Source organism: Plectropomus leopardus, chromosome 16 (assembly GCF_026936395.1).
Source record: "Plectropomus leopardus strain MGB_pleo_1.0 chromosome 16, ASM2693639v1, whole genome shotgun sequence".
Lineage (NCBI taxonomy): Eukaryota > Metazoa > Chordata > Actinopteri > Perciformes > Serranidae > Plectropomus > Plectropomus leopardus.
The window spans coordinates 6,998,339-7,119,205 of NC_142191.1; the positions used below are offsets into that span (position 1 = coordinate 6,998,339).

At 38.1% G+C, this 120,867-nt stretch overlaps 3 protein-coding genes and 1 long non-coding RNA gene across 6 annotated transcripts; 2 read left to right on the plus strand and 2 right to left on the minus strand.

Annotated features, from left to right (window-relative positions):
- The first annotated feature begins 13,020 nt into the window (after nucleotides 1-13,020).
- LOC148186808 (uncharacterized) lies at nucleotides 13,021-98,480 on the plus strand. 2 transcript variants are annotated; one of them, XR_015779152.1, is made up of 7 exons: nucleotides 13,021-13,136; nucleotides 13,332-13,422; nucleotides 21,353-21,485; nucleotides 30,151-30,239; nucleotides 33,561-33,748; nucleotides 71,420-71,479; nucleotides 95,906-98,480. It is a non-coding gene; the product is annotated as an uncharacterized LOC148186808 (long non-coding RNA). The 2 variants fall into 2 exon arrangements; XR_015779151.1 differs by lacking the exon at nucleotides 95,906-98,480 and adding an exon at nucleotides 85,934-89,236.
- Nucleotides 23,007-24,347, minus strand: LOC121955459 (thyroxine 5-deiodinase-like). Its single transcript, XM_042503425.2, has one exon. The coding sequence runs from the start codon at nucleotides 24,226-24,228 to the stop codon at nucleotides 23,422-23,424; it is 807 nt and encodes a 268-aa protein (XP_042359359.1). The 5' UTR covers nucleotides 24,229-24,347; the 3' UTR covers nucleotides 23,007-23,421.
- A 658-nt stretch (nucleotides 98,481-99,138) lies between the features above and the next one.
- Nucleotides 99,139-107,335, minus strand: LOC121955836 (solute carrier family 25 member 47-A). The gene is made up of 6 exons (XM_042503925.2): nucleotides 107,194-107,335; nucleotides 106,659-106,702; nucleotides 106,486-106,557; nucleotides 103,129-103,308; nucleotides 102,646-102,910; nucleotides 99,139-101,376 (listed from the first exon to the last, which is right to left on the minus strand). The coding sequence occupies exons 1-6, from the start codon at nucleotides 107,228-107,230 to the stop codon at nucleotides 101,063-101,065; spliced, it is 912 nt and encodes a 303-aa protein (XP_042359859.1). The 5' UTR covers nucleotides 107,231-107,335; the 3' UTR covers nucleotides 99,139-101,062.
- A 1,635-nt stretch (nucleotides 107,336-108,970) lies between these two features.
- LOC121955480 (mitochondrial basic amino acids transporter) lies at nucleotides 108,971-119,436 on the plus strand. Of its 2 annotated transcripts, XM_042503458.2 has the most exons (5): nucleotides 108,971-109,383; nucleotides 112,309-112,561; nucleotides 112,658-112,701; nucleotides 113,779-113,862; nucleotides 115,604-119,436. In XM_042503458.2, the coding sequence occupies exons 2-5, from the start codon at nucleotides 112,558-112,560 to the stop codon at nucleotides 116,372-116,374; spliced, it is 903 nt and encodes a 300-aa protein (XP_042359392.1). In that variant the 5' UTR covers nucleotides 108,971-109,383; nucleotides 112,309-112,557; the 3' UTR covers nucleotides 116,375-119,436. The 2 variants fall into 2 exon arrangements, with proteins under 2 accessions (XP_042359392.1, XP_042359391.1); XM_042503457.2 differs by lacking the exon at nucleotides 112,309-112,561.
- Nucleotides 119,437-120,867: the final 1,431 nt, after the last annotated feature.

The window sequence follows — 120,867 nt, forward strand, 5'->3', positions numbered from 1 at the left end:
CACCCCAAAATTGTACATTTTCTGCCTGCATTTGTATAACCAACGCACCTTTTTGTGAACAGTTTGATGTGAACTATTTTCTGTCTACCAAAGTACACCCTCTGGATTATGTCAACTGACTGTGCCATGATTTCTGGAAAGAGATATTGTTTTTAGTCCTTCATTTATTTAATTTAATTTAATTTTTTTTAATTTTATTTAATTTAATTTAATTTAATTTAATTTAATTTAATTTAATTTAATTTAATTTAATTTAATTTTTATTTTATTTTATTTTATTTTATTTTATTTTATTTTATTTTATTTTATTTTATTTTATTTTATTCATTCTACATTATTTTCTTACACACCAAACATTTGTTCTTCTCTAACAATCAGCGTCACCACAGCTTCAGTCTCTCGTCACTGTAAAATATATTAACTTGTTTTATGGGAAAAAAAAAACTGCAGCTGTGGTTGCCAGAATAATTCTGTAACTCACCAGTCATATTATGTGTTAAAACCTCAAATTAAGTTAATAATTGAAAATCTACACATTAGAAAAACATGATTATTTTCTGGTTTTGGCAGGTAAAATAACTTTTTTTTGTAAATGTCCTAATATTTATGCCAAAAACATTTTTTAATTATTTTTTTTCAGTGAACGCCAATAAGACAGTTAAAGTTTAAGTAACACAAGAATATAATAGTCAGATGTTTGTAAAAATCAGTTTATAGGTTACATATGTATCTGTAAAACATAACATAACATGAATTTGTCCAAAAAGCCCTCTGAAAAAAAACTACAGTAATTTTGTAGAGTCTACAAAGAAATATCATTATTTCAACATATTCTTACTTTGAAATTAACAGTGTTGTTTGGTTAAGTGCTTTACAAAATATTACCATCAATTGAACACTTTTTCTTTTATTTTTTCTATGAACAGCTTTATGAAGTCATGATTTTACAGCACTTACAGACATTTTTAACATCACACCTACAGGCAGCTTTCCATAGGTGCTCCCCCTTCACCTTTGCCACGTATGATACAGCCCGGCACGCTTACATGTTCACAGGCAACAGGTGAGCACTGTTAAGGGGTCGTCAACACTAACGGGACACGCCTGGACCTGATCAGGTACCACTCTGTGTTTTCACACACAAAGTTGTGCCTCTATACCTGTGAGGATGTTGCACTGACTTACACTGATGCTTTATTTGTTAGTCAGCAGAAGGAGGCAATTCATCCACCAAAACAAGTCAGTCAATATGTATTTTTTCTCACATCTCTCCCAAATACTACATATATCCAGGCTGCTCTCATGCACTGTTCATATGTGTACTTCATGTGACCAGTGCACTGACAGGTGTAAAGAATGAAGTATCTAGTACGAAACGGGGGGTGGTGGATCAGTCAAACAAGCAGTACAGTTGTCATAAATGTTGAAATAAGTTATAAGTTAATAAGTACATTTACTCAAGTACTATACTTGGGTATGAATTTGAGGTACTTGTACTTGACTATTTTATTTACTTGCCAATTTATATTTTCACTCCACTCCATTTCATTTATTCTATTTTTTGTAACTTTGATTTTTTGGGGACTTTTTAATTTATTTTTTTTTTATTTTGAGTTTTGTGGTTTTCTTTATATTGATTTTGAGTTTTGGGGTGTGTTTTATTTATTTTTTTTTTATCATTTTGAGATTTAGAATGTTTGACCTATTTTATTTTAACATAAATTTGGTGCTTTTTTGGTATGTTTTTAAAAAATATTTATTTAGAATAATTTGGGGTTTTTCGGTGGTTTCCTTTTTATTTTGATGATGATTTGTCTGCTTTGGGTACTTTTACTTTTCATACTTTACGTACATTTTACTAATTATACTTATATTTACTGAAGTACCATATTCAAAGCAGGATTTTTACTTGTAATAGAGTTTTCACAGGGTGATATTAGTACTTTTACTCAAGTAAAGGGTCTGAATAATTCTACTTCTGTCCATGGTCATGACTATTTAGTGTTTCTTTTATGGGTATGTGCTGTTTGTTTAATTTTATGTCTAATTCGTGTATGAGCTTCTTAAGTTGAGCTGTTTGAGAACACAATTAATTTCAGCGTAAACTTACAAAGTTGTATCGTATCGTATCGTATCGTATCGTATCGTATCGTATCGTATCGTATCGTATCGTATCGTATCGTATCGTATCGTATCGTATCGTATCGTATCGTATCGTATCGTATCGTATCACATGTTAACCTTGACCATAACTTCAGCCAACCCAACCCAAACAAAGTCTTAATGTAATAATGTCATAAACAGTTAACCTGGACCAGATTTCTGTTCCCAGACGGGAGTTGAGTCTCCACATGTGATGATTTGAACTGATTTCATCCACATTGTGATGAATACAAAAGAGCAATGGGCAGATTTCCATATGCTGCTCGGGGTATTAACTTGCAAGGGTGGGTGGTATTCCCACTCCTGTGCAGATCCACACGTCAGAGGTGCAGAGACATGCGTCATGCAGGGGCCGAACTGTAGCGCACAGCGCTGAGGCTCTGAAACGAGGGAGGGTGGGAGCGGAGAGAGAGTGAGGTTGGAGGGGTGGCGCTGTATGTCGAGCTGCACTTTGATCTGAGCATCTTATGGTATTCATCTGATATAATGAATACTTCACAGTGTGCGTTTGGCTCAGTGTTTCAGACAGACAGATCAGAAGACCAAACTCTGACGGATTCACTTTGCAAAGATTTTCTGCCTTTATCCAAATCGTCTCCGTCAGAACGCTGAATGAGCCTTAACTGTCTGTAATTTGACCGAAGCTTTGTTATGGAGAGCAGCACCCGGTGACATCTGCAACGGCCAGATCTCTCAGATAAATTGATCTCATAGCAACCATGTCGCCATGGCAACCGGGATACAGATGCCATGCTGAGGTGATATGCAGAGCGACTGGCTGCCAGACTAACACTTTTTCCAAAAACTGAATGATTCATCTAGTTTCCATCCCTAAATTATTGTCTGCATCATTGGCCTCCTACCATTTCCTGCCTATTCTTCTCAGGCTAATTACTTTGACCGTTTCTCCAAGGCAGCCTCCTCTCACTATGATTAATGCTCCTCTGCAGTATGGATCAGTGATGTCTGAAAAAATAGTTTCTATCTACTTTATTCTTGTTTTCCAAAAAAAAAGTTATTTATTCCTCATAGAAATTGATAAAGATAGGAAAGAATAGTTTCAGCTCCGTGGATGTGCACTCAGATATGCATTTTTGCTTAGGTACTAAAAATATGCATGTGTAGCTTGGTACCTAGTGCGTCATGTTTTGATGTGTAAGTCTATTGATAAAGCAGCGGTATTTGACAAGAGTATTTTTTAAAGTACCCACTCAAATCCGAACTAAGGGAGCAGGATATAAAACATTTTTTAAAGCACTCATTTGCTGATTCATAATGCAAGTTAGACATTATTGCCAAAATACATGGGGCACAGTGCGATATGCTACAGAGGCAGGACAGAGTGGGTTTTTATAACCTGCTACAGAGACTCCATCTCTGCAGTGTGCGTTTGCGTCAGCTTCACTGTGTGGTTCTTGAGTTTTGCTAAGTAATAATACAGTTGGTATACTGGGGGCCTTTAGGCCAAATTAACTGGTAATTGTTTTTCTCATTGAAACCAGCTTTTAACATTTGCAGAAGAGTTTTGTGGAAATTTGTTTAAATTTTGCACTAAATTTGGATGGGAACTTGACTACTGTCTGGGAACCATGTAAACCCTTTATTTAAACGACAGTAGCTCTCTTTGTCTATGTCAGAGTGCAGACGCCTCAAATTAAGCTTAATTTAGGAAGGGATCGTTTTACAGCCACTATGCAGAGACAGAGTGATAACAGCATTGAAGGATTCTCTAAATTGTACATATGTGAGTACTGTTATGCTTGAGTGCTGGCAATAGCTTCAGCCAGAGGGATAATGTTTTCGGATTGTTTATCTGTTCGTCCTGTTCTTGTGAACACAGTATCTTAAGAACGTGAAGTGCTTAGATTTTGGTGGTCAAAGGTCAAGGTCACCGCGACCTCATCTATCTCATTCTTGTGAACAGAATATCTCAAGAACACTGTGATGGAATTTCTTCAAATTTGACACATACATCCCCTTGAGTCAAGGATAAATGAATTAGAATTGATGGTCAAAGGTCAAGGTCACTGTGACATCATGTCCATCTCATTTTTTGAATACAATATCTGAGGAGGTCTTGAGGGGATTTCCTCAAATTTGCCATAAACATCAACATGGACAAAAGCATTAACTGATTTGATTTAGGTGGTCAAAGGTCAAAGTCATGTTGACCTCACCTGTCTCATTCTTGTGAATACGATATCTCAAGAACACTTTGAGGGAATTTTTTCAAATTTGACTCAAACGTCCACTAAGTCTTAACATTAAACTGATAAGAATTTGGTTGTCAAAGGTCAAGGTTGCTGTGCCCTTGGATCCATCTCATTTCTTGAATGCAGTATCTGAGGAGGTCTTGAGGCTCCACAAATTCGACACAAACGTCAACTTGGACTAAAGCATTAACTGATAAGAGTTTGGTGGTCAAAGGTCAAGGTCACTGTGATCTTACGTCTACCTTATTCTCGTGAATGTAATATCTTGACGAAGTCCTTGAGGGGGTTTCCACAACTTGAGATCCCCTCAAGACGTCCTTAAAATTTGGTGGCTTAAGGTTAAGGTCACGGTGACCTTAAGAATTCATCTGCTAAAATGAAAACTTTAAGACTTTTGAAGAACTGTATAAACTGAAGACTGGCCATAAAACTTCCATACATTAGTTTAAACTTATATGAACTTACATCTGAGGTCAGCTCCTCACTGCGTCTGTGATTGTTTCATATAGTTGTTGTTTATGTTTCGTTCGTAGAAGCCGGGTGTTATTGTCTAGTGCTTTTAATATTAGTATATGTTGTTTTCACAGGTTATATTGTCTGTGCATTTCTGTGCACTATATGAGATTTCACCCTCAGGAACTAATATTTCTGCTCCACCAGACTCAGACCTCTATTAAAAAAGCAGTCCTACTCCGTGCAGGTGTCATCATCCTTCACCTGTATGACATTTATTATACTTTTAAAACAAGGAGAACCTGTCCCAGATAAACAGCCAAACTCAGTCTTGCACCAAATAAAAAGCTCCTTGTGATAAAACTGTAAAGTTACTCTGAGGGTCACTGAGGTCATCTAAAATTGTAAAGTGTGTTACAGAACGCCTCTGCACACGGATACACTGTCCCATAGTAACAAACCTCGTTTTCTGCATCATATGACTTCAAGGGCTTGCAGCTAAATGGAAAGTCATGGGATTGGCTAGATGATGATGATGATGATGATGATGATATTTCAACAAGGCATTTTATGTCCTTTCAAGCTGTACCTTGTTTTAAACAGCATAATAACGATTTTATTTTACAAACCGCACACTGCAGCAGAGTTTGGGAGTATTTCTGACACGAGCAGAGTCTGCCCTTTCTGGCTGTGATTCAGAACAGGACAGAGACACTGTTTTTGTCACTGTAAAATTGACCTCTTGTGCTTTCCTAGTAATCCAAAAAGTATGGGGTGGAGTCATGGGTGGAACAACAAAGACAAAATAGATCCAGACATGAAATATGTGCATACTTAGTCTGCAACACTAAAAATAAACACCGATCAGCCTCCACCCAAACTGTTACAGCTATTTAAAAAAAAGCTGATTATGAAAAAAGTTTAAAAACGATAACCTTTTTCCTGTCAGTGGTTATTTAAAGCTGCATTAATAGATTTAGGCCAAAACCCAGGACTGAAAAAAAAAACGTAGAGTTGCCAGGAACTGCAGTTTTTCGAACGAGGCTGGCTCCGAGAATAAGTCATTCTGCATAAACGCCTATGTTAACATGCCCGACTTTACAACAGAAATAAACATGTTTACAGCCTGGTATTGATATTTATCAGTAAGGTGAACATGTTAGCAACTGGGAGCCTACTGTAAAACTTTAAATATAAGCTGATACTCCAAATTAAACGCCAAGTCTCTTTTAGTAGTCAGGTGTGGCGACACATTTTGACAAATAAAGGCCTGTCTCAGTTAGAGGCCCGGCCCAGTTTCCATGCATCTCATTTTAATATCAATTCTTTTGATGTATAAAACTGGGTTGTTGGCTACCAGCCGGAGTTTAGTTAGCTGCTTATTGCACATACAAATACGTATATATACTGTATTTTTAAACCTTTGTCAATATGGACATACTACTCACAATGTTAGCTCGGTAAGATTCTTATTTTACTGACACCATGAGCACCAAAGAAGACAGTAATACTGGTATAGTAGTATTTGTTTGTTTTCCAATTTTTTTTTCTTTTGGCAAATTTTCTGGTAATTTTCATGTACTTGGGTCGTTTCTTATTTGTTGCTCATTACCTTCTTCACGTTTCTTTGAAAAATAATAAATAAATAAAGCCAGTTTAGCCAGGTTTCAAATGGTTGGATAAAGAATTTGTGTTTCCCATCTTTGCTGAGCAACAGATTTGTGTTAAAGGAAAAAAAGCAGGTCTCATATAGATGCTTATCCCAAATATAGGCCTGTATAGGCCAATGCATTTAAGCAAAATTATATCGCGGGCTATTAATTGAAGTTTTACGGTATTTACACATTCATACATGAGACGCAACATTTATATAGAATAAATAATAATGATAATACATTTCATTTATAGAGTGCTTTTCACAATACTCAAAGACACTTTATTATTATTATTATTATTATTATTATTATTATTATTATTTATATAGAAGAAGCTAATTTTTTAGGCTATTGCTGGTTGGACAGGTGGCGCACAATAGGCTTTAGCCTCTGTCTCTTTTTGCTGTTACTGGAAACAACAGTGATCAAAGCAGTTAGATAGAAACCAAAACCCCAGAAATTTAGAGGCTGAAAAACCAAAACAATTAGCTGAAAGATGCTAAAATTCTTTGTAGAGCTGAGGGGAACTGTGGTGGATTTTAATTTTTCTTGGATTTATCGTAATAAGTCACCACTTTCTCATTACACACAGTCATTTGGTTGATTGTTCATGTAAATTTTTAATAAGAGCTGCTTAGAATAGACATAAAGTCTACTTAGAAAATATAAATACAACCAGTGTGGGGTCACAGTATATAATGGGATCAAGATTAACAGCTATGTGGCTGGAACATCTCTTCTGTTTCTTTGTATTTTTCAACAGTTAATGACTTTATTTAACCGGGAAACGCCTCACTGAGATTATAAAATGTTTGTGTGTTTTCCAGGACAGCAGAGAAACTGTTTGGCCTAAATCAAATTACATTTTTTATAATATAATAAATGGCTCAACAACAAAAAGGGTGTTCTTGCTTCTTCTGGCTGGCGCCTGTACGTCTGAGAGATAAAGTTGCAGAAATGGCTAAATTTACCAAAAATGTTCCCATCATTTTTACAGATGTACGTGTGAATAACAAGTGATGCTATCCATGCTGTAAGTGCATTTTTGCATACTGCAATTTTTTACTTGATTCAATGAGAAAAAATCTGTTGTCTTTATCTTTCATTTCATTGCAAGAAACTGAGACTTTGCACTGAGTTGAACCCTTTGAAACCTGGAGCGACATCATTTTTCTCGTTCTGCTTTCAGATGCCTTTCAAAGGTATAAAAACCTTTGAATCCTGAGTATACTGCTTTGATTTATTTCAAAAACATGACAAAAGGCAACCAGCAACTAGAAATGCCCGGCAAATTGCAAGAAATTAATAGATTTAGAAAATTATTTTTTAAAAGGAAAAATGTCAACGGAAAATCTGTATTCCTTATGATCACAGTCACATATTTAAAATTATTAGATCTTTAAGTGCTTTTTCCAGGTCATTTCTATGTTTTGTTTTATTTAAAACTTTATTATTTGTTTTTTTGTGATTTTACTTATTTCTTGATAATTTTATTTCAATTTATTCTTTTGGTGCTCATTGCCTTTTTCCATATTTTTTTAAAGAAATTAGGCCACTTTGCTTAGGGTTTAAAGGGTTAAAAACTGGTAGCTACTTGAGCGAGTGTCATGTAAGTGCCACCTTTAGACCTTTAAGCTGCCTCCAATACAATGATTTTGTTTTGTAACTACAGAAAAGGTATGTGTCCTACGGGAAAGCATGTGTGTATATATATATATTTAAAATTCAAAAGCTTTTCATTTTAAAACACAATTCAAATTTCTATATCTCGAGAAAAAGCACTTAAACTAGTTAAGTCTGTGAATGCAACACTTGGAAATAAGATTCCTCACAGAGAAGCGTGTTGTCTGATGTAAACAGAGGCATTATCTGATAAAATGCTAAACTAAGAGTACTGCCTCTAGCATGTCATCAGTTTTTGAACCTTTAAGCTCTATTCACACGGGACTAGTATTACTACAGGACCTCGTGTAATTTAGAAATTAAACCCCCCGCGTCTGTCTGTCATGCAGCGCATTCACACACAGGATAAGCAAAGTTTGTACTCAAATTTAGTGACATTATTCCGCAGATATGACGCCAAAAGCTTTGCCCAACAGAGAACCAAGGGCAGCTTATAACGCTGCTTGAGCCGCCTTGAGCACGCATTTGGTGACCTCAGATGACCCTTTTTCTTGGTTTAACACATTGACACTGGCCATGTGTGATGATTAGAAATTAATCTCAAGCCAATCAAAAATGTGGAGTATGTTGTGTCTGCTTATGTAGTCTTGCAGAACCGAATTTGCACCTAAAATGTTGCCATAATGTTCACTTGTAATTGCCAAAGCTTTGATGAATCTCAAATGGAGGACAGGTAGAAAAAAGGCACCGAGAGAACAAAAAACTTTGCAGAAAAAACAAAAGAAATATACGACCCCAAATCACACACTCCTTTTCCACTAAATAAGCTCTGGTTGTTGAAATGGATCTGTTTAGGATTTTTGAAACCTCCCCAGTCCACATTTTAGCCCATTTTTTTTCAGCTTCGGTTATAGCTTGATTAGGCCATTTATTTGTAATGCTGTCCTCGTCCCAGTGTACAAGCGCTGCAGGAGATTTGTTTTATTTATGGAAGTATGTCCGACTCGGTAGGTGGTGATATGCCCCCTTTCAGCTCGTTGCGTCTTCTAGTTGTCCAACGTCACACAACAAACAAGTCAGCAAGCGGCAAACGGGCTGCATGTCAAATGTCACACTAGGGAAGTATGTCATATGACTTGAGTCATGTGACGTTACATTACGTTAGTATCAATTGTACTTTTTTGAAGTCAAGCCATGATTTTTTTTCTCTAAACCTAACCACGTGCTTTTGTTTCCCAACCTTAACGTAGAAAACCTAAAAAAGGTGGTAGGTTTATTTTGAAAAATATACTTTTAACAGGCAGAAACAGATTGACAGGCTTCATCAGACCATGTTGTAACACTGACTGAGAACAGACAGTATTATCACGTGTATTTGGTGAAATATTGTAGGTAATTTGTAGTGGAATTTTACTCGACAAATTGCAGACATGGCAGATTTACATAGGATTAAGGTCGACCTTTGCAATTATTACAAAGTACTCGAGGTCCCCAGGTAATACCCGTCCCGTGCGAATCGGGCTTTAGTCTAATGGTGCCTTATGCAAGCCACATTACGTGTCCCAAATCTATTACATGAAACTGGAGGGATTTTTCATTAGAAGCCTGACCCTAATCTTATGCAGACTCCAGACACACGATAGTTGCTTTTGAATCAAGTAATAAATTAATTCTGGACTCCAGAACAAGAGCCCTCCCTCTGCAGCCTTGTGCAGCGTCACAAGTTTCTAGGCCTTCACATGACAGAAAAAACGTGAGCTGAGCCAAAAAGAGTCTGGACTCAGAGGTCAGCGCCGGCCACAGGCCTACAGAGGACTCTTTGAGAGTGATTCTCATTCCTGTGGCATCGTGGTGCGTTTTAGAAAAGACCCCTGAGGCTGAGAGGAAATCTCTTTAACAAGTCATCAAAACTACAGAGAGAATCGTCGGCTCCGACCTCGCCGTCCATCAACGCGCTCTGCACACAACAGGAGGTGGTCCTGATGCATCCACGGCGAGCTCGCTCTCCGTTCAGGTGGAAGAACTCAACCAGAGAGCATCACCACTCACAAGGCACGCCTCCTCACTATAGACACTGAAATGGAAACTTTAGTATTTTTCAACCTATTTTCACATGTTTTATGTGTCTAAGTGACTAATGGGAACAACAATTTTTGAAACGGGTCCAGTACTGAGTGAAATTGCTGCAGACAGCAGCTGTGAAACAGGCTGCAATGTGCCCTCCAATACCCCGACTACCACACGTATATTCTGCCAGAAAAAAGATTTAGTATGTTCCAATACATAGTATGTCAGATGCAGTATGCCAAAAATACCAGAATATTTTACTACATCCAGTCAGATTTTGCAATATGCAAGTCAGCATGCTTTTCTGGCTTTTCTGACCAGCAATCCTCTGTCACATCGACTGAGCCGCAAACAGATGACAGATGATTGACAGATGATTTTTTTAATGTTGTTTTTATGAGAATATTTACAAAAAAAGGACAGAAACTTTACTTCAAGCCTGTTTTGATGATAATAAATCACAACAAAATCAAGTGTTTAAAGGTAATAAATAAAAGTGAAAGCCAAAAGACAAGTTAGCAGGTAACAAAGCATGAGCACACAATGATAGGGAAATTTTAAAAAAGCAAATTAGTAAAATAAACAAATAGAAGAAGAATAAAAAGAAAAGGAAATAAAAAGAGAAGGCGAGAAAACGTCATGTTTCAAGCCCATTCCCATTAGATTCCTAATCAAGACAGCTGTCTCTGTTATGTAAAGGACATTTTAAATCAAAATCGAATTACTTATTACTTTAATCAATTAGGCCCAAATATAGATAGAATAACTTTGTTAAAGAAAATAATTTTAAAAAAGTGAAAAAAAATCTAATTTACATGTGACTTATTATTCTGTTAACAAAGAAAGACATGAACATTTCTAAATTAAAATTATCGAGCGCCTTCCCCCAGGCATTAATTGCTGGTGCCAAACAAAAGTGTATACATTACACTTACGTGTTAATATTCACATTATGCACAGGTTTCTCACATAAAGTCTTGTTTTTGGGGTTTTATAAATCCAATCCATCTTGACCATATATTGATGAATTTATCTTGCTGTAATCTAAGATCTAAGGGGAATATGTCAATTTCTCCAATATATACATTTGATGAACTTTGTCTATCCAAGCCTTAATCGAGGACGCCTCGGGCTTCAGCCACTTACGAGTTATAGTGATTGACAGCTGACTGACAGCTGATTGAACCGACAGAAGCTGCAGTGACGGATAACAGTGCATTAAAGTGACTGATGACGAGATGAATAGTAAATATTTGTTTTATATTTTAACAAAGTAAACAAAATAATCAGAGATTACCAGCAAAGAAAAATATCAGCAAAACAGTGACACAGAGATGCTTATCTAGGCTAATTTAAGTAATTTAAAATGTATGAATCCACAATGTATGCAGTTATAAGTTAAGAGTTAAACTCCTTTGCCAAGAAACAACATTAGAGTTCTTCAGTTTGAACTCCTCCAATGGTGTTTTCTTTCATCTCCATGGTAACAGATATATGTGCAAGAGAGTCAAAGTTCAGAGCGCAGTGTTATGAAAAAGAAGTATGTCCCAATTGTGTGCATACTGCATGCAACAGCAGATAATAAGGGCAGTCGTAGTACCTAAAAGTAAAAAGAATCAGTATGCAATTCAGAACACATCACAACGTGTATGCACCGTCCATTTGCATCCACTAAAGTGGTTGTTTTTGCTACTGAAAGGATCATTTATTATTCTAAGTATCTGATAACATTATGGAAAGGATCCCCATAGGAACAGACCATTTCTTAAACAGCAGGGTCCTTTTTGTTTAACCAGAAACAGCTCAGATATGACTTTCACCAAACCCACCAGACTCCATTTAAATAAACATTTTGTCATATTAAAATACTAAATAAAATAAAAAATAATAATAAAAAATACTTAATTGGCTTAGTTAGATGTAAATATATGCAGGATCAATACAAGCTTAAATGACTTTATTTAAATAGAGTCTGGTGGGTTTGGTGATAGCGATTTTGGGGTTGTTAAGCAGATTAAATAAAAGGATCTTACTCTTTATCCCTTTGAGACCTGAGCAAATTGGCTAGATTTCTTTCAAAAACATGGGAGGAACGCAATGAGCAACCTAACAAGAAATGAACCAAATATATATATATATATATATATATATATATATATATATATATATATATATAAATATACATAAGAAGTTGGTAAAAAGTTACAAAAACAAAAAAATAAATCAATAAAATAAAATAAAAACAAGGAAAGTGACAAAAATGTTAGAAATTGAAAAAGAAAAAAGTAACATTATTCTAAATATAAAATTATGGTAATTATAAATACACTTTTCTGTGTGCATCTTCTTTTTATGTTCTTTAATTGCTTTTTTCTTTTTACAAAATAGAGATACGCACAAGAGTTTGAATGCACCTGTACTGTCCTGCACCTGTGCAAATGGAATAAATAAATCCAAGTATTTCTGTTTCAAAATGTGATTTTCTTGAAATAATTTGGGTCAGATTGAGAGCATTTCACCTGTTTACATCAGGAGTCTGGGTGGCTCATCAGCGGCACCTGGGAAGTGGGAAGGACCAAAGGCGCAAAATGCTCAGGGGCGCTGTATGGGGGAGATAAGGACGATTCTAAAAAATATAGGAAAAACAAAAATTGTTTTGGTCACTGGAAAATTAACAATATATTTCATTTGGATTGCGCTAACTAATATTCATAGTTTGTCTTTCCTTTCCTTTTTTAGCGTCCAGTGAGCCTCCGTGTTGTCTCTCACCCCTCCTGCATTTTCACGAAATGGTTCAGTCCTGTCCCCAAGCTTGGCGCGTGTGATAGTTGCTAACAGAGTCAGGAGTGATGGTGGACCTGAATCCACAAAATACAAGTCTGGGTACCAAAAAACAAAGAAAAACTGGAGAGAGAGAAAAGAAAAGGGCGGCAGTATGTCACCCAATTCTCCACAAAGAAAGGTGGGTCGCTGTGAGCGGCGGAAATCAACCTGTTTAGTGAAATAAACTATGTTTGCTCCACTAACGTTAGCTAGTATCTTGACAGAAAATCTGTTTACATTTTGCTCCTCTTTTAACCGTCATTTAATCGATATAGCCAAACGTATTGCAGGTTATTCACAGTAAATTAGTCGTCCTTGTCTCTGCTTGTGACAGGTGAAAATACAGATGCAGCTTCGTCCTCAGCGGCCCTGACTCCCCAAACTCCTGCTAATGAAGGAGCCCAAACTCCCAACTGAAGAAGGAGGTGAGCCGCACTTTGTCAGATGGCAGCTGATAGTAACTGAAATTTCGGTTTTGATGGTTTTTTTTTTGAGTGGTGAAAGAAGTACTCATATTTTTTACTTGAGTTAAAGAAATACCACAGTCTGAAAAAACTCCATTACAAAAATAAAGTCCTGGATGGAGTGAAAGATGTTGTTAACGTCGCCCTGTGATGGGATTTTTCTGTTGGATTTTGGATCATTGCAGAAAAAAACTTTGTGGTAAACAATATTTATGATGCGTACACATTTTGTTCAGCAAGATGATCTTCAATAATAAAGGATTTTAAGGATCTCTGAGGCCAAAATGAAGTGAAAAGCTATTGCTTAGATAAAATGAACTACACTGCGGTTGTGTCACCACTGCTACAAGGCTGTAATGCTGCGTTTGGCGTGTCTCGATGTGATGACATTACCGCCTTTTTTTAAATGTAAAAGTCTCTTAAGCTTGTGTAAACCACATACCTTATTTCAGGCTTCTACCCAAAAACCCATTTTAAAAAAACCAAGACGAGGGAACTGAAGGTACTAAAATGCAAACTTATTTCAGGGTTTTTGGCCTCATTACTGGGGTTATCAGTTCAAAATATTTCTTAAGTAAAAGTCCAGGGGTGTGCATTTACAGTACCAAAAGTGAAAAGTACTCATTACGAAGAAGGGCTCCTTTCAGAGTATCACAACCATACAAAATTATATTTATGATAATAACATGAGCTTCTTGATTCTGTTTGTGTGTTAATGTTTTAATTTGTCAATGTTTGTCATGTTATACTGGGCAGATTAGTAGTATAATACTGTATCACATCAAACATATATATGTGTGTGTGTTTATTTATTTAAAAATCACGAGTAAGTGTCCAATATACAATGTGATATCTTTTTATCGGGCCCCTTAAAGGGCTGCTCTCCCAAGATGAGCTCACTTTTTCTGATCAGCCTCTTCAGCGTCTCATGATTTTCTGTGCTTTTGTAGTTTAATTCAGGTTTATACCTTTTGCAACACACACATGATTTACACCACATGCTCCTTCCATCTCTCTGCTCCCAATCTTGTTTTCCTATCAATTAAATAATTCGATTTGGGCTTATTAAACTTTTGCATGTTCAGGTTACCTTTTGCTACAAACCTCAGCCCAGTTTGTAACAAAGTGCTGTTTTTCTAACTCTTGTGCATCAGTCTAAAGTTATTATACAAATTTTTGCAACAAGCCACAAAAACAACCCTTGAAACAATCAATTTTGCCACAAATATCTTTTTAATGTTTTTGTCTGCAGAGAAAAAATAGTAATGAGATCTAAATCTGAGATAAAGTGAGCTATCATGCGTGGATGTGGGGTCCTGAGGGGGCGGCAGGACCCCCTACTGCCAGATTTAATAACACAAGCAGTTTATAATAAATATATTTTAACATTTTTCTCTTCTGTATTTTACGACAAAGTGCAGAAACAGATAATGTAGTTAACTAATCTCATTCTCGTGTCATTTTATTATGTTCTGCATTATTCTGCAGGGTGCGTGTGTGTGGCAGAGTGCTTTTATGGGGTCAAAGCACGGTTAAGAAAGATTAGCCCTGGTTCATTTTTTATTTATCATTTGTGCAACCGCTCGCTGGATTTTGTGCTTTGGGAGGTAGCCTGAGAAGTGTGCGTGGTAGCTGACACATGTAACTTCGTGCAGAGCACTTCGACCCTCATTAGAGAATTAGCCAAGGGCAGACGCCTAAATAAGACATCTTTTGGAAATGTGTGTCACAGGATGTGTGCGTCGTGTGCTCACAGATGGCTTGCGAGGCACTTTCAAGGATATCTCGTGCCTATGGCCGTCTTTTAGAGATGCTGCTCAAACTTGAGTAGGTCCCAGATGTTCATAGTTTGGCACGGGCAAAAACAGCAGGGGTCTTTGAAGCAAGCACGTTTCTGAGACAGGAACTAAACCTGGAAAGTTTTGGACAGTCCAAAAAATAGGAGAATTTATGTCAAAACTTTATCCACCGACAAGTGGAAAACATGATTCAGCTGTTTGTGTCTACTTGTGTCAGCCACGTTTTCACTAAGATCTTTCTCAGGGCTTTGATGGCTAAAAACTTGAAGGAGAAGTTGGGATATTTTTTCAACACTCGAACTGCTTTTAGGGTAGAGTTTGCCTAAAAGATGGTTCTATTTTAATCACTGCCATCATGCAAAAATTGCTTATTGTGACTTTTTTTACAATTTGTATTGAGAGATTTAATGTATCTTCAAACAATGGTTCCTACAATATCCCACAAATTAGTATCTCTTAAATAGGGTTTCGCCCTTGACGTAAAGTTAAATAATTTAACGTAAAGTTACTGAGGTTAGGTTTAAGAAAGAAATCTTGGTGAAAATGAACCGTAAAATGACTCGAAGTTCTCACAGATGCAGATATCCGTCTCTTGGGGGAAAGTCCTTTGTTTCGTGACCCATCCACCACCCCAACCTGCCTCCTTACAGACCGCTCGGGAACGCGTCCTTGTTTGCTCCCGTCAGCACATTGGTCATGTAATCACAGCCTCAAAATATTGGGTTATGCACGAATTACTGGCTCATCATTACATGGGATAAGTACAAATTTTGGTGCATTACTTCATCGGAAACTGTACGAGCACAGCATGAGAACAGCCTGAGTGGTTTGGTGTATTCTGACTGTATTCTCATTGCACAGCAATATTTAATTTTTTTGAGTGATACTCAATATATAGCCTATGGACCAAATTCGGCCCCATAAGGTGCCAGGACCCCCCTTTTGAAAACACGGGAAAAAAAGACAATGAGCAACTTGCCAAGAACTGTTCCACAAAATGAATATTTGGACAATGATTATTTTAAGGGGGTAGGAGAAAAATGTCTCAAAAGCTATATTTATAATTATTATTAATATATATTTAGCATTATATACAGAATTATTATTATTTATAAGCACTTTTGACTCAGGTGATTTCCCAATGTTCTTTTGTTTTACTGTTTTTTAAATTTTGTTTTACTTTTTAAAAAAATTTTCAAGTAATTTTTTCTTACTTATTACTTTTTTTTTTCTTTTTTTTTTTTTTTTTACAAAATTTTTATTTTTTTTTTTTTTTATTTTGGGTCATTCTTCATTGCCTTTTACCTATTAAGTCATGAAACTAATTTGTACAGGTCTCAAAAGGTTAAACGGCTCGTTCTAAGGTAACTAACATGCAACAAATTTTTATTTTTTCCATTCTGCAAATATTTCCCCCTAAATCCTACACACAGGTCCTTTAATATATTACATAGCGAAATTCTGATTTTTTTTTATTCTTATGATTTTTGTGAAGAAGTATGGCAGATTATGGTTGTATTCTGCTTGCACTGCATTATTATTTAGTTTTCCTGTCTTTGCGGTTGCTCTACCTGACACAGGGAAACTCTGACTGCTTTCTGAATGTGTAAGTCACACTTTTTTTCGTGCTTGCCGTTAACAGTGTTTTTGCTTTGCTCGTTACTTTGGGTGCTACTTAGTCATGTTTGTTAAAAGGGCCCCCTGTTGACATAAAGGAAGAACATCAAAAGTAGCTGTTACATGATGCAAGTATCCTAAAAACAAGAGGTTTAAAAGCGGCATAGACGTTATTTAACGAGTAGGCCGCCGTGTCAGCACCAAGAACTCCACAATCAGCTTCCAGTATCTCTGCTGTCAGGACAGATGTTTTCTGCAGACAATCAGAGATCCGTCCTGCTTGACAGTGATAGCCTTCTTTCTTCCTCCTGACATTTTGTGTTATCAGCCAGTCTCAGGTCACCACTGTAATTTTAAGAAAGCTCTTTGGGCAGACATCACTGATTGACTGACCCTCTTATCACTGTGTCTGAAGGGCTGTAATTGATTTGAACAGGGAGGTTTAAACAAGGATGGACATTTTTCTTCTCTCACAGCATAGAAACAGTGACGGACTTTTCATGAAGGAGTGGAGGGGGCATGTCAGTTCTCCCGCTCTCATTTCACCCCGTGCAGCACGCTACATGAATGCATAAGGACACGCACAGCCATACAGCACATGCATGTAGTGATATAATGAGGCTCAACTGAGGCATGAAGAGAGCTGAATACATTAAAACATCACAGTAGGGACGTGGGCTTCGTGCAGAGATGCTGCAAGGTGCTTGAAGTTGGGGTTTTTGAAACTCTGGCAACTTGCTTAACGGCATCAAGAACACTCTTAATTGCGTGCACAGAGGAGCGAGACTTACACAGTCAGAAAGCTGTGAAACTTCTCCCAGTGCCAGGTAAAGCTACTGCGAACAAACATCAAACCAGGTTGTAATAATGCAGTGCAATGAGACTATAGTCATAATCTGTCAAACCTCGAAGCAGAACTTGTAAAAATCACAACTTGGGTGTGATATATTAAATTGCAATTGTCACATAGTATTTTTAACCTTTGAAACTGGAGCTAATTGGCTTGATTTCTTTCACACACATTTGAAAAAAATGATCAACAAAAGAAGAAATGACCCCAAAAGTAGCATGAAATAGTAAAACATACAAGAAAATAACCTGAAAAAAATCCTATTGAAGAAAAAAACAAAAACAAAAAAACTAGAATTAACACCATACGGCCACCACGGCACCAGTCCACTTGCACTTACAGTTTACATCCACGTCTGTTAAAACATGAATGATTCACACACATCTTCCCCCTGGCAGCACAGATCTATACAACCAACACAGTTTCAAGGTCAACACCCAAAATTAGTGTCACCAATTCAGTATCTGACCAAATGTCTCCCCCTCTGTTCCTGACTTATGACGTTGAGTTACGGCCAGAAAGTTAGATATTGCATTTATGACAATGAGACAGATGTAAGGTCACAGTGACCTTGACCTTTGACCACCAAAAATGAATTGGTTGGTCCTTGAGTTCACTTGAATATTTGTGCCAAATTTAAAGAAATTGCCTCAAGTGTTCTTGAGTTATTGCGTTCATAGGAACCTTGACCTTTGATCTATGACCACCAATATTTAGTCAGCTCATCCTTGAGTCCAAGTGGATTTTGTGCTAAATTTGAAGAAATTCCCTCAAGGTGTTTTTGAGATACCACATTCATGACGAACATACAGAACAATGTATGTATGCATATCCTGAAAACATAACGCCTCTGGCCTCAGATATCACCAGTGTGGAGGCATAAAAAAAGAAGTTAAAAGAAAAAACAACAAAGAACCAACTGACAAAGTTACATTAAAAAAAAAAAAAAAAAAAAAATATATATATATATATATATATATATATATATATATATATATATATATATATATATATATATATAAAATAAAAGGATTTTAAAGAAATGACTGGAATTATAAGAATTTTGCAACAAAATATTAAAACTAATGATTATTATAGTTTTTCCCTAGCTTTTTCTTTTTTCCCTAAATTTTTTTCCCTAGCTTTTTAAAAAGAATTGCAAAATCTATTAATTTCTTGCAATTTGTGAAACATTTCTTACAGTGTTGCTCATTGCCGTTTTCTCTATGTTTTTGAAAGAAATTGCACCAATTTGCTCAGGGTTCAGAGGTTTGAATACTTGTGAAAGGCATGTGAAGGCAATAGAAGTGACGCCAATCCAGGTTTCTAAGGGTTCAAATCTATTTTTTAAGAGGATGATTCTCTAAAAGTAGATTCCTGCTCAGGAGTGGTGCTGATAAACTCCCTCATGAGTGTCACAGAGCAGGTAGACACAAACACAGCTGACTCAGCTTTTCCACTTCACTGAAGAGCCCCCTTGTTTGTGGATGCAGGTTTGACACAAGTTCTCCAATTTCATGGACTGGAACTTTTCAGGTTCAGAGAGGTCACGCGGCATCCTCAGACCGACATTTAACGACGCTCTTCCAATGTTGCTCGCAAGCTGAACGGAGGTCAGGTCGGCGTCAGTTAGAGCGACCTCACTAGATTAAGCGCCTCATGAAATTCTCGCCTCCACAGTGACTCACCTTTTTCTGCTACAGTGTCTCTGGTGCTGTGGTGTTGCGAAAACAAGATTGTGCCCTGATTGTTCTGCTTTTGTTGGGCAACTCTTTTGAAGCTGTACATTTGTGGGTGTTGCCCAAATTGCTTTCTGTTCAATGCATCTTGCTGTCTTAGTGCATGTATGCATTCTTCTAGTGCCGTAATATATCGGAGCGCACCTGCAGCGGTTGCATGCTCAATCCGAATGCTTCTGTTCCCACAAGTGCCTCTGTCATCAGTGAGTCTATAATAGTTACAATCAGATCAGTGGGGACTAGTGACTCAAAAAAAATGGGGAGGACAGGAAGAAAACCAACCCACAACACTAATATTTTACACTAATAGGCTATTAATCTCGGTTTTCCTCCTTCCGCAGGTTCTTGATGGGAGTGAATCTCTCGTGTGCCTAATTTGTCTCTTGCACATACAGCTGTACATTGGGCTGCTACTGTAGACCGTATAAATAATGGACAAATCTACCTTGATATCATCCACTGGTTTATGGATTCCCAATCTGAAGCCTCAAGTCTGGATTGAGAACGCAGTGACACTATTGGCAAACAACCTGTCACTCAAAGCCCTTAAATACGCATAACTTTAAGCCTTAACAAAATGCAAGCGGGTGAGTTATGTAAAAATTCACCCCCTGCAGAGTTGTCATGAATTTTAAAATTAGATATAGAGAACACCAGAAATGAGTCCTAAAACCTGGAAATGAATTAGCACTTTAGCACCTCCGGTTCCCTCATCTCAAAGTCAAAGAGTCTTTTGAATGGGTTATTGGTTAGAAGCCTGAAATAAGGTCTGTGGTTAACATGAGCTGAAGAGACTTTCACTTGTTTTTTCTATGGCATAAAATAAGTCAGTAAATACCCCCGCTTTTATGCTTTCATGTGTTTAAAAAATACAGTTGCTAACAAGTGGCTAAATGAGACTACAGTAACTACTAATAGACTACTAATTTTCTCCCTTGGCTCCGGCTCTCCCTTCATGTAAACCGACCAGCTGAAATAATATTTGAATAGACTTTGGATCCAATATGTTTGAAAAATGGCAGGCCAAAACACCAAAAAAAAAAAAGGTATAATGGTTCCTTGAAAAGTTATGGAAAAGTTTTGAAATGTTGTCCATGATAATATGTGGGAAACCATGCATATTCAACACATTCTCATCCCAACTTTTCAGATATTGCTGCTTGGTCAGTGCCGCTCGTGTGTTCATATTAAGCGCCAGCTATCATTTGGCGGTTTTTGTTGACATTCTGATACTGCATGTCCATTTACGCCTGTTAAATGCATTGTGACTTTCAAAATACACGCCAGTTTTCACAGGAAATGTACAGTTTCTGTTTGTTAGATGCATACAGTCTTTTTCAAATTATGTCAGTTTAACACCTTGTATTTACGTTTATTTCCATGTGCAAATCAAGCATGTGGTGAGGTTTAGAACAAACATGATGGTTTTGCTCAACATTTAAACACCAGCCTCCCGGGTGAAAGTCCAGGGTTTGTTGGACCCATCCACCTCCCATAGTGACTTTTCAGCTCCTTATATTATGTCGTTAGGATTATAGGGTTATGTCAGAGGCTTTCAAGCTGAATGGCGTATCATACTGCCATGACAGATTCCAGATGGCCAAGTTACAACCTGATGCCGCCCACTAGCATATTATACAGCTGCAGCTGGTGCTGTTGACTGACTGGCAGCGTATCATACTGCCACGACCTGTGCCGTCCTGCCGCATTATAAACGGATGTGCTCCACCGGAGTATTACACCACCGTGAATGGTGACTTTTGGCACTAGTGTCTGACGCTGAAATTAATGACCAAGCGTCAGTATTTGATGACTTTGGAGTCAGAATAGGCTTGCTTATTTGCCACAGTATTTTTTAAAAAGATTTTCTTCTGTTTATTTGACAGGCCGAAAATTAGCATGAAAGAGGAAGAGAAAAAGGGATGACATGCAGAAGAGGTTGCTGCAAGTTGGAGTCGAACCTGCAGCTGCTGCAACAGGAACATGGCGTTTTTGTACATGGGGCACCCGCTCTTCTAGGTGAGCCACTGTATATTTACCACATTTATGCTCGGCAAACATGTCATCCAATACACTAAAACTATTTAACTTGTTATAAACTGCTTGTGTTAAAAACACGTGTAAGTGTGGGGGCTGCCGTCCTCTCAGTACCCCCACTTCCCGCTCCCATGGCACAGCAGTCACGTTGCTCTCTAATCCTAATTACATGTGGCAGAGTGTGAACTCATGCTTGTGTGTATGTGTGTGTGCACATACATGTAAAGGACTCCAGAAAAAATGAGAGAGGAAAAGATGCATGGATTATAGATGCTGCATCACACAAACTAACCAGCTCGACTCACTTTGTTTTGATCCTCGTATAGAAAGTGTCACGGCTCTGTAGTGTTAACATAAAAGAAACATTTGATCAAATAGGATTTTTTTTTCAAAGACGCATGTTTGATCTGCTTTCCGTCAGTGTGATTTCCTCCGGACATGATCCAGTTTTTTTTTAATTCATTTATGAGAACATACAGCTTTTGACTCTTTTGAATCCCCTTATGAGTCAGTTCAGGAATGACTCAATTCTTTAAATTATTTGCAAAAAAATAACAATATTTAAGTACAATTCAGAGAAAAATGAATCTTAAAATCTTGGAACACTTTCAGTTATTTCACTGTGAAATCCATTTTCTGACCATGCTTTCCACTCGCTCTATCATCACTCATGATTCATGATCATTTAACCCTATTACACAACATGAAACAGCCCTCTTCTTTTGAGCACTATAAATACAACGGATTTGGATTTGGTTTCCTATTTTTCCCCACACATGAAAGGGTTTCTTTCCCCTACGGCCTCCTTTTTATTTTGCATGTTTTATGGCTGAAAGTGGGTTAATGAATCAGTCACGAGGATACAGTATTCACACTCTACTGTAGATTACTACTGTATGCAAATGAGGGATCGCATTGACCTGAATAGGCAGAGAAGGCAAGAAAAATTCACCATAACAAAAAAGATAATCAATTGCATGAAGATGCATTGAGTGTTGCAACAGATCCTGGAAAGGTGCACAAATGGGAGCACGTGTGACATCATCAGATGTTGAGCAAAAGACATAAAACTAACAGTGAAAAAATCCAAATAAATAAATAAAAAAATATATATATATGTGTGTGCGTGTGTGTATGTATATATAAATCAAAACGTTTTAAAAAATAAATAAAAACAAATAAATATACAAATAAACTGACAGTGACACATGTTTTGTAAATGAGTTTCTTGAGTATTAAATAAAATAAAAAATACCGGCAGTAAAATATGTTTTCTAATTGAGTGCCTTGTGTATCAAATTTCTTAAAAAATGACAGTAAAACATATTTTTCTCAATTAAGAGTGCCTTGTGTATTAATTAAAAAAATAACAAAAAATAAATAAATTAAAACGAAAGTGACACGTTTTGTAATTTAGTTTACTGTGTATTAAATTAAACCCTAATACCATAACCAAAAGCAGGAACTTAAAGATGTTTTGCTCCACAAGTCGACAGCAAATCATCCACGTGTGATCCGACTTTTATTAAAAACATTTGTTCAGTTACATTGTTTCAACATTACATCAGTTGGGCAATCCATCATTGAGGAAGGCATCCTGCTAACATGGAGCCCGCTCCCGGTGTCAGGAACATCAGTGCCGGTTTTCTGGCTTCGCCTTTTAAAAACCGAACTTCACAGAGACACCGGAGCGAGACGAAAGAAAGAGACAATCGCTATGAGCAATCAATTAAGTTCAAGAACAAGCACAATATAACAGCCTATATGCTTCAACATGACTTTAGGCTATTTGTCAAAGAGTCCTGAATATCTGCACGCGAGGAAAAAACAACATAATGTGTCGTGTGTGAATAGCAGCATCTGAATATTTTGCACTGTGAGTTGGACACTTGAAGCAGAAATGGGCATCTTTTAATAACTACACATGGAGCACCGCTGTTTGGGAATTCATCAGATCGTTCCTGTATTGCTCCAGCCAGTTTCTGAGCTCTGAAATCCGGTATCCTTCTGGACCTCTGCCCCCCTGGTACACCACTCTCTCATCCATCACGATGTAAAGTCTCTCAAAGTAGGCTCCGTACGCGGCGTTGGACGAGTTGTCCATATTATCCACCACCACGTTGCTGCCGGGCACCTCGGCGAGCATCAGCTGAGCGGCTCTGAGTCTGTCCTCCAAGCAGCGGTGCTTGGGGATCTGATACGGCGCGTCCGAGCTCACCCAGCCGTCCGAAGGATGCGCCTCCTCGATATATACAACTAAAAAGTCCGCAATGTCTGCGTACTGACTCACGACGCGCTGAAACGCCGTCAGGCGCGTCATGAATGGCGGTCAGGAGCAGCTGCCAAAGTTAAGGATGAGCGGTCTCTTCCCTTTCATGCAGTCCAGGATCCGGACCTGCCGCCGCTCCTGCACCAGCATCACCTCGGTGTTTGGAGCCGCGCGTCCGAGGTGAGCCGATTTGAGAAAGTCCAGTTTCTGGCCGTACCACACGGCCCTGAGGGACTCCAAGGTGAACATCTTATTAGAGTCAGAGACGCACACCGGCGGGTCGTCCGGCCCGTCCTGGCTCTCCCCCATTTTCAACAATACTTTTTTCCGAATACACAAGAAATCCAGGAGCCACAGCATGACGGCGGCCAGCAGGAAGCGGGGCAGCAGCATCAGGCACAGGGCTGAATGCTTCAGCGCCCTCGCCATTTGGACACCGCCGGAGTCGTGCATCATCTCTTCCCCCTGCCGATAGGATGCGACTGGGCCGGCGAGAGAGACAACAAGTATTTAGTCACCTTTACCCATTGGAGAAAACTATCTGACGCACGCAGGCACTCTTTTTATATGTACAGCAGCATTTGAATAAATGGGGGGGCAAAAAAGAAAAAAACACGCCTCCGGTACCCGCACCGCCTACTCACATGGTGGGGATTACCTCCCGAGGGAGAGAGAGAGAGAGAGGAGAGAGAGGTGCTCAGCCTGAGACACCGTGTCCCCAGTCCACATGTGAGGCATAAAACGACAGTGGATGTTTTTTTTCCCCCCAATAACACTGTGAGACTCTTGGATTAGTTTTAATTGGCTGTGGCTGAACGCACGGGTGGTTTCTGAAAGTCGTGCAAAAGAAAAACATTTGACTTCATTCAGCCGGTGGACTCAGATCTGGCTGTAATGAGTGCAGGAGCCTCTGCTGCCACTAGTCGGCGATGGATTCATACAGAGTGTGAAGGCTGGATGACTCATTCACTGATCTGCTGGGCCCCTGAACACCTCGGGAGGAGGAAGAGGAGGAGGAGGAGGAGGAGGAGGCAGAATAAACCTGCCACCACCAGTTCCAAAACTGAAAGATATCCAATACATTAAAGTTTACTTATTGATCATTTTTATGCAGCTATGAACCACTTTTTGTCTTTTTTTAATCACCAATTAAGCACCCCTTTGACAAAATCTATACACAAATGAGCTTTATACCTCCATAAATGTAACATTTATAGCACAAATAATGTTATTTCATTATATTTTATTGAGCAAATGTCCAATCTAAGAGACACTAATTAAGGCCAAGTTCATTTGAAGGGGAGTTTTAATTGCTGTTTCAGAGCTAAAACTGATTAAAGAACCTGACGTCTGTGGCTAAATTCAAGACAATTGTAATCTCTGTGGTGGATGAGTCATCCATACTTGCCTCATTTTGTCCTTTTTTGGAGTAGTCTCATTATCAGTTTTTAAATAATGTTTTTATCTAATGCTGATCTGCTGTTTTATGTTGCCAGTTTTGCCCAAAAGACTCTTCCCTAAACGACAAAAAAGAGGTTTTCAGTGGGACATATCTGGTAAATTAAAGGTTAAATTCAAGCAAACCGTGATTCGGACGTCATTCACGTCACCTCACTGGCCCATCCTATCAAAATCCAATTCTGTTCATTTTCCTCGGGTTGCCTGGCAACCACCGGAGACTCAAGGAATTTAGTCCTGCACATCACCCTCCTGAAAATGTCTGTTTTTTTACACTTTGGTTTTCTGAATGAATCAAACGAATAAGGCGCAGTGTGTTAATATGTGAGTTTTAGATGTGCTGTTAGGCAGGTTTTGTGATGTTTGGACAGCTTGTTTCCAGTCTATATGATAAGCTAAGCTAATTGGCTGCTGACTATAGTTTAACATTGACATTACAGGCATGAGAGTGTCAATCTTAGGACGTGCCAAAGTTGAGACGTTGTGTAAAACACAAGTAAAAACAGAATGCAATGATTTGCTAATTTTTTTGGACCCATATTCAGTTGAATACAACACAAAGGCACGATATTTGATGTCCAAACCGATAAGCTTTATTGTTGTTTTTTGTAAATATACACTCATTGTGAATTTGATGCCTGGGCAAAAAGACTGCAAAAGTTATGGGATGCTTATAAAACACCTGTTTGAAACATTACACAGATGAACAGGCTAATTTGTAACAGAATAAAGTATCCTTTGGGTTTTGGGTTTGAAAGATGCATCCTCAGAGGGTTCAGTCGTTTACAAGGAAGACGCGAGGTTCATTATCTTGTGAAAAACTGGAGGCAAACAGTCCAACAGCTCAATAACAACCTCTCTTATTGCACAGTTGCAAATAATTTAGGATTTCAGTCTATAATTCATAATATCATCAGAAAATCTGGAAAAATCTCTGCACGTAAGGTGCAAAGATGAAAACCCAACATAGAATACCTGTGACCTTTGAACCCTCAGGCTGAGAAAAGCGTTTTGATTTCTTTCAAAAATGTCAGGGGAAGGCAACAAGCAGCTTCACGAGACATGGACCAAAAATTAACAATAAATTAGTTACCAGAAATTCCCTGAAAATAAGCCCCCCAAAAAATTTGAAATAAAAAAAAAACCAAGAAAATGACTTTGAAAAAGTGCTGAAATATATAGATTTTTATTTATTTCATATATTTAATGTATTTTTTTCCTATAACTTGATTTTGAATAAAAAGTTATTCTAATTATAAATATAATTTTCTGGACATTTTGTACTGTTTTTGGATTATTTACTAATAATCCTCTTCTCTTTTTAAAAAACTTTTAGGTACAATATTGTGCAATTTGTGGGACATTTCTTACCAAATTGGTAATTTCCTTTTCCCCCCATGTTTTCAAAAGAAATCAAACCAAGTTGCCCAGTTTTCAGTGGGCCAAATAGCTTGTGAAAGGTGTGTGAACGCAGCTGATGCTGGTTTCAGAGGGTTTAAAACCAACATGACTGTGTCATGGATTTTTCCACATGGGCTTTGGAACATTTTGGAAAACCATTGTCAGTAAACACAGTTCGTCTCTGCATCTACAAATGCAAGTTAAGACTCTACCATGCGAAGTAAAAGCCATAAATTAACGTCATCCAGAAACACTACCGACACAAAATGCTGTGGTCCGACGAGTCCACATTTCAAAGTGCTTTCGGAAATCATGGACATCTTGTCCTCCGAGCTAAAGAGGAAAAGGAGCATCAAAAGCCAGCAAGCCACATATTATACCATTTTTAATTGTTTGTTATTTATTATTGTTTTTTGTTAGCTGTTTATCTGTGTTGATTTCTCATTAGATCTTGTTATTGTTAGAAAAAAAATATGGTAAATATAAAAGACAATAACAAGAAAAATATTGCAATACGGTAGAGAGCTGTTTTGTTTCTCTCTTTCTTATTATTATATTTCTTTAATCTTCTTTAATCTTTATTTTTGTCTTCTTTTGTTTCCTTCTTTCCCCCTTCTTCTACATTTTGTTTGAGTAATTAATACACTTATTTGATGAAGTTAACCTGTAATCCTATGGGCGGGTGGGCAGGGTGGTAGGGGAGGAAATGTTTGGGGATGAATGATTGAAAAGAAGACAAACATACATGTTTTATACCTTTTTCATGTGGCAAAAACTCTGAAAATCAATAATACAAATTTACAAAAAAATAATAAAATATTAGGAAAAAATAAACAGAGAAATTTTGTCCATGTAAATGTGTGACAACTCTGGAAATTAGATTTATTTAACATAAATCAACATTAACAGTCGACAGTTGAGAATAATCAATAGAGCTTCCGATTTATTTTAACTACAGTCTCTTTTTCTGTAGTTTCGGCCCTCATTTCCAGTGGTTATATCACTGAACTAAAAGTGAGATCTGGGAACATTGTGACATTATCGAAGCAAAGTCAGACAGGGCGGGAAAACATGAAACGATCAGACCGGTCGTAAATTGGCCAACAGTTTAGTCATGCTTTTACCACTTCATTTCAAGGTGAAACTGAAAGTGAGAGCACCCTGAATGTCCATTTGAACCCCATGAAACTGTATTCATGGAAGAACTACAGCAAATAACCAAACTCAGATTTGAACTAGGCAGTTGATGTGTAAACTTTGGTAATCTTTGTTTTCACCTTAAAATAAATTTGTCTTACCCTGGAGGTTTGTTTAAATCCTGTCTGATTAGGAAACTCGCCCAGTTTGACTTCTTTTTAGTTTTGTGATCTCTTGGTGAGTCAATGTAACAGAAACGAGAGCAAAAGTCAAGAAAATAAGACAGATCAGCTGAAATCACACATGTAATTGTCAGAGATCTACACCTGCAGTGAGAGTGCAGACGTTGAGTTCGACACCTGGGCACCTGGGACTGTTTAGCAGCTGCGGCTCTGGAGGCCTCTGATCAGGATAACTGGATAACAGCAGACAACCTGGTGAGAAGTGGCCTTTACAGACCAGATGTGCTACAGCTACACGTCTCAGCCTCTTTCACACAAACATCTGCAAGTGTGAAGTTGGTTTGTTTTGTAAACAAAGTAGTAGAAAGCCATGCCAGGCGCCATCCACCTCGAAAAAGCTGTTAACTGGCCACATTTACTCAAAGACAGACGTGGTGTCAGAAAGCTACATGTGTTTCACACTGTTTTCCCCACCCAGCGAGTTGGACTCAGCAAACATTGTGTAACCTACTTTTTATTTATATCTTAGTTATGTAACGTCTTGGCATGTGAAAACAGTCTGTCTTTTTCAAACTATCACTATATGATCATCTTTTTGACAATGTATAAGACATAAAGGAATAAGTAATATTTAAAAGAGCAGTGTGTAAGATTTAGGGGGATAAGTGGTGTGTTGCAGTCAGGATTTCAACCAGCCGAAACTTCTCCAGGTTAGAATTCCTCTGTTGTTCATTGTTCAGGAGGTTTCTACCAGGAGCCGAATTTAACACAGAGTACTCTTCCTTTTCAAAACAAACAGACCAGGTAACTGAAACCGGTTAAATAACTAAATAAAACAGTTTCATGTTACAAATCAGTGTTTCTCCAGTGTGGTTTGGCATGTCAGTGTTTGCTCACCTTTTTTCTCTGATGACTTAATATCCAAACGTTTAGGAAGTTTTTACCGCAAGCCGAATGATCCGCAGAGGTCCCCTCATCCCCAAAACAAACAGACCAGGTGATTAAAACCGGTTAAAACACTAAATAAAGCAGTTTCATGTTACAAATCAGTGTTTCTCCAATGCTGTTTGGCAAGTCAGTTACGGGCTGCTAGCACTTGCTCGTGTGTGCTCATTTTGTTTCTCCGATAATCCAGATGTTTAGGAGTTTTTTGGGTTTTTTTTTTTTTTACCACAAGTTGAATCATCCACAGATGTATCTTCATCTCCAAAACAAATGCAACAGGGCTTAAACCAGTAAAAACAGTGTCTGTGTTTCTTCAATGTCACAGAGGGGCTGCTAACTATAGTAGCTTACATAAAAATGTGAATGACCCTGTCTAGAACCAGTTTCTGGTTTGTCAGTTCTGGGCTACTGTAGAAACATGGTGGTGTAACCATGAGCTTATAAGACAACTTGGCCCCTGAGCACAGATATGCAAAAGGCCCCTCCACCTCTCCTACAAAGGAGCAAGACAAACAGACTCTGTGGTGGTTTTGTGTCTCTTTGTTTTCACTAAGCATCTTGATGCAGTGTGTCTCTACATGGTAATTTCTGGGGGTTTTTGGACATTTTTTGTCTCCTTGAGATTTTTTTTTGTAGTAGTTTGTGTATTGGTGTAGTATTTGTTGTCTCCTTAGGGTCCTTTTGTGTTATTTTTGGTAGTTCTGTGTCTGAGTAGTCAGTCTTAGTCCCTTGTGGTTATTTAATGTCTCTTTGTAGTCTTTTTGTGTCTCCTTGTGTTTGATTTGAGTCTCCTTGTGTTGATTGTATGTTTCTTTGTAGTCATTTTGTGTCTTCTTGTGTTTGTTACATGTCTCCTTGTGGTTGATTTATGTCTCTTTGTGGTTGATTTGCTCATTTTCATAGTTATTTGATGTCACTTCACTTTGCAGATCCTTTGCATCTCTTTATGGTCTTTTTGTGTCTCCTTGTGGTTGATTTGAGTCTCCTTGTGTTTATTGTATGTTTCTTTGTGGTTGATTTGTGTCTCCTTTTGAATGTTTTATGTTTCTTTGCAGTTGTTTTGCATTTCCTTGTGGTTTTTGTGTGTCTCTTTGTAGTCCTTTTTGTGTCTTTGTAGTTGTTTTGCTCTTTTTCCTAGTTATTTTATATCTCCTTAAAGTTCCTTTGCATCTCTTTGTGGTCTTTTTGTGTCTCTTTGTGGTCATTTTGAGACTCTTCCTGATCAATACATGCTAATTTGAGTGATATTTTGCAGGTGAAGGTCAGGAGGGAGGAATAATCCATCCATGGGTGCAACATGGTGATCTCCATAAACCAGGACCTGCTCCCCATGTATATGTTCAGGTGATTATACTATAAAGAAAACATACCTATATTCCAAAATTCTTCACAAATTACAGCTTATTTTTTGTCAAAAGAATGTGACTACCGGCCCAGTGGATTTACCTCCAAACATAAAAACGAGGAATGTAATAATGGACATAACATAAATATTCTTCCTTCTGTCATGAATCAGTGACAGCCAAATTAGTTTCATGTTGTCACGTGCCTGAGCTTGCAAAAGGAAAATGTTTTCTTGCAGACCTGACATGCATTTCAAATCGTGCAATTAAAAAAAGGCCGACTGTATTTGGTCGTGATGAAAGATCTGAAAAAAAATGAACTAACAGAACATTTGCCAATGAAGTGGATGTGACTCAGATGCTGATGTGCGAACGGACCGCCCTCTGGCACCGAAGCTCCAGCGAAGTGATGACACAGTTTTGTCTCTATTATTCCTGCTCTAACATGCAAAGTCTATTCATTTCATCTCTGTCTTAACATGACAACATGACGCACTGCGTGTGTGTTTACAGAAGCTTTGCATATGACAGCAGTAAGAAAGCAGCTTGATCAACTACTTGTTGAAGAATAGATGTGATCATCTGTCAGTCTTGTGTTGGGCTGTTGCCACTGAATAGACTAAAGGACACAATGTAAGAGCATGTTTTCTGAGATGATGTAAAGCGTTCGTGTGGAGTTGCAAAATATTGAAAGAGAAAATCATCCTTCAGATTACTTAGAACAGTTTCTTATTTGATGTGATGTCAAACTACTGATGTCTTGAATTCAACTAAAACACAAGAAACTTGTGCTCCAGAAAAGGATAAGCACTCAATGGGGATCCACTGATCAGCAATTATGACTTAAATATGAAAGCCAGAGAGCAGTAATAGAAACGAAAACAAAAAAAGGAAAGAGGAAGCAGAGCCAGGGTGGCAGGTCTAAACAGACTAAAAACCACCCCCGCGGGATCGGGCCGAAAGCTCTGCCACCTCGCCCTCCTCCCCGTCACACGGACGGGGATTTCAACTGAGCACAAGAAACTTGTGCTCCAGGAATATACACAATAAAGAAACAATCAGCTATTATGGCTTAAATAATAAAGGTCAGAGAGTAATGAAGACTAAGACATCTTCGGGGTCATCAGCTGGGAACCTCCTCCAGGAGGCTGAAGGTCATTGAAATGCAAAATAAGGCGTTTCCCAGAAAAGTAAGAAACACTGTGGAGCACAAAGAGCGTTTGATGTTTGCCTGTAATAGAGAAACCATCCAGACACTTAGCACTCTATAATCAGGAGTTCCTGTGAATTTGGTTTTCTCTAAACCGCTCTGCTAAACTGCAGTTGTGATCTGGATTAGACCACTGGTGTCGTTCAGTTGTTTACACCCGGGCTAAAGGAAGAAAAGAGCATGTGCGCTGGCTTGCGGACAACTCCTGGCTGCTGTTGGATACTCGAGCTGAATCTGATTTTCTCAGAATAATTAAGACCTCTCAGATCAGCCTCGTGTGACCCAACGCTGCGATAGGTCACCAGAAATACAAAGTCTCCTAAGCTCATTAACTCTAGCAGAAATTGTCAACATACACACACTAGAAGACGTGGGTTCCTCGAATCACAGGCCTCATCCTCACTTACCCACACTTACACTTGCACCTGCAAAGACCTTGTAAGCACATGATTACAAACGCTACAGTTTAAATAGGACACTGACTTACCTTCACCTACACTTCCTAGATAAAGCTGGCAACCTAAGGTGTATCACCTTCACACCAGACAGCTTTACCTCTCAGCCCTTATCTCAGTCACTTTAAACAGCTTATCACAAATGAGTTTTGCCAGAGTCTTAAAACTTTTAACCTCCAAATTAGAATCATGATATTTAAAGGCCCTGACATATCGGCCAAGCGCATTGATCAGCTTAAGCTAATCAATGCCGGAAAAGACAGGGAGTCTCGATATACAGGTGCTGACATTTAACCCACACGGACTCTCTCTCTTCTTCATTTTTTGATAATTTTGGGTGTGTTCATGCATATGGTATACATTTTGGCAAGACTGTGTATTTTTGTTTAATCTTGGAATTTCTACCTCAGCTCCTACAATAAGTCTAAAATACACTGTATAAACAAAACTGTTAGATTCAGACTGTTCAGTGCAAAAAATGCACCACTGAAACCCATTCAAACACCGCTTTTTCTTTTTTTTTTAACATCTGAAAACGTAGTGGCATTATGACAAAAACATGGCATTGAAAGGGTTAAAATTCTTAAAATTAATCAATATTTGATATTCATGGTTAGGGCGAATGTTGATTAAAAAAATAAACTCAATAAACCAAGAAAGTCATATCAATGTATAATATTTCTAATAATAATAATATAATAATAATAATAATAATAATAATAAAGCTTTATTTTTGAAAAACACGTTTTGTGCGCATGATAATTAGAGTACTCTGAAAAAGTTTTTTCTCCTTGATACCGATTCTGACATCTGAACTTCATCTGACTTCATCAGACGATATCAAGTAACCATCCAATACCAAGGCATTAAAAAACAGCTGTAAACTACTAACCCTGTATCACTGTGAAATGATTGCTACCAGTGTTGTATCGCTCAGGTTAAACGTTTGTAAAGCATGAACAAATACATACAGAGAATGAAAAATATACGTTTATAGTGGGACTTTATAGTGTAAAATTTTGCTGACGTTGCAAATGGCTGACGCAACACTATTTACAGGAAACCAGTTCTTCTCCGGCGCTCTAAAACAGTAGTTGCCAGTGGCTGCACAGTGCAGCTCTTTGTGTTAGGCTACTGTTTTAGAGCAGCCAAGAAGAAATGATTTCTGGGAAAACTGCCAAATTGTGCGTGTTTGAAACTATTTTAAACTTTGTTAATAAATGAAGTGCTTTCTGATAAGTGCAAAGACCACATAATTGCCTAATACCTAATACAGCATTGTATAATACAGTATTGGAGGCATTTTTGATACTGGTACTGGCACTGGGACAACTCTAACAACAATAATAATATTATTTTGTAAGTAATTCAGCACCTATTCAATATTTTTTGTTCTAAATCTTCCTCCCCCAATGCTATCTGGTTTTCTTTTACCATCCATTATGTCTAAATACCCCTTTTGTACATTTTCTCCTCCCCTTAATTTTCTTTTGGGTATAGTTCATTTGCCAAAAAAAGAGACAAAAAGCACAAAGTTATAGATAAATTTGACCAATGGAATTTCCGTTATTTCATTATTATTTTCTATAGATATCGCATTGATATGGTTAATTTGAAATCTTTTTGCCATGATAAAATCTAATTTTGTTCCTGCCAGTCCACAGATATTTTCACAACAACATGCCAACGTGGAATAAAGCCACTGAAGACCAACAAGTGCTGCCTGAGAAATCACACACACTCACACATCCATGGAGTTTGTTGCAAGAGCAGCTGGGAATCGAACCACCACTCCAGTTAGTGATCGCCCTGCTCTACCTCCTGAACCACAGCCGCAACGTGAAGGTAGGCAACAGAACTTTGTTTTGTGTGTGTTTCATAACAACTGTGTACTGAAGTTGTGGCTCTTCTCGATTCCCTTTTTAATGTCGAATACCACTCGCTGGTATGGAAAGTTATTTTTTACTCATGCAGATACAGAACATATGTGCTAGTTAGCTGTTGGTTGTAATCTTTGTGTAGAGTTCAAGAGCAAATTTTGGCCCAATATGAGTTGACGCAGCAGTTGGCCTTCGTCGCCACTAGTTCTTTGATGTCGATTTGGTCAGTGCAGGTGCGTCCATATGGCGAACTAGGCAGTTGCCTATGGTGGCACTTGGGCAAAGTGCGGCGAAATGTGTGCCAACTATTCATGAGTAAAATCATACAGTAACCAACTAACTCTGTATTGAGCGAAGGTGCCTCCTTGACATTTATGTCTAAAAACACGCGCTCCCCCAGCATTTGTGGATAAGAAAACTGCAAGCGTTTGATATCTTTACTCACAAATATGCCATTTCTGCCGCCAACCAGCTGGCAGACTGGCAAAAACAGGTACTTTGCAATACATCAAGGCTCCAGGACATCAGATCCAATCAATTATCATGCAACATGTAACATATCTGACCTAATGTTAGACATGTTTTGGATATTTTATAAACATATTTTAAACAATTCTTAAAATAATGTGTATATTCAAAACTTTTTTTTCAAAATGTTTTGTGAAATCCAAAACATATCCAGGACTTGAAAACAGTTTTTGTTATTTTAGAACTTTTCCAGTAATTTCACGACAGTGGGAAGAAAGCAAGAATGTAACATTTTGCTTCTGTTTTTAGAAGTGAGAGAAAGTAAACTCTTGCAAGAGAGGGTGTTAAAGACTGGAAAAATATGTCAAGCATCCTTAGCACCCATAAAAAATCAGCTGAGCATATAAAGGTTTCATGAATGGAAAGAGTTGGACATGCGTTTGGCCTCATAAATGGCTGTGTACACCTCTCAAAGGTAAGCTTTATTTGCTTTTTAGTCGTTAAGTTGCAGTTGCAGTCACATAGTTGCAGTTGGTGTGATTTCTTTCAAAAACATGAGAAAAAGGCAACAAGCAACTTGGGAAGAAATGCTTTGCAAACTGCAAGTAATTAGTAGATATAGAAAAATATTCCTAAAACGCTGTTGTGTCTAGGGAAAAAAAAATGTAGTGAAGGACTATATTTATTATTGCCAATATTACATTATAAGAAATATGTTACAGAATTATTATAATTTGAGCACTTTTTCCAGATCATTTCCTTGTTGGTTTGCTTTTGCTTGATGTTTTTTTTTGTCAGGTAAATTTCTCACTTTGACAAATTCTTTGCTAAAACATAAATTAAGTGCTTAAAATCATAACACTATAATTTGTGCAGTCAAGCAAGATACAGCATTTTAAAAGAACTGCAGCAGTCTGAAGTTTAAAAAGAAATATTTTAGAAATTCAGAGCTCCACTGCAAAAACTGCAAATCTACCCACTTATACTATGTTTAGATGTAAAATTGAGTTGGTCTTCTTTTTAGTATTAATAGCTTATCTAATGCTTTCTAACTAAGGTTAGGTAGACATAATTAAAGTAAATATCCTTTGCCCTGTCTTGATAAGCAACTTTGTCTTTATTTGAGTTATTTTCGAACTGAATACAAGGGCCATGTCAGTAAAACATTAGCTGAAGGCTAGAGAGAACAGATGTGTTTTTAACTCTCTTTTAAAAATATTTAGTGAGCTGGCTTCTCTGACATTTATTGGTGAAGTTTTCCATAGCTCCGGGGCTTAATTGACAAAGGCCACATCCCTGGTTGTCTTTTGGCTGTTGCCGACAACCTCTAATAAATAGAACAAATAAACTACAGGAGATGAAAACAAAGATAACAATGTATTACTTTTTGTCGCTTTTGTCTGGATTTTTCTGTAAACTGTTGCCACATTTCCTCAGAGACAAAAAACAAAGTATCAAAAGTCTGTTTTGCTTAAAAAAATCCCATAAAAACCCTTTTCATTGCAGAAATACCTTTTTCTTTTTAAACCTTCCTAGTCTGCCACCACAATCCCACAGCTACTGCTACTTTTCACATTCTCAACCGCCAGCTTGACAAGTATGGCTTAATGAAACACTGGCGGCCTGAGCCTTGATTCAGTTTTTTTTTTTTTTTCCGAAACAAACTGCTGGAACCTTACTTTCATTAGACACAGCCTGGATCTTGGCATGGGAGCGTGGGTCATACAAGGACATCCCAGAATAGGAAAAACAGCCCGGACAGAGCCTGCAGCAAAGCACTAAGAGTGGCAAGGATCCAGCAAAACCGCTATTAGTACACTGGGGAGTCATTGAACACACGCGTCACAGGTACACACACATTATTGCAACACTAGTTTTACTTCTGTCAGGTGATTTTAAACATGTGCCATATATGTCACCTGTCAGAGTAGTCCAAGGTTAGATAAGGTTGCAATAAAAAGCACTTTTGACTATTCATGGTCAAAATACAGCCCTGTCGTTCGTCAAGCATTTGAGTAGGTTTGTAGTTACTAAGCAACCGTCATGTAGTCCCTCTCAGGCTAATCCGTCTAGGCCGCCGTGGCTGCATGGAGCCTTCGATGCACACTGATACATCACCTTGGATCACCAGCGTCCTTTGTCCACAAGAGCAGCGCTGATACACAAAACTGCACGACTTTTAGAGAGGGTGGCTTTTTTTCACTTTATAGCATCACACAGCCTGGTCATTTAGCCCTGAAAAATAACTAATCTGTTGTACTGATAAAGAGTCAGTGCGGGGAGGATAGGTGCGTTTTACTCACTGGCCTCTCGCTGAGGTTTATCAGTCAGCTCACAAATGAGCCGCGCGCTGCCTCTTTTGACTCTGTGGCCAGGAGCACCACCAAAACTAAGTAGATAAAGCTGGGACAAAGTGCGTCAGCTGAGGTCTGGTGTGACACTGCTGTGAAAGTAGACTTTTCTCAAAGCACACTTTTATCCAGAAGAGATTTCCAGTAATGTGATTTTAATTTGGACAGGAATTTCACTCATGTTTAGTTCATTTCCGACCCTGTTCCAGGAGACATTCTTCAGCGTGTTTTCAGAAATTGGTTGTCATTAGGGCATGATAACAGAGGCTCTCCTGGGACTGGCCTTCCTGGAAATGATTGTTTATTTGACCCACTTTGGAAAATAAAAACTATAAACGAGAAAAGATTCCAAAGTGAATTCGTGTTGCTCCTTTCATGTAAGGCAATCAACAGGCGTCAAAAAAAGCACCAACGTGTCATTAAAGGTCATAATTTTGAAGATGATATGATGATATGGGCCACTGAAGACTCACTCAACATAAAATACTTAAAAACAGCGCTGCTTAAACTCTCAGCATTCTGGGTTTAAAGTGATTTTGGACATTTACATTTATCTACTCTGTGCATTTTTTTTCTCTCCATGTTACACCAGGTGGGTTTCCCTTAACCCTCAGATTGCGTGAAATTGAAATTGTGAATATAAAACATGTCTAATGGAAAGACGTCAATTGATAAAAAATCACAAAAAAGTTTTTACGCTCGCATTAGGTGGTATTTCAGGTGATTCGAAAAAGCCATAAATTTCCAAAACGGCGATGGAAACACTTTGTCTTTCACTGAAATAGGTCATATGATAGTATGGCTGTGCGCTTGTTATTAGAAGCTGGCTTCCTCGGACATGATGCAGCAGCGCTACAAGAGTTGTTATTGCATTGTGTAACTCTTAGTAGAGCGGATTATCTGGAAGTTTTGTTTCCACAGATCCTCCGTGAAATCGTGATCTATCACCTCCCAGAAATCCCTCATACGTGGCCAGTCCCACGTGTGAGGGGCTCTCTTTTTGGTTATTGCTTGCATAACACGCCTGTGTCGTCTTTGATTGGAAATAGTGAGTGCGGTGACTGAAACATCACTCAGCGTAAACACAGAAGAGCCCGACCGATACGGGATTTTTGAGACCGATACAGAATTTGCTAACGGCTTGTTGTCGTGGATCAGGCTATTTCCGGGACTAAGAACGATCATTCAAAAACTAAAATCAGTGACACTTGAAATGTTTAAATTTGCTGCGATGAAACATCTCCGGTCTCTCTTTCTTCATCTGTTGTTGAATGGACTGTAGTGTATGAGCGAGCTTTACCCAGCATGCAGTTCAACAGTTAATAGGGAACTCTTCTTTATTTTTTTTAACACATAGTCAAAACAAATGCAAATATATTCACGGGACAAATTCGAAAATATGTATTCTCTGTAAAGTTTCCCTTCTGTGGGCTTTGCCTGTATGTTGAGCTGATTTATAGGCCCGTCTTGATTACTTCCACTGCTCCTGAGAATACACCGGGAACTGTCGTAAGAACATAATAACTCATATATGAAGTTTCAACACATCCACATATTTTGGGGATTTGCCAGCTTTAGGAGGCTCACTTACAGACACAGGATATTTATAACAGGGAACTATATTTCTCCGCAGTCTGTGAAATGAATTTTCACCCTTCAGCCTTATGCAGTTGCTGAATTTATGTGAGCATAAACCTCCGCCAAGGTTACACATTCTTCTAAACTTATGAGAAAAGAAAATTATGTGAAAAACATGTTTAATCAGTCCCCCCAGTTTTAGCCACTGCCCCTCAAAACATCCATGTCGCCTTGCTTACGTGTGTCCAGGTCATTGAGTATCAGTTTAACAACAGTCCTGCTATCTGTCAGACTTTAACGTGTAATGGACCGTGTAAAAACTCTAACGTGTCAATTAACACCAAGCAACATACGGTGAAAAGTGCTCCCACAAACATTTGCACTTTAAAAGCCGATATAAATTTCTCTAAGGAGTGGAGCTGAGCGGTGTTTTGCATAATTTAAAGACCACTTTCCTGTTCTCTCATGAGCTGTTTTCACCTCACACGACCTGAAGACCAGTTTACGCAGCCAAGGGGTCACAAACTCACTCGCAGTTTTGAGCCCGAGCTGCCAAACAGTCTCGAGCATGAAGATTTTTAGTTTCTGTTTAGTTTTTTGTGCTTCCACGTTCCCATTAATAAAAGCAATTTTGAGTTTAATAGTTAGCCTATCATCCCTTTTTAGGCACGGCTGTCCAAAACTGTTGGATATTAACAGTAAAACAAAAGGAGAATAGATTTTTCCATTGGATGTTTTTGTCTTGTGTTAGTATTTTTAATTCAGATATATAACATATTTAAGAAAACACAAGACACTTAGTTCTCACTCTTGCATAAATATAAAGTTTTTTGTTAAAAGCATAAAGCTTTTGATTGTGCCTTCATCAGAAATTTAAAACGGATCTATTTTCGCAGCTGCTTTTTGATAATAGCTTTTTAAACACAAACTGCATTTCTTTTGAATATTTATTTGAACTTTATGCTCAAACCTTCATTTCACAGAACTGCTCAGAAAATACAAAACAGGCTGTAAGCTGACTATGGAGGTGTATGACGTGTCTGGAAAGATTATTGGAAATGCTGTAAGACGGAGTCATGGTTTACTGTAAGCACATGAGACACTCTGGCTCTAAGTGTGCGACAGAGACGAAGGGTCCTACTCTGTGAGTCACTGGTATCACTGCTGCTGCAGTCGCTGACTCACCAAAACCTTTTATGCTTTCGCGCTGCTGGTAGCCTAGCCGGGGGAATTCTGTTTTCGGGTCCTTCGTTCGTTTCGTACGTCTGTTCGTCCGTCCCTCCGATCATTCTTTGGTACGCGTTATCTCAAGAGAGCCTGGAGATTATTTATTCACATTCAGCACAAACATCCACTTGGACTCAAGAAGTGATTAGATTTTGGCGGTCATAGGTCAAAGGTCAAGTGACTTTGACCTTGCATCCGCCTCACACGTAATCTCACGAGCACCTCGAGGGAATTTCTTTGAATTTTAATTCATGGATGAACTAATTCGATTTTGGTGGTCAAAGGTCAAAGTCACAGTGACCATGTATTCGTCTCATCCCTGTGAAAGTAATATCTCACCCAGGGGACTGCTGTTTGTTTCCTGTCTGAAATTAAAAATCAACATTGACTTATTTTAACTTTACTTACTTAAATACTTTACGTACCGCCATCTAATATTTGTGCAAGTGTGCGACTGTGTGTGAAACTGTGAGCGCCTGTGCTGTGTTCTGACGTCATGTGGTTTCCACAGTCATGTGGGACCAGGTAAATCTGGGCCGTTTGGGCACAAATATAATACTAAAGTACTGAAAAAAACATGTGTTGGTAGTGATAATGATAATAATAAATAAAATAATAATAATAATGATAAGTTTATTTATATAGCACCTTTTAAAACAGAATTTAGTGCCAAAAAAAGGAAAGCAGAAATGGGATACACGGACAGCGATGCAACAACAGAAAGCCTGTTAAACACAAGTAAAACAAAACGAGGGTAGAGTTGGAATAAAATTAAAACCAGAGGACAAATAATGCAAGATGCAAATAAATAAATTAAAATAAAAAGAGATGAGGGAAATCAGGTCGGCCGAGTCAGTGATCTCTTAAAACATGCTTTTATCGGAGAGGCTTTCCTAATTTTACTTGAGTTTTAAGTTCCTTTGACCTGTTCTTTATTTCCTTGTTTTTTATCCATTGTGTTTTTATCTGTTTTCTTTTAAAAACCTGTTGTTTTTATGGCGTGTCTATTTATTTTGCTGCTCTGTAAAGCAACTCTGTTTTGACAAGCACTCTATACATAAAGATTATTATTATTTGCAGCCACTCTCATTTTTTATTAGCAATATTATTTTTAAAGCAAACAATATCAAATGAATAGCCTTTAAGTGCAGCTGTATCTGCCCATTTTTAATTCCTACATTCATATCAGGCCTTCTCACCTTGGGTTTATGCTCCACTAACCGCTATATATTATCTGCTCGAAGACAACAGCGAGGCCGGCGGCGACGAAGTGGAAAAAGCAGAGGCACATGGAAATACTATGATAGCATACTGTACATTCAAGAGCCAACAAGAGCCATCAGTTAAACATGTCACATACAATATGTGCAGTAAAATGCAAGGTGACATACTATTGAGGCGGTTCTAAAAATAAAATAGTGTGTGCAGTATAATAATAATAATAATAACGATATCAACAAGAATAATAGTTGAAAAAAACCCATAAAGGATAGATTAAAAAAAAAATACTATATATCATTAAAGCATTGAAATGCCTGGTGCTATGGGCTTTATAATTTTTCTAGTATGTAAAACTGAGTAAGTGTCAAAAATGCTAATATTTTATTGCTGTAGTTGTTCCATTTTGTTGATACCGTATAATGGATAAAATACGGTTACAATAATAGAGACAGAGACGGCCCCTCTGCTTCTGCTCCTTGTTTTTTAACTCCAGAGCTGCAGACTTGATTGAGTGCAGTCGGTGTCACAGGACACACCTGGGCCTAATGTGTCCCTTGCACATATAAGACGACGGATCAGCAGTCAGTTTGTGCTGACAGACCTCCTCATCATGCTTTTTTTGTGTTTTTCCTACTGGGAATTAGACCAACGCCTGGGACACACTGCCTGCATGAGCAGCGCGAATATCGCGAAACTTGTTGTGTTTTTCCACCACCCGTGTTCACAGATCAGAGCAGCCACGCTGTCTGTGTGAGCAGCGCTGTCCAGCTGCAGAATATCTAGAGAAAAGGAGGCTTGACGATTTTTTTTAGCATGTTGCACGCAGTTTTCAGGAAAAATACAGTGAAAATGATCTTCTGATAATTATGACTCTATACCACCTTGTTCTACAGTTTCAACGTCTTAATCTGTCACAGACATAAGCATATACAAATATATCTTATTTACTCAACCTTTTTTGCTTCCGTTTCAAAATAAAAGACCGCTGACAATGTTTCTGTCAACAGTCAGTTGTTGATACAAGTCATTTTACTGGGAAATATTTGCAAGATGGTGTTGTTGTTGATGTGGTAGCTTTCACAGCTTCATAAATGAGGGGAAAAGTGTTTTTAATTTTGAAAATACAGTATTTGAAACAGTAAGCAGCTCGGCGAGGTTGCGGTCTTCTGTTGGTTCATTTCATCCATATTTGTGCATGTTAACTAAGAGCTCAGGGAATGAATGAATCAAAAGTGGGGCTTTTGTCCTAGGAATTTTATTTTTTTGGGTGGGGAAATATTGTCTTAAAATATGATGAAAGACATTCGCAATGTCATCTGAAAACCTCGATAGAAGCTTTGAATGTAAAGAAAAAAAGACATTTGGTAAAGCCCTAATTTTTTTTCTGTTCATACCACCACTTAAAATGTCTGGACTGATGTTTTGTTTAATGCAAAGTTATGACTGATTGAATAATTTGTTATAGTTTGACCTTTCTGTTTCATTCAAGCCTTTGTCCCTTTGTTGTACTCATGGTCTGTTCTGCAAGAAATTGTTTTCTATTCTTGAGAACACTTCCTGGGGTTTCTTTTCTTTTTGAAGTTGGAATTGATTTCCGCAGTGCAAAAAAATATATACATTACGTCTCTTCAAACAGCTTTGCTTTATTTATTCAGCGATTGCTCAACTGTGCTTCGAGGAACATACTGTACCTGCACTGGCACAAAGAGAGAGAGACAGGGAGTTGGTTTAGGAGCTTAATTACGTAAAACATTGTCATTGGCTCTTTGTGATTTCAGTTCTTTTCATCAGAAATTCTTTGGCATGTGTTTTGTATGATCTGCCTGTGTTTCTGACCCTTGTGGGGCATACCTGACAGGCTGCTGCGCCTTCAGATGTTCAGGAGGCTTTATGAAATGAGAGGAGGAGGAGTGAATGCTAAACAGCCTCAGTTGCAACACCGAGCCAGAGGGTGTTTATACTGCTGTTACTATGGAGATATGCCTCTCCACTCTGTTATGTAATAAAGTTTTAAAATTCATTTTTATGAGGATGAAAGAAACAGTGAGCCTCAACCCCTCAGAGATCTGGGAGATTCAGAGGGGGTGTTAACAAAAGTGTTCTTGTAGTCGTCGAGGTTGTTTATGATCGAAACAACCTTGAGGATTTTTAATTGCTTTCGAGTTTATTATCAGAATATATTCGCTTATTGATCTAATTTCATTCACCGGAATGTATGAATTATTATTTTAACAGCTCGTTGATGTTTGAATGATTCATTGCAGCCAAGTTTAATATCCTAAGGGCCTGAAAACTTACCATAGTGCTTATTTAGTTCTTGCTAATTGTTATCTATATTTATACATTAATTATTAGCTGTTAGCTCTGTGTGTTGCTGCTGTTATGTAGATGCCAAAGTCTAGCTTAGGTTTGCTCTTTCAACTTGGTCTTACTCCTAACTCGCTCGGTCAGTGGCATGTTGATGTCAGTCAAGCAGCAGCAGAGGCAGTATTAGACATGCCGGGCAGCGGCACTTGTTGACTAGTTTCCTCCTAGCCTTCACCTGCAAAGAGCTGCTCAAATGAACTTGTCTCGACCAGGAAGAAACTCAAAAAGAGCACAAAAAGACACTAAATGACCTCAAAGACACAAAAAGACTATGAAAAGACACAAAATAATTATAAACATAAACAAAACGACTACAAAAAGACACAAAATAACAGAGAATTGCGACAAAGACATGAAATGACTAACATGCCCAAAAGTAAAGAGTGAGGAAGTCTGGGTAACGGGGTGGGCAGGAGGGAGGTGGATGGATAAAACAAACCAAACCGACTCATCACAGACTTTCACACGGACGCCTGCTGTTTATATCCATGTTCAGCAGTGATTATGGCACATTTGGTGCCTTAGGTGATAAGAATTTGTGCTTATTTCCTTTCAGTACCAGTAACATGCTGTACATGTGTTATAATAAATAAATCAGTTATCTGAAAATATTCAATAAATATCTAAATAAAAATGGCCTAAAAAAATTCCAAATTAGCTTGATCAGAAGAATAAATAATATGTGATAATAAAAAAAGTAATGTTAACTTTATTTATAGAGCACTTTTCATACAAGGAATTCAGCTCAAAGTGCTTCAAAATAAAAAATGCAACAAAATAAAGACAAATAACCCCAAAAAAGTCAAAGTGAAAAGTACAGAGACCAGTAAGAACAGTGAAAATATGAGAAATGATAGAAAATGATATTTACAAGAATTTCACTGATTAAAAGCCAGACTAAATAAATAGGTTTTTTAGCTGTAGTTTAGAAATGTTCACAAAGACCGCTTCTCTTATAGCTTTTTGAAGATTATTCCATAATTTTGGAGCTTAGTTGACAAAAGCTGACCTGCCTTTTTTCTTGTGCGTGTAGCTGTGGTATTTAAAAACCCAGCAGCAGAAGATCTAAGAGCTCTTGAAGGATTAAAAATAAAAGATGACAATAAAAAGTACAAATTCACTTCCTAGCTCAACTGGAAATGCACTGATTTTGGGCCGATACTGACTCTAAATGTTTGAAATAACAATTAAGCCGATAGCAGACACTGATGTTTTTATATTGGTTTTTTTTTGTTATTTATTCTTCGATTGTGCCACGGAAACAAATCTACACTACAAAAAAAAAAAAAAAAAAAAAACTGAACTGGTTTAAAGTCATTAAGCCCTTCATTACACTACCGCTGAATGAGAGCAAATTTAATGACACACTTTAAAATAACCGTCTTTTACATGAAAAACGTCTTTAGAAAAGAGCAAAAAAAGTTTTTTCTACAAATAATATATCAGATCCTTCTGTAATATTTGATATTGCTGTGTAAACATCAACAGATTTCTTTCTGTTTTTTGCTAGTTGGAAAATACTCCCAAATGTGTGTCTGAAGTATCAAGTACTCACCACTCCTGCAGCAAAATCCTCCACTGTTGATCTCTGTGATCAGTATTGTTCAAACAATGAAAGTCCCTCCACAACATGGTCAAATAGACCGCAGTGCAACTGCATCCTTGTAGATTTGAATCTCCAGGAATAAACGCCAGAAGCAGCATATTTGTTGTTTGTCTTTTGTTTTGGTGTTTGGAATTTAGTGAAGGGATCAACAGGAAAGAAAGGATTATGTAGGAGTGGTTTGAGAAGGTTTCAATGGACAGTGTGACTCTAGAGCCCACAGAGCGAGCTACACACCATCTCTGAAGCCTGCAGGGGCGACTGATATCTTTAAAGATTCCTTTAAAAGCAAGAGGCGAGGGGAAGCAAGAGCGAGGGAGGGTGACATGAGACAAATGCCCCTAGCAATCTTCTTACCGGGGCTGTGGCGTTATGTGGTGTGCGTCTTAGACCACCGAGCTACTGTAACTCCCGAACATCTGCCCGCCCTCTGCAGATTTCATCACCATGATGTCATCTCTCTTTGCCTTTTGTGAGATCTTTTGTTCAACAACAGAGCAGCCTGAATCTCACTATTGTATTACATTAAATTACAGTGACAAGAGATTTAACTTAGTGTACAAAACATTTAGAGGACAAAAACTCCTTTAAGGCAATCCTTTGCTATAGATACTGTCGGTATTCATGGGAACGCCCTCGAAAGTTCACATCCTCTGACGCCGAGGGGGACAAATTGAGAATTCGCTGAAAAGCTGCAGTGTGACTTTCTGCATGTTAGATTATTTCCCATGTCTGTGTGTCTAAGTGACTAGTGGGAACAACATGTTTAAAATTGGTTTTGTTGTTAAAGTTGTTTTTGTTTTTAAAATTGTTCCAATATTGAGGGAGAGCTGTGGCCAGGCTGCGATGTAACTACTTGGGGCATGTTTGCATCATCATCTTATGTTCTCTTAAAGTGCTTGTTTTTGCCACTGACAGGCTCAGATAAGTGTCCAACATTACCAAGAGGATCCTAACAGATATAGACCTTTTTGTGAAAAAGTAAGATCAGAAATAGCCCCAAAATCGCTGTAGTCAAAATTAAAACTTGATTTGAATAAACAGGTTTTTTTTTCATCTTACAACACACTTAATTTAAGTCACAAACTCACAAAAACTGCCTTGGTTCATATTGCCATTGTTTTAATAATCACCCAGTTAGATGTAAAAATACAGTGGTTCCATATTGGCTTGGGGGCTGTTTACAGGGCAACGGTTCTTGCATGAAAGTTAAACTTTTGTTGCAGTTTGGCTTTTCATTCACACAACAACGGCGTTACGAGGGCCTGAAAATGCAAACTTTTGAAACCAGGCTCCAGAGTGTAATTTTTTGAGAATCCCACCCCTTCTGTCAACGTGTAAACTGGAAATGTGCAGATCCGGTGAGAACGATGACGTCACGGCTGCACTTTGCACATGCAAGTTATGTTTCAGACAAATAGCCATGCGCGAGTAGGAGGACAACAATAACGACAACGATTACTGAGCTATGATGTTCTGCTGCTGCGTTTGTTTATCTCACCGTTCTGTAGAAGAACACCTTTATGCGCAGCCGCGTTGTGTTCTCTTGTTATATCTCCAGCTACTGGCCTGGCATGCATGTTGCAGCGTTTTTGGCTGTTTTTGCAGATCCATATACACAAGGATTGTTTTCACGATATTATCATATGAATGCAGATTTTTTAAAAAAACACAAAAGAAAGTGGCCTAAAATTACTTATTATTTAAATGGAGTCTGGTGTTTCAGGTTAAGCAAAAAGGATCTTATTTTTTATCCAAATGGTGTTAGATTGTTTAGCAGCTGGTAAAAAAGTTGTGAGCCTCCAAACACCTGTAGTTCCTGAGGTTTCAGATCCATGTGCACGTTACAGCAGCTCGTCACAAACAGTGGCGTTGAGTCACATTATTACTAATTTTTCGAAATGTGCATAGTCACCAAAACATCATGCTAGGGTAGGCCACTGATATTATAGTAAGTTTAATTGATCATATCTGTAGTAAATGTAATAGTATCTCCTATAGAGATGGGTATCACCTGATATTTAAGTCACGATACAATGTTAATGCAATTTTAAATGTTTTACAATTTGCTGAGTGTTGCAATAACATACAACAACACCACTGTGATAAAGTTTTACATCTGTTCATCTTACTTCAGTCATTTTTATTGCAGCAATATGTAATTAATGGACTGGAAAGCAATCGATTTTATTATTCAAGTAGGCCACAAAGAGTTTAAATTGCATCTGTAATAAAAATAATTTACATAATAAAAAATCAATACTGTGCGCCCGTGTATCAATAATAAATATTGTGATACCATATTGTATTGATTTTTTCCCCCATCTCCAGTCTGCTTTGTGTAAGAACTGTGCAGGTCTAGACGCTGACTGTTATCTAAAATATCTGTTTAAAAAAAAAAAAAACCAACCCAGTAATATGCTCGACGTGTTCTTGTATATGGTTGGAGGTTCTTTTAAATCAGTATTTCTTGTATTTTCAACATGTTTTCAAATGAGCTTAACTGATGCAGCCTCACTGCTGCAGTCTCGGCTCTAAATTTCTGTGTTGAACAGACTGTCATGTATTTTCATACTTCGTATCGTACACATCTCAAAGAGCCGCAGCCGAGGGGAAGGCGTCATTTCACGCAGAGCAGCTGCTCCTCAAGGGAAAGGGTTAAAGACGGATTTCTCATTGGTGTTCTCGGGAATAAATGATTGATTCATGTTCTTTTTCAGTGAAATGAAATGAGGACAAGAGAAAAAAAAATCCTATCCCAGTTTCTTATCCTCCATCTTTGTTTCCTTTGCACCTTCACTCTGGGTTTAAGTCTGTCTGTCAGTGTGAATGTGTTAAACAGAGGTGGAGCTACCGGGAGACAGCTTTTTTATCTAACAGCAGGCTCTCGCTCTCATACTCCGGAGAAAGCAGCGGGAGGAAAGAGTCATGGAAGTAGAGATTGCGCAGGAGGAGTGAGGGTCACACGAGGCCAGGGTGTCTCCAAGGAACAGCGGCAGGGTACAAGGCACAATGCGGGTGTGTGGACGGACGGGATCTGCGACTAACTGACAGGAATGTGGGTGGAATGAGGTTAAAGGGGGGAGCAGGCGAGACATCGTGAGTCACAGAGTAGGTTGTAGCCTTCGATGAGGCAGCGAGAGTTGTAACTTACAACCTCAGGTCTTATCGGAGGTAAAGTTCCAGCCGTGGTGCCAGCTGCTGTGACGTATCTCTGACGCCTCAAAAATGTGTTGAGGAGCATGGGAGAGTGCACACAAATATACACACAGTAGTGGACAAAGTATTCAAATCCTTTACTGACATAAAAGTACCAATACAACCCTGTAAAAATAGTCTGTTGTAAGTAAAAGTCCTGTATTGAAAATGTTATGGATTTTAATACAGAAAATATAATCAACAAAAAAACAAACAGAGCACCTCAAAACCTAAAGATAATTAAAAAAACAAAATAAACAAAATTAACAAAAAAAGACAAAAAACCCAACAAAAATAAAAAAAAATAAAAAATAGAAATAAAACACCCCCCAAAACTCAAAATTGTTACAAAAAATAGAGAAATGCCCAACAAAAATTAATTGTTTTTACCCCAAAAACCCGTCAAGATTATTTAAAAAAAATAAAACAAATATTAAATTATAAATAATAGGGAAAATGTTTTTTATGGAATAATTTTAATTTGTAAAGTAACTGAAGCACTCAGATAAATGTAGTGAAGTAAAGTATAAAGTGGCATGAATAGAAAAAACTCAATTTAAAAAAACTCAAATACCTCAATTTTCAGCTCAAGTTCAGTACTTAAGTAAATGTACTGAGTTACACATACACAATATGCAGTGCAGCATGTTGTAGAATGCTTGATGAGTTGTGGTTATTTATGAGCATTGATAAAACTAGACCCACAGGACACTTGTCAGATTAATCTGTTTGGCTTATTGCATGGCATTACATAACGCTGTTACAGTAGCTTAGAGCAATGAGAGAAGATGAATGGAGATCGCATTAAATGAACGCTACAAGGAAGATGAAAGAGAAACACACTGATAAATCCAGAGAGATTAGTGTAGAATCGGGGTTGTAGGAAAACAGACTCTAGCACCAAGCATCCTTCTGAGGAAGCCCGTATCCATATAGAGGGTTTGTTTATTGAATAATAGGAGCAAACAGGTTTGTTTACTGCATAATTGGAGCAAAGGGCGTTTCTGTTCTTTTTTATGACATTGGAAGTACATATTGTTTACATGCTCCAGTGAGCTATAAAATCTGTCTGATAGCCTACAGAAAGTGGGTCAAGAACAACTTTATAGTCTATTTTTCTAGGTTGGTGTGTGTCTGTATATTTAGACTTTGTGCAGATCTGTGAATGCATCACAGGCAGAACTTATTTTTCCTCAATTTGAGGATTTCGAGTTGCGAGGCGTAATTGATCTGCTGATCCATTCAGAGCTGATTAGATCGATGGATGAGAGTTGGAAATGCTGCAAAAGGAAATTTAAAGTTTCACTTTTACTGCGCCTGATGTTCTACTTCTCCATCTGTGCCCAGAGTACACTCTCCGAGAGTGTGGTGTGAAAAAATAACTGAACTGTATGTATATTCCAACAGCACTCCTACTGAACAGTCCAGCTCCAAAAATTAAAAAAAATCTATTTGTTCGACAAATGTTTTAATTGTGGCAGTCAGTCACAATTATATGAATAAATGTGTTTTCGGGTCATTAATTAACCTAGAACTTTTTCATCTTTACATTATCATGTTTACAGTGTTGGCACATGTGAGCCATGTGTTTCACCTGAGCACTAACCTGTCCCCTCCTGTGTGAACAGTCACACTGTTGAACTGTTAATATGTAACCCAGAAAAGACAAGTGGACCATCTATACAAGAAAACAAACAATATGGGCTAGCTTAGAATAATATCTCTATTGGTTTAATTGCTAGATACAAGTGTGTATTTAAATACAAACTGTACAATCTGAAACTAGGCCAATATAAATAGAAATTGGAAGTGGGGTTAACAATGCATTATGTTCCAAGTAGTTCAGTAAACACAGTAGGGTGCTGTGCAAGATCCTCCCGCTGAATTCTGATTGTTAGAAATTCGTCCTTGAATAGCTAATTAAATTAAATCCACCATCAAGTTTAATGTAAAACAGTGAGTATAATCCTGATCAAAGCAGCAGGAATAGACCATCCTGCCTGCTCCTGCCAGGATTAGCAGTTGGCCACCTTAAATAAAAACACAGATCAAAAGGTCCTGCATCTTTCTCTGAACGAAGAGGCTATTTCTCTGACTAGTTATGAAAGGGGACCGACCTACTGACATCAGGAGACCTACATACATATTTAAAGGCACCAAGTTGGGGATATTTTGGGAGCACATGTGTCGCTTGTCCTCACTGGTCATCATTGTAATGGAAAGAATCTCAGAGTGGCCTTGAGGAGGAGAGATAGTCTCTTCTCAGAAAAACATGGCTACATACTGTATGTATCTTTCCCTGCCCTGTTGTGTAAGATCTTTCCCCAGTTACATATTCCATATATAGTCTGCCAGAGCTGAAGATGACTGAAAAATGTAGGTGGCCTCTTTAATCTTCAGGCTATCTTGAGACTGAGAATCCAGTGTGATTGTTAGGCAGCGTTTGACAATCAAAGAGCAAGGTGCTCTGGATTTAACAGACAACTGTTTTCTCCTGGATTGGATAGATTTCTCTCTAAAGTGAGCATGCTGACATTGTCTCAATGACATTTGAGAACCACATTAATTAAGTTTAGTTTATTTAAAAAGGGACAGTGCAAATTAATTAATATACAAGGTATAAAAATGCCAGAATTAGCCAGGGGGCTATTTTTCTTCATAACAAACAACAAAGCAAAGGACAGAGAAAAAGGGCATACTGTTTAAAAGACTTCTTTGAACACAGCAGCAAGAGAGAGAAAAACAGAACAAAATAAAATAAAACAAAAAAAATCATTCAGACAAAAACAAAAACAAGACATGCAATTTCAAGACTGGAAAAAAATATACAAATTTTAAAAGCGCTATAAATGACAGTGACACATGACATTGCAAAGCAAGCAGGATACATAAATACCAGCTTAAAAATATTTTAGTGCTGACAAGTGTAAGTAAAAGAGTCCTAAAACCTGGAAATCAGTTAGCATTTCAGCACCTCTGGTTCCTTCGTCTCGAATTGATGTTTTTTTTAATGGGTTTTTGGTCAGAAGCCTTAGATAAGGTCTGTGGTTAACACGAGCTTAAAGTGATAGTTTGTGATTTTTGAAGTTGGGCTGTATGAGATACTTACAGTCAGTGTATCAGATACGGTTTGAGCATGGGAAGTCTTACGGTGCGCACCCACCAAACGCGATTAAAAATGATCGCGCCTCAAGATTACATACAAAGTCAATGCAAAGACGCGATTTGACGCCTCATTTTGCCGGGCGACGCGATGGACACGATTGCGCGGCGCGTTGGACGCGAAATTCGCGTCCCGTTGGACACGTTGGACGCGAAATTCGCGTCGCGTCCAACGCCTCGCGTCCAACGCCTCGCGTCCAACGCTCGAGTTGAAATAATTGAACTTTTGCGGCGTCGTCGCGTGAAGACGCGCCGCGACAGCCTATCAGCGTTGAGATCGTCATCGACGTGCTGACGTATGGACGTCCTGGCGTTCCCTCGCAAAATCTAATCAAACCGCCAGAAACAATGGAGGAGCAGCTTATCGTCGCCATCACCGCTCACCCAGAGCTGTACGACAGTTCCTGTCCCTTGTTGTAGGAGACGGTGGAACTCGCCGAGCTCACGCCGCCTCCGTAGGGTAGCATGCACCCAGAACCGACGTCGGCGCCTAGCCCGCAGACGACGCTGGGAACTTCTCCAGAGCAGGTGCGGTGCAGCGATCGTCAACGAGAGAATGAAATGGCGGAAGAAATGTTGTTGTTTGGGCTGGCTCAACGCGCGGCGCGATTTCATCGCGCGTCGAGTCCCATTTTGGGGTTTTTGTACGAGCGTCAAAACTGGAGCGTCCGGCGCGACGCGATTTCATTTGAGGCGCGATGAAATAATTTTTATCGCGTTTGGTGGGTACGCACGGTTAAGTTATGGCCAAAAACATGTTTTATGAGGTCAATGTGACCTTGACCTTTGCCCTTTCGACCACCAGATTCTAACCAGTTAATTCTGGAGTCCAAGTGGACATTTGTGGCAAATTTAAAGGAATTCTCTCAAATTATTCTTGAGAAATTGTATTTAGAAGAATGAGACAAATTCAAGGTCACAGTGACCTTGACCTTTAAACACCGAATTCTGATCAGCTCAGCCTTGAGTCCAGGTGAATGTTTTTTTTGTCAAGTTTGAATAAATTCCTTTAAGGTGTTCTTGAGATATCGCTTTCACAAGAATGAGAGGAATGCAAGGTAAGCCTGACTTTGACCTTTGACCACCGAAATCTAATCAGTTTATCCTTGAGTCCAAGTGGATATTTTAACTACATTTGAAGTAATTCCCTCAAGGCGTTCTTGAGATATCATGTTCATGAGAACGGGACGGACTGTTGAATAGATGAAAAACATGAAAACACAAAGCCTCTGGCCTTGGTTCTTCCCAGCTCGGAGGCATAAAATCCATTAAAAATTATAGGCAGAGCCCAGAGTCCACACAGATAAAAACACTGCCACGTACTTCTAGTGGGTCATAAGTGATGACTGAGAAAAATTACTTTTACTTAGGAAAAACTACATTGTATACCTTTGATGCGAGCGGCAACAGGACCAGTGTAGAGAAAACGGTGGTGAATGAGGTTGCTGAAAGCCGTACCTGAGCGAAGGTACAGAAATGTTAGCAGAAAATGACTTGATTACTTGAGTTATAGTCTTTAAATATCTGATATTTAGTGTATTTCAGTATCAAAAGTAATTTTCTGATATTAAATGTACTTAAGTAGAAAGTTTAATGTGCAAGTAAATGCTGGTAGTGGTCAGAATTATGAAGTGTAAACCTTCATAACACACACCAACTTAAAAATGGAGCGCATATTGCACTTGGAAAAAAACAAAAAGCCTTTTTTTTTTTACTTCCTCCCTTCCTTCCCTATTTTGTAGTAACTAAATTGCTCAGGGGAAATGTATCAGAGTAATGTAACAAAAGATAACACGCGGTCACACAGCCCCGTGAAAAGCACAGCAGAACACTTCAACATTTTAATGTGTGATGACACTGTTGTCACTCATTCAAATTCATCCACACATTTATATGCACATCAGACAGATTGAAGTAAACACATTTAAAAAAACAGATGGATTGATGTCAGAGGATGAGGCAACAGGCGGTTCATCTGAGGTGAATCTTTTTTATCAGGGGCTTGATAAAAGCAGTATGCCCCACAGTGCCCTGGATTTCCCTCTTGACTTGCTGCCAACCTGTCAGACATGTGAGTGTGTCATGACACGCTCCATGACCTGGACTGTAACTATACGTACGTGTGTGTGACTGTGTGTGCTTTCTCTAACACAAACAGCTGTTGCATGTGTTTTGATTCATCCCCCGTACGTGAGCGTCCGTGCGATTTCCTGATTTGCCTGATTATTTCACTTTCGGTGAGCGTGTGCGTGTCTGTGCATGTTTGTGCCTTTGCTGTGTTTGCCCATTCAGGACTCGCTCTATCAACAACTTCAACGAGTACATTCTGTGTTTGTTGATGTGTCTTATGTAACCTTTATCAACCAGTAATTCAAAGTCGTCTGAAGTGGCTCCGTTCACTATCTGCATAATGTGTCGGCCGAGCCAGCGGTGCTATCACGTAACTCAGTGTCCCAAAGGTTGACTGGAACTGCTGTGAAACTTCTGTCAAGTTTCCCAGACAACATCTGAGTCAGGAGTGCAACATTTCGAGGAAACAGAAACAATCGGAGGCATCTGATGTAAAATGTTGTCAGAATGAAACTTGTTGCAAAATATCAGGGCTTTGAATATTTCTTTTTTTTTATGGCTTCTAGATGCCTTTGACTGTTTGGAAGTTGTTGTTTTTTTAACCCTTTGAAACTTGAGCAAATTGGCTTAATTTCTCTCAAAAACAGCAAAGAGCGAAGAGCAACAAAAGAAGATATTACCCAGAAATTATTAAGAAATTAGCAAAAAGAGTAAGAAAATAGCTGTTATTAGTGCAATAATATATATATAATATAATGATCAAAACAAAAAACAAGGAAATGACCTGGAAAAAGTGATTGAAATGTATAATAATTCTGTAACAATTTAAACTAATGATTAGTTTATTATTATTATTATTATTATTATTATTATTATTATTATTATTATTATATTAATTATAAATATAGTTTTTCCATACAAATTTCTGTTTTTACTGACTTCGCTGGATTTCTCAGAGGCATTGAGTCACCAATTTTAGTTGTGTTTGTGAACACCGATCCTGTGTTTTTTTACCGACCGTTCGTGGCATTTCAGCTACCGATCCCATGTGTTTTTACGGTCTCTAAGTGGCATTTCCTGTGGCTTTTGAGCCACTGATTGATCCTGGGTGTTTTTATCGACCTTTCGCAGCATTTCTCAGCCATGTGTTTTTACTGACCCTTTGTGGGGTTTTAGCCACCATCCCATTTCCAAGCAGTTTTTAAGCCACCAAACCCATTTGTTTTTTGCTGACCTGTTTCTGCTTTTCCAGCAACTTTCTTACCACCAAACAAAACATGATATTTCTAAACCATAAGCAAGTGGTTTTTCTGCATGAACTAAACCACCCATCCTCCACAACAACACAAAAAGTTACTATGCAGACAGTCTTTTCTGGTAATTTGGTTCTCTAATTGCAGTGTGCATTTTCCCAAGAACGGGACTTAAGAGCATTGAACGTTTGTTTTTGGGACATAAGGCTATTAGAGATATGGGTTTTCAGTACAATGTGACAGTTTTGGATTCATTTTTGACTCTAATTTAACCAAGTTAGTCAAAATGTTGGTGATTAGATAGGTGTTAAATTTGAGTATATATTTTTTTGCTTTGCATCTGTTTGCAATAGAGGAACTCTCTTCATTTGGATTATATCCAGAATGCAAAGCTGTTAAGACACATTTGGGTGCAACACTTATGCACTTCTGTTTTTAGGACTGTTCAGCTTTATTTTTGCAGATTAAAGCATTCCACAATAGCATAACAGCAGTGGTTACCAACCTTTTTCCTCAGCTTTTTCTATCATATAGTAAACTGACGACCCCAAGTGACATTTTTAATGGATTTCTTACGTTATATTTAACAATAACAGTACAGAACAGCTGATCAACTGTTTATTAAACTGAAACAGTGAAAACAACAACTGCAGAAAGTTTGTGATTTAGATGATTTTTAATTATTTCCTGTGAGGATTGCATCAGATGGTTTCTTGTTTTTTTTTTAGGAACTTTTTATATGATTCTCTGTCTGTATTTTATGTTTTTCTATTTTAACAAACATACGTACGTATTTTTTGACGAATGCAGCGTTTTCTTCTCCTGGACGCTTAGCGATATATCTGTTAGCTAAGGTTATATCTTCCATAATTATTCCCACTTTAAAAATAATAATTTCATTTAGTTTCCTGCAAAGATATGAATGAAATGCTGAGATAAAGGCCTATTGTATTTTACTTTTTTTTTTTTAAGTTTTCTTACATCCAGTGTGGGAACCAGTGGCTTGCAGGGCTCTTTCAGAGGCTGTAAAATTGCAAATGGCGCAAAAAAAACATAAAATACACACAAAAAAAATATAAACCTGTTCTTTGCTACTAATTCTGATGCCTCTTTCTACTGTATTTTGCAAATAAGCAGCAAGTTGCTTAGCTGTATCAGAGAGAAAGGCTCAGACAGACAACATTTATTATTTGCATATAGAACAGGCAAATGTTTCCTGAAATGGTGTGTCACCTGTCCCAGGCGATTCCTTTACATTTCATCCTATATATGTCATTCAGCAGTATAGTATTTCACAACATGAACAAAAGAGGGAGTGGCAGCCACATATAGATTTCCATCACATAAAATAATAATGGTTAATTAAAATAAATAAAAAGGTTTTCTTTTTTGCATGGTAGGCTGTACTGTCTTGCCTATTAATGTTTTCTCTGTTGAGAGGAAGTTTATATTCATAATTGTATTTCACCACATGGACAAAGGAAGGAGTGGCAGCCACATACAGGTACAGATTTCCATTAAATAGAAGAAAGTAATAACGGTTAATAATAATTAAAAAGAATATTTTTTACATGATGGGCTGTTCCGTCTACCTTATTAATTTGTTCTCTGTTGTTTTCGGTATTCACAGCCTGGGCCTATCTTAATGTTACCTCCCTTAACCGCTCCTGTCAGCTTTTAACAGGCATGCCACGTAGTAATGTACCTTATCAGCATGCAGCACGCATAGCACACAGCCTCAACATGCAGAGCAGGCAAAACACATATCAAGATTGTGATTGGGTCAGGATCATAAAGGAAGGAAAAAATGGTTCAAGGGTGCACTTAGTCAGAGGTTGGGATGAAAGAAAAGGGTGTAACATGTTCTTTTAAGGACAAGTTGAATGCGATAGTAATAATAATTGACAGATGCCCTTATCTGTTGAGTTTTCCACATGTTCTTGTGCAAGCCCCCGTTTATGTACGTAAACAAACATATATATCTGCTGTAAAGTCTGCCACGTGAGCATACGTGTTTGCAGGGATATTTTATGAGGGTCACATGTTACTTTAAGGAATAGGTGATCCGTGTGAACTTAACATGTCACTTATTTGACTCCTTGGGTCAAGACACAGGTCAAGATTTTCTCCCATCTCTTTTCAAAGACTCGTGAAAATATTTATTTGCTACCTTGCAGAGTGTTGTGCCTCTTTTATGCTCAACGTTAAATAAGCAGACGGAGCCTTTTGTCTGTACTCTGCGTTCGTATTTGTGCAAGTTTTCTGAAAGCTTATGGATACGGACAAAATGGAGCAGTATCAATGGATATCGTGGGGGGCATTTATAGCAAGTAGATTATGACCGTTGGACCTGAAGAAGCCTTTTTTCTTTCTTTTTTTTTTTAATTTACAAATTCGTAAGTGGCTGCTGCAGAGGCAAGTGAATGCAAACTTTTAGATCCAGTGCAATGAATGGCTAAATTTCACTTTAACTGTGCCTGGTGTTCTGCTGCTCCATCTGTACCCAGAGTATGTTCTGCTGCTCCATCTGGACCCAGAGTATGTTCTGCTGCTCTGTCTGTGCCCAGAGTACGCTCTGCACTCCAACAGCGTGGAGCAAAATGCATAACTGAACAATATTCCAGTCGCGCTTCTGATGAATGCTCCAGCTCCAAAAACAGACAATCATTTTGTGGTGGCAGATGTATTAAATGTGGCGGGGCCGCCAAAAACACATGAATGGAGGATCTAAACTCAGAAAATACAGGCTGTAAACTTATTTTTTTGCTGTAAGAAGTGGTTTAATGTGCATTAGTTTAACTACATACTTTACAAACTAAACCATTTTAATTTGGTAACTCTGTTCAATCTGTTGTCCGCAGAACCTGGTTGCTATGAATGGAAACCATATTGAAAAGAATTTCAAGTCTATGTATGTAATGGCCTCGCAGACCACAGGCCTCTGGTGCCATCTATTGATTGTATCCATTTTTTTGTTCGTACATATCATGTGTCTTTGTTTAATATACTGGAGTCAGCAGACTTGTTTAACATGTTATATGTGTGTGAGTAGTCTGTACAAACACTGAAGTGTTTACATGACTGTGGTTTTATGAGGAGGTTAGTGGGTGTCATGTATCAGTTAGGTGCTGGCAGATGGATTTTGTCCCTTTTGTCAGAGAGGGTAGCTGTTTCCCCTTGTTTCCAGTCTTTATGCTAAGCTAACTAGCTCCACCTTCATACTGGACAAACTGATATTTGAAGCAGTATCAATACTCTGCTTTATATCTTTGCACCAAAAGCAAATATATTTCTCTAAAATGCTGAACTTCAGTCATGACTGCTGCCTTGTCTCAATACTCATTTGGTCTTGGTTAGCCCTGCAAGATGTAAATCAACATAAAACATGTTCTGCAGGGAAACAAAACCTTTGGCAGACACCTCCATGTCTGTTTGCTCAACCTACAGAGTGTCAAGAGATGATTGAAATGTGTGTTGTACTTGGGCATGTCTCGCTGACTCACTCTATATGCAAATACTATATTCAAAGTGTCTACGTATGTCCCAAGGGTCATATGTTCCTCAGCTCAGTATCCTTTTAATAGGGTTTATGTTCTCAATGTTTTTCTCAAGGTCAAATGTTAAATGTGTGTTTCCACGGGCCAGTATGTTGAAATCACCCACCTGAAGCTTATAGCCTACTGCCGTTATAGTCCTTGACATCTATACGCTCAAATTAATGGGCACAATAGTTTTCTTGACTTTAGACATTGGTATCTCCACAGTGGCTGGACAAAGTTTTACCATTCAAACTGCATTTGAAACGTTTTATATCCCTTTGTTCATTTGCAAAGCTCTGACAATTTTAGTCAAGAACCCTGGAAACACAGGGACGACCCGCTTTGGATGCACAAAGTATCCTGAGAGAACCGCTCGTATGATATCCTACAAATAATCACCCGCATGATTGATGAAACGTACTTAGTGTGAAGTTAGGTTTACATGGTTCTGAAAACTTGTCTCCTGGAGAAAACCCCTGTGTTTTCACCTGCAGAGCTCTTACAAATATAGTTTATATTAAGATACCTAGGGCCTTTGGAACATAGGGATTATCTCCCCATTGATGGTATCCTCACGCAATGGTTTCTATATCCTACATACATAACAATTCATACATATACATATATACATATACTGTATCCTCCATATTTGCACCTCATGAATGATGTAACGCACCAAAAGTAAAGTTACATACTTATCATAAATGTTACTTTGATTGGTAGGGGTGGGCCATAACACAAAGTTAAGTTTGATCCAATATCAAGTCATCGATGTTGATATCGATATAACGATATATATAATAAAACGTATTGATATATCAATATCAATACTGATATGTTTTATTTTTAAAAGTGGTTTATGTACATTCATGTAGGGGAGAGCAGTGTGTCATGCAGGGTTCCCAGGGTCATGGAAAACCTGGAAAAATCATGAAATTTCACGCAATCACATTTTCCAGCCCTGTGAGTCATGGAATTAGGAACAGGTGAGAATTTTGAAAAAGTTGAAAATTGTTGGTTGTACTAAAATTCTCACACTAATCTTTGGATAACCTTCCACCTTATGTAACATAAAAGCAAATTTATCTTCTGTAGATGTCGACCTGAGATTGCTCTAATATGTTTCGATGTGTGACATTTCGGTTGCCAGCATGAACGTTTCCCCGTTTCTTGCCACGTTCCACCTCTCCCTGGATGTATGCCTGCAAGCTGAAAATATGTTTGAATAAAGTATAAGTCTGATATGTTTGAAAAATGTCGGATAAGTAGGGCAAAAAAAGAATGTTGTCATGGGTCTTTGAAAAGTCATGGAAAAGTTTTGAAATTTTGTCCATGAAAATGTGAGGTGAACAATCAGTTTGATAAAATTACAGCTAATGATGACCAAGTACAGTTTGAAAATGAAAAATGAATCATTGCTTGAGATCTGATTGGACTTAACAGTTAATTTTACTACAGTATACCTCGATATTCTTTGCCTGGGCCTCTGAGACTCTGCCAGTGAACTTTGTCTCTGTGTCGGGGGTCTGGATTCTGAGGCATTTCCCTCCTCCTCCTTTTTTTCTGTTGCAGCACCAAGGTCTCTTTCTCATGGTTTTTGCGGTCACTACAATTATGTGTTAGTCTGGGTCAGGGTGCGCGGTGAACTACATGTGCACAATATTGTTTAAGACCCCTGTGAAATGGTCATGTTTATCCATTGCCAACATTTTGCCTAAATTTGGAGCGTTATTCCGCCCCCTTACTGAAAAGCTAGTAAAGTATAATTGGTATCACTGCCTCAGGTCTTCTGTTTTATATGAAAGTAGTTTCGTCACTCTAGTTTAGAAAAAACGGAAAGTTGGCTGGCAATAAACACAATTGGAAAAAAAAGTCTTATGTACGGACCTTAATTGCATCACAAGTGATGCATAAATGCTGACAGCCCTAATTTTTGTGTATCAAACCTACAGATGCTAGAATCAAATCTTCAAAATGAAAACATACTATCCATAGTTTTGATATTTGGTATCAATCTGCCCCTAGTGGTTTGTTTCACATCCTCTTATTCAGTGCACTCCTTTAGGGATATAATTCGTTATGACAATCCAGTCAATAGTCCTCGAGTAATTCATTTCAAATTCTGCAAGATCCTTGTACCCTATTTTTAAAAAACATTTTTAATGCATTTTTTCATAAATTTATTTTTTGTCAGTTCGATTTTTGTCATTTAAACTCACTATCCTTACCTATCATTCAGATTTTTTTTCACGTGTTGTTATCTGATGATTTATACATATTAATTTTGAACTGATTTTAAGCCAACCATTTCTTTTTTTCTAGGAGATGAGCCTTTATTGATGCACAATATATCAACATATACAACAGCTCGTATGTCATCCTGCGAATATAGCGTCCCATGAATCGCATCCTTCCCAAATATGTCGATTACACTCAAATAACTGGCTCATGCTTACGTAGGATATGTATGAATTTTGGTGCAGGGCGTTTCATAGGAAAACACATAAACAGTGCATGAGAACAGCCTATGATGCATGCTCACATATAAGATGTTAACAATAACGCAGTGTGGTTAGTACACATGGTAGAAACATTTATACTGTTTACAAGACATCCACCGGTAATTTCAGGAACAGCTGGTCTCCTGGGTTTTTATGTACTTGTGTCTGGCTACGAATAATGTGTTAAACATGTTGTAAGCAGCGTCCCTTGATGATGGCCAGATCTCTACGAAAGGAAGCTTCTGAATCACGTGTGTACTGTAAATAACACCCAGTATATTTATAGACTCTTTAGAGTACTATATGCTTATTTAAGACACGTCTGAGGTCCTTAGACGAATATCTGTCACTAAGGTTTAATCATAAACCTGTCATTATCTCTGTTCTCTCCTGGATATGTGCCATGAGGAAATCAGGCTCTCCTGGATGCAAAGGGATCCTTACGTACTCGGTGAACTGATGTTATGTAATGTGATAACCTTTTGAATTAGACTGCCAATACCGCAAGTATTACTCCCTTTCAACTGCACAGATAAAGCTATCAAACTTTTCCAGCAGTGCGCAAAAAAGGTGTTATGAGGCTGCCGATGAGTCATGGCATGCAGCAGACGCACATTACAGCACACCCAGCCCCCGTTCTGTTGTGATGTTTATGAGAGCAGACTGTCCTGGTTATGAGGATGTGAGATGTGTGCTTGTTCAGTATCGTCGCTTGACCTCAGATCACTCCATCTGCTGGGAGTAAAATCGCTCACCTTGTTTGAACTTTATGGATCCCACTGAGCTCGGGACCTCACTGACATCTGCTTCCAGCCAAGTACAAATATTAACCCTGCGAAACTTGACAAAACTGGCTTGATTCCTTTCAAAATCATGGGAATAAGGTGGCAACTTAACCAAAATTAACCAAAAATTTTATGAGAAATTTGTAAAAAGTGTTAGAAAATTACCTATAATAAAAATCCAAATAAGCAAAATAATAATAAAGTAAAATAAATAATAAAAATAATAATGATTGTTTTTTTTTTAATAATTATATTTCTGTATCATAATTTTCAATGTTTATAAATATACTTTTAGGGATATTTTTCCCGAGCTCTGTTTTCTAATTCTACTTCTTTTTTGTTGCCGAGTTGCTCATTCCCTCTTTTCTCTATGTTTTCACAACAAACCAATTTGTTAATGCTCACTGAAACAAGCAGTTAAAGGATCAAGGTCAGCCACACTAACTGAAATCTTAATTCACTGTTGTTCAGCCACTGTGACAAACAAATTAAAGACACAGTTTAAGTGTCAATCTCTGATATTCTGCAGATGGGGGAGGGGGATTTTATGCCAGGTGGTCTGCAAATGCAGTGGAAAATTACTCAGCTGCAACAACCGTGAATCCACCAAGACCCAGTGATCATTTACGAAGAGAACATGCTGTCTCTTTTCCTGTCCTCCTATGCCGTCCTCTGTCCTCCTCTCAACTCTCTTCCTCCTCCTTCTCCTCCTCCTCCACCTTTCACTCTGTGTCCAGTCACATCCTCGTTCTTCTCACGCCTTTCCTCACCACCCCCTGTTCCTCTTGGCTTCAGCCCCTATGCTTGAATTTTTTTGATAAATATGTAAAAATGCTAGGATTTATACATGCGATCATGGAAAACCTGGAAAAGTCAAGGAATTTCTAAATAGCAATTTCAAGGTCTGGAATTGTTTTGGATGACGAAGTATACCCTGAATTTTTTTAAAAATGTCATGGAAATCTATTACACAAATGTGTATATTAACACATGATGTGTTAAAGGACCATTTCATCTCTATTTTTTCAGTTACTGGCTGCGATAAATAGCTTAATCTTGGTGATTTTTAAAGGAAAAAAAAATTTCCTTTGCTATTTTATTTTTTTAAATTGCCAAAAAATTAAGAAAAAAAGACAATATTTTTTGAAGAAGACATGCTGTTGGAAGGCTTGTTTTTTAAAGGTGGTAAAATAAATGCAGAATACAACCATTTGAAATTGTACTCCATTCCCCTAAGCTAATATTAAAAAACATAATCATCATCATCATGGAAAAGTATTGGTAAATGTGTGTATGAACCCTGAAACACATAAAAGTTCAATTCATAAATAATGGATACCTTTAAAAAAATGTTAATGCCAGGCAATATTATATGTACTTTATGTCTCTGCTACAATAACATGATATGTGGAGGTATTTTTCTGGGGTGTCTTAGATTTCACCGCTTGTGCGAGAACAATTCCCACGTGAACAACGGGGTCATTAAAATACGTGATGGTCTGTTACAGATGAAATGAGGACACGCTCTCAAAAACATGTTTGCTCTTGCAGAGGTCTCCCATCATCTGTTGTCTCCCATGGCCCCTGCTCTGTTGGTCTTCCCCCACTCACAGGCCAAAGTTTTTGGAACCCAAAAAATTGAGTATTTGAGCCAACAGTGGGGACATGACCCCTGTGTAGTTTGCTTTTTCAATTGTGATTCGTGTTATTGCATTCACAGACGTCCAAAACTCCAGTGCAATGTGGTTTACTGATGGATATTCACAAAAACAAACGAATAGAAATGAAAAGTACAAAGACATTTCAAGTACATTCCTTTGTTAATACTGATGCCCTTTATTGATGCTGCATCTTCAAGCGATGTCATAACAGCGGACAATCAATTTACCTCAACTGACCCTGAAAAGTACATAAACAGCTGCAATGGGAGAGCACCGATTATCTCTGATGTAACGCTGTTTTAGGGCACACACATCAGTAAAAACAATGCCTTAACCCGGTCAGAACCCAATTATGTTCCAAACACACAAAAATGTTGTTGTGGTGGATTCAGGGTTCCCACACATTTTCATGGACAAGATTTCAAAAGTTTTTCATGACTTTTCAAGGACCCAAAATTACATTTGCATGACCATTCACAGCAACACAAACGGAGCTGTGAAGTGTACTTTACTCTGAATGTTAATTATTGTATGAAAATTAAACAGCAACCTTTTCAATCTCAAGTATTTGTTTATATTCATATTTGCTTAAAATATGTCAAACTACAAGCACGGTCAATCAATATTTGTGTTATTAAACAACAGCTTTACAAATACTTTTATAAGTGGCTCTCAACATTTTTACCAAAGAGTACTTTAACAGTTTCATTTTACACAATAAAATTCCATGATTTTCCTGAACTTTCAGTGATTTTAACTGATTTTTTAAAACCTAAGAAAAAATTCTCGCAGAGACTTGGAAACAAAGTAATGAGCAATTAGCAATGGAAATTACCCAAAGATTAGCAAGAAATTTGTAAAAAAAAAAAATGCAAGAAAATTAACTGAAAATAAATAAATAAACAAAAAAACAAGGAAATGGCTTAAAAGTGCTTAAAAATTCATTATTCATCATAATTCATCAACAATTTTAAATAAGTAATTGTGATAATTACAAATATATTTTTTTCAGCTTTCTATTCTAATCATTTTCCCCTAGTTTTTCAAAAATAATTTTCTAAATCTACAAATTTATTGCAATGCATGAAACATTTGTTACAGAGATGCTTGTTGTCTTTTTTCCCCATGTTTTTAAAAGAAACCGAAACAAATTGCTCAAGATTCAGAGGTTTAAATACTTATGAAAGGCATCTGAAAGCAGTACAATAAAAGTATTTTAAATAAAAACATATTCCATGTATATTTTGTATTTGTCATCAGGACTTGAATATCCTTAAATTCTGAAGTATCTCTGTTTGTGTTTATCTTTGCCGATGCCTTTTTCAAAAGGAAACATTTAATCATTTTTACATTGCGCTTTTATTTTTAAAATTTATACATGCCTTAGTAAAAAAAAAAAAAAATGGAGTAAAAGTAAAAAGTGCAATGCAAAGAAAACATTCAAGTAAAGTATAAATACCTCACATTTGTGCTTAAGTACAGAACTCGAGTAAATGCAGTGTGTCAAAGATGCTTCACACAAAGTTATGACACTATTAGCTGTCTGCCTTCCTCATTTAACTAGATTACTAACCAGATGCCTCAGAGCTTACTGACATCTAAATACTGAATCAAATTACCACACAGCAAAACTGGGTCGAAGTGATATTTTTAGAGAGTGGGATGAAGGGGGGTTAATGGGGCCCAATGAGCTAATTTTTGCCCTGAGGCCTTCAAGCAGGTTAATCCAGCAATGCCGTTCCCTCATTTATCACTTCTTCTCTATGGAGTAGACACTCAGTGCTTCACTCTGTCGTGAGCAATACATCTAGACTTCAGACGCGATATGAATCATCATCATGTTGCGTCATCACTAACAGGTGCAGTGTTGCATGACTGGAATTTACGCTTCTGCAAAATGTGCAGCGCTGCACGGTGGCATTTTTAGCAGAAAGTAGTGTAAATGCCATCTAATACTCGTGATACAACTGTGATGTGAACTTTGCCTGTGGATAAGCTCTGAGTACTCATTTAAATGCCTCATTTATCAAGCTCACTATGTGCACTAGTAAAACTTTTTACCATTTAGTTTCAAGATTCCTTAGTATCATAGTATACCCAATAATATTTACGCGACCGCATCCACTATAAATCACACTGGAAACATATATTACACATGTTTTCATCCTCACATCACATAAAGCTGACCCTCAGGAAATTGCTGAATGTCCCAGGACATAGTTAAACGCTGAAATACCTCTCTCCATGTGAGGTCAGCTTTCATGGGAATCTGTCATGCATTATGAGTTCCATAAAGAATTTATCTGTAGCTAGGATAAAAGATCCTATACGTATGCTTTTCCATAAAATCTAACAATTTATGTGTGAAACGCTGCACATAAATTCTGAGGTTTTAGGGGAATGCACATTCAGCTGCTAACTGAGACCTTCGTTTCTCTCTCCTGAGTGTTAAATATAAGTTGCAAAATAAAATAAATCTCCATAATTTGTGTCAAAATGATCACCTCAGTCACCGTCACAGTTTTCAATTTCTAATTAATTGTTCATGCAATTAGTAGTGGCTGTATGGCTGGAAAAAAGCCAGTGTTGCTGTTGCTGTCCTTCATGACCTCACTCTCCCTCTCACTCACGTACACCAGCTGTACACAAGCACACACACAGACTAGACGTAGAAAAACGTGACTTGTGCAGAATGTATTTCTGTATTAAACAAGAATAAAACTGTAACTCACATAAATATCCAGTTATTTATAGATAGTCGTAATATCAGTAAAGCACTGAGCTGCAGCCACCCATTCACTGTGGTGGCCTTTGGCCTGGTCTGAGTGTGCTGACAAGTGGTGACAGCTGAATTAATCAGCTTTGTCTGACCCGATTATTGTAATATTTAAAGAATTTAAATCAACAAAGCATGATTTCTTTTTCAACGTTAAATGCAAACACACACATTATTCTTTACAGCTTTAATGAAGTAGGTCTGCCAATCCTGCTTATAAACAATCAGATCTCGCAGAAATATTTTCCATGGATAACCTTCTACGTTATGTGATGCCAAATTTATTTTATGAAGCTGCTGAAGTTACGTTGCTCTAATATGCATCAGTGTGTGACATAATTTTGTTTACCATCACTGTGGCTCAGAGATAGAGCGGGTTGTTCTTTAATCGCTCCTCCAGGCATCGAAGTGTCCTTGGGCAAGATACTGGACCCCAATTAGCAAACTTTTTTTTTCTTCTGAACCTAGACGCATGCTTGCAGAATGTAAGAAGGCATCATAATGGCGCATCAGTTTAAGTAAGTGTTTATGGTCAAAGTAAGTCAACTTGGGACACAAACGATGGTCTCCTGGGTGAAAGTCCTGTATTTGTTTGACTCGTCCACCAGCCAGACAACCTCTGTACGCGGACTTTGTTGCTGTTTATATTATCTATGCAGTAGTAATTCCTGCGTACACCACAGCATCTTTATAGACTTTCTATTGGCATTGCTTCAGTGGTAATGGTACAAAATTTCAACAAATCACATGCCACTATGACATTATGTAGTTTCGATCGTTTAACAAATTTCTTTGAGATCAGGTTGCATATTTCTGAACTTTAATCTTTTTGAAGCTTTTGCTATGTTGACGATATGTACAAACTAAAAACCTACAGAAGAGAGACATCCATCATAACAGATGTCCTCATACTTTTGTTACACTGTGTTTAAAAGTGTGTTGGAGAGGAGTAGAAATCTTACTCTATTATAACTGATTACAGCTGCATTAAGTTGTCAGAATAAACTAACAATGTTTGACCACATTTAGATTTGTCAAATCTGACCTGCAGGCTTTGAGTTGGACACTTTTAATTATCCAAACAATACAAGAAGGTGCTTTACTCGTTTATTTTAGTAGTAATCTGCTTAATGAATTGCATGTTTCATCTGATAAAATTTGGTAATCCAAAAAGAGACTTACAGAGGATTTTGATTTATACTCAGCTGCTAGATTTAAGTGGCTGTAACAAAGATCCAAGTGGGTGAATTGAGAACGTGTGTTTTAGGAAAACGGATACCAAAAGGTCGAGGTCAATCCCTACCTGACAGTTTTATTGTACTAATACTTCGCACTTTCATTCAGAGTTGTCCACAAACATTTCAGGGCAATTTCTAGACATTTGCAATGTGTCCTGCTTATGTAAGGTACTTCAGAGGACTTTTAGTCTTTCTCCTCCCTCTGGTGTTTATGTGAGTGCTAGACTTTTTCTTTTCTAATTTTCTTTGGTCAAATATTCAGGTCAGAATCAGAAAATCAGAATCACAACATATTTGGTTTTGGAAACTGGAGTCTTTATGTCCAGTCAGGTCCTGGTTTAAACTCAATATGTGATTTTTTTAAGGCATAACAGAGGTCCTACCATACTGATAACAAAAAACACCAGAAAAGTAGCGTGCAGATCACCGCCAGGCTGACTGCAGCCACTCTGGACGATTTTTGTAATTCCAGCAGACGCGGCGCAGCGTTTTCATCTATTTTTGACAGAGCCACAGTGCGCTGAACAGAGCAGATTGAGTTTTCTTGCCAGCTGGGACCGTCTGTGAAATAAAGACACAATTTAATTATTAGAATGAATATATCTTCAACAACTAAAACACAGAAATCTTTGATCCATGACGTTAATAACGGGACTTTTAACTATATTAACTTTGTCTGAAGCCTACACCACAATAAAGCAGGAAACAACAATAAACACAATTAAAACAGATGAAAAAAGAAACGATTAGACTATGAAGCATGTTTACGGACCTGCTTATGGTAGAAGCACAAATATCAAGGAAAAATGACCCAATCACCGAAATCTGCAGGTCTACAAAATCAGCCAGGTGAAAAGCTCCACTTCTCAAACACTCTTGGTGAGGTCTGACATCTGGAAGGAACAAAACCAGGTCGCAGCTACGCCCGGTGGAATTGTCCCTCCCGGCTCCTTTACAGTCAAGATGGCGGCAGAGATAACGAAAATGTGGACTAATTAATCTTGTATTTTTCCTAAAATATTGGTTATGGAATTAATCTGCAGATGCCCCAGTTTGAAATGAGATCAAACTTTTCAATGGATCCCAGTTTTGAGCCAGGATGAAAGTCAGAATGTGGCCTGCAACGGATGGTAAAGCTTGTTTTTCTTAGCTGATTTCTGGAAAATTAGTTAAGTTTATTTGCACATACATATCAATAGAAAAGATGAAAATTAAAATGTTTATTTAATGTGCAGGAGATGTTAGAAGCCAAAAATCCCTTATGGAAATACCTAAATAACTATCATCATTCATAAAAAGAAAAAGATCAAAACAAAGATTGCATAATTGATCAAAATGTCAAGACTTAGCAGAATGCAAAATTGATAAAAATGTACAAAAGACCAACAGTCTATATTTACAAAGTGAAATACATTGCAAATGAATCAATGAAGTGCAACAAGACAGAAACAGACAAGACAGAGAAAAAATTTGAGTCCTTTTCAAATGTTTTTTGAATGATGATAATATCAATGCTGATTGATTGTATAGATGGAAGGAGGCTGTTCCACTTGTGGTCATTATCGTATCGTATCGTATCGTATCGTATCGTATCGTATCGTATCGTATCGTATCGTATCGTATGCAATTTAACTGTGAAACTTTACAGTTCCCGTTCCATCCTTCCCTCACTCCATCCAAGCGGAAGAAAATGGATGGATGGATGGATGGAACTTTACAGTTAGAGGAGTGGCTGAAGGTATTTAGTCATAAAAAAACAAATATTAAAATATTTAGGAATCATTTAAATAAGCTGGATTGTTTTTGTAGGAAAAGCTGTACTCCAGAGAAAAAAGCAAAACTTTAAATGATATAAAGAGGAAAATGATGAAGCTTTTGAATGATGTCATCCTTCCTCCTTTTGTATCCTGAGTTGAGTTTTTTTCTGCACGGATCTACGTGGTAATTTAATGGATTCCCATTCTCTGCAATTTATGGGTTCTGTGTGTTTCTTCACTAATGAGGCTTGGGCTGGTGGTCTCCTTATGAAACATTTAGAAGGCCTGTTGCTGGCAGAGGGCGATTTACAAAATAAGGCTCTGTATGTTCACATACAGCAGTTAGGCAAACGAGCAAATTGGGCAACGCAGCAGAGGTTGAATCAGGTCAACGAGAAGAGGGTTCACGGAGCGAGTCTAATGCAAGTGGAACCAACCCCCAAAAACAAATTAATTTAATCAAAGTCAATCAACATTGCTATTTGTGTTTGGCTGTGCCAAAACATAATGACCTGACAATTAGGAATAATAAGGCCCCTCCATTTGTTCTCACATCCCTACAACGGGTAAAACCGAAAGATACTGTTCGCTGAATCCAGGGGCAATTCCAGGATTTTTTAAACGAGGTGGCATGGAGTCAGAGGGGCCCACGGGAAATCAGAATATTCTAACAGATATAAATACAGTCTTTAAGATTGTCTTGGAAAACATTTGGGCATAATTTTCAGGCTGTTATGCAGTGCTCTGTTCCCTAATTAGTAAAAAGGTAGACTGACTCTTTTCACTATATACATTCCTGTGCGTTGATTCATGTAAAAGTACAACACATTCTCATTCAAGTCCTCACATATTGCCGCGTAGACTTTTGCGTCTACATTTTATGCTTTAGGTTTCCTTCTGCGTCTGCTAGTTACGTTCTGGGATGGTGCTACCATGATGTCAGCACAAGCACATGATGTGATGATGCTGCATGTGGTTATATTTAGGCAACAAAAGCACGTTGCAACCAGCATTGTGACACCATCACCCTTTGGTTATGATTAGGCAAAAGAAGCACGTTATGTTGTATTCAGTGCGTTCAGATGGGAAGTTACTCAGGACCCCTAACAAGCATTTGTCAGGTTAACGGCAAAAACACACCAAGAAGCAGCAAGGTTAACTTTTTCTTTTTACAGTTTTCTGTGCCCAGGTGACATGGAAAGAACAAATTCCTTTTAACGTAGGTCAACATGTCACAGGAGTCACAGGACTGTGTTTACCGATTGGCTGCTACCTTTTTCACAAAACACATTTTGACATGTCATAGTAGTATAAGCACTCTGATAATATCAATGTCAGCTCCAAAGATTTACTCATTAAATGCTTAATGCTGTCAGTCTGTCTGCAACACACGGCCGCTCACAGCTCCATAGAGGATGGGTTAAATGCAAATAGTTCTTCTTCTTTTTCTTCCTGGTATTGTGGATGCTGGCTCACTGGAGTAGCTTACTGAGACACTTAATACAGCTGAGCTATTGTTAGTGTTTTCAGTTTCACATGTGCTTTTTCATACTATGACAAGTCAAAATGTCTGCTCTGAAAATGGTCCATTTGCCTTGAAAAGTTAAACTATCCCCAACTTTTAGTTTGGTCGTACAACTTTTAGAAAGACATCCAGTGGCACCCTGTGAGTGTTGCAGAAATTCTGTTCTGTCATCAGTGCTGGTGGTAGTTTGGCCATTGTGGTGGACAACTCTGTAATTTAATATGGACGTGATTTAACAAATACATTTTTTGTTAAGTGTGCACTTTTCCTGTGCAGCCCTCAATCATTGCTGGTTCCTTATATTGGCTTTGTAAACTTTGAGAACCCCAATCATATCGCAGTTTCTCAGGGTTAAAAGTGCTAAGAAGTGGAGCAGTGGCTTTGCAGCAATTATTGCCTCTTAGCTGACATGCGAATAAGCATTGGTGTAATGCAAATCTGCTGTGTCGGGTCTTTGTTTAAGTGTAATTGTCTGATTGTGTGACCTTTTAAAGCTTTGGTATGTTAACTCCATGGGCCTCATTAACTTGGTCTCAGGCGTCTGTGAACTTACTTCAGCTTTGTCAAGCAGAGGGAGGAAAAAACATGGTTTACATTATTAGTGATGGTCATTGTCAAGTAAAATGTAAAGTTGTCACTGTGATTAAAATGTAATGTAATAACCCTGACATAAATAGTAAGAGACCTATTATCAATATAGGGCTTTGCTATTTAAAGGGACTGTAGATGTAGTTACTTGTCTTTTTTGCTTTAAAATCTGCGTGTTGTTGGCTGCACCAGGATTACTAAACTTGCTTTGCTTGGGGGCCACTTTTGCATAATGACAGGAGGACAGGGGCCAGTCACAGGAGCCCCTTACATGTTTCTAGGATTAAAGGATATTTCTAGGATCTTAGGAACATTTCTCAGATTTTCAGACGTTTCTTGGATTTTAGGACATTGTTTGGATTTTAGATTATTTCTAGGATTTTTCGGATGCTGCTAATATTTTAGAACGTTTCTTGGATTATAGGACATTAGGTTCTTAGCAAAGACCTCTGTTGGGGGTATGGGGAGCCTCGACGGGCATTTTTTGTGATAAACAAGCTGTATTTTGATGCTGTTTCATGCACTCTGGCACCTTATGTATACTTAAAGTACAAAAACAATTTCCTGTACGACTCACATTATTGTTATAGTGAATTAGATAATGGCTGGAGGGCCAAATTTGGTCTACAGGCATTAAGTTGAGTATCACAGGGCTACACGTTTGAGCAGCAGCTAAATTGGTCCTGCTTCACTTTACTTTAGCACCTGAAATGATGACCTAGACACCGATGTTTTTCTCTTTTCTAACATCCACACTTCCTTCCCCAGCTTGGATGCTTTGATGGCGCTTCAGTCCCACGGCTCTGTGCACAGCTTGGTGTCCGGAAGGTAAGACTGCACCAGCACAGTCTTTATTTCCCTCTCCCCATGCCTGAGCCATTCAAGCTGCAGCATCCTCTACCTCATCGTTACTGTCTCTTCTTTTGCATGGTGAAACTCACCTCCTGAATCCTGACAACTTCTCTGCTACTTTCTTTTTTGATCTCCTTTTCTCAGCCACCTGTTTTCACTCAGCTCCTTCCTGAACTTCTCTTCCAGAGCATCACATTTTCTTTGCAACTCGCTTTACTTCCAGTCAGCCTGTTTGTGCCTGAGCTGAGACAAAGTCTCCACATGCCCTTCTGTTTCAGGCTTCCTCCCTTTTCCTCCCTCACCACATTGTCCTTCTCCTTGAGTTGCTCTTTCAGCTGGCTCACCTTCCTCTGACGTGTCTCTCACTTCAGCTCGGTGCTCCTCCAGCTGCCACAGAGCCCTGACCTCCTTCGAACACAGCTGTAATCCTGTCTTTGTCCTGCCAGGCACCTGCCATGCTTTCATACTTTAGTGCTAACACTTGTATTTTTACTTTCTGAGTTTTAAATGCAGTAGTCATATTAGTGACATAAATCTTGTTTAAAATAGATAAAAACTGGGTTGCTAAGACAATACACAAAATGAGGACTGATCATACAAATGGCATAACACATTTCTAAACACTAATTTGTTATTTATCTGTACAATCTATTGCAATTCAGTACTCTTCCATATTTTTTTTTTTTTAGAAGTTTGTAATGTAAGTTTTTTTATGACAATGACAGAAATGTGTAGCATTTAATATTTATAATTGAGGTCATGGTTAAAGGAATAAAATCCAGAAAAACAACACCACAAACTACGACCTCAGTGCTAAACTATATAATAAAATTAACAACTCTTTGACAGTGTGAAAAACAAACAAACAAACAAACAAAAAAACAACTCTGGGCATAATGGCAGAACAACTGTGTAGGTTTAGATCCAAAACACCAGAACAAAAGATATCTAAAGTGGCTATAATGACACGCTTGATAAAGGATTTAAGGAATTCTCCCCCAAATGAACATTTGAATTACTGTACAATTAGCTACTTTGAATATGTAAAAACTGTTTTTGTCGCATGCCTCTAGTGAATGACGTACCTAAAAACCAATCCAAATCCAAAAATTCTTGATAAATTAAAGTCATAAGGGTCTGTTTTTAACAGAAACCCTATATTAAAACATCCATTTACAAACTCTTACAAAATGTTTGCAATTTAATCCAAGTTTTACGTATCTTAAAATTTTGTTTTTGTCAGTGGTATTTAGTTTTGAAAAGGTTTACTCACTTTTGTTTTATAATCCTACAGTTCAAATGAAGATGCGTGTGTTTGGGAAGCACCGATCATGGTGCACGAGATGTGTGAGAGTTTGCGGTTTTGCTGTTGTTAAACGTGGACCCCTATGACTTCAATTCACTGAGAATTATCTCTGTTCTCGGATTCTTCTTTCACCAGAGGGATGTGAAAAAAATTAAAGTTTTCTTCATGAATTCAAAGTAACACAGGGTGAGTAACTGAAATACAAAAAGTCTTTCGGAGGGTGAATTATGCCTTTAAATGTACAGACTTGTGCCAAACGACATCCTTTGTTGTCTTCACTTGTTCACCTCAGATCCCCTCGCGTGGTCATAAATAATAATGTGAGTGAGAACAGAGACGATCAGCTGGGTTTTTCCCTCTCAAAAACAAATAAAGCTTTTGAAATGCTGTTAACTAAATAAAGCCAAATACTATTACTAAAGTATATATACCTATGATGTAATGGATACAGGCACGAGGACAGACAGGAAACGTACATGACACCTAGTACGTAGTGTTCCAGACACAACAGACTGAGAGCCTGGCACAGTGACCGAACAACACACACACACACACACACACACACACACACACACACACACACACACACACACAGCTGGCAGACTGAGAAACAGCAGCATTAAATTTGACAGCACAGCCATTGAACAGACACTTGAACACTGCTAGGCGATCCTAGCAACAGTCTGAAAATGCAGACAGCTCTCTCCCGATGGTCACAGAAGGAGCTGACCCGCGCTCGGTGTTGAAATAATTTCATTATATATTAAATTACTTATTTTTTTTCAATCAGTCCTCTTTTAAAGGATAACAGGGACGAAGGGACAAAGAGTTCAGTCTGCGTGTCACAGCTGGTGTTCTGATGCCAGCGCTTATATGACCGATACAAGAAAAGAGTCTTCCTGCTCTGTCTGTTGGATTGGATAGTGTCAGCATGTTGCAAAACAAGGTCAAAACATTTATGCACCACTCAAGGAGAAATAAATTAAGTCACTGCAAATGAACACAATTCCTTTTCTCTTCCTCCTTTCTGACGCTCAGCTATAGATCTACGATTTGAACCCGTTTCTGACTCGCTTTTTTGGGCCGCACGACTCATTTTCAAGTCAGACTGAATTTTCTGAATTTTAGCATCGTCTGCCATCGTTTGAGTATACAGGGGAGCAAGGACCCATGATTGCCCGATCAACTACTCCCGACTGACCATCAGATGCTGGGATGAATTTTTTGACATATTCTACATTTTCGTTGTCTTCGTCACTCTTGTACAGTTGACGCAGAGACACAAGTCAGTTCTTCAAGATTCCTTTTTTCTCACTCAGTCAGTCGGTATAGTCTAGTTAGTTTGCTGGTGCTGCTTACTTGTGTGTGTGTCTATTTTACACAAACAGTGTGAGCACTCAGGTTGCGAACGTTAGGCTTTGCATAGTGGATGATTTACCGGGAGCTGGAATTAAACATTACTAAAACGGTCTCAAATCGTACAGTGTATTTAAAGCTTAATGATGTGTCCAGCATTTAAACACATTCTCATTCCATCCCATCAAATATTGTCGCTTGGTCAGTGGCTTTCACATCACACGTCTTTGTTGCAGATGTTATGCGATAGCGTGTCAATTTGCGCTTGTTAATGGACTGTGTCTTTTCAAAATACACCTCTGTTTTCAAAGGAAATATACAGTTCCTTCTTGTTAGATACACACAGTCTTTTTCAAAATTACAGCATCAATACAACACCTCGTATTTACGTTTATTTGCTTGGCTTTGCAAAAAAAAAAAAAGTGTCTAGTTAGGAGTATAAAAAAGGCAAAGTATGCATGCACGACCAATCCAAACTTGGAGCAGGTGCAGAGCCAAACATGAGTGAAAAGTAAAAAGGCAAAACATGGCTCGCACACTGCAGGGCTCCAGTTATCAATTATTTAATGCACCAAAGTGACGTTTTTTTAGCAAAACTGCTCTTTAGTCTGGCTGACTCAGTCTGATGAAGAGCTTTTTTGCTTGAAACGTCACTTTGGTGCATTAAATAATTGATAACCGGAGCCCTGCGGCGTGTGAGCCATGTTTGGCCCTTTTATTAAGTATAGAAAAAAAACAATATGATATGGCTCAATATTCATACAGGAAGCGAACATCAGGCTCCCTGGTGAAAATCCGGGGTTTGTTGGACCCATCTGTAGCCCCTCCCTTCCCGCCCAATTGGGATGTCTCAGGTCATTATATTACGTTGTTACCGTCAGTGTTTTAAACTGACACTGTCCAGCAGCATATCATACTGCTGCAACAGGTTCTGTCGGGCCATGTTATAAACGAACTCTGCCCGTCAGCATATCATTCCTCCGCGAAAAGTGGCTTTTGACGTTACTGACGTTACTGATGCCTGATCAAGCGTTGGTATTTGAAAACTTCCCAGTGAGAACGGGCTGAAAATCTCTGCTTCATCTGCATCCTCTGATTTTATGTTGTGTGAGATTCCATCGCAACAACAGAGATTAAAAAGAAAATGACGCACTGTAGTGTCTCGTACCTATTATTACTCACACATCAACTAACATCATTATGATGCATGACCTCTATCACAACAGGCTCATTATTATCTGATACTAAACTTTAATGCCTCTGGCGGAGTTGCACGCACTGTACAGTCCTGTAAACAATGTCACCTATTGTTGCCAACTAGAGGGAGAGGCAGAAATGAATGGGACAGCAGTTGTATTTAGATACACAGCTATTGTACAAACGCTTCTCAGAAAAAAGGTACATACTGTATCTTGGAACTTTTGATTGGCATCATCCTGTTCTCATGAGTCATGCCTCTGATCTCATGGCAAATATTTGTGTCAGCGTTTGAATAGTATGATAGTACATCTGAAGCATGGCTCATTATGCAGACATTAAATCACAATTTGAGGGTTTTTTTTTAACTTTTATTCTGAAAAATCCCATCTTAAAGCAGCTAAGTAAGTTAAGCTAAGTAAGCTAAGTATAACACAGGATCGTTCAAGACTCCAGTCAAACATGTGTTTTGTTTGTTGTTAGTAATGTTTGAGCAGAATGATGTCTGTACCTTACAGGGTTTGACCCTAAATGACTGTTTTCCCGTGAACCTGCTGACAGAGCAGTTTCTGTGTGTTCACCTTAAACATCACTTTAAGTTGTGCATTTTCTGTGCAAGACGTGGAATTATGATAAAAATAGCTTGGAGTTAATGGAGTGTAATGCTGAAACCTTAAACGTATGAGTGAAGCAGAGGACATATTGTGTCTTTAGAGAAGAAAATTATTATGTTTTTTCGCTGCATTTGACATACTATGTATTAAGACATTACTAAATCTTTTTGTGGCGTTCAGTATAAAACCTGCCATTGTCACCAGCTTGTCAGCTTGATCATATGCTCACGTTCTCTTGTTGTTTCCTAATGTTTTGGATTTTCTTGCTAGTTTATCCTGCCTATTTGCCTCCCTGTTTCATCTCATCTGTTTTCTTCAGTTAATTTTTTTTTTTAATCACCTTCCTACTCTCCTGCATAAGGGTCCTCCCTGAATGTGCTGCCTTACTCAGCTTTAACAGAATCAGAGATCTGTTTTCCACCATTTATTTCACTCTCTATAAGCAGACAATATAACACACACACATATTGTTTCCAGCATCGCCACCTACGTATATGCACTAAACAGCAGAATTTGCCTGCAACATTTCACACAACAATTCACCACAAACTTCAGAAAACAATGACCAAAAAGTAAACCTCAACCAAATTCAGAGATTAAAGAAGAAAGTCTGCAGCCTGTCCTGAGGTGATCAACCGGTGGACAGCAGACACTCCTCCAGCTGCTCCCACGCTTCCTGCACAACAGCCTCAGCTACCGTCACCGTCCCTCAACGTGTTCTGACATATCACATTCACAAGAGTGATGCGGACAAGGTCACAGTTATCCTGACCTATGATCACCAAAATCTAATTATTTCATCACTGAGACCAAGTGATATTTGTGCAAGCTTTGGTAAAAAATCCCTGTAGGTGTTTTTGACGTATTGCGTTCACGAGAGTGGGACCGGGGGCATAAAATGACTGTTAGTCAACATTATCCTGTAAACACAGTTTAAACATTTTTAAAAGTTTCAAAAACAACTTTTTAAGTCAGTTTTTAAAAAAATTTGAGTCCAAAATCAAACGCGAGTTTTTAAGTTGTTCTGACATATCTCTGCAAGGTCTCTGTGAGATGGATATAAGGTCAAGGTGACCTTGACCTTTGGTCAAGGTCAAGGTGACCTTGACCTTTGACCACCAAAATCTAATCATCTTACTGTTGAGTCCAAATAGATGTTTGTGTCAAATCTGAAGCAATTCCCTTAATGCATTCACAAGAATGAGACAGACAAGGTCACAATGACCTTGAGCGTTGACCACCAAAATCTAATCAGTTCAACGTTGACTTTAAATGGACGTTTGTGCCAAATTTGATGAAATTCTTGAGAAATCTCTTTCACGGGAATGAGACAGAGGCAAGGTCATGGTGATCTTGATCTCTGACCACCAAAAGGCATTCTTGAGATTGTGTTCACAAGAATACGACAGATGAGGTACAGTGACCTTGACCTTTGACCACTAAATCTAATTAGATAATCATTGAGTCCAAGAAGACATTTGTGCCACATTTGAAAAAAATTATCAAGGCATTCTTGAAATTTGTTCACAAGAATATGACAGAGGAGGTACAGTGACCTTGACCTATGACCACTAAAATCTAATTAATTATCATTGAGTCCAAGTAGAAATTTGTGCCACATTTGATAAAAATTCTCAAAGTGTTCTTAACGGAGAGTATAAAATAAATGTTAGTCAACATTATCCTTTGAGTTTTGATATTTTTAAAACTTGTAAAAACAACTTTTTAAGTCAGTTTAAAATAACTATATACATATATAATTTTAAGTAATTTTTATTGTTTAATGTGACAACAGTCTTTAAATCATCGCCGTATTGAGCTCCACTTCATTCGCTGTTCTACTTTTCTCTGTGAGTAGGTCAACTGGACCATGAGACACTAAAGAGAGCAACGGTCTGGTATATAATCAGGCCACCATTATCCGATAATAAAAGCCACGTCTGAGGGAATGCCACCCATTGACCGTGCCAACATTGCGTCCTCCATATGTCGGATCCAGTGCTCCATGAGCCATGAGAGCCTCAGAACATTGTGTGTTTTGGCTTTTTTTCAATCATTTATAAAATGCTTTGTGAGGAATTAGTTGGAGGGCTTTAAGCTTAAACACGATGTATTGTTTGCTGCCTGTCCTCGCCTGACTTCTATTCTAAGCTAAAATCACAAAGAAACCAGCCGCTACTTAATAAAGGTTATTAGTGCAGGAAAGAGGTAAATTATAACAGCTGAACAAGAAGACTATTCACCATTATAAGGTGGCGAAGCAACAAAAAGGCATGGGAATGTACAACCACATAATGACCTCACACACTAATGCTGCTGGTGCCAACAATGTATAATTGAGCATCCCGACGAAATGGAAGCATTTGGAGAAGATCTGATATTACTCCGTAATTAATTGGGTCCAGACTTTTATTTTGACGTCGAGCGGAGATCTGCGTCAAACAGAAGTTTGAAGCAGAGCCGAGGGAAACAAAAGGTTGCGGCCTCATGCGGTCTTCCAAAAGGATACAAGGCTTCTTTGTCAAGAAGCCCAATGTCCTCCTGAGCTCTGCTGGAACCACAGGGTTCATGTGAGTGCAGCAAACCGCCTCTATCCCCACACACCTCCAGGGCTCCCACCAGATCTTTTCAGTGTGTGTGCGTGTACAACCCTGCACAATGTGTGTATAGTTTTCTCTATATAACCCTTGGCTGAACTGTTGGATATTTATCGCACAGTGCATGTTAACGCACAGTTCATCTGTGTAAACAAATGTCTGTGAATCTGCAGGACAAAAGTTTGGCATCGGAAGCATTCTGGTTTCTGTGTGTTGCTTGAATAGTATTGACCAATCACGTTTGAGCAGGATTTGATTGCACGCAGGTGAACGGTCCGTGTGGAGAGCGAAATAGGCAGAATGCATTGCCCAGAAGGCAATCTCTGAACCCATCGGCTATGGTCTGCCAACAATTCAGCTTTTGGTTATTCTTTCACTAATTTATGTGCATTCATATGCAGATAACTGTTTATACAGATTAGCCAAAATATTGTCTTGGATCTGTTTCAAGTTGCTAATCGAACTGAAAGCAATCACTGGTGCATGGATTTGGGACTTGATTTGGCTTTTGAAAGCAAAGACTTGTGACTTGCAAGCAGTGACTCGATACACCTCTGTCCTAATTCCTAAACTACATTTGAGAGCTTTTGCAATGTTTTCAATACAGTAAGTTTTTTAAAATACCATATTTATTGTTTTTTTTTTCATATAAACACAGAGTAGCTCAGACAGGACATGACAAGATTAAAAGATGAGAATAAAAAGACAAAATGGAATAAAATAACATAAAAACATGAAGATAGTGGGCATCATGTCCATCCCTAAGCCCCCCTGCCACACCAGAATGTGGACAGATAGTAAAGTTACAGGAGAGGTGTTTTGCCAAAGCCAAAGTACAGAGACAGGTTATCCAGGCTTATAAAATCCCTGTATTATTGAAGATGACAGTGTGGGTCTAATATGTACCAGGTAAGCATCCCAGACGTTACAGAAAGCATCCAGTGAGGAGTGAAGCATACACGTGATGCATTTATTAGGGATACACTCCTTTATAACAATGTGCCACAACTTCATTGTCAGAGCAAACCCAGCCAGCAGGGAACATTCCCACTATTGCCTAACATTACCAACAAGTTATAATAATGTTTTTTAAAAAAACATTTTAATCTAATGTTCAAAGAACATTTTAAGGATGTTTATCATTTCAGAGAGTGTCCCTATAAGGTTAAATGTTGTGTAAGATGTTAATGTTTTAACTGCAGCATTCTGAGGATGTTTTGGTGATGTTGACAAATCACAGAATGTTCTTTTATAAAATGTTCCCACAATGTTACATGAGAACAAAGGGAGAACATTTTGGAAGCGTCATTCAGAGCATGGTGTTGAGGCCTGAGATTACAGACCTTTTTTTTTTAATGAAAGGATGTGATATGTTTTTGGGTTGTTTTTTTAGGTATTACCTTTATTATACATAGGACAGCTTAAGAGTGAAAGGGGGACAGAGAGGGGAAGACATGCAGCAAAGGGCAAGGAGACAGCCTTTGTACATGGGACACCCGCTCTACGAGGTGAGCTACTGGGTGCCAACTGTGTAATGTGATATGTTAACAACAATAAAAAAATTTTTTTGGATGTTCATAGAGAATTTTACCCTAACTTTATGAAGAATGTTCTAGAAACGTAAAGAAAATTTGCCACTGAAAACGTCACTTAATCATTGCATTCTTGCATTCTCAGAATGTTTTCAGAACCAAAAATTGCTAACTGAGACATCCTTTGTCCAAAAAAGCAAAATGTTCTTCCTCGCTGCAAAGTCAATAACTTGAAGTCTCTTGTGTTTGATATATTTTCAGTACAGTTAATTGTATTGAATTAGGGCATGCACTTTTGCTGCTCTAGGCAAGAAACAACTATAATGCAATCTACCATACCAGCAATAACACACAGAGGCCAATAAGCAAAATCAGTGACAACAAACACCAATACGGCTTACAAAAACGCAAACGGTCAGTGCAACAATTACTGTATGTGCACAAAGTGTCAACACTATCAAAGTATGCATGACTCATCACGCAGGCATTTTGCAACTCTATGAATAACGCACCTAATAGATCTTCATAATAAGTTCAGTTACCTGGTTCAGAATACTGTACAGCAGAGTGATGACAGCACACAGCTATTATTCCAAATAATACAATCTCAGCTCTTCAGACTAAATAATACCAGTGCAAATCTGTCTGTATAATGCTTTCTCGTGCGCAGTGACTAATGGACTGCAACTTAACGACTTGAGAGCAAATAAAGCTTACCTTTCAGGGGTGCACACAGCGTTTTGCGAGGCCAAACATATGTCTTTCTAGATGCTCAGCTGCTTTTTCATGGCCGCTAAGGACGCTTGACATATTTTTCCAGTCTTCAACATCACTGCTTGCAGGAGCTTACAACAGAAGCAAAACATGATGAGCCATGGCCTTTTCAGACTCTCTCCATTTGTTAACATCCAACTACAATGACAGAAAACTTTCAGTCAGTAATGTCACCTGCTCCCTTATCTTATCCTTCATGTGTGTTGTCTTTTTTTTTTCCAAATTTTGAAGACAATCAAACTTGGTGTCTTTCGGCCAGGCTGCTGTTGGCTCGTGTGTGCCGGCAGTGGAAGGCATAATTGACAAGTCTCAACAATTCATTGTTCACACAGAAAGCGTAGCCTAGTAAGTTAGAGCCCGCAGTTACTGCTGTTGGTTTCTGTGTGATCTTTCTCATGAATAGTTGGCACACATTTCACCACCCTGGCTAAAGTGCAGCCTGAGGCAACTGCCTCATTCGCTTACATGGCTGCGCCGGCTGTGATGACAAAGAGTAATATGCAGTCAGGGCAGGCAAGGTAGGCAGTGTCTCCCTTGTAATTCACATTTAATATTTTATTTATTCAACTATTATTTGAAATGTCACTGTTTATTCTTGTAATGCCCTTCTTTCATTTGCACATTTACTCAATAGTTTAGATGCTGTGATGAGAAATGTAGTGCATAATTAAGTACAAAAATAATCAGGAGAAAATCAGGTGCCTTTCATCCCCATTCACTGGAATGCAAGCCAAAAAGGCATGTTTTGCATGCACACTTCTATCCTGTATCCTACAACATTAATGTCAAAAGAGCTCTTCTGTGCCTTTTTGTGTAAATATAACAGAAACGCCATTATTTTACGTATGAAACGTATAATTAAGACCCCACACTCATTGCTCATTGTGGCGTACGTCTTCACCAATGTTTAAAAAAAACAATAAGATCAACAGATGGATGTAATCTGAAAGTAGCCTAGATCTACAGATTGGTGAGTCAGTGTGCTTTTTTTTTTGGCTTTATATCGATTTGACCTTTGTGTTTTATTGTTGCAAATTAAATGCAAGACAGAGCCACAGTTGGTTGCTGTGCCATAACTTAGGATATGGTTGCTTTCTGATATTGAACATGGAAGGATACAAAGTTATGATTGTTATTCCTCAGCGCCAGTATGTTGCATTTCATTTCAACATTTCAACATTTCAGAACCAGTGCTGGTGAAATCTTGCTTAATAGTGACTGCTGTGGTGCGTGCGTGCCTGCACAGGCGAGTGTTTGCATAAAGTGAAAGAAGAGACCCTTTATTAGCTTTAATCGGGCTTTCATAATGCAATGCCTACCCTGGTACTGACCTCATGGCACATTACAGATTAGAACAGAAATGATTTGTCGATCAACATTAACCCTTTAATCCCTGAGCAAACTGGTGTGATTTCTTTTGAAAATGTGAAAAAAAGCCAAGGAATTACTTTGTGAGAAATGTCCTGTAAATTGCGAGAAATAAGTAGACTTTTAAAAATTATTCTTATAAAAAGTATATCACGTCATTTATCATTTTTCGGTATTTAAAATTATATTACGGAATTATTATAATTTTTTTAAACATTTTTTAATTTCTTTCTTTCTTTCTTTTTTTCTCTACAAATTACAAATGGCTTATTGCCTTCTAATTTTTTTCAAAGAAATCAAGCCAATTCACCTAGGTTTTAAAGGGTCAGTCTCCTTTGTTAGAACACTGAATATGAACTGCCGTTGATTAATCAAGTTGATGAACAACAGTTAAATAAGAAACTGTTGTTTGCAGCCTTAAATCGTTTGATTAACTGTATGCATGTGAAGGTACACAGTGGTCTGAGCAGTCCATATATAGATCTGGCTCAGTCTGTGGCACCTGCTCATATAAATGTGCCAAACATTCCTATTTTCTTGCCTTGTCCTCAGAGGACTGTGCTCTTGGAAATAACTCCCTACCCACAATCTGTTTGTACAGCCGGAGGCTTATTAACAGCATACTTGTGAAGATTTTGTCAGTTTGAACATTTACCTCAGCCCAAGGAGTGATTAGCCCCCATCTAATGAGGGATTGTTTGTTTAATCTAAAGGTTTTTTGTTAGTTCACACTCCACTTTCAAATTTATAATTATTGCCCAGGGCGCTGTCTGAGCTCTTGTCACCATGTCAACAAAGTGTGCAGTGTACATTTGTGGTGCACTTTGTACGGGCTCACCTTCTGAGTCAGACATTACAGTACAGGAGCCAGTACAGATCTGACAGTGCAACCCAGAGAAACATAAATATGGCCTTTATGATAAGTATGTGCAATGCATATGTCAATTATAACCACGGGATGGGTTATTCTTACCACAGGGATAATGTAACGTATTACAGATTTCCAGTGTTGTGCTACAAAAGCAGTTTTATGGGCCATACCAGTAAATATATATAGCATAAAAATAAACGAATCACAAAAATATCAAGTAGAAGCAAACTTCTAATACATGGATTGAAATCAGTTTTCTTGTGCTGCTCAAAGACACCTTTGACACGCATTTAAAACTCAGAAGCATTTGAAAATTGCTTTGATTTCTTTTGAAAACATGGAAAAAAGGCAAGGAGGAACTTTTTAGATGTCATAAATATATATATATACGTATATATATATGTCATTTTCTTCTTTGTTTTTATTTCTTGCTTTTTGATGTTGCCCTTTTTCAAGAAATTTTCTTGTCATTTTTATTGAATGTCTCACTATGTAATTGATCAATTAATTAATTTATTCATTTATTTTGGCTATTTCTTGTTAAGTTGCTTTTTAAAGAAATCAAGTGAATTTGCTATGGTTTCAAGAGGTTAAGTATGAAACAGTAACATACCTTTTGATGAAATATTAATTATTTATGGTAGAACACATAAAAAGGAATTTATTTTCTAATAAGTCAAGGAATTTGTTTTGCAAATGTTTTCTTGGTGCATACCGGTCCTCTTATATCAGGACTGTATGTTTTACCAGCATGGTTATGCACCAGGAAGTCATAATTCCATATATCACATCACATAACGAGCAATATGACCAGAGATAAGTCTTGATATGCTCACATGTTCATTTTCCTTTTAATGATCTTGTAAGTGCATGTGCCTGAGGTCACGTAGGATCACTATTTTAGGTCACAGCAATTTTGCATATTAATATTTAAAGCCATAGTGACAGCACTTTTCCAGCTGATGAGCGCAGTGGATATTCAGTACAATGCTATATTTCAGTGTTTTCAGTACATAAACAATACATTTGTTGCAGAGAATAGAGAATGTAGAAACCAATAAGTCCTCCGAACTACCTCAAAATTCACCACACTGATGGCCAAACTGGAAGACACTTTGCTCATTGGTACCTCACAAAACCCTTAGAATAAGATCATTAAAAATGATTCACATTTTGTGTAATTTGCTGCACTGCTATGGTTAAAGTGGGTTTAGACAATGAAACTGTGGATATAGATTGTGTTTGTCCATGTCTCTAAAAATCAGTTGGTTAAGGTTAAGACTTAGAAAACTAGTAAGGTCATGGTAAAGATAAGAATTACGTGATTAAAGGGTAACTGCACAATTTTTCAATCTGGGCCCTTTTTTTTCCATGTTCTTATAGTGACTAATGGGAATAACAATTTTTGAAATTGTTCCAGTATTGGAAGAAAGCGGGGCAGCCAAAAGACCTATCAGTGCATCAGTGCATTTGTACACTTCCTGTTCATGTCCACTAAAAGTGTTTTTACCTCTGATAGGCTCAGATTATTATTCTTAGCATCTGACAACATTATAGTAACAATCCCTAAAGAGAAAGATTTCTTTGTTAAAGAGTAAGATCCAGAAACAGCCCCAAAATAGCTACCACAAGACCCACCAGACTCCATTTATATAAACCATAATTTAAGCGTGTATAGAGCCAGCATATTTTCTCGTCTAACTGGGTGAATTAGGAATTTATCTCAACCAAACCAGAGCTGGTGATTGTTGGAACAGTGAGAGAAAACCCAAGATGGTTTTTATGAGTTTTATTTTGTTTCTGTCAGCACTGAATGAAGTATGTTTATTCATGATAAAATTACTGATTATTTAAATGGAGTCTGGTGGATTTGGCAAGAGTGATTTCGGGGCTGTTTCTGGTTAAACAAAAATGATCTTACTCTTCAATAATATTGTCAGACACTGAGAATAACAATCTGAGCCTGTCAGTGGCAAAAACGAGCTCTTTTATTGGATGTTAGTACGCAAATGCTCTGAACGGTCACATTGCAGCCTGTTTGCCAGCTGTAGCCACCTCACTCAATGCTAAAACAATTTCAAAAATTGTTAAAAACATGATAAAATAGGGTCTGGGTTTAAAGATACAAAGGTTAGGGGACAATCAGGGTCATATATAAAAATAAAAAAAAACTGACAGTATTTGTTATGAAACCCAGTGTCCTCCTGAGCTCTGCTGGAACAATATTCACATACATCCAGGCCTCCAACGAGTCCTTTTTTTCCACTGTGAGCTGTGCACTGTGTACTTTATCGTTTTTAAGAAACTGGAAACAAACAGTGGTCTACTGTGTCAACGTCACACAGTTTTTCCTCCAAAAGGTCAATAAGTAACATCCCTCTAATGAAATTACTTTTGATGTTATAGTGCCCTTTTATACTCTTATCTCAGTTGTCTCTTCTTTGAGTTTCACACTCATAATAAAACCCAACGATGCTTCCAGCGGATGATCTTTGTCTTCCAATAATTAAGTAGTTATGGGGGAAAAAACAGATTCTCATTTTTATGTTTCCCAATTATGCATAAAGTTTCTGTTACTCTGCAACTTTACCAAGTTTGCTTTACGCCTAAAAAAATCTACAGTCTGGTGTCACTGGAGTTTTCACCTCAGTGAAGATGTAACAGTTTCATCATCTCACAAAGTCTGAGCACAGTTTAAACTGTTGTGTTGCAGAGAGCGTCCTTACTAACTATCGAGGGAAATGTGGAATTTATCTACAGCTTATATCTGGATCAACACATGTTTTGAATATTTTGGGTTTCCTTCCCATCACAGCTTTCTGCCAAAGTGTCGTCGGAGTCAAGAATCTCCTGCGTGTTTGTGAGCGAGTGACCCGGTCTGAACCCTCCACCGTTGCACCAGGCTGTCAGAGCGAGTAGGCGATCAGAGATGCCAGCATCAAGGCTGCTGAAAGGCTCGCTCCCGGCGCTGCGTGACGGCTCCCTCCGTTTACCTCTCTCCTATTCTTATATCTGTTCTTTCTGTTTTTCTCCTTCTTTTTCTCCTCTTCTCTCCCAGTTGTCCTTCGCTTTACTGCTGTTTCTTCTGTTCGTGCTTTCTCTGTTCTCTCCATGCCAGCTCATTATTTTGCCTCGCAAAGCATTCTTCTTTCTCACTTCTCACTCGCGTTTCTTCGTGTACTCCATGGACCCTTGTATGGTTTAATTCAGTTCACTTTCTCAAGCACTTCCTGTGGCTTGTTATTGCTCCTTTAAGCATAGACTGGTTGTTAATGATGCTGGAGCAGCAGCGGCTGTTAAGACACATCAAATCAGCATTACTTATCAGTATTTGAAGTGAGGGCTAGTGCGGATTCCCTCATGTTGTGCGTGCTGTTACGGGTGGTCTGGCCTTCTGGTTCAGAAGCCAATGCGATGTGTGTGGCTGTGAAAAGTGATGTGTTTTCCACCTGGGCAGTGTTTGTCTCAGTGTGTTTTGGTCCAAACATCAGTCAAGGTCTGAGGCCAATTTAAATGGCTTTCGTACAAAACTTTCTCCCTTCACTTCCTTCCAGGCATTCGATGGCCTGAATTAACATACTGCATTATTGTAGCCCAGAGCATCTGTATGCAACAATCAGAGCATATCTATGGTTCTGTCGGAGCTGGAATTGCCTGCACAAGGCTCTTGAACAATAGCAGCAGAGCTAACAATGTAAACATGGGGAAGAAATGAAGGCTGGTCGTTATGTGTGCTTTTGTTGCCTAAAAATAACCACATTGGAATGTAAACAGCAGATGCATAAGGATATCTAGAGCTTTCGGTATAGAAGCAGAAGTCCACTGAAAAATGGCAACGTGACGATCTGAGAATGAGAGCGGGTTGCATTATCGGTGATAACCATCTTATAAGTACAGTGAACAGTGGCGGCAATTACTTAGCCCGTAGGATACAGACAGGAACTCATATGTACTAATACACACACGTGGCCAGAACGTCTACCACGACAAAGATAAGAGAAGCTCTGATTACAACACACACAGAAAGAGCGACGTTATTCTCTGCACAGGACACCATTAACAGCTGTTTACTGCTATGTTAATGCTCCAAATGTCACAAATTGTTCCTTTAACTCACAGTAATGAGGTCATGTTATCCTTAATCCACATATGAGCTGTTTTTGTCACATATTCTTGGCCAGGTTTTGCATGTCCCTCTGCTCCTCATAAAAAATTCTAGTGTGCATATACAGTACGTATATGTGTTCAATCCTAATCAGATTACCTCATTTTATTTCTCTCTAAACCCTGATCTACCTCGGTCCTGCTTGAGAGAATTCTCACTCTGAATATCTGCTCCTTAGCAGCTGATAGCTCGCCTCCCTGCCTGCCTCCAGCCTGTGCACCATCTGTCATCTTGTACACCAGATCAAGTGACAGTAGGCTGAAACAATCACCAAACTAAAAGAGGATTATATGTCACCGACGTCTTTCACACTTAATTGCTGCATTATTATCACTGGCCCTTCACCTGTCTCCTGTTACAGAGACAAAAAAGTCAAAAGTAAATATACCATGGGTGTGTTGTGTTGTGTAGACCTATACGGCTCAGATTGACTTGACCCTCACTAAACTGGAGCCAGACTAACATGCAGTCCATTATGGCTGCTTCCAAGTGACAGTTGGGGGGAATCAGTTCCACTCATGTTGCCATCCCTACAATTTTCTGCATTGTTCAGCTTTCCCAACGTGTTTATATACGACTCTTGTGATTTTCAACAAGCACAATTGTTTCTTTTGCAGAAAGTCTGGTGATATGTTCCTGCACTGCATGTAATTTGTAGGGAGGTGGTTGGGTAGGTTTGGAACAAACTGTTTTAGACAACATGTTGTCCAACCACATCTGGAAGAAAAGGTGTTTATTGCTGTTTGCAACAACCTCATTAAAAGGTGGGGTAAAAAGCCTGCAGTCATAGCAAGGGTTCAGATTATGTAATAAATAAACTGAGCACATACTTGTGGGCAATCTTTCCTCGAAAGCATTCATGGTGTTGCACTTATGGGGCGTTTCCACCAGCAGGTCAGTTTGGTTCAGTTCAGTTCAGTTCAGTTCAGTACATAGTTTTTATTGTTTCCATTGTGAAAAGTTGTGGATGAAATCTGTAGTACCTTTGGAACCATCTTGAGTTAGAAACGCTGCAGTGCAGCACCGGTCAGTAGAGAATCAACACACTGTGCTCAGGGCTGAGCTGTGGCTGGTTAAACCACCTTTCAAACCGCAAGTTTTTCATACATTAGTTAACTATAGATATAAAACACATTAGTTTTAAGTTATGCAATAGTTGCAGTTAAGTTTTAGCAACAGAAGATCATTTTTGGGTTAATTTTGTATGTTTACTATGTAACGTAACAAAGCAGCAGAATGGGCTGGTTTAGAAACTCACTAAACCTTCTCCTTGAACACATTGGATATCAATAATGAAACTAATTTCCCACTTGAGTTTGCTATGGTCTTGGCTTTCTATCAGAATCTGAATCTGAATCAGGTCTATTGCAAAGTAGATTTTTAAATCCTTTCGTTTGCCTTTGTTTTTTGGTGCATTACAATAAAGATAGAACAAGGGGAAAAATTACAAAGTACTGCAAGAGTTAAAAGAAAAACTATAGAAATGTTGAAAATGAAAATATGAAAAACATGTTTTAGTTCATTTGTGCAGAAATGTTCAAAATATCATCTGTGAAATGTGAGAAAGTTCACAGTATAAAATATAAACATAAGAAAACAAATCCCATATTGGTATTTGTACATATTTAATGAAGTGAAACTGCACAGGATGTCCCCACAGAAACCTGGCTCTGTGCCAGTGATTCAAACATGAACATAAGTGGTGCTGTAATTGGATGTGACAGTAACGATACAGGGAGGTGTATTGATTTATGCAAACTTCCCTGTATGTCTCCTTAACTCCTCTTCAGTGTAGATAAATTCGGATTGGTGGGAATGCGTGTGTTTACTGCCACACTTCTGCAATGAGTAAAGGTTTTTAGGAATTTATGCTCAGCTTATGAGTTGCTTATTACTGTTTACCTTAACCCTTTGAAATCTGAGCAAATTTGCTTGATTGAAGAAATAAGAAAAAAATAGAAAGAAGTTAGTAAAAAGTAAAAGAAAATTACCTGAAAGTTGTTGTTGTTGTTGTTGTTGTTGTTGTTGTTGTTGTTGTTGTTGTTTTTAAAGAAAGAAAATAAAGACAATGAAGTTTAAAACAACAACAACAAAATGATCTGGGGAAGGTGCCATAGAAAAATGTTAATACTTTGTGAAATAATTTTTAATACATAATTATGATAATCATACATAGAGTTTTTCCCTGTAAAATTAATAAATATTTAATTCAATTAATCAATTTTCCAAAACTTTCAGTTTCTGTAATATGTTTTTTACCAAGTTGATGTTTTTGATGATGTTTTGTTTTTGAAAGAAATTGCACGACTGGCTCAGGGTTTAAAGGTTTAGATACTTGTGAAAAGCATCTGAATGCAAAATACGAAAAGTGATGATGCTCCAGGTTTTACATTGTTAGCCTTGTTGTTTTCCAACACCTCAGACAAGTTGAAAGGCCTGTTTTGAGTTAAATCTTTCTAAGCTGATGTCCAAACCAAGCAGACCAACAAAGTTAAGAATCTTGCTAAATCAGATCATACTCTGGGAATCGAACCAGAACCACCCGCTGCTTCTGCTGTTTCTTTTTTTTTTCTTTCTTGTATAACCATCAAGCAGTTTGTGTCGGAAGCACAAAAAAAAAACCAAAAAGCCAAACTCCCACCAGTGATTAATTAATTAAATAATTGTGAATATGGATCAACTATTAATAGCAGTGATGTAGTGATGTAGCCTAAGTCCTTAATAAACATTGTATCTGATCAGAAGAGCTTTTTAATAACTAACCTCTACAAAACAACAAAGCTAACGTGTCATCATCTCACTTTGATTTGTCTGTAGTTGTCAGCACAAAACCAAAAACTCACTTCATATCTTACATGCTCCGATTGTCAGACAGTTAGCTGGAGAAACAACTTTGGATGATGTGTTTTGTGTAGCTTGTTCTCTCACATCAAAATATCTCTTTTACATATTTTTTTATGAATTGTTTGGATGAAACTCAACACAATGCAATCATTTCTGGAGGTTAATTACATCCTCTGATCCAGCCCGGTCTCATAGAAACATGAAATTGACAGGAAGTCTTAACAATGCGTTATAATGGGCATGATGGCTAATTATTACAATGTGGCCACACAAAAACAATGCTAATGCAAAGTCACTGAGGACACACACATTTAAAATGAGGTGACATGAAATACCCCTCTTAACCCTTTGAGATCACACATTTTGTGCACCTGTTTAACAATAAATGAAAACAAAATCAGTTTCTTCTGTTTTTGACATCAAAATACATTTTAACCTGTAAAAATGTAAAAAGTGTGCTTACATAAGCTAGTGCTAACAAATTTTAACCAATATTATGACATCCAACCATCAAACAATCTGCAACTTTTAGCCAAGGACAGATAAGATGAAGTTATTTAAATAGCAGTGTGTCTTCGAACAAACGTACTTCAAACCGGTAAGTTTTAATTTTTATATAGTTATAATTTTAATGTATATTGAAATCAGCGTTGTTGTGTGACTTTATGTAACTATGCAAAGTGTGTATGTTACATTCCATATGTAGTTATTTTAAGTGAAATCACAATAATTTCAAAAAATTAACCAGGTTTTTTAAACTAACCAAGCGTTATGGTGTTTTTTGTCGTTTTTTTTCCTGCAATGTTACTGCAACTGTTTGTATAAGAGTTTGCATTGGCATTGTTTTTGGTATTGCCAACACATTTTGTTCCCACTACCACGTTATTTCTTGTTATGACGTTTCACTAAAACTGTGTAGTCTGCTTACAGAACTTGGGATTTCATCATAACTAATTAATTCCCCACGAATGACATTACATATGTAACGTAAAGATTCGTACTACTTTAACTAGGTTTGGGCATGTTGTATAGGTTAGGTTAGGTAAGCACATGGTGGGATTACGCTGCACATGGTTATGTTTCCTCCCACCGGCTCTATAGGTGCAGCCCTGCACCTGCAACGTTTCAACTTGATGCTAATCTGTGGCGTATCATGCGGACATGGCAGGTTCTTTCCCTATCATACTTCTGCGGCAGGTACCATCCAACCAGCTGGCCCTCTGGCCGTCCAGTTGCGTATAATAACACCACGAACAGTTTGAGTTGCGGTAATTGACAACTATGGAATGACAACAGGCTGTACAGTTATACATTTTCTTGTAGCTTGTAGCTAACAGTTTTGTTTTTGGTGAAACACTGAAAAAGGTGTCCCGCAAAGATGCATATTGGGTCCCCTGTTATTCACTCTATGGACTAATCTGTTGGTCTGTTGCACTCAGTTGCTGCTGTTACTGTTCTGACTAAGTCAAATTAATTCAAATTTTTTACTGACAATGACAGCATGGAGCTTTATCATGGTCCACAAATAGCACAAGATGAATGCAAATGTTTTGCACTGTTTTGACCTCCTCCACAGGATGGATGCATTGGTTATAAAACTTAATTTGACAGATTTAATTACAGAGCTAATAACTTGCACAGATTATGGACATGGAACTGGTTTCAACTGGTATTGAGCTGAGTTGCTGTGAATCCTGCAACTCATTCCTCTGAGAAAAGTTTTAACTGCTGATCATTAAATGAAATCTTTGATTGTATTAATCAGTCTCTGCATGTTTGATGGCTAATGCTGATCTCAGTCAGACTTCCCAGATAAAGAAACAACTGCATTAGGTTATTTTTGTAAAAGAGAAATTACTTTACCAGTGATGGACAATAATGATTGTGTGTCATCTTTTTTCCAATCGAATACAGAGAACATTTCCACTTAATAGCACTTTTGCTTGTCATTAGGCAGCCTTCAGTGCAAGAAACAAAACAAGCGTAACAAAAACACATTACCAAACACAGCATTTCAGGCAGAATTTGCACTGAGCATCAAAAAGATTTATTCAGCATGTCCTTTCCTCCATTCCTTTGCCAGTTTGTATGAAGTACAATAGCGCCCCCACTCCTCCACCTTCGTCATCACCTATCACTCTACCCTACACTTGTTAGTCATCAGTAAGAGTTCATTTTTCCTCATGAATGCAGCCTCCATCTCTCTCATCTGATGCAAACACATTTGTCCTGTTCTGATTCACTTACAAATACCTATTTCTGTTAGATTGGTTTGTCAGTTTGGTTAGTTTCCATTTTTTGCCAATTAGAACATCATGTCTTCATATTCAAACCCCACTTATGCCCTTGCATCATCTTGCAATAGTTGTATTTTTAATGTTTTCTGTCCACTTCCTTCCTCTCTTTCTCTCCTTCTAGCATCTTCGCTTTTACCCATCTTTCTCATCCCTCCCACCCCTCCATGTTCTCCCGATTGATGCCATCTGAGGTTGCAGGCCCAGGCCGCCGGAGCTGCAAATTTACCCAGCAGCACACGTCACTAACAGGGGAGCGCAGCGCTCCCAAAATAGCCCAAACAGCAATTGGTGAATGGGGGCCCAAGTGGTAGTTACCGAGGACCGATTCTGACAACAAAATGAAGCTTTCCAACATTATGTGAACACCCATCATTTAATGAATCACCCACACAAAACACTGCTGGTTGATTTGTCTCGTGTTTCAGCACTTCTCTGGGCAGCCATCGGAAGTTCATAAGATTATGTTTTGAAACTGGCTTGATTGGTTTTTTCCGCAGTTTTAGGGGCTCTTATTGATCAGATCCCTGAATTCACAACATATGGACAATGCAGAAAACTGTGATGCAGTTAAAAGACATGAAAGGCTCTTGTGATGTGAGTCATGTGCTAGAACTCATCCCACCGATTTGCTTATTAAAATGCCACTGACACAATGTTCAAAACCGGGATAATAATCAGCTGCATGATCTGCTTTGTGCAGTAAGAAGTGATACTATGTTGCTGCCTATTTAAGTTGTCTAAATATCATCCAAAATATGCAGTAATCCAGGTCTCAGCCATTGAGTATTACTACAAACAGGCTGTGCCTTATCACCAGTGGCATGTTATGTGAACAATTACAGCAGCATCGAAGTGTTCCTAATATGCTGTGAGTTAATTGAAAGTATCTGTGAAAAGGTGTCACTCGATTCTAGTCGTTTCACAACCAACCAGCCTGCAAAGAGATCTTTAGATGCTTGCATAATTGCAGGCTGCTGTTGCATAAGGGGGGAAAAGACATGCAGGGTTTAATTAAAAGCAGCTAACAAAGGCAACATTCAGGGGGTTTTCTTGTTTCACAGTACAGTCTGCGATTCTTAGAATTTGGGCTCATTGTGGAAAAGCCTGGTTTATGAAGCTCGGCTTGGAACTGAAATGAAAGCATTTGGATTCAGCAAACTCTGCAGTGTTTCATGCATGGCCAAAACCGTCAACCCTTGTAGATCAGAGGCTGTAAACTACACTGAACTTCTCGCAACCGGCTCCATTAGGTCACTTTAAACAAATTAACTCCAATTAATAACTCTGCGAGTTATAAAACATGATTAAGACTCGAAAAAGTAAGTTCTGCAAAGGTGGATCTGCAGATGCACAACAGCAAATACTGAATATGCAAAAAAGACACTCCTTTTCTGCTTGGTTTGTTGTTTACAGCCTGTAATCCAAAGTCCTGCCACAGGACTGACAGAAACCAGATCTCCGAGGGTCTCACCCAGTATGACCCCACTTCATCCATTGAGTAAATCTGTTATTCGTAAAGCAATTAAATCATTACAGTTGAGTTCTTTATAATAGGGCTTTATTGCACTCATGGTGGGATAAACATGAGCCAATTACACACGTAAAACTGACGAAAACATTAATTTAACACATATCCCATGCAGAGTTTGTAATTGTCAGTTCAGACAACAAGTACCAGAAGAAAGAGGGTGAGAGAGACGGAGCTGTTGCAGCAATGATGTCTGTGGGCTGGCGTTGGCGGTTCACTTAATCAGCTCTTAAAATGTTTCCTGGATTCCACTTGATATTGCTTGTGGGATAATCTGATTCACTCACTTAATTATTTCAACAATAGGCCTGTTTGTCCCTCTTACTTAGAATTTGGAAGGGAATTTAAGAGGTGGCTGCTACAATCAAGAAAGGATGTAACCCAGGGACATTTTTCGGGAATGTCGGGCAGATGGTATCTCGTGCCTCCTTTTTATTTTCCTTTCTCCACACTCATCACTTCCAGCTAAAAATCAAACGCACCTTTATATCGACATACATTTATAGTGCGGTTACTGCATCGTCTTTAATTCACATATTGGGATTACTTAAAGCACAAAGCAGAGCCGTAGCCACGGAGTCAAAATTGACCAAGACCAAATCTGTCCTATACCAGCCCATACTTATATCTGAATATTTACAATTCTGACCTTACTATAAACTACTTATTACACACCCGTATAAATAGTATAATACTTGCTTAATTTTACGGTCATGTTTGGTGCTAGATTCATACAGGAATGTAGCCCCCGTATGTAGAAGGCTTTTGGTATCTTACACAAAAAACACTGACTAAATGGCGGTATTTGACAATTTCGGAATGAGAATGGGCTGAAACTATACACTGCTGTGAATGGGGGCACAGCAAAGCATATTTTAGCCACCTGAAAAGACCCTATGAAAAAAATTTAAGTTTAAGTGTGCGTTAGTTTTGGAATATTATCACTTAACGCTTTACCTTACACACTAACTGATGGAGGCAGTGCAAGACCAGTAACTCCCATGTTCTGCAAAGTAAAATCACTTTATGCCAATGTTGTCTGGTGGTTTTGAGATAATGGCTTCATTGGAAAGGGCTATGATAGCAAGGTAAAGCAATGAATATATTTTAAATATAGTGTACACTTAAAATGCTATTGATTTTATTTTTTTTTAGGTGGGCTGTTTTTAGGCAGCTAAAAACTAAACAACTGAGGCAACGTTTGCTCAACGCTGTGACGGCCTCACTAATCTGTGCCTCTCTCCTCAGCTCCTTCCTTTGCTGCAGCCCCAGAGTAGTTGGGCCGTCTAAATGGCTGGCCACACCTATAGGCGGGGCCTACCTCTATAAAAGGGCTGCTGGAGTCACTCTGCTCTCTCGCTGGTGGTTGAGCAGCTGACGCCACATGGCCAACATGGTTTAGTTAGTTTGGTTTGTTCTTTGTTTGTTGCGCACACACACACACACACACACACCTCATTCCACCTCACACACTGATCTACGGATATGCACCTTATTTTCCTTTTAATTATGTTCAGTTAAATAAACATCTCCTTGTTCCCTGGCAAACTTTGTGTGGACTCTCTTTGTTGCAAACCAGTGAGCCAGGTTTGTAACAGCGCCATTTCATTTTATGCTCGAGACGCAGGAAATTTCTACCTTAAAGTTATTATAAAAAAATATAATTAGTCGATACTAAATGGATATGGAATAAATGAAAGCTACTACTGAGAGGATAACATTATTATATTTAGCATTTTTGTAACACTTTACAAAAAAACTTCACAATCAGCAGTGATAAATCTGAAGTAACATAAAGGGGGGCGTGCCAAAGTAATTAAGAGAGACATTTTGGACCAGGTGTGAGACCCACAACTGATGAGAGATGTTTCTGAATTCTGCAGGAAGTCAGACAATGGAGTTTTTCTTCTTTTTTTGTATCAAGTTTTTATTGTCGGCATGTTTCACTTCTAGAAATAAACAGTCGGTGGAGTCGCTGATGCAAAGCAGTGTCGACCACAGAGAGCAAGCTGACTGAGTGATGGCCATCGGAGCAGTGCCAGGACAGCAAGGCTACAGGTAGGCCCATATTCATTCATTCATTCGTTCATTTATAGTTTATTCACAGAGTCGATAAAAAATATATAAATACAAACATGATTTCAAGTAAAAAATGAGACTTGTGAAATGGGACACCCCGATAAGCTATTCAAAGCTTGTAAATAGGGGCCCAGACATTAAAAGACACACAGGTTTACAAATATAAGTTTCAGCCTGCAACTTAAATCTAATTTAAAACTCCAAAAGCAATAAAATTACTCCAAGATCCTAAAAGTATAGTAACAGTAATACAATACATGAAAACAAATGGCACATGGAGAGTAGCAGTATTAATTACCTGGAGTATGTATTTCATATATTCATATAGAGTAGTCATTTAAAAACCAAACAACCCACACACACACACAAAACAACAACAAAATAATAATAATAATAATAATAATAATAATAATAATAATCCTTTACCTTTAGCCTGGCAGTCCAACATTCACTCATACACTAACATGTACAGGCAGCCAAGTATTAACCCTTTGAAACATATGCATGTTGGCCCAATTTCTTTCAAGAACGCAAGAAAAAAGGATCGAGCAGCTTTATAAGAATTTTGATTTAGATTTGCAGACAGTGACGTGGCCGATATTACCGTGCTGGCAAACAGCTCGTACACTAGATGGTGGTACATCTCCGCTGAACAGATCAGCTGAGAGAATATGGCCACATTTCATCCGTACAGTCACACAGATACATTTTTACACTTAAGTACTGTATAACTGTGTGTCCGATGCACTATCAACCAGGGTTCATCATTTCCATCATGGAAAACCTAAAAAAAAGTCTGTCACACGCCTGGAAAAGTCATAGAACATAGAACATAGAAAGTAAAAATCATCAACGTTTTTGGAAAAATGATGGAAATGTGTTGTGTGTGAAAGATTTAATTTCATTAATGTAACATAACAGTGAATTTACTTTCTGTTGCTGATGATTTAATGTAAATGGGGCAACGTGTGACAATGTTTTGGTTTGTTTTATTTGTTCATCATGATAATTCCATCATTTTCTCTTTGCATTGCGTCTCTCTCTTGATGTATGCCCACTGGGCACGTCAAATAATTTACGAAGCTCTTTTGGCTGAGGGGAGGGGCATACAACTTAAAATGTCTGTATTCTGTACATATTTTACAGCAGAGTTTTAAAGAAAACATGCCTTCTGCAGGTTTTGAAGGTATGTTTTCATTAATATTTTTGGCTATTTTTTTCTTCCTCTATTTAAAAAACATTTTGCATTTTTTTTAATCGAAGATGCAAACATTTGGAGGAGCAGCTTTCTTCCCTTTTTAAAATAATGATTTTTATAGAAAACTTTAAAAACTATTTTTTTTTTAAAAGAATATTGGTTTGGATTGCATGTTTTCTTTAACATTTTTTGGGTCTTTTTTTCAATTTTTGTGATTTTTCAAAATAGAATTTATTTTTGGCTTTTTTTTAAGGATATGGGTTTAGAGTGCATATTTTCTTTAACAATTTGTTTTACATTTTTTTCCTTGGGTGATTTTTCTAGAAAACTTTTGTGTCGAGTTGTTGTGGTTTTAAAGGCATGTTTTCTTTAAAAAATTGCCCAAATTACTTTTTTTTCATAGCCAGAAACTGCAAAGAAATCATACTGACAGTCTTTGATCACATGAACAAGTGGGGCAAGACAAAAAAGAGGGATGGGTGGGGTCCTTGAAAAGTCATGGAAAAGTTTGGAATTTTATCCATGACAATGTGAAGGAACCCTGTTTATCATGATGATTGACATCATGCTACATATAAAGTGGTACATATTTCTTATTCATATATACATCAGTTTAGTTTTGCGCCGTTGACCTCAGGTGTTTGTAGTCACTTGCATACTTCCTGCCTCATGCATTTATTTCCATTTACAGGTGTATTTATAAATTATTCATAAGCATATTGTACATAGTGTTCTTTTGAATGCTTAAATATATTATTATTTGTTCTTTATCTCTCTGTCTTTTTATCTTTTAACTTATTCGCTTGAATTTTTCATTTTTTCTTTTTATACTTTGTGTTTTACCATTAAATTGGCCTTCAGAGCATAAGTCCAAGGAAGACTTTCATTCTACAGGGAAACTTGTTTTCAACTGTGCATAAAGATCTGCATAAACAACTTGACTGGACTTGAAGATGGTAGAATTTATTAATAATCAAGGTTACAAATGTAGAAAAGAGTGCTCTTGATATAATAATGAAGTTTCTATGATTAAATATAGGAGTTTCTTCTTGCTTAAATCACATTATTTATCTTCACTGGCTTTTTTAAAGCTGTGAGACTTTAACAGCTTGTGGCATTTGTTCAGTAATAAAACAGATTCACAGATATTTTGTTAAACTGCCTTTATTATGGAAGGCACAATAAGCATTTTTATGATAATTTTACAAATAAGATACGCAAAATATCATTCACATTTTTTCCCTGGTAGAGGAACCCTGATTTCACTAAGCCCCCCTCTGAGACCAAACCTATGCACTTGAAATGTCTGCGTGTCAGAAGTAACGTGTGTTTGTATTGTGAGTAGAAGTAATTTTATAATGGTATGAGAGGAAGAAAAAAAATAGTTTTGTAGTGTGTAACAGAGATATGCAAACAATGACTGATTATCCTGGGTCTACTGCTTCCTACAACCCAATCGTCAAATAAAATGTTGGCATTGTGTATTTCTGCAATCCACAGATGTTACATTTGTACCTTTTGATAAAGCTGACGCGATCAAACGTAAACTTTTAACAACGCTTTGTGTGTGGTTAGGTTTAGACACAAACCACTTGGTTATTATGGTTTGGAAAAGCTGTCAATGTCCTGGTAAAAAAAAAAAAAAACACCCACTGCATGTGGCACAATCTCAGCAGAAAAAGCAGAGATGCCTCTGTAAAAAATAAATAAAAAATAAAATAAAATAAATAATAATAGTAATTTGTTACACTAGCTTGACAGAAAACGCAGCATTGCCTCTGTTAAAAAAATCTAAAAAAGCGTCACTATGCAGCCATGCCTATGCAAAAAAAACATCTAATATATATATATATATATATATATATATATATATATATATATATATATATATATATATATATATATATATATATATATATATTTTTTTTTTTTTCATGGCAATATCCCAGCAGAAAATGCAGTGATGCATCTTTAAAAATCTTGGAAATATCTCCAAAGGAAACACAGTGATGCTGATGTCAAGAAAATAAATATAAAAAAATTGAAAATAATAAATAAATACATTTTCATGGCACTATCTCAGCAAGAAACGCAGCAATGCCTCTGTAAGAAAAGGAAAAACTGCAACTGGTCACTAAAAAGCACCCACATTTGGCAGCTAAAAAAACAGCCTGACAGCAATGACTCAGTAAATCAAAACCAGTTTCGTTGTTGGTTGGTCTTGAACAGTGTGCTGCAGCTTGGCAGGCGTCTCACCGAAGTGTCACACCATCAGACCCTCCACCTGCTGCTGACAAAGTCAGCTCATATATGTCACTTTAGAAACGTTGATATATGGTTTTCAGAAATATACATTGCCAACATTTTCTTCTGTCAAATGGACCGACTCCTTGTTAGAAGTCTATTTCTATAACAATCCCTTTATAAATCAAGTTAATCAGGGTTTAAAACATCAACATAAATTATGTTTTCTTGAAACTGTCCAGCTTTGCCATTTTGCTACTGAGCTAGAAATGAGTCATGGCTGTTCTAATATTTATACATGCAGCGTGGGGCTGGACGGGTATCACACTGTAAACTGTTCTGCAGCTCATTCATAAATTCTAATCTCAAGACCTTTAAATATGTCTTGAATACAGTTAAAAATAGCTTATGTTTTAGCAATCTAAAAAACTCTTAGTGTTTCTTAGTGTGCCGCTCTTTTAGTGAAAACTACTCCAGTCATGTTCTCAGACTGTTTTCATGTCACAGGTACTCAGCACAAGAGGAGAAGACGGAAACAAGCTGGCCAGGGAGGCCACCTAGTGGTGAGCGGTAAGCTGGTCCAGTCTGTGGTACCAATACCTACTGTTAGCCCCTGAGTATATTAGGATACATAAACCTACCTAACTAAGTATTATACATGTAACAACCAAATACAAGCCATGGACGATCATTCTGTTAAAATACTGCAGTAATAACAGACATTTTCATCATGTGTGTAAAACATCAGCATTTAAAACCTGGAACGGCGTGTTTCTTATGCTTCGTTCAGAAGCCTTTCACATGCATTTAAACCTTTAAAACCTGAGCAAATAGGTTTGATTTCTTTTGAAAAAATGATAAAAAGGCAAGGAGCAAGGGATGCCCCACAAAATACAAGAAATTAGGACAAAGTGACATGAAAATAATCTAAGAATTAGTTTTTAAAGAGAAAAATAATATTCTAAGTTATTTATTTTAATAGGGGAAATGTCAAAAAAACTAAATTTATTGTTATTTTTGTCCAGTGTTTCTCAAGCATATCAGATTCAAACATAATTGTAGTTAGCTTGCTGACACATAACATTGTAATGTCACTGAGAATTTCTGCAACAATTTCCTTATACACAAATAAATTCAATGCCTTTTCCAAAACTTTCATTAATGTTTTACTAATTCCATGATTTTTCCATGCCTGGAAACTGTGATTGTGAAATTCCACACAATAAAATAACAAAAGAAACTGATAAAAAAAAAAGGCATTGAGTCAGGGATGTCCCATGAATTACAAGAAATCAGTGCAAAGTGATAATCTGAAACTTAGTTGTATGAAGAGAGAGAAAAAAATATTTTAAGTTGATAAAAAAAAAAAAAATAGGGGAAATCTCCAGAAAACTAAAAATATTATTATTTTTTATTATTAACTTGTTATTTATATATGTATATTTTATGTTTTCACCTTTTTTCTTTTCCTTTTTTGGGTGCTAAATTTCAGACAAGTTTCTCATAACTTCTTCCTGTGCCAGAAATCAAGCTTATTTGCTCAGATCTCAAAGGGTTAAACGCAAACAGCTTTGATAAAGGACTCAATCCTATTCGAACCTCAGAGGAGGAGGGTCCACACCATCGGGTCCGGCTTGGAGTAAACCGGTGAGAACCTCGTACGTAACAAACACCACCATGTTGACGGGGAACGCGCGCAGACAGTTGATGCCTAAGCTCCTGAAGAACACCCCCCCTCCCTCCACCCTCGCCGTCTCCGTGATGCAGTGGAAGAAACCTTTGTATCGCTTCGTCCCCCGCGCTCCGTCCATCTGCAGGCGGGCTTTAATCACGTCCATGGGTGTTCCTATAGTCCAACCTACCATCCCTGCTATTCCACCGGCCAGCATCACCCCACTCCAATCTGGAGGACACGAAAAAACACTGATGTTAAAGGGAAACATGGATATTTAAATTTTTCATACATAAAGTCATAAAGAGGAAAGAGTTTTACGTCTGCCTTTAAGCTGTGAAGTGCTCGTCGGCCTTGTTAGTGTTCCTCTTAAGAAGCAGAGGTTATTCTAACGTCAAGGATATGAGCTACGGCTTATGCAACACTTTCCATTTAGATTCACAGTAATACAAAATGATGGCTCATAAGATAACAGGAAAAGTGGCGATTTAACCGTTTAAAAATCACGTAGACTTTTTTTTAACCATAAATGTGACTGTTGATTTTATTTAACAGGAGAAATCATCAGATGATTTGCTGTAATTGAAAATATAAAGAGAGCGAGAAAGGCATTTTCACAGTGCTGACACAGATCAACAAGAAGACTTAAAAGGCGGGTTTCCATTAACCCTAAATGGTGTAAATTGCAATTGCAAATATAAAATACGTCTAATGGAAACGGTTCAGTTTTTTAAAAAAAAAAGCTCAAATAAGGTGGTATTTCAGGGTCTTTTAATAAGACATATTTCGCAAAACACTTTCATAGGTCACATGATGCTATGGCTATGTGCTTGTCGGTGGGAACTGGTGTCCTCCGGCCACAAGCGGTGTTATTGCATCGCATCATTTTTGAAAAGTTGAGTGGGTCATGTGGAAGTTTTGAATCCACAATATATATAAGCGGCTCGCCTCTCCATTTCCGCTTGTATAACTCGCCTACGTCGCCTTGGATTGGAAATGATGGCTGGTGCGGTGGCTGCAGTAGAAATAAACCTGCTGATGTTTTGAACATCCATCGCCAGAAGAGAAGTCCGATAACATCACGAGAGAAGTTGCATAATATCACTCAGTGGAAACGCAGTCATCTCGCAGTTGTGTTTTATCAACATTTAGAATCGCTAGATCGTTTTTTTAAACTTTGTCATGGCAGCAACAGAAAGTTTGTTTATCTGTCCGGATGTCCTGTTAGCAGGTACATCAGCTCAGTGTGGACCTGCAGTGTGGCCCGGGACACGTTAACATACACACTGCGAACAGAATGTGGCCCAGAGCGACTCTGAACGTGGTCAGAGCGATCAGATCTCACGACGCACTGAGAACACATTGGGTGCATTCACACCTTCATTTAGACCTCTTCACATGTGACTCGATTACAGAAGACACGTGTTCAAACCAGGTGTAAACAAATGTCACACAAAAACTGATGTCTTTTCTCAAAATTAAAATATCGAATACACTCACCTGGTCTTTTCTTGCCGCTGTCTGTCAGCCACTCACAGATGGTCACATAAGTCAGGAAGTAGGTGGCGTATGACGGCCCGTCTCTCAGCATGAGCGGGAGCGCTCCTCTGTAGAGCCCCCTGAGCCCCTCCTCTCTGACGATGCTCAGCAGACAGTGAACTGGACCGCGGTACTTGGGTTTGGGCGTGTTGGTTCCTCCTCGTTTGGACTCCGTCTGACACTGCAGACGTACTTTCACTATGTCACCTGGAGACATGACTGACGTCTGTTGGAGGCAGATAAGCAGAGAGACAAGTCTCAGAGGCAGATATCTCAAAACCTGGACAAATGAAACTATCTGCAGGGCTACACACACCTGGGGACATGAGCGCAAATGTATGTTTGTGTGTGTTTTAGGACCCAAATCACACATGGGTACAGACTGTGCATTGCATTTCACTTTGTAGTCTAAATTACAGCTGATTTGTAAAACTTTACCGTTACCTGAGCTACGCCTCCCGCTAAGCCAGACAGGAAAACTTCGAGTTTGGTGTTTGGACCGCCAGCGGCTCCTCGCGCCTGACTCAGACAGTGCAGGCAGTTCCTGTACGTGCCGAACACCACAGAAGAAGTCATAGAGATGGTGGTGACGGGGAGGGACATGCCTTTGAAGAAGCCATGCACCTGAAGGCACAGATGAGAGAAAACAAACGATAAACCACAGAGCAGCAGCAAACAGAGCAACTGTCTTTACATCATTAATTGGCAGGTTTCCATTACAGATTTGCGCAAAACTTTAGCGTTATTTTCGAAATGTTGATAAAACATAATTGCGAGATGACTGCGTTTTCATTGAGTGACGTTATGCGACTTCTCCTCTCACGATATCATTCCGAGAAGTATGGCGATGGATGTTTATTTCCATTGCAGCCACCGCACTGGCTGTTATTATTTCCAATCAAAAGGCGGCGTAGGCGTGTTAGTCGATAATGGAAGGGCAAGCCCCTTATATGTGGGAGCAGTTACAAATGAGGGATTTCTGGGAGGTGATGCTCTACTCCTGCAATAAATCATAACTGAAGTTGAGTCTTCAGTGTCTCATTGTTCCTAACCGCACAGTTATAGTGTTAATCGATGCTGCTGGTAACCAAAATATCCCTCAAACAGTCCTGAAGGAACTATGTTTTACAACTTTCATAAAGGAGAAAAGAAAATAATCACATTTATTTAAGAATCTGGAATCAGATTTTCTTTTTAATTACTCAAACTGATTAATGGATTAATCATTGCAGCTCCAGTTCACAAGCTGTTGCATCTCTGACATTGTTAGTTAACCTACTGTGACAAATTGACCACGTGAGCGCTCTGTTTCCCACATTATTCTAGCTCAGCAGTTCTGACTCCTGCCCCCTTTTCATCAGCACCAACATGCTGTTGCAGTTTTGGAGCTAGTGACAGTTTGCAGTTGGTTCTACTGATTACCTCAATCTATATGTGCTTTCCCAACAACGCTAGTGCCTTCAAGACAACAATAACAGGGTACTACGTTGTTTCTGTACAAGAGTTACTCCCTGCTTTCTGAGCCTAAACTGGCACCCACACCTGACTGAACAGGACTGTCCCATTCTCTGGACAATGTGACATTTAAGAAGAACAACACCTAAACTAGGTATTCCAGTGTGTTATTTCCATGGCCTGGGACAGTTTTATCAGTATTTGTGAACATGAGGATCAGGAACCAGAGTCTCAAACTTGTGATGTAATATGATATAAAGCAGAGAAACTCAACTTACAGCCAGAGGGTCAAACCTGGCCCCCGATAAGGTGCCGCAAACATTTTCTAATTCACAGTAAAAATAAAGTCATTCACACTGGGAATTGCTTTTGTACTTTTAGTATACATGCGGTGCAAGAAAGCATAAAAAAGCATCAAAATAGAGCTTGTTTATAAAAAAAAGTGCCAGTGGAGGATCCCCCGTACCACCCGACCGAAGGCCGAGCTAAGCCCCTAATGTCCTAAAATCCCACAGACATCCTAAAATCATAACGATATCCTAAAATCATGGAAACGTCCTAAAATCCTAGAAACATAAATGGGACTGCTGTGACTGCCTCCTGACATTTTGCAGAAGTGACCCAGAAAGAGAAGCAAGAAACTGGTAATCGCACAAGAAAATTAGCTGAAAATTAGTAAGATAAATAAACATTTCTTAACAAGTAGCTCATTGCCTCCCCTCCCCATGTTTTTGAAATAAATTATTGCACCAATTTTCTCACAGTTCAAAGTTTTAAATACATGTGCAGCACAAGAAAAGTGCTGTTGCTCCACTTGGTTCAGACTCTTCTGCTGACCCAAAAATCAGCTCGTTTCTCGCTGTTATTTTTTTTGGCAGCTTTAGCTTCTCGATTTGCGCCAGTGGTTCTCAAACTGTGGGGGGGGTGAAGTCACTGCAGGTGGGGCGAGGATGATTTGGGGAAAAATGAGAATTCAAAGAAAGTTGAGTGATTTATGTCGGGTAAATAAATGAGTTTGCTTCTGCTATCATGGTGGCTTTTATTTCCATTTATCCCCATTTATTGGTCATCATTGATAAAAAATTGTGGGCTGGGAGGGTCATTGAGAACCACTGACACTTCTTACACACTCACCCTGCACTATAAGCAAAACAAACTCATATCGTGACTATTCCTGACAGATATTGTGTTGAAATTTCTATTAGAAATGGCAATTTTTGCATTTCATTTTCACTTTTTAAAAAAAATATGCAATTTTGTGTGGGGTTTTATACAAAACAAGCATGTTCCCTAACCTCTGAAATATGACTTGTAGGCCAGGGCATCTCTGTAGTAACACAATACTTCATTTATTATGATATATTGTGACACATTTTACCATTATCAAACAAATTGCAACTCCTTAGATCTAGATAATGCACTTAGCCATATTTTGATGATATTTCAATTAATTGTGCAGCCCTTCACACTAAGGCTGGGCGATATGGGTGGAAAATTATATTGCAATATTTTTAGGCTATATCTTAATACACAATTTATATCTCAGTATTTTTAAAACTCCTCAAAAGCACTTCAATAATGCTACAAATGGGAGACAGAATCAAACATTACAATTTTCTTTTTAACAAAACTCCCATTTTGATGTGACAACATTGTAATGTATTAGTATTATTATATAATATTAACACAATTCCATTTTTGATCAGTAATCATTTGTGATGTTGTAGATATAATGATAAGTGGGTAGTGCAACCTTTAAAATCAGGGAAAAAAACAAAATTTATACCATATCAAGATATTAGAATGTTGAATATCTAAGACAATACATAGTCTCATATCGCGATATGATATAATATCTTTATATTGCCCAGCCCTACTTTGGACAGGGTGACCTATTTCCGATTTTTGTGCTAAGCTGGACTTACCAGCTGCAGGCTGTGGCTTCGTATCTACCATATGTACCAGAATGATATCGATGTACTTAAACAAATACAAGAAAACAAATATGTGCATGTGTTAACATTGTGAAAAGTAAAAGTAATAATGTCACTCTGTAAATTTTCAAAATGTCTAAAATCAGAAAAAAAAGAAAATTTATTCCATATCTCGATATAATGATATCCAATATTTAAGACAATATATAATCTCATATCTAGATACGATAAAACAGCCCTATTACACGCCAAATGTTTTTACTTCTCAACAATTTGTCAGCCATTTGAGCATATTTTGTAGCAGGCATACTACTACTACTACTACCACTAGTAATAATAATAATAATAATAATAATAATAATAATAATAATAATGATAATAAACTGGTGTATACTACTCTGGTTCCACTTACCCCTTCTTTTGAAAATGTGGCCACTATACACTGCCATACTCCGGTGAACTGTTTCTGGGTTTGGATGCGGACCTATAAAACAAAAAAATAGTAACATTAATTATGTAATAACAAAGATGTCTATTTGCTATAAAGCCCATTTTGACTGTTTTTGTTAAATGCTTTTCCTGTACCTTCACAGTGTCCAGAGGGTAGCCCACTGCAACTCCACATGCCCCTGCGTGTGTGTGTTTCCAGAGAAAACAACATCAAGGACACACCAAAAACACAGCCAAGGTTGGGTCAAACATTATTTTGTTGCTTTTACATCTTTAAAAATGAACGTCTTTACTGGAGAAAATAGACCATTTAAAGACATGACTCTGAGCTGATTAATGTGAGATGCAACTGTTCTGTCAGTGAAATTATCTCAAGCTCTTTACAATTATAAAACCTTTAAATGATCACATGACAGCTCTGGTATGTTAGTTTACTTCTTCTACTGCTTGAATTCTGCAGGTTAATTTACATAAGCGTACATATATACTATAGGAGGACGAGCAAAACCAGTTTTACAGCACTCATAACGTTACAAATACACGTCCTGGTTAATCTGGTCTCCCCAAGCTGTCATTACGTTGTCGCCCCATGCTAATACATTAGCTAGTCATTCAGCCCCAGCTAGCTCGTGCTAACGGTAACCTGCAGTCCAGCTGCACGAGCTGTTACCTGCGAATGATCCAGACACGAAGTCGGCGATATGCATCCTGTCAGATGGTGACAGACCGGCGGAAAGTGGTCAGATGTGAGTCCATTCTTCCTCTGGCATGTGCCACATAGACTTTAATGGTAACCTTGAATGTGTTGCCGTTATGACGTAACGCAGAGGCGTGACCACCACGAGCCAAACAGCGCCGGCTGGAAACACCGGGCCCGACTTTAGCCGAACATAGTCGAAAGATTTACTGTGTTTTAACGGGTGTTGTAGTGGTGAGCGTGCACGAGCTGAGTGTGTACAGAGGCCTATATATGACAAAAATGACATGAATGACATAATAGTTTTTCTAAGTAGCAGTTGTATGGCTAAATATTCAACTTTATAGAAATAGTATATTGCAGAGTCCGACATCACAGAAACTAAACATTGTCGAAAAGACAAGTGACAGACTGACATTGTAATAATCTAATAATAATAATAATAATAATAACACAGGTGTCTGTACACTATCTGCAAATAAATTTCGGAATTTATTGACATATATTTGTTTTAAAAGAAAAAAGTGAGAAAGGGGTAGGGGTAGTTTTACTTCTACCTACTCCTTTTCGGACACTGCACTTTTGTTTTTTTCATAATTTTTTTTTTATTTGGTTTGAAATAAAGTGATTCCTTAATAATAATAATAATAATAAGGATGAAGATGATGACAATGGAACACTAAAACACAAAGATACAGCATTTTATAATCATGTAATAGAAAAATGACCAAATAGCAGGCTATACACAGTACACAGTATTATGCAATTTATTGAAGCTTCACATTTCTGAGTTATTACATAAAGATGGACAAAAAACAACATAAATGAGAAGACAAAAACTTAAAACCACACATGCAAAAATGCGTTTTCATTTCATAATGCCAGAGTTCGTGTTACCAGCATCATATTAAGGGACTGACCACGTCAGATTATGTTATATTAGAGGAGGGATGTGGCTGGTGTGACTTCATTTTTTTGCTGTTGTTTTTTTGTTTGATTTTTCACCCACTCCAAACCACAAATAGTTTTCCTGAGTGACTTGGGGAACATGTATGACCCTCCCTCCACCATAAATAAGTTGTTAGAATGTGTAATTTTAAATGTTATATATATTTTCAAACAGAAGTGCACCCACATAATGTGTGCAAGAACTGTGGGAAATTTGAAAAAGCAACAACAAGTTCTGTATTTACAGTTTCTAGCTATGATAAATTGTTTATAAATTGTGGAAAGCATGCCATATGTTCTTTAAAAAGCGAGGGTAAAATAAATACAAAATACAGCCAAATAAATTTGGATGCCCCTCCCCTATGCCAAATTAAAAACCACAAGTCCCTAAAAAAATAACATGCCTTCCTTTTTTGCACCCCCCCCCCCCCCTTTCATAAATAACGAACAGTCCCTAAAATCGTGTAACTTCTTTTTTTTTTGTCATTAAAATTAAAAATTGAAATTCATTAATAAACTGCAGGCAGTCGGTTCGAGTTTTCCATAAACTTATGCAACACAGCGTTTATGAATGACAAAACCGCCCTCATTTCCTGACACGAGACATCGTGGACGGTCCATTCAAAAGCAAAACATCACACGGCACCTGTGACGCAGTTCAACGCCTTGCGGCGCTGAGAGCCAATGAATGACGAGGATTACGTCTGAAGCAGGGTGTCGGCGTCATCTCTTCACTCTGATTGGATAGAATCTCCACCACAGGCCGGTTAGTCCCGCCCTTTACTTGTTACTTCCTGCTAGCTGCTGGCAGCTACAGAAATAAACCTCCTTCACACACACAGCGGAGAGGGTGTCCGCGCAAACGGTTCATTGAGGTCGTGTCGGTCAACAGAAGACTTTTGTTAGGATATATAGAAAACAAGCTAAACAATACTTCTTAAAAATAAAACCCAAATTTGACCTTTTTTTTTGGTCTGTCGGGTTTTAGAGGGGGGGCTCGAGACTAGCTAACCAGTGTTAGCTAACATCATCAATTAGTCAGTTAGCTAGATTAAACAGCTAGGGACAGTGTTGTACAGCGGATTAAACGGTTTTTTAGGGGGGATAAGCGTTTAATTGAGTCGCTGTGAGCATTTTCAGTGAGCGTCAGGTGATATTTAGTCCTTCAGCAAGGTGACGTTGAGGAGATGGACTTTGTTGCTGGATGCATCGGAGGTAAGTCACCTGCACCTGCTGTGTTAGCCGCTTGAAATGATTAAAATCTTGGCAAAGAGCTTTTGATTTGAGACTCTACAGCGTGATATAGCTGTGGTAAAATGCCCTGCCCATTATCTGATGACAATAGCAAAGCCGCCCCCCTTTACTAATGTGATGCAATTCTATCACGAGATTACAGTTGCATTTTCCAAATTCCGCCGCAGGTCGGCACACTAAAGCAAATCCTGTAAATACCGCTGATTGCGTTTGACCTGGTGCCAGACTCTGACTTTGCAAAGTTGTGAGTAGCTGGGCTGCAGAGATAAGTATAAAAAGGTCGTGTAATTTTAATTATTCTTACACCTTTACTTACTTTTATCAGATGTTGTCTTCCCTACGATCGTTTTTGTGACTGCTGAGGGCTCTTCTTCACTCATCAGAGGAGGGCGGTGGCCGTATTTATGAAAAACAACAAAAGTTTACTTTCTTTATATTGCATAAGTTCATTTACAGAAGTGCATGCAGATACATACTACAAACAAACAGCAAAACATTAAATGAGACTAAAAGGGGAAACATAAAAAAATAAAGTTACATTTCAAACAACTGGGTTTTTTTTAACAGTTTCTGTCTGATAAACGGAGTAATTTGGGTGAAATATGAATGAATATGATTTTGTAAAAAATAAAAAAACTTGGCGTAAATGAATACAAAATATATTTAGATTTGTGTGCCCCTCCCCAAAGCCAAAATAAAAAACATAAGAAGATTATTTTTTATTCCTCTCTCTTTTGAGACACCACCGCCCCGCTCCTAAATAATAAACAGTCACTTAAAAATACATACATTAGGTTTAGTTGAAATTATTAACCTTCAAAGACAGAATTAGAATATAATTGAATCAAGCAGGTCTCTTGTATATCCAGCACAGTTTATTACATGGTTTATAGGGGAATGATGTTTCTTTGTCTGGTTTAGGGATGTATTTGCTCTCCAAGGGTGCTCCAACCTTCTTTATTTCTCCTCCAGGTCACTCATACACCCTGTTGACAATTAAAAGCATGCAAACATTACACAAGTGCAACCCGAGCTTTCCAGCAACGGGGCTTGGCAGTTTAAAGTTTCTACACACACACCGTACGACGGTGAATCAGAGTACACACCCCTTCAAAGACCAATCCCATGCTTCTTTTTCTTAACAGTGACTGACATGGCAGACCATGTGTTTTCACACCCTCTCACATTTTAGTGTGTCAGAATTCAAGGAACTATCTAAAGTTAAACAGGAAGCTGTTTGTTACTATGTGGCATTATTTTGGAAATCGCTGAAGTTTGCATTCATGTCTGAAAGATGACCGGTTGCACACTGAGGAGAATTTTCACAACAGCCAGTATGCAACATCCTCAAGAGCTTGTTTTTCCTGTGCTTGGATCATAACAGAGCACTGAGGTCAATGACCGCGTGTCATTGTATCACACGCATGCCTGCCTGTGTTCTTTTCCTGGCTTACAGCTGGGGCTCGTTCCTGATTGGCTGTTTTTACAAATGGGTCAGGTGACAAAGCAGGTGCTTATGACGGATAAGCTTGCTGTGTGTGTTTACTGTTTACTGTGGTGACATAATTTGGCCAGTAAATCCAGGTTCAGTTTTTTGCAAAACATTTGGTATTGATACTATTAGGATTATTATAATGTGTTTTTCAACCTTAAAATACCGTCATTCTTGAACAGCTGGGATATCTGTGCTAAAAACAATTTAAAAAAATCATTAAACTTAAAACAAAAATGACAGTTTGTTTATCCACTTGTGGTGGGCGACCCCAACTGTTTTTTATGGACTTAATGATTAATCAACTAAAATAATAATTCGTTTTTGTAACACTGTCCTGACTCTGCAATAATGGTGCAGTAATTACAGCAGTACTCTGTGCAATTATCTAACTGAGCTATATTCTTCAGTATCCTAATTTATATATAAATATTTCTTATTCTTATTTGTACTTGTGTATATATTGTGTTGAACATTGTAGGATAATGCATGTATTTTTCATATTTCTAAACCTTTACATACTAGTTTGGACATTGTGATGTAGCATAAGGCACATTTTTTATTTGTACACACTTCACATACTCATCTTAGTGAAGGTTTTTTAAAAGTCATGGAATTTTGTTTCACAAACCTGTATAATAACACATATGTTTAAGGACAATCGAAATTTGAAAATCCAGTGATTCTGTTTTTATAATTTTGTTGTTTTTGCTGTGATAAATGCTGTCATTTTTGATGATTTTTAATTAAAAAAAATAAATAAATATTTTTTTTTTTAAATCACCCAAAACATTTTTAAAGAAAAACATTTGCCAAATTTTCTTGACAAATTACCAAAATTAAAAAACAACAACAAAAAAATGGACACATTTTTTAAAAGACAGCATGCCTTCTGAACTGTAAAATACAGCCATTCAAAGTTGCATGTTCCTCCCCTAAAGCCAAAATAAAAAACACAAGTCCCTCTCCAGTGATCAAAAAATGGTTTGACATGTTTCCCTGTTTTTGCACCACCCCTTCTCATTCATAAATAATGGATCAGCCCCTCAATTATATTTAAATATTCAGCTCTAATCCTGTTCTGAATTCATTATTTTTTAAAATAATTATTAAAAAAAAAAAAAAGCTCTTATATAGTAATGACAATGAACTGATAAGAAGTATCTATGGCCATTTCAGAGAATGTATGGTCTTTAAAATTAGCCTCAAAGTTATGGAAATATATTGGTAAAAATGTGGTGTAAATGCGAATATAAACGCTATGCCAGACTGTTTGAGGGCAGACGCATTCATATCGCCACATTTCCTGTAAAAACCTTCTGCGGTCGTATCTGTGATTGGTGTTTAGGTATTTCCTCTGGGCTGATTCTCAGTGTTGTTTGTGCTCTGCCCAGGAAATGTTATCTGGTTTCAACATAGACGGAGCTGAGAAGCCCAAACTGGCACCAGCACCTACATTACGTAACTTTCAAAGGCGCGCTAAAGAAAGTTTTAGAGGGTGATGATGCCGAGTGAGTTGGCTCGGGCTCGATAAGGCCACGTTACCCCGGAGGAGATGGCAACGTACTCTAAAATTACACAACAGTGCCAGCAGCAGGAGCAAAGACCGGTCAGACAGGACAACAACTGGTTAAATATGCCTGATGTGTTAGTGGGTTCGAATTTCTTAAGATAATAAGAAAAGTAGCGTGTGGTCTGTAATGAAAACTTAACAGCGATTGTTATCGTTTCTTCTGTCTGCAGGTGCTGCTGGAGTCTTGGTTGGACACCCATTTGACACAGTTAAGGTGAGCAAAAGATTTTTTTAATGTGCTATTATAAGCAGATTTTAGGGTAATTCTCTATGTAAATTCACCTTTTTAAAAAATACTAACAAATTCACTCTGGAGATGATATGAAATATTAAAAAAAACATGGTTTTCCCTCATAAAAAATGCCTTAAACTGCCTGTTTAAGGTGGGAATATTGTAACATTATACCGCATCACTTTTCTGTTTATAAGGTATAATCGTGGAATTGGGGGACAGAGTGGTCTCACTTTTAAGTCACTAGACATGCGGAAACAGTGTCTATATCATAGACTGTAATTAAAGATAGGTTGCACATCCCCACGTACCCCCACTATTGCCTGATATTTAAGTGAAGCTTAAATATCCCTAAAAAGACTTCCATTCATAAATTTCTTTCCCACGGTTTTCCTGAGATAACGGGATCATTTTCCTAAGATCTTGAGATATTGAAACTGTGCTTTCCCTCAATAACGACATATTTAATATGAGGTCTCGAGATGACAAATTAAATGTGATAGGCCTGATACTTCTGTCACACGTGACATGAGGGATGCCCCGAAATGAGTGAACGAATGAGTGAATGTTACACCACCAATGTTAATGTTAAAACAGGAATGAGTGAACGAATGAGTGAATGTTACAACACGAATGTTAATGTTACAACAGCTGGCAGTCGCGCTAACTTGACCTCACGGTGCGGATCAGTCTGCTCCTCTCGCTCAATTTCACCACGTCGCCCCCCTCATGTGATGTGGAGGTCGATTTTCTCCTCCTCCTCTGACATTGCTGCATCGATGTTGCAAATAAATTATTTCAAGGAATAGCGTACTATTACAATATTGTTTTGTTATCTGGAGATTTTAAATTAATTACGTCATCTTGGGAAATCACAGTTTCGTTATCTTGAGATCTCGAGAAAATGATCTTGTTATCTCAGGAAAACGGAGGGAAAAAAACGTATGAATGTATGGCTGCTTAGGATTTCCTTAGTGTGCCTCTTTTATTCGTTTAGTATAATGGTCTGTACGTCAGAAGGTGAACTGGTCGGTTTGATCTGTGTGCTTTCTTTTCCAGGTGAGACTTCAGGTGCAGAGTGTGGACAAGCCTCTGTACCGTGGGACCTTTCACTGTTTCCAGTCCATCATACGGCAAGAGTCGGTGCGTGGATTTATCTCCCATACATATCTAATGCTGCTATGTGCATATTTAAGTGACTATAATTACATCACGTATGGCACATTTGCCTGGTTAGCGTTTTTCTGGCGTATGTGAAAGTTTTCCACTCTTTCATGCCTATACAAGTGTATTTTCTTCAGTTGTTGCTACCTCTCTGAGTTGTGAAGCCGTGACCCTGCCGCTCATGATGACACCTCTTCCATAGTTATGTTTCACACAACCTATCTTTAGCAAGGTCCAGAAACCAGGGTCGTCATGGTCTCTACTTAAAATTCAGTGGTGTCAGAGTGACCCGATAGCAGAGTTATGTCACTCTTGGCCTTAAGACCGAAAGGGTCACCTTAACTTGTGAGGCCAAAGTTTGGGACATATAGAGAGGGGAAAAGTGCAGTTTTGTTGAATGGAGTCAGAGCTCCTTGGGTTGATTTTTTTTTTTATTATCATGTTTTTTCCCAAGCAATTAAGGCAGCTTTTTTCAGCGTCAAAAGTACATTTAATCATTTATTTAAACCACAGGATTTGTTATTCTAAGTTAGTGAATAACTTCTCTGCTCGGAAAAGGCAAACTAATGCAGCACCTGTTTTCAGGATCAGTATTTAAGTAGCCTCGGGCATTTGCTGTTTTACTTGTACTGCAGGCACCTTTATTACAGTATTGTTCTGAAAATATGAAGTACATGGTATCAGTTACTCTATAACAATTTGTAGCCTGTTCATCTTTCAGGGGGAGCAAGCTTGCCTGATAGGATGAATTTGTTTTTTGACCTGCTTATTCTGTCAAAGAGGAGCACGGTCTTACATTGCATAAAGTAAAAATAAAAAATAAAATGGAGATCATAGTTGGAAAGCTGCAGAGGAAAGCATGATTGAACCATGCTGTGAGAGTTTTGCACATGTAAGAGTTGATCTTAAATTTCCCTTTTTTCCTGATCGTGGCCGTTCAGTACCTGGTTGTTCTGAGAACGTACACGAGTCACGTGCTTTTTCAAATTATAGGCACAGAAGGTGAATAAATCTGTGTTTTGACCCGTAACTTCATGGGTTATAAGACTAAAAGACAAGTTTAATAAGAGAGTAGGTTTTGTGTAAAGTTGCTGACAGTCCATATTTGTCAACCTGAACCCCATTTTCTGTGTTAAAGTATTTTTAGATTGATCAAGTGTTGAGCGAGAGTTTATAGTTTTCTTTTTATCTTTTTTGGGAAGTGCTGTTGGCTGCCTGCTGGAGATAATGCTAGTATACAGATATAAAAAATGTTACTTTTGTCAATATGGACATGCTGCACTCATTGTTAGCTTGGTAAGATTCTCTACAATTAAATTTTCTGTTTATTGACTGACATGATGGGCACCAAAGAAGACAGTTATAGCAGCAACAAGAGAGATGCGAAAAGACGTTTAATGAACCAATTTGATTGTATTTCCGTCTTTGCTGAGCAACAGTTTTATGTGAAAGGAATTAAAATCCTGTCCCATTTATAGTGCAGTGGTTTAAGCAAACAATAGCCTATTAACTGAAGTTTTATGTAAACAAATTTTGTTTCCATTTGACTCACAAACATGGGAAAATAGGGGACAGGTTGAAACATACCAAACTAACCCTTAAAATTAAGTAATAAAGTAAATATTTTTGATTATTTAAAAGAAAATCCGTCTCATTTATGATTTCACAGTGATGTGTTACACTGTCTTGTCTGATGTGATGTCTCTGATCCTCTCTGCAGGTATTTGGTTTGTACAAAGGCATCGGATCCCCCATGATGGGCCTTACATTCATTAATGCTATAGTGTTTGGTGTTCAAGGAAACACCATGCGGCTGCTGGGACACGACACCCCCATGAACCAGTTCCTTGCTGGTGCCGCAGCGGGCGCCATCCAGTGTGTCATCTGCTGCCCCATGGAGCTGGCAAAAACCCGCATGCAGATGCAGGGCACTGGAGAGAAGAAGTCCTCCAGGAAGTTGTACAAGAATTCCTTGGACTGCTTGGCACGCATCTACAATCGGGAGGGCCTGCGGGGCGTGAACCGAGGCATGGTGACCACATTCATCCGTGAGACACCCGGCTTCGGAGTGTATTTCCTGGCCTATGACGTGCTGACGCGCAGCCTCGGCTGCGAGCCGGACGACCGCTACATGATCCCCAAACTTCTGTTTGCAGGAGGCATGGCCGGCATCGCCTCCTGGCTCTCCACCTACCCTGTGGATGTGATCAAATCGCGGCTGCAGGCAGACGGGGTGGGCGGAGTGAACCAGTACAGCGGCATTGCCGACTGCATGCGACAGAGCATCAGGAGAGAGGGCTACATGGTGTTCACGCGAGGCCTCACCTCCACGCTGCTACGAGCCTTCCCCGTGAACGCAGCGACCTTTGCTACCGTCACCCTCGTCCTCATGTACGCTCGGGGCGTGGAGGAGGGGCCTAAAGACTGCGAGATGCCTCAGCCAAGCCACCACGCACAGATGCAGCAGCAGGCCCAACCCTCCAGCCTGTGACGGCACAGAGGTCTCACCCTCACCCCAGGCACTTTACGAGAGCACGGAAAGACAAAATCTGCAGACTTTAATACCGTCTTACTCCCATCAGACCAGTCATTCCCAAGTTTGAGTCAGAAAATAACCCGGTTTATATAAACGCTTGTTTATACTTTCATGTCAAAAATGAAAAAAATATTTATTTTTTAGCAGTGATTTTAGGTTTGGGGTTTGCCTCTGAAGAGGCAGACCTGTAAAGGGGATGGTGTTACCTCCTGTAAAGATCGTGAATCTACACGTTTTTAACTGCAGCTTTTATCTGAGACTTGTTACCGAGCCGCTGTAAGGCTGTGGCTGGTAGTATGCACAATGTAGGAGGCTGATATTGCTAACATATATATCTTGAAACGTGCAGTGTTTAGCTGCACCTGTATATATCATTGACTTTGATTCATATTTTTTTGTTTAATGTATATTTGAAACATTTTTCCTGCCTTATAATATGAAAACTTTTATTTTGTTAAAGGAAGCTGAAGCACATGTTTGTACCTGAACTGTTTCCTCTGAAGAGCCAAACAAGTGAGAGAAGGACTAAAGCATTTGATAAGAACTCGTGTGCTTTCAAACCAAAAAACCATATTGCAGCTATAATCTAATCCTCACTAAAGCACTATTAACTCCGTACATATCAGTAACTGCTGTTAACAGAATCCACTGGTCTGCAGGGCTCTTCAGGGAACGAATGTAAAGTCAGTGTGTCTGAATCACGAGTTTAGATGGTGTTGTTTTATGTTGTTTGCTTTATCTGTTTGGCATGTTGAGTCCCACTATTTTATTTTGTTTTACTTTTGTAAATTCACCTTTTTTTTTAAAATAGCTTTTAAGGCAGTGTGTGATACGGTTTTTTCAGGGTTAAAATGACACGTAAGAGGCTCACTCTTAAGTTTTTGAAAGTTAAAACTGAGAGGCTGATAAATGTCCCGGTGTTTAAGGCACTCATTTATTTGACACTGTTTGTGTTTACGTGTAACTTGGACCATGAAGGTGATTTTTGGCAGTCTGAAGCACCTTTTACACAGCCTGTTCAGGCAGGAATGTTTTTCCACTTCGGCGCTCTGTATAAAATGTACAATCCTGGAAAAGAAGGACAGAGTAGTTTCGCCTGTATGCTGCCAGCAGATGCAGAAACAGTCGATTCAGTGTATGTGTAAGTGGTGGGGCGCACGCTGCGTCTTTTAACGGTTTGAAAATGCGAGGTCGGGAACATGGTGCTACGCTCCATGCCTGATTTTAAAAGCGCAGAAGCAGGTTGCGCCTGATGATTGTTAGAAGGTACAAGGCAGATTTATTAGTCATTTTTTAAAACTTGTTTAAAATATGAAATTCAAATTTGTCCTTGATCATGATACATACTTGGAGTTGAAGGAGAAATTCCGGCAGTGCATTTTTTGAATTTGCATCAGAGTGTTGTGTCCTTTCGGCTCTGAACAAGATCCACCAACCATGTCTCTGTGAAGATGTGCACAGAGCAGTTGAAGCAAATACAGACCAGACTTCAAACGTTAAAAAAAAAAACATTAATAAAACCACAAAATGTCTCCATACTGCTTGTCTGAAGTGATCCAAGTGTCCTGAAGCCCTGACGTGCCAAGTTGTTTTGAAAAACAACGCATGACAGGCACTGGTATAAACAGTGATGCGTCTCTGCTGTCCACTTGTTGTTTGAATCACCAAAACACGTGCTTATACGCGGTTTAAACAGGCTGTGTAAAAAGGGCTTGAGTCTGCGATAATTTCATGTTGGGAAATTTGAATTAAGGTGATTCAACAACCACATTTGTATCGAGAAGCAGTAGAACTGTTTCGCTGGAAAATGCCAACTTCTGCTTCACCAAAAAAACAAAGTTGTTTTTTTTTTTTGTGGAAAGAGCCCTCTCGTAAGCCTCTAAAATGCCCCTCAAAGGGTAAATAAAGTTAATATCAAACTTTAGTTACTGTTTTTTGAGCAGATAGACCTGCAAGTGTCCCTGTAAAGGATTTGAAGGGATTTTTCTCCCCAAACTTGACAAGTGTGTGTGTGTGCCCATATTATGAATATACTGTACCTTATCTGGATTTGGGCTTTAACTTAAGGACATATTTATTGTCTAAGTTACTATATTAACTTAATATTGTACATGTGTTGTTACTGAGTGGGAATTGTCTGCTTTCTGCATGTGTTTGGTCAGTAACCAGTTATTATTTTTGTATCGTTTGCTTGAATGTTGACTATTTTTGCTGTAAAGCAATCAAAGTTTCTCCCCTATGAAAAAAGCTAGTGTTAGTTTCCGTCAAAGCAGTAAATCATCAGTATACTGGAAACCTGTTCCCCTGAATGCTTTTCTGAGCATGTTTGACATTAACCCAGCAACAAATCACTCTACTGTCATGTGTCCATGAAGGCTGAGAGCAGGACGTCGCAGATGCACTTAAACCTTCAGTATGTTGAATGTAACACACCTGTATTGACCCGCAGGTGTTTCAGCTGAAACTCAAAGAGCTGAAGTAAAAAATAATTTTTTGGAACCTTAATGTTTTAAGTGTAAACGTCACTAGTTTGAGTCTATGAAAGCAACTGAGAAACTTGAAGATCTCCAAGGCTGAAAGCAGGGAAAGTGCAAAGAGATATTTGGTATGTTTATAGAAGGTATGTGAGTGTGAAATTATTCCAACACGTTTAACATTGACTGTTATCTCTAAAAAGTAGATTACATTTGAAACTTGGTGATTGCCATTTGACAGCTAACATGTAATCCGGCTGATGTGAAAATGCAATATGTATCGGATGCTGTTAATGTGAGATAAATATATACACATACATACGTGGAGTGTATAATGTATTTTTCAGTCTGCAGTAGTCGTGTGGTTCCCTGAATGTCTGAGCTTTTGCCGTTTTTAAAGTCTCTAATCAGTTTGGTTACGCTGTTACACTGAAGAGATTTTACCTGAAAACTGATATTTTTGTAACATAGTCATACATAACATATTGTCTAGATTTGTCAATGAGGATCTGTACAAATGGGTGAATAAAAAATGATTCAGCAGCTGATTGTTGATTTCTAACCCAACCCCCTTTATGCCCCTACCGATAAATACAGCTATTGTTCTTCTTGTGGGTTTTGACAATAATTTCCGTAATTAACGAATGATGAATTGTTTTCTGTGGTGAGCAGCAGCATCTGATGAGGCCTAATCAGGTTCTGCTGTTTACTGCTGCACATGGGTGCAGTTTTTGTATTTTCATCAAACTGAACTGCAAAATAATGTCAACAAACAGCTCAACAAAATCACTGAACCTGCCATGTTACTTTGTTTTTGTTTTTTTGCCATAAGAGTCTGAGGGGAAGGGCAAGTTTGGCATTTTTAACCTGCACACTGTTTCCCCACATTTTTGTGTGGTTACTAATGGAAACAACTATTTTGGAAATGGGTCCAGTATTTAGTGACAGCACTGTGGATGAGAAACAGGCTGCAAAGTAACCACTCAGGGCATTTGTATTTTTCAGTTAACTTCCACTAAATGTTTGGTTTTTTGCCACAGATAGGCTCAGATTTTTACACTACAGACATACTTAAATCACTTTGCTTGGGGGCCACTTTTGCAAAACAACAGGAGGCCAGGGGCCAGTGGCAGCCGCCCCATACATGTTTCTAGGATTTAACCACATTTCTTGGATTTCCATATCTACTCATTTCTAGCAATTTGAGAAACATTTCTAACCAAGTTGCTCATTGCCTTTTCCCCACATTTATAAAAGAAATCGCACCAGTTGCTCAGGGTTCAGAGGGTTAAATACCCCAAAGAGAAGCTGGTTGCGGTTTAGTTTGTCAGCACCAACACTGAGGGCGACTTTGCTCTGTGGCGTGCAGGTTGCATTTTCAGACACATTGCCTGCTGAAAGTCTTTGGATGACTTTGAACAACTTTTCACTACAGTAAAGTTAAAAATAAATCTCCTGTGGAGCCTCTAGTTTATGTCAGACTCACAGAGAGCGACGAAAGGACACAAAACTTATTCAGATGAAAACAAACAGCAAAATATCGCAAAGGAAGCGGTCACTGTAGTTTTTACTGGAGCGCCATCTGCTGACAGACAGCAGGAACTGCAGCAGCATCTGGAGGAGGCTGAGTTAGAGAAACTGAACTGACAGAAACTTGGTTTATCGCTAAGTTTGTCTGATGTTTTTTAAAACATTTTAATTTATTTTTTTCACATGCTCTTAAAGTACATACAAAGAATAGGCATACAGCTATGTGTGTGTGTGTGTGTGTGTATGTATACACATATATGTGTATGTATATATAAATATTTATAGCTGTATGCCTATTCTTTGTATGTACTTTAATTATATATATATACATTCAGCACTTTGCTTGTTTTTTTTGGCAATTTCTTGTATCTTTTTTGATTTTTTTTTTATTTTTGGGCCATTTCTTGTAAACTTCTTTGTTCACTTCTTCCCATGTTTTTTAAA

Bases quoted from the DNA above. Each gene is read 5' to 3' on its own strand.
- LOC121955836 (XM_042503925.2), bottom strand. From the start codon at position 107,230: ATGCATATCGCCGACTTCGTGTCTGGATCATTCGCAG. The intron at 102,911-103,128 runs GTAACGGTAAAG...TGCCTCCAACAG, and splicing joins TAGCGGGAGGCGTAGCTCAG to ACGTCAGTCATGTCTCCAGG. The intron at 101,377-102,645 runs GTGAGTGTATTC...CGTGTCCTCCAG, and splicing joins CAGCGGCAAGAAAAGACCAG to ATTGGAGTGGGGTGATGCTG.
- LOC121955480 (XM_042503457.2), top strand. From the start codon at position 109,356: ATGGACTTTGTTGCTGGATGCATCGGAG. The intron at 109,384-112,657 runs GTAAGTCACCTG...TTCTGTCTGCAG, and splicing joins TGTTGCTGGATGCATCGGAG to GTGCTGCTGGAGTCTTGGTT. The intron at 113,863-115,603 runs GTGCGTGGATTT...TCCTCTCTGCAG, and splicing joins CCATCATACGGCAAGAGTCG to GTATTTGGTTTGTACAAAGG.